General features: G+C 52.8%; 3 protein-coding genes and 1 long non-coding RNA gene across 6 annotated transcripts; all 4 read right to left on the bottom strand.

Annotated features, from left to right (window-relative positions):
• Nucleotides 1–1,979: 1,979 nt before the first annotated feature.
• Atp6v0e1 (ATPase H+ transporting V0 subunit e1) lies at nt 1,980–25,711 on the bottom strand. Its single transcript, XM_005334117.4, has 4 exons — nt 25,536–25,711; nt 21,603–21,650; nt 10,056–10,179; nt 1,980–2,396 (listed from the first exon to the last, which is right to left on the bottom strand). The coding sequence occupies exons 1-3, from the start codon at nt 25,637–25,639 to the stop codon at nt 10,086–10,088; spliced, it is 246 nt and encodes an 81-aa protein (XP_005334174.1). The 5' UTR covers nt 25,640–25,711; the 3' UTR covers nt 1,980–2,396; nt 10,056–10,085.
• Nucleotides 25,712–49,639: 23,928 nt separating this feature from the next.
• On the bottom strand, nt 49,640–55,436 carry Rpl26l1 (ribosomal protein L26 like 1). The gene is made up of 4 exons (XM_005334118.4): nt 55,289–55,436; nt 54,841–55,017; nt 51,564–51,704; nt 49,640–49,949 (listed from the first exon to the last, which is right to left on the bottom strand). The coding sequence occupies exons 2-4, from the start codon at nt 55,006–55,008 to the stop codon at nt 49,821–49,823; spliced, it is 438 nt and encodes a 145-aa protein (XP_005334175.1). The 5' UTR covers nt 55,009–55,017; nt 55,289–55,436; the 3' UTR covers nt 49,640–49,820.
• A 7,905-nt stretch (nt 55,437–63,341) lies between these two features.
• Nucleotides 63,342–136,511, bottom strand: Ergic1 (endoplasmic reticulum-golgi intermediate compartment 1). Of its 3 annotated transcripts, none has more exons than XM_078052455.1 (10): nt 136,390–136,511; nt 106,888–106,949; nt 105,693–105,765; nt 95,990–96,084; nt 91,368–91,492; nt 83,487–83,591; nt 81,872–81,932; nt 78,426–78,526; nt 75,611–75,733; nt 63,342–65,230 (listed from the first exon to the last, which is right to left on the bottom strand). In XM_078052455.1, the coding sequence occupies exons 1-10, from the start codon at nt 136,407–136,409 to the stop codon at nt 65,123–65,125; spliced, it is 873 nt and encodes a 290-aa protein (XP_077908581.1). In that variant the 5' UTR covers nt 136,410–136,511; the 3' UTR covers nt 63,342–65,122. The 3 variants fall into 3 exon arrangements, with proteins under 3 accessions (XP_077908581.1, XP_077908579.1, XP_040129692.1); XM_078052453.1 differs by lacking the exon at nt 136,390–136,511 and adding an exon at nt 115,626–115,774; XM_040273758.2 differs by lacking the exon at nt 136,390–136,511 and adding an exon at nt 113,864–113,892.
• On the bottom strand, nt 130,349–132,465 carry LOC120885468 (uncharacterized). The gene is made up of 2 exons (XR_013440099.1): nt 131,213–132,465; nt 130,349–130,763 (listed from the first exon to the last, which is right to left on the bottom strand). It is a non-coding gene; the product is annotated as an uncharacterized LOC120885468 (long non-coding RNA).
• Nucleotides 136,512–138,660: the final 2,149 nt, after the last annotated feature.

Here is a 138,660-nt window from a genome sequence, read left to right as displayed (position 1 = left end):
AGTTGAAGCCATTGTGCCCTCATTTCAACAGCAGCAATGAGGCTGGTTGATGGCTAGTCCTGGCCTCGAGGAGCTTGCAGTCAATCTTTCTGAGAGGTCTGTGATCCAGTCTGGCTGGGAAGGGAACCCTTTTCTTCTTCCAGGCAGTGGTGGGCTCCTGCTTTCTGTGGCACCCACGGGGCCTCCGCAGGGTCCGGAGAGCTTGCTGGGTCCACAGCAGAACCTCACTGATGGACCAGGCCTATTGCCCACTATTATCAGAGTAGGCAACATGCTCATCTTCCTCGGCTAGCTACCAAGAGAAAATGAACGAGCAACATCATCCAGTTCACTTCCCAACAGCCAATTAGAGCAGTGAGAAGAGTACAATAGATCAATAAAAAGTGACAGCAGACAGGGTTGTAAACTCTGCTCAGTTGTGCCACTGAACTGGAAATGTGCCAAACCATCGTCACCACTGAGAGGGGCCCCAGAGTTGCCCCCTCACTGCTGCAAGGCCTGTTACAGCTCAGGTCCTGGGCACTGGGCCCTGGTAGGCTCTACATCAGTGAGCGCCCCATGCTAAGCTCAAGACAGGCAAATGCCACACTCAAGGGAAGTGCCACTACACCGCAGCCATTGTGACACTATTTGGAAAAAACCTGCAAGAAAACCCTGCAAAGCTGACCACGATGGTACATGGTGAGGCAGGGCGATGGCTTGAGCCCCGCCAGGACAACATAACAAGACCCTGTTCCCAAAACAGACAACTACTCACTGTGGTGTTGTGAAAACCCTTCTGATGGGAGACAGCGTGTCTTTAGCACGGCAGGATTCTTCCCTCTCCACTAGAGACCCAGAGTTGGCCCCTGGGCAGGCAGGGTGGCAGTGAAAAGCACTGCAAAGGGGAAATCAAAACCCAGATCCTGCTCCCCAGGCCACCTGAACCAGCTGCACTAACCAGGCAAGTCAATCCTCTGCCTGGGCTTAGAGTCCTTATCTACAAAACACCAGGGCACGCCTGGCCCTCAGCTTCAGATGCTCAGTGTTTCATGAATTCCATGGAGTTAGCTAAAGGGCTGAAATGCTAAGTGTGAACTGCCTGACTTCAAAAAACCTCTGAGTGCTGGGGGGGACCCAGGGCTTCGCTCATGCCAGGCAAGTGTGCTACCCCTGAGCCCCAGACCAGCCCAGCTTTCAGGAGAACTTAGGGCTCAAAATGAAAGTAAAGGATGAAAAGAAAGAAATGAAAGCAGGGAGACACTTCAACTTGAAACCCTCTTGGTCTTAGAACAGCAAAGTAATGAGTTCAGATAGTTCGGGAGGAATAGAAAAGTACAAACTGCAAAACAGGAAACCCATTCTTGGCTGGCTGTCAAAAAGCCATGTACTGGTGAAAACTGAAATCTATTTTAATTTGTAGTTTCTTAAAACTAATAGAGCTGGGGCTGGGCTTGTGGCTCAGTGGTAGAATGCTCGCCTAGCACACAGTGAGGCACTGGGTTCAAACCTCAGCACCACATAAAAGTGAAATAAAGATATTGTGTCCATCTACAACTAAAAAATAAAAACTAATAGAGCTGCCAAATTAGTGAACTACTGAGATGCCTGCCACTGAACACAGCCTTGCTATTCTCTGACCAGGGTTGAGCCCCTCGATTTCTTCAGCCCTGTGTCTGAGGCTAAGGCAGGCACTGCCATGCCGGCTGATATTTGAGCCCCATGCATGCTGACTGTCTCTCTGCACAGAGCCATCAGCTTTTGAACTCACAGGGTCCCCAGTTTAAACATCTTCGGTTTCTCCAGTGCCTCGCCCACGGTGCTCCCAACGGTTACTGAATGATGAAGAAAAGTGCTTACCATCTCTTCAGGTGCCTCAAACTATGCGGCAGGGATTATACCTCCAACCTAAGTTTACACAACAAAAGCATTTTTTAAAAAGGCACTTTCTAGAGAAAAAAGAGCTTAGAAAAATGAGCTTTAGAAGCACTGAAGCCAGATTCTATAGAAAGCAGAAAAATAATTTATTCTAAAAGATGGCAGAAGTAAGAAACTCATCCTGAAGGTACAGCTTGGTGTCAATCTGCTGGGACAGCTCTCCCCTCTGAGTACGCTCTCCTCCTCACGGCCCTGCGGGAGCCGCACGCATCCTGCCGCAGTGCTGAGTGCAGGCAGGAGCTCTCCGCATCTGCAGATGCCAGGTGAGAGGAGCTTTCCCAGGAGAAGAGCACAGGCAACCAGCTCAGTTGGTAGGCACTTCGTTCATCAGAGTGTAAAAAGGTGAAGGAGAAAATACTGCACTGCAGGGCAGGGCTTCAGGGGTGTTGGGAAGGGGCACAGATGCCCAGAGTGGCGAGTCCAAGAAGGCGATCTGGGTGTGGAGGCGATCCGCAGCTAGGAGGCATTCTCCTCACCACCTGCAAAACACAATTGTTCCAGTAACTGGTCCCCAACCTTCCTCCGGAGAGCAAAACCAACGTCAAGAAAGTTAATCAGGCAAATGCTTTAAAACAGGCAGGTGCTCAAAAAGTCCTTCAGCAGAGCAGGTGCAATCACCATGCAAGTGTGGGCAGGTTTTGCAGGGCTGGGGTAAAGCTCCTATTACCAAGGACACTGCTGAACTGTCACAGCGCACAGTAAGTCTGACCATGTTACAGAAAGCAGGAAGCATGAAGCCAAGACCAACAGTACTGGGGTCCAATGGGTTCTCCAGGGTGGCGAGCGCCAGAGCGCCTGTGTTCTCCCCTCCCCTCTCATAGATCCAAAGCTCTCCTCCAGTGGCCACTCCCCAGGAACAGGTTCCATGTCCTGTCCTCAGGACTCCAGGTGGCCTTCCAGGTTGCTCCCTATTCTGACTACCACAAGCAAGCATAGGAGAAAAATGAGTCTCTTTTCCTAGTATGGTAACTGCAATACCACCCTTGCAGAGCTGGAAAATACATAAAGAAAGTATCTTCACAGAGTCAACTGCCTACAGTGCTTGCACAACGCCTCCATAGAAAGTCTCTGTTGGGCGGGGCTGTAGCTCAAGTGCTGGAGCGCTTGCCCAGCATGCGGGAGGCCCTTGGTTTGTCCCCAGCACTGCAAAGAAAAGTCTGTTCTGATGTGTATATAAATAAAGCCCCTTGCTGGGTGCAGTGGCACATATCTATAATCCCAGCAGCCGGGAGGCTGAGACAGGAAGATTGCGAGTTCAAAGCCAGTCTCAGAAAAAGCAAGGCACTAAGCAACTCAGTGAGACCCTGTCTCTAAATAAAATACAAAATAGGGCTGGGGATGCAGCTAGTGGGCAAGTGCCTATGAGTTCAATCCCCTGTACCCCCCCCCAATAAATAAATAAAAAATAAAGCCACTTATGCTACTTTTGAAATTAAAAAGGCAATAAAGAAACAAAAATTTAATCATTGCTGCTGCCTTTTTTTTGGGTACTGAGGACTGAACCTAGTAACTTGGGAAGCCAAGGAAGGAGGATCACAAGTTTGAGACCACTTGGGCAACTTAGTGATGTGTCTCAAAAAAAAAAAAAGAGGTGGGAATGGAGATATGGCTCAGTAATAGAATAGAGCCTCACTGGGTTCAATCCCTAGTACTGCCAGAGACAGAAAGAGAACAGAAAGAAGAAATCAAGCTGGCTATGGCACACAATGTGCCTAAGTGTGAAAACTGTGGGGGCGGAGTGTTCATGGGTGTGAGTGGCAGGGATGCTTGTTGAATTCGTTCAACACACAGTCATCAGGCAGGTCTGACAAGGCTGATGGTCACAGACAAGCAGCAACACCTGATGGGCTTAGATCTTCCAACTAGTGAAACCACAGAGAACCCACAGTGCAGCGTGGTGAACCTAGAACCCAAGTTGCCCAGGACTATAGGACTATAAACTGCCCTTCTGGAGCAAGCTAGCTGGAGTCCCACTAAGGTAGGACACGTGGACAAAGCACATTCAACCCACGGTTAAGAGAGGAGCTGGGGTGTGGCTCAGTGGTGGGGCGAAGAAAAAATAATGACTAGAAGCTTTTTTACAATGCACTAGGAAAAGGACACCAGGCCAAGGAGTGGCAATGACCAGGCAATGACCAGGGTGATGTGGCTTTTGTGGTCTGAAGGCCTCAGAATACTTGTTGCTCTAATTATCATTCTGTGTTCCCCTCCCTGGGCCAGCAGAATAGGCCCTGGGTGAGCCCTGGGGCAGGCAGAATGCAAGCTCCCCCAGGGAACCTCAAGTAGGGAACCCCAAATAGGGAACGCGCCGCTGTGTGCAACTTCCCATGAAGAGCACACTGACCAGACTTTCTCAGTGCTGAGGCCATTTGTGACAAAAGACAATCACAAGGGAAAACACAGGCCCTCACTTCTGGGAAACCTCACACAATGGTTTAAGTGCCACTCGATCTCATGATACCAGTTTGAAATCAATGCGAGCATTGTGCTCAAAAGCACTATCTTACGGTTTGATTTTTGGAGTTAGTGAAGGACACACAGAATCTCCTGTCCTATGACATAGCTGTTTGGGGTGTGGCTGGAGAACTCAAACAAAGGGTTCACATTCTCATCTCAAAAGCGAGGGACTAGCTAGGTGAACATCAGATAAAACTGAAAGACAAGAGGACCATCATGACCAGATCCAAGAAACCTGTTCAGCCCGTCAAATGGTCGTCAAATGGTCGACTGAGGCCAGAGGATTCCACCACTGAGCCACTCCCCAGCCCTTTCACTTTATTTATTAACTTGGTATTGGGGACTGAACCCAAGGGTGCTTTACCACTGAGCTATATCCCAGCCCTTCTTATTTTTTGAGACAGGGTCTCACTAATTGTCCAGGCTAGCCTTGAACTTGTGATCCTCCTGCCCTAGTCTCCAAAGTTGCTGAGATTACAGGCATGTGCCACCACACTCGGTGTGAATGTATTTCTTAAAAGATACGTATGTTAGGTTTAATTTTAATTTTTTCCTTTTAGGTAAATTTGCAAAAGAAGTCCTTGTGTACGATGGTGTGTAAAGTGTGTACCCAAACCACAGGTACACAGATTTACCAGTCCAAGGCCATGGGCTCAAAACTGAAGAGCTGAATACATTTAGGGATCAAAGCAAGCACTCTGAAACCAGGTGGCCCCAAAAGAAGTGTGAGGATTTGGGGTGCGCACACTAAGAAAACACCAGAAGCACCGAGGCGGCGAGCGGAGGTGAGAGCTCGAGGGGTGCCCACAGGAGTGGTTCCTAATCTGCTTCTGAGGTTGGTGTAGGACTTGGAGGCAGGAAGGCTAGGTAAAGCTAACTAGGTCAAAAACACGAAAATAGTCACATCGACCCTCAGTCACAGCCGGAAGCAATGAGAAGAAAGGACATGAAGGTGGTTTCAGGGCAGATAGGAAGGCCTTGCCGGCCAAGCCAGAGCGCTGGATAAACTAGCAGATTAGACATTCCTATCACTTGTGGCTCACAGGACCTTTGGTGACCCTGACAAAAACTGTTTACTGAGATTTTACACTGCATTTCTAGGGGCATGTGGCACTAAAATCAGGGACCCCAGGATAAAAAAGCAATAACAACCCCTAGCTGTTCAGGGAGAAGCGCAGCAAGTTTCTGGGGAAAGCAGTGACATGTCTCAGGCAGCACTCCACTGGCAGGACTGGTGGGCTACTCTGAGACAGTATTTCAGAGACAGGGAGACCAGGTGAGGGCCACTGTCATGGTTCCCAGATGCACTGATCTGGGTCAGAAATTAGGGTGGCTGGGGGAGTGCGCAGCAGATCAGAAGCATGACAAGAGCGGCTGTCCCTGTGCAAGAGGAGAAAGGAGTGATGGGACAGGTCCATCCCCGAGTGACAGAGGGAAGTGAAGAATGGCAGATTATCTGCTAGAGAGGATGGAGTACCAGAAGACTGGAGCCATGAGACATCCTGCACCCTTCAGCACGCCCCAGGTGTGGCTCAAGTTCCACCTCCCAACACATGGCTTGCCCTTCGGCGCCCACGGCCTTCTCTGAAACCCTTGCTCAGTATCACACCTCAGTGCACCCAAACATTTTTGGAATGCACAGAAAAACAGCTCCCACAGGGTAGAGGTCTTGCTACCATCACCCTCTATTCCTCTCTCATCCTAAGCTTTAGGGTACAGCCTCTGCCCTGTAGGATCATGGTACAGCATAAGACAGTGTGTGGTAGCCCAGCTAACTTCCAGGACACTGGATCTGAACCCCAAGGCTGAAGGAGGTGTACATCGTGAGGCTGCAACTTGACAACAGTCACAACCGTGGCTCTTTACTGGGACTGAACCCAGGGCACTCAACCACTGAGCCACATCCCCAGCCCTTTTTGATATTTTATTTAGAGACAGAGTCTTGCTAAGTTGCTGGGGGCCTCGCTGAGGGGTCCAGGAGGAGCAGACAAGGGTGGCGGTGGGCAGAGGTGCAGCGAACACTGCTCTCCTGAGGACTGAGCCACACTTCCAGCCCAGAAACAGAGTGCATAGTTTGGATGGCCTCACCAGTGACTGCGCTCAGCTTGGCACACAGGAAGGAAAACCATGACAAGCAACCCAAGTAGCAAAAAGTCAGTCAGGTGCTTCACAGGACATGGTTCAGATTGACTCAGGTTCACCTATGTGGAAGTCTTCTTGGGCTGGGGAGCAGCTCAGCAATAGAGACCCGTGTCTAGCATGTACAAGGCCCTGGGTCCAATCCCAGCACCAAACCAAAACCCAAACCAAAATATTCTAAAGCTTCCCTGATTGACCCTCATTTTTCTCTGCGAATACTATGTCTGGCTCGTACCTACTTTCTAAACCTGGTCCCTTAGAGAAATCGTGTACCAAATCAAATCCCTCCTCATACTTATAAGTATCAACATTTCAAATCTAGTTTCTGTACTGTATCATCTTCCTGTTATGAAAAAGTTCAAAGTTCAAAAGGTGAATAGAGTGCAATCTTTTGATTTTTTTTTTTTAGTTGTCAATGAACCTTTATTTTATTTATTGATATGCGGTGCCGAGAATTGAATCCAGTGCCTCACACATGCTAGGCAAGCACTCTACCACTGAGCCATAATCTTTTGATTTTTACCACCAAGATAAGTAAGGGCCCATCTTCAGAGTTCTGTCTGTTTTAATGCTAAGCAGAGATAGAGCTTTTTTTTTTTTCTTTTTTCTTTTATTGAGATGGGGTTTGTGTTGCCCAGGTTGGTCTCAAACTCCTGGGCTCAGAGGATTTGCCTGCCTCAGCCTCCGTGAGTAGCTGAGACTAAAGGTATGTGCCCCCATGAGATTAGACTTCTTGATGTGATGATAACTCTGAAGTCCTAGAACTATGGAACTGTTGTAAAAGTGTCCAGTGAAGAAGAGGTATGATTCCATGCCCATCATACGGGACCTGAGGACGTGCTCTGGTGCTTCCTGGGACTTTGCTCTTAAAGGAATGACCTTCAATACAAGGTTTCAAGCAGCCTGCACACATGTGTGGACCAGAGCACAAATGCTAGATGTGTGCCTGTCAATCAGCTTACCAGGTACAGAGACAGAAAACACACAGATGGAACCTCTTTAGATCTACCCACACAGGGTTATTCGGTATCAAAGGGTCCAATTCTCTTATTGGATAGGAAGCAAACGAAGCCTGCCATTCCCAGCTTTGAACCCCAACCAACAACCTTACCTAACATTTGCTATAGTTTAAAAGAATGGCTGACCAGGTACAGTGGCACACACCTGTAATCCCGGCAACCTGGGAGGTGGATGGCAAGTTCAAGGCCAGCCTGGACAATTTAGTGAGACCCTGTCTCAAAAAATGGCTGGGGATGTGGCTCAGTGGCAGAATGTCAGTGGGTTCAGTCACCAGTACTACACAGACACACACAAAGGATGCGCTGAAGATAGGGCAGGTGGGGGAAAAAACACAAGTTAAATAAAATCATAAAAAAGGGGCTGAGGATGCAGCATACTGACAGGGTGCCCTGCTTACAATCCCAAGCACTACAAAGAAAGAAAAAGAAACCAAAATTCCTTTTGGCAAAGGTAAAGCTAAGTGGGGAGAAAAGGCTGACTACTTGCCTCTCACTCTGAGAATCAGGCACTACCCTAACTGGCGGTGGGAACGCAAGGACCACTGTGGGAGGGAAGGGAGCAATCTCCAGAAAGACGGCAGGTAGGTGCCTGAATCCCAGAGACTCCATTTTCAAGCAATCTCCCTAAAGGTCACAGCAAAACTACAAAATAACATATGCAAAAGATGGTACTGTGGCTTTATCAACAACAGCAAGACTGGACACAGCCTCTGACACTATTTTACACACACGCACGTGCACACAGACACACTTGCACATTTTTCTCCATGGTTTCTGGCTCACAATCCCCGCCCCCAGGCAGGCTTAGAAACCAGAATCTCTCCGCCCTAAGGGGGCACAGGAAACTCTGATCGCCCCTGTCTTGGAGCTGGCCACAAAGAGATCCTTCAACCTGCCCCATCTGTTGGCAGGTCACAGACCCTGCACTCCAGAAAGTCCCACCCCACACCCTAGAGGGCAGGAGGCTGCAGAGAGGCCTGAAGAACCTGAGCCTCTCAGGGCTTTCCCGCCGGTCTGCTGGTGTTAGATGTGCAAGGAGGTCTCCATAAACACCCAGAACAGGGCTTGGTGAGTGTGGAGGCTGCTGAAGCAGCAGACCCTGCACCACGTCCCTTGCCCTATGCAAAGAACGCGTCTGGATCCTCTATAAAAGCAGCAGGTGTGCTTCCTGGAGTTCTGTGAGCCACTCATCCAACCTGAGAGGTTATGGGAACCCCAACTATGGCCAGTGGGTTAAAAGCACAGATGAAACAAAGTGGGGTTGGCAACTGGTATCAAAAGCCCGGAGCAGCCTTGGAGACCGAGCCCTCAACCTATGGGATCTGACACCATCTCCAGGCGGACAGTGTCAGAGCTGAACTGGATTAAAGGACACCGAGCTGGAGTGCCTACTTGCTTGGTGTGTGGAGAACTCCTCACCCCCAACATCTGGTGTCAGAGTGATCTGTGTTGAGAGGAGAACAGGAGAAAGCAAGTCTGAGTCACAGATGGCTTTCCCATCTATATCCTCAGACAATGACAAGGACATCAATGGCTGCAGTAGATGAGGAAGGTGTCTGCATGTCAGTAAGCAACTACCTCTAGCACATGTTATTGGTGAATAAAACAAGGTACGGAATAGTGCAATCTTTTCTGTAAGAGCTGTGTGTGTGTGTGTGTGTGTGTGTGTGTGTGTGGTGTGTGTATAAAATCTTGGTAAAATGAAACACTGGAAGACAGACTTTTATGAATATATCTTGTTCATGATTTCAACTGGAATTATGTTTTATTTTGTTTTGGGCACTGGTAATTCAACCTACGGCACTCTGCCACTGAGCTATGTCACCAGTCTTTTTATTTTTTATTTTGACACAGGGCCTCACTAAGTTGCTGAGGCTAATCTCAAAATTGCAATCCTCCTGCCTCAATCTCCTGAATCGATGGAATTAAAGGTGTGTGTCACCATGCCCAGCAATGGCTGAAGGATCTTGATGTTACCAGAAAGTGTGGGAACAAAAACTGATATCAAAATGGCAATAGCCGGGGCTGGGGTTGTGATTCAGCAGAAGAGTGCTCGCTAGCACGTGTGAGGCCCTGGGTTTGATCCTCAGCATCACATAAAAATAAATAAAACAAAGGTATTGTGTCTAACTACAACTAAAAAATAATTTAAAAAAAAATGGCATAGCTGCTGGGCAGGGACGCACACACCTGTAATTCCAGCAGCTCTGGAGGCTGAGGCAGGAGGATCACAAGTTCAAAGAAGCCTCAGCAAAAGCAAGGCGCTAAGCAACTTGGTGAATGTCCAAGTTCAATCCCTGGTATTCCCCTACCCGCCCCCCGAAATCTGTTGGCTCAATCTAAGACCAGGGGATTCTCCTGAGAATGGCCCAAGTTCTAAATGTACTTCTGCTCAGGTCACTCTGCTTTCAGCAGCCAGCTCCTGCACAGTGTTAAACTGGCCAAAAGAGTCTGAGAAGCTGTCGAGGCCACCTCCAGCCACTCCACAGCAATACTACTGTGAAAGGTCCAGAGCAAAGTCACCTGGAAGACTGGGCGCTGCCGTGTCCCTCCTCAAGGCCAGTGGTACCTCAGATACCAGATGGTTTCATTCTTCAACTGTGGTCCAAAGAGAGGGTTGAGCTGAGCCAGAATTGCAATTAGCCAACTGAAAAAAAATGACGGAGAAGAACAGAATGTGGTGAACTCATGTTGGAGCAGGAGCATTTTCAGTTAGGATGTCAGAAGCACGTTAGTAGAACTTAAATCTGTTTTGCTTGGACCGAATCTTCAATACACACTGTGTTCATGGGAGCAAGGCTGACAACAAAACATTTCCCAAATAGCCAAGCTTTGACTTCAGCCTGCCGGCTTCCATTAGACCAGAACACACCCCGCTTCTCTAGCCATACCACTAGGACACGTAAGAGCACCAGTGGAGCTGGACCAAGTGGGCAGTTAGCTTCGGCTGCTTGGTTCAGAATCTAAACAGCAAGGCATGCCCCTGTACTCCAGACCAACACGGAAGAAGAACAATAGTAAAGGTGAAAGATGGCAGTTATCTTTTAAATGTGCTTATGTTGTTCAGAAAGTTCTGAATAAATGGTTTTGTACCTACTAGAGTAATTCATATGCCCAATGATATTTGAGTATTGCTGAGCTAAGACCAAAAGAGCAAGAAGAAAGATAGTAAGCAAATGTCTGGCCACTCAAGTCATTCCATGGTCAACATCCTACGCAAATATTTAATGAACACATACTAGGTTCCAGGCCCCAGAAGTACAATGGAGAAGAAAAAAATGTCACTAACTTCACAGAACTTACATAAGGCCAGGCAATAAATACCATAAAGAAAATAAAGCAAGGAGTAGTAGAAAATGGCTGAGGGTACCGTACTTTGACAGGACGGTCAGGAAGGGCAGTAACCAGAAAGAAACAGAGCACATGCTGCCGTTAGCTCCTATTCACAACACAAGCATCAACCAGAACTTCTCCACGGCAAGTGGGGGGACTGCAGGCCCAGCTTCCGCCTACTGCCATACAGTGATACCCCATGCTCCCCTCCCCACAGGGGCCCAGAGCGTGCTTTCTGAGGAGCAGGAGAGATGCTGCAGTGGACTCCTGAACTTTCAGGACCCTAAGCTCCCCTGTGCGAAGAGAACTAGCCAAACTCAACCAGGCAGTCATCAGGCGGGCCCTCTCCTCCTGGGTGCTGTCATCCTGGGATTCTTCCAAGGGATCAGAAGGTGGACTTGAGCACCAGGAAGGGAGGGCAGGGCACTGGCCAGAGTACAGGAGTAGGTGCCCCAGGCCAGGCACTGCCCTCCCTGTCCCACAAAGGTAGTTCTGACACAGGAAACATAATACTTGAGGAAATTAGGCCAAAACAGATACAGCAAGCCGACTCACTTTATAAACAAAAGTTAATTCAGATGCAACTCTGATCCGTCCTTAGAACGAGGGTATTAACACAAACACAAGACAGGATGGTAGTAGGTTCACCCTCCACCTGCCATCAGAGAGGAGGCCCGGCAGACATGCTGGAGCGCTGGGCTACAGTCACTACTGACGGTGCAGAGCTCAGAGTGATGGAAAATTCCACCCAACCCAGGATTTCCCCAAGTCCAGCAGCCAATATGAGCTGCTGCAGAAGCAGCTGACCATGTTTCATAAGAGGCTGAGACAATGGCCAGTGCTCGGAAATACTAAATAAAAAAGGATGTCGGGACCTAAACCAGCCTGTCTCCTTTCATCACCTAGAACATACAGTATGGAAAAAAGTGAGCGCCTCCTGTGTGTGGGGGGCCATTCTTGGGAGTAGTGGCTCCCAACCCTGGCTGGCTACACAGCACAGCATCCTGGAGCTTCCCAGATGTGCTGTGGCCACCCCACCCCCGACCTTCCATTTTATCCTAACACTACCGGGGAAAGAAAGGCCAAGTGATCTGCTTTGGTCACAATGCTAATTAGGTAGTAGCAGGTCTTAGAGCAGAAACCAGGCCAGCTGGGTGTTCCCACTATAGAAACCGACCTTTTGACATCTTAACTGAGAGCATCTCAGAAGGCAAGAGCTTAGCCAGAACCCTGCTGGAGAGCCCATCTGCTGGATGTCAAGTCCACCACTCCCTTTGGCACGCGGTAGGAATAGAGCGCGGAGGACAGAAGGAAGGCTACTCGCTGCAGTATTCAGGTGCTGGGGGTCAAACACAGGGGCATTCACCACCAAGTCACATCCCCAGCCCTTTTTTACTTTTTATTTTCAGAAAGAGCCTTGAGCTGCCCAACCTGGCCTGGAACATGCCATCCTCCTGTCTCAGCCTCCAGAGTCACTGGGGTCAAGGCGTGTGCCACCATACCCAGACAGAAACTTTCTGAATTTGGTTTTACACTTTTTTTTTTCTTTTTCTTTTTGAGATGGAGTCTCATCACTGTGTTGCCCAGGCTGGCCTTGAACTCCTAGACTCAAGTGCCCTAGCCTCCAAGTACTCACTATTTTTAATGTTTCAAGTCAAGCAAAAAACAAAGGACAACAATAACAACCCACTTTAAGAGCAAAACCAACAAAGCACAGTTCAAGAAAATTCCTCGGGAAGCAGGCCGGCTAGCTCATTTGAAACTGCACAGAGGAATTTCCGCTGGAGCCAGCTGAGCTCCGTGCCCGCTTGCCACTACCTCCTGATGCCAGAAATGCCTGAAAAGAGCGGGCACACGACGTGCTACAGGAGAAGAGCCCACTGCACGCCGATGGCGGGGCACGTCCAGAGAGGGACTGGACATGCCCTTCCCTGCGCCCCAGCTGTCCACGTCTTCTTCACCCGAGGGCCAGTCCTAAGCCCAACCAGAGTCTTCAGGCTCCCCAGACAGCCATGGGCAGTGGACACTTCAGAGGACGGCAGGGCTGCGATGGATCAGGGATGAAGGATGAGGAAGCAAGTCCAGAGGGCCTAACACCCCATAGGGATCAGTGCGAGAGCTGGAAGGGTGCCCAGGCCTCCGACTCCACTACACCAGCTGCCTCCATGAGGCACTTGGAGGAGTCCAACCCCCAGCCAAGGGTGCCTCACTTCCCAGCCACTCCACACCACATCCCGCACTGGACTGGGTGGACAAGTCAGCCTGAGAAACCAGGAGCTACATATAAGAGACAATGGTGGCAGTAAGGGCCTAGACAGAGAGAAGCCTGGGCACTTTTAACTGACAAACTGCCCTGCAGCCCAGGCTGGGCCGAGCTCCTGGTTCTCAGAATTCTCCAGTGTCATCTGCGCCCTCACCACAGCGGGGCTCTATTCGGCCCTTGCCATCCTGCTGTGCTCTCTGGTCCACAGTCAGATGCTGGAACAGGGAACAAAGGCACAGGTTACTTTCTGGTGATGGTGACACACAGATGGAGCGACCCGACTTTGTCCAGCTTCCCTGTTGGCAGGGGGAAGTCTGCAAGCACCACTCTACTGATGGACCCTCTGTCCCTACAGCCATATAGCCAGGGCGGGAGAGGAGTGACCTCTGCCGGTGAGCTCCCAGAGACAGCAGAAACACGGGTAAGAGACCTGCCCTGGCTCCATTAAGGTGGCCTCTGTCAAGTTATCTGATTTATGACACCAGTACTTTCAAGGGCAGCAAGGTTCGGACTCGATATTGGGGTGCATTTTAAGTCTAGCTGTGTCAACAGCCAGAGTGGCTCAGGCAGATGATCTCACAACCCCACGCCTGGTTCCCTGTTTGTAAAATACAAGTGACAATCCTGCCGAGGTGCTGAGAATTTCAGAGCTAACACCAGTGCTGTGTGCAGTGGCTAAGGAGCAGACCTTCACCTTCGCTGGCTGTGCCCTTCCTCTGTGGGCAGCTCAAAACATATTCAAGCCGCGCAGGGCACTGCCCGCTCCTCACCTCAGGAGTTTCCCACTCGGCTCCCACCTCCTCTGCCGCCGCTGGCAGGCGGCTCCCCCCAGGTTCCCACCCCTGCTACACCCCCCCCCCCCCCCGTAAAGCCCTGGACAGTGAACACAACCTATAACTTCCAATGATTAGAACGGGTTACGCCACACAGTGGGATTTAAGAAAAGGAGATGACCCTGCATGGACCTGACCAGACCTGGTGAGTCCCTCAGGACAGGGCCCCGCCTGCCTGCACCTGCACGGCGTGTCTCGGACCTCCTGCCTCAACTCCAAGCGCACCTTGCAATACCAGCTCAGGAGTCCCTCTTTCTCCTTGAAGCCAGTGTGACGTTCAGCTCAGTATTCTACAGTGGAGAGAGCCGGGAGACTGGGCAGGAGTAGGCTGGTGGGCCAGGGAGTGGGCTTGGGGACATTCAGTGAAGTCTGCCCAGGCTCAGGCCCCCGACACGGTCCCTCTTTGATCTGGTGGCCTTGCCCAGCAAGACATGGAAACCAGATGGCCTGTGCACTTGGCAGCCCTCCTGCTTGCACAAGCACAAGGACCTCCATAACGCAGCAGGGCCATGGGCCACCTGCCTCCTGTCTAGCAGCTCCATGCCAACTCGGGTCTGGCCAAACCCACAAAGCCCCCTGCTCTCTGCAGACTCTGTGGTCCAAATCCCTTCCAAGGTGTCGTTCTGTGGGCAGGCTCCCTATGTACCATGAGCAGTTTCCTTTTGCCTTACAGTTCCTCTTTTACCCCTGTTAATGCTTCTTTATGTTAAACCTGCCCTGCTGAACCCACTGTGCAGACTATCTCCTCACAGGACCCAGATTGCTACAGGAAGACAAGGATTTGACAGAGGAGATCCTGTTACTAGCTTTGAAGATGGAGGGGCCCCTGTAGCCAGGACCTCCAGGATCTGACAGTGGCCCCAACCATTAGCCATCAAGGAAGAAGAGACCTCAGCTCCAGGAACTGGCAAAGCCACAAGAGCTTGAGAGAGAACGGCAGGCTCCGGAGGAGAAAGCCTGCAGTGCCTTCCCTACTGCACACAGCACTACCTGGCCGCGGCCCCTTACGACCGGGAAATGCCCTGTTTTTGCCAGTTCTAAATTGGAAGCACCCTCTTTTTCTTCCCTCTATACTCAAGGCTCACTTCCTATCCCAGGCCTTCCAGTTCAAAATGTGTCGCAACCCTCTTTTTTCTTTTTGCCTGGAGACAGGACAGGGTCTTTCTATGCTGCCAGCTCAGGATGGTCTCAAACTCACAGGCTCAAGCACTCATCTTGCCTCAGCCTCTCTAGTAGCTGGGACTATAGGAGATGTGACTATAGGTATGTGACAGCAGGACCAAAGGGGTACATCACCATGTGCAGCTTGTGGCAATCCTCTTATCTGCCAGATTGTAAAGGAAAAGACCAGGGCTGAGGATGTGGCTCAAGCAGTAGCATGCTCGCCCAGCATGCGTGCGGCCTGGGTTCGATCCTCAGCACCACATATAAACAAAGATGTTGTGTTTGCCGAAAACTAAAAAATAAATATTAAAAAGTTCTCTCTCTCTCTCTCTCTCTCTCTTAAAAAAATAAATAAAAAGTAAAATAAATAAAGGAAAAGACCACAAAATCAGACTAAGAATAAACTTTTCCATGGCGGGTCCTTAGCAGGCTGGGCTAGGTACCTTGCGCTCCCTTCCCCTGGAGACAAGCATCTCTAATATATCCCTGAGAGAAAGATGATTAAAAGCAATCCTCAGACTGAAAAACTAAGTGAAGGCAAGCACCCGTGAGTGGGGGGACAGGTTCTGTCCCTGTTGCAAGAGCACATACCCACTGGGGGAGCTGTGTGTTGAGACCTCAGAGGACATGGCAAAGAGCGGAGAAAGCAGGACCCACCTGGAACGGCCCAATAAAGGCTTTACACACCACTCCCCACGAAGCAGGAACCCCAACGGGTTACTTCTTGAATTAAGGATAAATCAGACTTTAGAGAAATTAACTACCTCAAGTCTAAGGATCAAGAAATATGAAGGAGGCCTCTAAGAACTGGCCACCATGCGGTTTGCAACTCAAATTCACACTAATAGGATGGTCTAAACAAACCATAAACCAAGAATTTCATTAATCTTAATCTTTTGTGTTGGGGAGGTTCTAGGGATTGAACCCAGGAAGCACCACCACTAAACTACATCCCTAGCCTTTTTATCTTTTCTTCTGAGGAGGGATCTCACTAAGTTACTAAGGCTGGCCTTAAAACTGTGATCCTCCTACCCCAGCTCCAGACTCCCCAGAACTACAGGCATGCACCACCATATCTGGCAAGAATTTATTAATCTTGATTTAATCGTGGCTTCTCCTGGCAGGAGCAACATAAATCCTCTGTGGAGAAGCTTGCCTTCACACCAGACTCCAGGAAACCATCCACATGAAACTACACGTAAATATGACTAAACACACACCAAAACAAAACACCGAAGAGTTACCACAACAGCCAAGAGCAAAGAGACTCGCGAGGACTTTAGATGATAACGTTGTCAGACCTGAACCTTGCTGTTCCTGTTTTGGGTGTGGAACTTGGACAGGGCCTTGCGCATGCTGAGCGCGCTCCGTGGAGGCCATGTTAGGGTTGGCCTGTTTTTTCTTTGCCTGGTACTGGCGACTGAACTGAGTTACATCTCCAAACACCCCTCCCCCTTTTTTAAAATTTTGAGACAGGGTGTCACTACATTGCAGAGGCTGTCCTTGAACTTGTAATCTTCCTGTCTTAGGCTCTGAACTGCCAGATTACAGCTCTGCCCAGAATAGCCCTACTATGTTTTAAGAAATAAGACAAACCTAAAAATGTGCAGTGAGCAGGAATAAAGAAAGCCAAGCAAGACTTTTAAAGCAGCAAAATGAAATTACATAGAAATGACAAATATCTGAAAATTTAAAAATGAAAGGTAAAGGTGTGGTGGCACCTGCCTGGCGGCTCAGGAGCTTCAGATAGGAAGATCACAGTTCAAGGCCAGCCTCAGCAATTTAGCAAGGCCCTAGGCAACTCAGTGAGACCCTGTCTCAAAATAAAAAAATAAAAAGGGCTGGGAAGGGGTCACTGGTTAAGTACACCTGGCTGCCTGGCTTCAATCCACAGTTCAGAAAACAAAAGTCCAAGTGAAGTTCTGGTCTGGTGTGACGGAGGAGAACCATATCTTATTCTCCTATACGTAGCTATTATAGATTCCAGACAAAATGTCAAAAGCCACTGTGTGATGGTGTCCAAACGCAGGCGGAAGGCTGGAGGTAGCCCTGTGGCTGAGAGCTTGCCAAGGGTGCACCAGGCCCTGAGTGATCCCCAGCACCCACACCACATAAAAAAGGCAGGTAGAAACCACAGAGGATTTGGCCCCTGAAAGAAGGCAACCACTGACCCCTGATGCAGCATTTCCCCTGAGGACACCACGAAGTGGATGTGAGCGAAAAACTGCACTGTGATGGGCCTGAGGAGTCCGAAGATGAAGCTCAGAGCTGCCAGAAGGGACACCAAAGGGGATTAAAAAAAAAAAAAAAAAAAAAAGAGGGAGCCACAGAGAGGAGTCCTCATGTCTGTGTGAGTTTCCCTTAAATCCTGGCCGACCCCTGACCACACAAGAACCCTCCCCTGGTGGAAAACATACTGTCCAGGCCCGGATGAGAGGGGGCTCTCAGCTGCTGCCCACAGCAGGGAGAGGAAATGAGGGGCCTGGATACCTCAGCCAGAGCAATTAACAAGCGATTAGCAATTTAGCAAGGCCCTAGGCAACTGCAACCCCAGAAGGGCCAGCCTCAGCTGAGCCCTGACCCAAAGCCAAGGGTGAAACTGAACACAGCGGAGGGCAAAAGCAAGCGCCCACAAGCTCCAAGGGATAGCTAGCCAGGACTGCTTCTGAAACAAAACCCAAACCTATTTCAGAGGAAGAGAGTGGAATACAGGGTATTTATCATCTACAATATCTAGAACTCAGTGAAAACACAGACATGCAAAACAATAAACAAACAAACAAACAAACAAAAAACCCCTGGAACAAAAAATCTGACCAAGAGTAAAAAAAAGGAACCCTCAGAGACTGATTCCCAGATGTCCCAGATGCTAGAGATGAAAGGCCAGGACTTCAAAGCGTCCATTATAAATACATTTTAAGACAAAAAAAAAAAAGTCAAAGAGGGAACAGATAGGAAGTATCATTAAACATATAAAAGAGCAATGGAAATTCTAAACTCAAATGCATAGCTATCTGAGCTGAAAACCATCTCTGCAGGGGCTGACCAGCAGATTATCAGGGACAGTGGTCAGTGAGCCAGGGACAGAGGAGCAGAAGCCCCGCAAAATGAAGGAATGCGGGGAACACTGATGTGGAAGGAGGTGGGCTTGGGGCATAGCTCAGTGGCATGTGCTAGCCTAGCATGTGGCATGCGAAATGCCCAGGGTTCCATCCCCAGCAAGCAAGCGTGCCTCACACAGAAAAAATAAGAGAACAAAATCAAGCAGTCCAAAATACACACAATTGGAATCTTGGAAGAGAAAATATATACAGAAAAAAAGAACAGAGGAAATTTACTCTGAAAGATTCCCAAATTTGGTGGTAGACATTAATTCTAATCAAAATAAATCCAAAGAAGTACTCCTATATCTATGCATAGATCATCAAACTGTTGCAAATTGAAGATAAAAGAGAAAATCTTAGTGTGGTGGTGTGTGCCTATAACCCCAGTGACCCAGGAGGCTGAGGCAAGAGGATCACAAGTTTGAGGTTAGCCTCTGCAATTTAGCAAGACCCTGACTCAAAATGAAAAATAAATAAATAAAGGACTAAGGACACAACTCGGTGATAGAGCAGCCCTGGGTTCAATCCCCGGTACAGCATACAAAAAAACAAAACATAACCAACTATTCAAATCACAACTGAGTTTCTAAGAGAAACAATAGAAGCCAAAAGGCAACCGAACAGCATCTTTAAAGTTCCTATAAAAAGAACTGACACTCTGCCTGCCTCACAAGCATTGTGTCAAAAGTGCATGACACCCCGGGTTCCACCCAAGGATCAGGGGAAAAAATCTCCAGCATCACCAAAAATAAATAAATAAAGCTAAAATTCAAAAAAAGTAGCTGGGCACAGTGGCACTCATCTGTGTCCTGCCTGCCAGGGAAATGGGGGTAGGAGGACGGCTTCAGCCCAGGGTTCAAGGCCAACCTAGGCAATACAGTAAGATCCTACCACTACATAAGTGAAAAAAATAATTTTATAAGAAATATGTGTTGGGCGTGGTGGCCAACGCCTGTAATCCCAGGGACTCGGGAGGCTAAGGCAGGAAGATCACAAATTCAAGCCTCGCCTCAGCGACTTAGTAAGTCCCCCATCTCAAAAGCAAAAATTAAATAAAGACTAGGGATGTGAGCCTGGGTTCAATTCCCAATACTGCAAATTCTGAAAAAGGAAAGAAAAGAAAACCTGTGCTATATAAAGAGTATCCCAAACCCCCCAGCCCTGGCCCGCAGTTAGAAACAAACCCAAGCGGAGCCAGGTGCAGTGGTGCACTCTGAGATCCCAGCAGCTCGGGAGGCAAAACAAGTTCTGTGTTTTGGAATCAGACCTCAAACAAGAACAGACCAGCAAGGGAAAAAATGTCACGGACAGAAGGCGATTAAAAGCCCAAGAGTGCATTTCAAAACACTCTGGAGGAAAGCCGGTTTCTTTGGGTGTGTGTGAGTTCAAAAGACGCACTTTAGGGAACAGTTCCTACACTGCCACCCCTCATGCTGGAACCTAAGTCCTAATAAAGCCTCTTGCAGATAGTTTTATATATATATATATTTTTTTTTTCAAGAAAACACACTATTAGTGCCCAAAAGTGAAGCTTTCTTTTGAATTTCATTTATTTCATTATACAATCTCATTAATTTGTGGATATAGTATGTGAAATATTCAGGGTCTGAACTTCATATCTTTCAGGCAGGTGTCTTGCTTAATAGGGTACATCATCTGCTTTCAAAGAAACAAAGGAGAAAAGCAGTTTCATAAAGGTAATATCACTCAGGTCATCTCTCCATGAAACAGTGTCTAGAAGCATTTATGCAGTAACGCTTGCCAGCCATGGTGGTGCTGCTTGGGAGGCGGGGGGCCCAGTGGGAAAGCACCTCAGGTTCAATCCCCGGTATGTCAACAACAATAATAAAATATAAAAGGGAGTGAGCAGCTGGGGAGAGCTCAGCAGTACAGCACCTGGGTTCAATTCCCAGTACCACATACAATCAAAACCAACCCCACTATGAACTACCTCTACAACACAGCAATGGCAGTTCCGAGTCACTGTGAAGACAATGTGCACCAGCACGTGGGGACAAAGGAAGAAATGAACTAATCTAGACAGCAAGAAACAGGAGCACACTGACAGTCCTTAACTGAATCACCAGGACCCCAGGTTAAATCACTTCCTACCAAGTCCAGTTACTCATTTTACACTTGAAAATGAAAATAGGAGGCATGAGACTGCTGGAAAGGTTCTTTTGTCTTAAAGAGACCATCATGAAAGGCAGCCACCTTTCAAAGACCATGGAGAACCAGAAGCCACAACCTGCTGGGCCTGTTTTGATTCACTCCAGACTCACTCCCCAGAGAGTTGTCTTCTCTCCTCTGAGACACTGTCACCAGCCTCGCTACTCATGCTACAAAGCTCTTCAAGCTATAAAAACAAAGGCCTTGCCGGTGCAGTGGCACACGCCTGTAATCCCACCAGCTCAGGAGGCTAAGGCAGGAGGATCCCAAGTTCAAAGTCAGCCTCAGCAACAGCGAGGCACTAGGCAACTCAGTGAGACCCTGTCTCTAAATAAATAAAACACAAAATAGGGCTGGGATGTGGCTCAGTGGTCGAGTGCCCCTGAGTTCAATCCCAGGAACCAAAAAAGAAAAAAAGGGGGCAAGGAAGTGAATCACTAGTTCTAAACTCTGAAAAGAAATTCCTAAAAAGATGACTTTCATGGTACGTGATATCTACCTCAATTAAAAGAAAAAGAAATACTGTGTCCTTTGAGTACTCTGAAGCAGTCACTCTCTCCAGGAACTCATTGAATCCACGTTTTTATCCTGAGACTGGACTCACATTCTCAGGGAGGGAGAAATGTAGAGGAAAATTGGAAACAGCTCATGCAGCTCTGCCATTTCTGGTCCTCGTAAAAATAAAGAGTGGCACTACACATATACGTGGCAAGAAAAGAGATGACCTTACATATTCCCAAATGGTCTTCACTCAATCATTTATGTAAATTATATAACTATTCCATAGATATGAATTATTACACTCTGAATACAGTTTACAATGAAATTAGAAAATCACCCTCACTCTTCTCGAAGGTAAATCTAGTTCGACTTTTATTTATGAAACAAATCATAATAAGACAGTTCATCAGCCTCACAGTGAGTTATGGAAGTAAAATGAGTAGATCTAAACAAATCATAATGCTAAAGTATCAAGCAGTATGATGATAATTTCCAATTAATTAAAGGCTTCACACTGAACTGTTATTCCCAAGAGAACAGCATCTGCACAGCTCTCCCATGATATAGTGAGCACCCGAAAGAGTGGTGTTTTCAATTTGAGGACACACGAGGGCTAAGCTCCCATAAAACAAGATGTGTAATCACACACATTACAAACACAAGAATAATTGATCAGTATTTTGGGAAAAAACAATATACTTACAAGAGATAGCAGCAAACTGAACAGGTCACCAACATGGTGATGATGACTCTAAAAACAAAGCACAACAAAGGCAAATGTTATCAGATCACCAGTGAACCAGGGACACAGTGATGCTGTAAGTCCCCTCCGAATGTGGTCAAGCTGCCACTGATTGTGCACCAAGAAAGTGGATCCGTATCTGCTTGAATATCCTGTAGACTAAAGTGTGCCCACATCCATCTGCAACTGAACAGAAAAATCTGTAGTGACAGTTAGTTTTGACAGCCCAGTCACTACCAGATTTGGTACTATTCTCTGCAATAAATGAATACAGTACTTTTAAAACTATGCTCTCTAATACTGACTCTTCCCATCTTTACTCATGTCTAAAAAGTTAAACTTGGGCTGGGCATAGTGGTGTACACCTATAATCCTTTGAGACTCAGGAGGCTGAGGCAGGAAGATCACAGTGAGGCCAGCCTCAGCAAATCAGTGAAGTCCTAAGAAACTCAGTGAAACTCTGTCACAAAATAAAAAATAAAAAGTGCTGGAGATGTAGCTCAGTGGTAAAGTACCCCTGGACCAAAAGCCCCAGGACCAAAAATAAAAATAAAAAGCTGAATTTCAATTTTTCTAAAACAGAACTCATAATATCCTCTTTCATCTCTTTTTCAAAAGTTCCTCTTATAGATCTCCTACTCCCCTGAGGGCCAGAGGTGTAGCTCAGTGGTAAACTGCATGCTTAGCATGAGTGAGGCCCTGGGTTCAATCCCTAGCACCAAAAATCCAAAATAAACAAACAAAAACATTTCCTCCTCCCTGGAAGCAGTTGTGCCATTTCCATCTATCTGATCCACCTGCCCCTCAATCCACCATCCTTTGCACCCTTGCTCACCTATTGCAGGGACTGGTAACCTTGAAGCATCTCTCCCCTGACAGGCTTGCTCTTTTCCAACTGCACTGTCAGCAGCTGGCCAGGACACTAGGGCAGCATATGGCTCAGATTCGAAACTCCCTTCCCTCTTTTCCATGCCACCCACACCATCGCTTAGACTCACCTGTCTGAACTATTCCTTTCATCATATCCCTCTCTATTCCCACATCACCCACAGGAGTGGCTTCCAAAGAGGGATCTCCACATCCCAGGAAGCAAGCAAGACTGTCCCCTGGAACTTGGAAAGCAAGTATCAGAACTCTTGTTTATAATTATTCCTAAACTATCCTTCAGAAGTTGTGCAGAGGCACACACCTGTAATCCCAGCTACTTGGGAGGCTGAGGCAGGAGGATTATAAATCCGAGGCCAGCCTGGGCAACTTGGTAAGACCCTATCTCAAAGTAAAAAGGGTTGGGGATATAATTCAGGGGTAGCATACCCCTGAGTTCAAAACACACAGTACCACAAAATTAAATAAATAATACACTGTTTCATATAAAGCTCCCTCATTAAAACATCAGCTTCATATGTGCTTTCTAAGATCTGCATATGAAGTCTTTAGAGATTAAGAGTCACACTGGCTGCAATTTTGTTTCAAATGGCTGGGCAAATTTTATACACACAAGTATTCATAAACAAAGCGAAAATGGGTATGTTAGTTATTTAATCTAGGTGGTATTTTTTATGTGGCCCTTATTGTCATTGTCACTCCTTCCACTTTTTGATGTCTGAAATGTTGATGGAAAAACCGGAACTGGCTGAACTCCTGCAGGCTAACTCCTCTGCGCCTCCCTGCCTTCTGCCATGCCTGGCAGAGCCAATGTGGAAAGAATTTAAAAAAAGCTTTTAGAGAATTTGTGGATTTTCAAAAACAAAAAAGGGGGGGCGGTCATGAAGACCAGGAAAGCTGGCAGAGACTTATTTTATCTCACTATTCCACTGTAGGAAAGAGTGGAAAGGGCTTGCCTTGGGCTAGCCTCCCTGCCTCCCAGCCTCCCTCCCTCACCAGGCCTCTAAACTCACAACCACCCAACAGTCCTCACTGCAGTGCTCCGGGGTCTCTCAGGAAAGAGGATGTAATATCAGAGTCCTTTGTCTTTCTCCCTTCTTACACAGTTCTTTTACTTATCTTCTTAATGAAGACTTCAATCTCTTAAATCAGAAATGCTTTTTCTGTATTAAAAACACAATCCATGAAGCAGCTCAGCTCCTTCGCATATTAAAAAACCAAAATCTGATTTGCAATCTTTTCCAGAGGTAAAGGGGAACTAGTACTAATTCAGTACTAATGTTTCCATTTTACCATGAGGAAATAGGAACTTGGAAAAGTTAACTCAACTGTCCAAGGTCAGAGGTCATCCACCCAGGAGCAGTTCTCAAGTGTAATCCTGCAACTCCTGGAGACCTTGTCTCAAGACCTGCTCAATCCTACCAAGAGCAGGAAATACAAGAACTGTGGTGAAGGCATGAATGTACCCATATATCACTAGCAGATCAAATACCAGAACCTTCATGCTAGGCTAGAAACTGAATAGAAACAGGAGGGGTCTCAATACCCTGGATATGATAAGCTTTTATTTATTTTTTTTTCTTTTCTTTTTTTTTTTTTAATTTTTAATTTTTTTTTATTGGTTGTTCACAACATTACAAAGCTCTTGACATATATGATAAGCTTTTAATAAATGCTTTCTGAAGCTGAAGGCCAGAAAGGCAGAAGAGTAATGAAACATGAAGATATAAACAGATATAAACACAATAAAGAATTCTGATTTTGATGTCTAATTCCAACTAAACCTGGCTTATATGAATTGTTTTAATAACCTCACAATTCTGACACTATAAATCGACTACTAAGCTGGGCAGACTGGCACACAACTGTAGTCCAGCTACTGGGGAGGCTAAGGCAGGAGAACTGCTTGAACTTAGGAGTTCATGGCCCACCTATTAGACACACTAGAAACCACCTTTCTTTTTTAAAAAATTTTTTAGTTGTTGATAGGCCTTTATTTTATTTATTTTTATGCAGTGCTTAGAATCGAACCCAGTGCCTCACACATGCCAGGCAAGTGTACTACCACTGAGCCCCAGCCCCAGCCCAAGAGACCACTCTTGCTAATAAAAATAAAAAATAAAAAAATCTATGCCAACCACTCTGCTGTGGAGGTATGACCCTATATAATTGCTTTATGGGGAAGGGGGTCATGATGCTTGCAAATGATGGAAATTCATCTACCATGTTTCCTTAAAAAAAAAAATAATGGTTTATTTTTAGGGTAACAGAAGGAACAGATATAAAATCAAGCCTATCCCAGACAGCAAAGGAGGTCCAGGAAGTAATAAGTTTCTTTTCCTTGAATCAAGGCCACCTAACTACCGACTCCACATTTACTGCGTGCCTGCTGGGCATGCAAGAGGCTGTGAAACCAGGCCACAAGAAACCAGTTTCAAGAACTGAAGCAAGAGATAGTATTTCTGACAAACTGTGACTTTAATCCAAGTTTCCCTCCTGAATTGTCTTGAGCTAAGAAAAAAATAATTTAAGAAAAAAAGAAAAAGAGGAAGCAGAAAGGAGCGTCCTAGAATTTCTTGGCTGTTGAGGCTCTGTATAGCACCACCCTCGAAAAGCTCGACACACGGGTCTGCAATTGAAAAACGCAGCACGGCGACGCTCAAGGCACCGGGGCGCCTCGGGGACCGTGTGACGCAGGGCCGCCCACGACACCCGGGACGACACCCCCGGCTCCCAGGAGCGCACCTCCGCGGACCAGGCCCGGCGCCCTGGTGCAGGGCCCGGGCCGTCGCCGAGCGCGCCCACAGGAGGCGGGGAGGGCAGATGCTGATTCATTTATTTGACCCCCTCTTCAGGGTTTCAGAGCCAGGCCTCCGGTGGGGGCCGGCGGGCGAGCGTCGGCGGGGAGGTCACTCGTCTCCAGACTCGGGGCGCGGCGCGGAAGAAGCCCCCAATACCCGGCTTGGGGCCGCCCTCGGCGCCGCGGCGCCGCGGCGCCGCCGCACTTACCCGCGGTTGGGGCCCTTGGGGATGAACCAGGGCACCAGGAGGCCCACGAAGCCCCAGAACACGCTCATGACGATCAACGGCACCGTGAGGCCGTGGTACGCCATGGTGGCCGCGAGCCGCCCGCCCTGCCCAGCCGGCCCGCCGCTCGCCCTACCCGGAAGTGTCAACAGCCGGCCGCGTGACCGCACGCAAGCCCCGCCCTCCCCACGTGACCCGCGTCCCGACTCCGCCCCCCGGCCCAGAGCCCCGCCCTAACCCGCCTGTCAGAGCTGCAGATCCTTAGAGCCAGGGAAAGCGCCAGCCTCCTGGGTCGCAGCAAAGTTTTCTAGTTAAGAACTTTAAGAACTTAACTTTTAGGCAGAGGGTTGTTATTTACAGATTGACCTTCTTTTTTTTCCGATTTTTTTTTAGTTGTCAACGGACCTTTATTTTTATTTATATGGGGTGCTGAGAATCGAACCCAGGGCCTCACACGTACGAGGCAAGTGCTCTACCACTGAGCCCCAGCCCCAGCCCCAGCCCCAGCCCCAGCCCCATCGACGTACTTACTAAGCAACAACGAGAGAGCTTAACGATCACACATGGCTGTTTAGAGTCCAGGGTACTGGACTGGCTATGAGCTGTAACTGCATGAATTCTTTTGAATTCCTTGCTACTTATGTGAGTTAGTTGCAACTATTGTCCCCACTTTGCAGTTGAAGAAATGGGCTCAGGGAGGCCGTTAAGGGCTTGCCCAAAGTTAGTTACTCCACAGTAAAGGCCAGAATTCAACGTCTGATAGCTGGTTCTTAAGGCCAGCACTTCTTCTCTACTGTAAGTCTTGCGCACTGTGCCACGTTCTGGGATTATAGACCTCCATCAGACACCCATCAGGGAGTTCACATTCTGGGGAGGAGATGGACCTGCAAACAGGCCACTCAACGTGGTGTGAAATTAGAGTGGCCGATGGCATCTACTCCTGCCAGCTTCCAGCTGGGCTTTGAAGGAGGCTGAGGAATTAACCAGAATGGTAAGGAGAAGATAAATGTGGAGTTTCCAGTGCTTGCCAAGGAAAGCAACATGCATGTTGATTATAGTGTTCTACAACCCTGGCAGTAAGGAAACCATCTCCTGGAGACATTGAGCTTGATAAAGCTCACACACAGAAGCAAAGTGGAAAGCAGATCTATCAACTAAGCCCATTGTGCTTCACTGTGGACCAGTTTGCCTGCAATAGCCACATTTCTTTGCCCACACATTACCATCTGCTTTCCTTCTGCAACAAGTACAGTGAGTTCTTGAATTATATGGGAATTTGGACCAATAATCTCCAACATCTGCATCAACTTATCAAGCATGACTTTAAGCCTTTAACTGACCAGAAATGTAGGAAACTAGTGAGTATTATTTGTGCTCATATAACTCCCGGAAAAAAACAGCCCAGAAGAAATTCTGTTGTCTTTAAGTTCCAGTCCAAGAACCTCCTTATCCAAGACTTATTTCCTCCTGTTAGCATATCTTTTTAAGTTTGTGTATGCATTTTATCCAACCCTCTCCTCCTTCAGAACAGACGTTGTTAAACTGACCTTCGTTTCTGGGAGCACATAAGACATAGAAGGTGCTCAATACATGTCTTAACTTTCGGTAGCTATGTCAAAGTTCCTGGAAAAAATGAACTTACAGGAGGAAAGGTTTATTGTGGCTCATGGTTTTAAAGGTTTCAGTCTGTGATTGGCTGGATCCATTGTTTCTAAGTCTGTGATGAGGCAGAACATCATGGCAGAAAGATGTGGTGGAGCAAAGCTACCCACCTCATATTGTAGCAACTGGAAGTGCAGAGAGAGACAGAGTTGTGGGCAACATAGTCCCTAAGAGCATACCCCCAAGGACCCACGCTATGTCCCACCTCCCACAGGTTCCACCACCTCCCATTAGCCCATTAAAATTCTGAATCTATCAGGTTAGAGTCCCTATGATCCAATAATTTCCTAAAAGCTTATTTTGGGGGGACAAAGCTTTCAACATATGAACCTCTGCTGAACATTCCAGATCCAAACCATAACAATAAACAATTGTGCAACTAAATTGAATAGGCAAGAAAAGGTGAGATCACTAGGTGTGGTGGCACACACCTGTAATCCCACCTACTTGGGAGACTGGCAGGAGGATCAAAGTTCAAGGCCAACCTCAACATTTAGCAAAACCCTGTATTAAAAAATACAAAGGGCACTGGGCACTGTGGCAGACACCTATAATTCCAGCAACTCAGAAGATTGAGGCTGGAGGATCACAAGTTCAAGGACAGCCTCAGCAATTTAGCAAGGCCCTAAGCAACTTAGCAAGACCCCGTCTCAAAATGAAAATGAAAAGCTAAGCCAGGGTACAGTTCAGTGGGAGAACACACCTGGGTTCAATTCACAGACTTGCCAAAAAAAAAAAAAAGTGAGATCAGCCAGAACTGACTTAAAGAAAGAAGTCCACTCTAACTTTCTTTCACATTTCTTTCTCCTCCACACCCACCCTGGATTTTGGTACCAGGGATTGAACCTCACACATGCTGGGCAAACTTCTTACCACTAAGCTATAGCTCTTTTTTATTTTTTTAACTTTGAGACAGCGTCTTGCTAAATTGCCCCCGATTGGCCTTGCACTTGTTATCCTCCTGGGATGACTGCTTCGTGTACACTTAAATTCTAGTAAAATAAACATAATATAAAATTGACCATCTTAACCATTTTGAGCATTCAACTAATTATACTCACATCGTTGTGCAAGTGATCTCTAGAAATTTTTCATACCAATTAAATAATCCCCCTCCCTTTTCCCTCCCCATTTTACTTTCCTTCTCTGTGAGTTTGACTCCTCTAGGTACTGTCTGAGTGGACTTTCATGCCATCTGTCCTTTTGTGATTGACTATTTCACATAGCACGGTGTTTCCAAGACTCATCCATGTTGTGCAAAAATTTTTTTGTGACTCCATCTCTGTAATGTCCTCAAAATGTCCTTTATTGAAGCTAAATAATATTCCATTGTATGCCTAGACCAAATTTTGCCTATCCCTTCATCTCTTGATGGACCTTTGGTTCACTTCTGAGATGGATAGGCTGCTGGAGAGAGAGAATGAGCCCTTTACTAGATGAAGACCAAGATCTCTGAGCATGATCAGCCATGTTTGTCTTTTTAGTTAGATGAACAAAACCTCCAGCGAATGCTTGTACCAGATCAACTAGAACTAAAACATAATTTAAATGTCAGCAGATTCAAAGATCTACACAATGCACCCCAAAATGATTTATGGCTAGACTGCTTAACTAGGAGAAACATTCTAAACCTCAAATACCAAATGATTGACATGAGATTTGATTTTCACAAAAAAATTGCCTAGGAACCGGCAATTTTCTTCTTAGGAAAATCCTATATTCATTTAAAAAGATGAACGCTAGGAGTATCCCCATCTTCTCTGAGAGGTGGGGAGCATCTGCACCTAGCCTTGAGGTATGTGTACCTTTGCTTTGCTGTCCTTTAATAAATCTTTGCTTGTGTCTTGCTTTCAACATGTTCTGAAACTTGTTTCAATGGTGTAAGTCAAGAACCCCCTTGGGCCAACTTGAGATCCCACTGCCCCCTTGGAGGGACCTCATTGGAGGTTTGGTGACACTTCCATTATGTGGCTATTGTGAATTCTTTCACACTTCTTAAATAAATGCCATTTTTTTTTTGCTTTAAAATATTTTATTGAAATTTTTTAAATAAAATCATGTGCTTGTATAAGACAAAACATAAGCAAATACTCTCTACTTAACGTTAGGGTCCCCCAAATTCTAGCCAGTTTTTTGTGCTTCGTAGCTGCTCAGTTTAATACAGGCAAGATGTTATGTTCATAGGAACCGTCCAACATCAGAGCATCCTTTGTGTCAGCAAAATCCATAGCAACCAGGGAGAATGGGTTGCTCTTCACTTGTCATGACAGCCTGAGGATGCAACAGCAGGAATCTAAGCATCCCAACAGTGTCCAATGGGGTAGATCCCAAAACTTTTAAGTTTTCAGTCTTAAGGTTAGCACAGAAATTCTGTGTAGGGTCACTGCCCCTAGCTGGGCTTGCAGAACTCTCATGCTTTATTTAAGGATTACACACCAATGGACATCTTAAAACCCCATCTCTGCGTACACTGAGAACCCGCCAGCGAGGGCCTGTAGGTGGATTGCTACACCAAAGGTGTGCCCGGCGCCTTCCCAACACTGAACGAACGGATCGGCAGGTTCCATCGAATACCTAAATGCCATTTTTTTTTTTCATGACTCCGTCTCTGTAAGAAGAGTGTCTAACCTTAGCCTTGCTATCTAGGCAGTATGGTTAAGAAACAGGAGCCAGCTGGGTGGAGTGTTGCATGTCTATAATCCCAGCAATTTAGGCAGAAAGATAACAAGTTCTAGACCAGCCTCAGCAATTTAATGAGACCCTTGCAATTTAGCAAGATCCTATCTCAAAATTTAAAACAAGAAAAATGTGGGGGGAGCTAGAGATGTATCTCAGTTCAACTCTCAGTACTGGAAAAAAAAAAAAAAAGGAGATGTTAGTGAGCTAAGGGACACATCTCTGTAGACACCAGTTTTGCCTAAATCTATTCCTTTTATCCTCTGTGAAATGAGAAGTCCTTAATCTCATCATTATATTTGTGGGCTAGCATTGGCCAAGAGCTCCCTCTATCAGTCAATCTACCAAAAATATTTGATCACATTCTCCAGATGAAAATTAGGTAATGTCAGGAACTGCGATTCAGTGACCTACAGAATGGACCAATACCTTCTGTCTTCCAGAGGCATGAAGTCTTCAGGGAATAAATCCAACTGGGAGCAGTGTGATCCTAGGACCCTGGGGACTCAATGACCTCTCCTTTCCAACAGTGAATCTGTGTGATACTTCATCCAAAACAAAATTTTGCAACAGATTGCATGCAGAAGCTTTGTGAGAATATATTATCTTCTATTAAGCTAGACATTGGGGAATTTTGCAAAACTAACATTATGTCACTCTTTGCATGGCTTTTTTTTTTTTTAATACCAGGGATTGAACTCAGGGGCACTCGACCACTGAGCCACATTCCCAGCCCTATTTAGTATTTTATTTGGAGAGAGGGTCTCACTGAGTTGCTTAACACCTCGCTTTTGCTGAGGCTGGCTTTGAACTCATGATCTTCCTGCCTCAACCTCTGGAGTCGTTGGGATTACAAGCCTGTGCCACCATGCTCGGCTTTTTTGCATGGCATTTTTTTTTTTATTATTTTGGGAAAGATTACTTTCCTTAAAAAAAAATGTTTATGTTAACATGTTCAGGGTTCATTATTATTGTTATTATTTCTGTAGTACTGGGGATTGAACCCAGGTCCTTGTATATGCTAGGCAAGTGCTTTACCACTGAGCAAGACCTTTTTTTTTTTTTGCATGGCATTTTAAAATTATTATTATTATGGGAAAGATTACTTTTCATAAAAAAAGTTGTTCATGTTAACATGTTCAGGGTTCATTATTATTGTTATTATTTTTGTAATACTGGGATTGAACCTAGGTCCTTGTATATGCTAGGCAAGTGCTTTACCACTGAGCAAGACCCCCGGCTCTGATTTTATATTGCTATTTTAAATTAATTATTTGTTTTGTTTTTGAGCTGGGGAATAGAGCCTTAATTAAATTTTGTAATTTAAATATTGCACATCCTCAATACACGCTCTACCACTGATCTATGCTCCTGCCCTAATGCTATTTTCTTTTTTTTTCTTTCTTTCTTTTTTTTTTTTTTAACTCGAAATTCTCCTGTCTCAGCCTCCCAAGCAGCTGGGATTACAGGCATGTACCACTATACCCGGCTTTTTTTTTTTTAAACACTTTTTTTAGATGTTGATGGACCTTTCATTTTATTCATTTCTTTATATGTGGTGCTGTGGATGGAACCCAGTGCCTCACACATGCTAGACAAGTGCTCTACCACTGAGGTGCAGCCCTAGCCCCCCTAATGCTATTTTCTGTATGTGTGTGTGAGCCAGGGATTGAACCCAGGGATGCTTATATCCCCAGACCTTTTTATTTTTTATTTTGAGATGGAGTCTTGTTAAGTTGCTTAGGGCCTAAATAGCTGGCTGAGGCTAGCCTTGAACTTGTGATCCTCCTTCATCAATCTCCTGAGCTACTAGAGTTACAGGTGGCTGTAGTGCTATTTTTAAATGAATTTAAAGCCAGGCATGGTGGCACTCACCTGTAATCTCAGTTGACTAGGGAGTTGAGGCAGAAGGATCACAAATTCGAGCCCAGCCTTGGCGACTTGGTTAGATCCTGTTTCCAAATAAAAAATAAAAAGGGCCAGAGGGGATATAGCTATGGGGTAAAATGCCCTTGAGTTCAATCCCCAGTACAATAAATAAGTAAATAATCCCCAAATTAAATTTTTGAAATTTAATCTTGCAAAGTCAATCTTGATAAATGCAACCCACATAAACGTAAGCTCATGGGTCCCCATTAATTTTAAATGTGCAAGCAGGTCTTGGAACCAAAAACTTTGAGAAGCGCTACAACAGGAAAAGCCTCGGAAAGAATCCCAGCAGCGTGGGTGCAGGAGGGCTGACTGCTCCCTGCGACCAGCTGAGAAGCCCCCTCTTTCCTGCCCCAAGTAAAAACAGGCGTGTGTCAGTCAGTCCATGTTGAAAACCAAGCAGGCCCGCAGTCGCCCAGTGATGGGAAAGAGAAGCTCCTTTCCAAGCTAAATCTGGAAGCTGGGCGGTCTGCAGAAGCTGAAGGCCAGGGAAAGGCTCGATACAAAAGCGTCCCCTCCCTCTGCAGGACACGCCCTGCGGACGGCGCCATGGAGAGAGCAGTTACCCTCTGCGGAGTGACGGCCCAGTGCTAGGGGGTGCTGGTACCCGCGGGGGTGGGGTGGGGTGGGGGTGGGGAAGAGGCCAGGCCACCCTGCGCGGCCGCTCCAGAAATATTCAGCCAAATTAGTAGAATAATAGATTTTATCCAAACCAGCTTTGAAGGAAAACAAAAGAAACTTATTAAAGGAGGGAGAGGGAATCACAAACTGATCCGATTTCCACGCTGGTAGGAGTTGGCCTCAATGAACTCAACTACTAGGTAGAACCATGGAGCCCTGATAGTGATAAATAAAATACACGAATGTGACCATGCTTCAATAAAACTATATTTAAGGACATCTATCTTAAAAAATGTATTGTCTGGGCTGGGGATATAGTTCAGTTGGTGGAGTGCTTCCCTTGCAGCACATAGGCCATGGGTTCAATCTCCAGCACCAAAGGAGGAAAAAAAAAAATGTGTGTCACCTATGCGGCTCAGGGGGTAGCTCTCTGCAGCAGGGTACTCGCCCTGCACGCCTAGTCCTGGTTCAATCCCCAGGACTGCAACAACAAGGAGCTGCTTCTGTTATCAGAATCACAGGTTCTTCCAGAAAACAGGTTTGTTCAACCCCGGCCCCAGCCATAGCCCCAGTGGAAGTTGAGGCTGAGGCAGGAGGAGCTCCCGTTCAAGGTCAGACTCAGCAAATTAGGGAGCCCCTGTCTCTAAATTAAAAAAAGAAAGAAAAAAGTTTAAAAAAATGGTCTGAGATGTAGCTCTGTGACAAAGCGTCTGCCTTGCATTTGCAAAACCCTGGGTTTGTTCCCCAGTTCCAAAAGAATTAAAAGTAAAGAAATAAAGTCTGCCCCTAGGAAGTTAGAGGGAACCTTTTCTGTCTCAAATCTCCATCCCACAGGTAGCTCAGGGGCACAAACAGCTTCTATAAGAAGAAAGGGGGAGCGGGGCATGGTGGCACATGCCTATAATACCAGTGGCTGCGGAGGCTGAGACAGGAGGATTGAAAGTTCAAAGCCAGCCTCAGAAATGGTGAGGTGCTAAGCAACTCAGTGAGTCCCTGTCTCAAATTAAAATATAAAATAGGGCTGGGATGTGGCTCAGTGGTCCAGGGCCCCTGAGATAAATCCCCAGTAACGCCCCCCCTCCAAAAAAAAAAAAAAGAAGAAAAGAGGGGACAGTGGGACAAAAGGCAGGAAACACACACAGGCCAACTTAGCTAGGCAGGGCAAGCCAGAGAACACGTGACACTTCGGGGTCTTCCCCATTGGCTGGCACCTGCCCATCCTCAGCAGGAGGAAGCTCCGTTGCAGAAAAACTTTATCAGGAAATTGGATAGGTTGAGGCTTTTAAATTTTTTACTTTTTTGTACCAGGGATTGAATCCAGGGGGACTTAACCACTGACACACACACCCATCCCTTTTTGTTTTGAGACAGGGCCTCCCTAAGTTGCTTAGGGCCTTATTAAGTTACTGAGGCCGGCTTTGAACTTGTGATCCTCCTGCCTCAGTCTCTGGAGTCGCTGGGATGACAGGTGCACACAACCATGCCCAGGTGGGACTTTCAATTTTACAGGGGCTCTGTTCCATCTCTGCTAGGAATAAGCTGGGAAGTGGCTCATTTAGCTGTTTCTGATGGACAAAGAATATTTCATTTCTGACCCGTGCAGGTTTATATTGTAATATGGTGTTCAGGCAATAGATCAACCTTATATAGCCGTTTAGTTTAATTAGATTGGATGAGCGGCTTTTCTCATGGTGATTTCAATAAACATCCAATTGTATAGGCATAGAACATTTCTGAAGGAATATTAAAGAAACGGGTTAGTGATTTCTTCTTCTTCTTTTTTTTTTTTTTTTTTTTGTAGGTGGACACAATACCTTTATTTTATTTATTTATTTATGTGTTGCTGAGGATCAAACCCAGCACCTTGTACACACGCTGGGCGAGTGCTCTACCACTGAACCACAACCCCCCCACCCCCTTTAGGGATTTCAACTGAAGGGAATGCAGTGACTGAGGGTCAAGGTGAGAAGGACACTTACTTTTTTTTTTAATATTTTATTTTTTAGTTATTGGCGGACACAACATCTTTGTTTGTATGTGGTGCTGAGGATCGAACCCGGGCCGCACGCATGCCAGGCGAGCGCGCTACCGCTGAGCCACATCCCCAGCCCAGGACACTTACTTTTGCTGTCTACCTTTGATACCTTTTTATTTTCTAAGTATTACTTATTTGATTTATTTATTTTACAGTGCTGGGATTTAACCCAGGGTCCCACACATACCAGACAAGTACTCTACTATCACTGGACAGGAGTCCTGTGAGGTCCCTCTAAAGAGGAGAATGAGACTTCAACTTAATCAGGGCAAATTCTTGACTTTCACCACTGAAAAGAATTCCAGGGCTCAGCGGGGGGGGGGGGGTGCTGGGGTTGTGGCTCAGTGGTAGAGCTTAGCATGTGTGAGGCATTGGGTTTGATTCTCAGCACCACATAAAAATAAATACATAAAATAAACGCATTGTGTCTGTAGTGGCGCCCCCTTTCTCCACAGAAAAGTCTTAACTGGGCTTCTCCAGAAATCTTCACCATGGCTGATTTTAGGACCGTCAGCAAAAGAATCTCTAGAAAAGAGTTCAGTGTAGATAAATTTTCCATTTTCATGTGCTCTGTTTTACCTGGCCACTGGCCAGGAAGATACCAGCACTCCAGGTGCTGAACACCCCCTTATTAGTTTTTCACAAACGTATCCAGTATAGTAGTTTGTAGAAATGTGCAGAGGCCTTGAGCTGAGCTTCACAGAGATGTCTATATTTCTAAGATAAGTTACCAATTGGGCTCCATGGTAACAGCTGGCAGGGGGAGGAAAGAAAGGGGAGAAGAAGCTCTCCCCTCTCAGGTGTTGTCCTTGTGAGAAACTAATGTGACTCCATTTTTAAAAATAAAATAAATAACAGCAGCTTCTACCTCAAGGCCTGTCCTAAGGAAGGGGGCGTGACCCTTGTTCTTGGAAAAACCCAATCACATACCTACCCTGCTGAGTTGTTTGTAAACAACAGGAGAGGTCTGAGGCACTAGGTGTCTCTGACTCAGTCAGGCTAGGTGAGGACCCATAGCAACCCCCAGCAACCTCCAATCAGCATGAGACAGGGAAATACCTGGGATGCCAGATGACCCCCTCAGTAGTTTATGGTGGTTGATAACATGTTGGGAAACCACATAGTTTAGCACGTACACCCCTCGTGGCCTAAACCAATCGGTTCAAGGAATCCCTCTCTTGTATTAACCAATCACCCCTACCCAACTTGTTCCCGCCATTGAATGTGCCAATCAATGTTAAGAATTGTTGTTTGACTTTCCCGCGGTATGGAATGATTTGCTGTGGGGTGTTGTGATGCATAGAGTATCCCCCCCAAACCTATAAAATCTCACTGAACAAAGGACTAGGACTCACTCCCTGGGACCGCTGCATTGGGAACGGAACGGTTGAGTCCAGGCTCAAACTTGCAATAAAGATTCTTGTGTGCTTGCATCAGATTCGGCTCCTGGAGGTCTATTGGGGTCCCACAAATCTGGCATAACACTTGAAGGGTTAACTTGCCCAGAACAGTGAAAGAAAAAAACTGCTTTTATGTGAACTTCTACAGACTGTGAACTTCTGAGCCCCTCCCCTTACATGCTGGGTATAAAACTCTGAAACTACCTGAATTCAGGGTTCAGGGGGATTGATTGATTATAGCAAAAGCTGTGCCCTCTGAACCTGACTGCAGCCAAATAAAACTGTAGCCTGTTATCTTTGGTACCTTGCCTTATCTGTCCCTAGAACAGTGTTGATTCATAAATAAAAAAAAATAAAATAAAATAAAATAAAAAAGAAGAACTCTAGGACTCATCAGAAGCAAGGCACAAGCAAAGATGTATTTCAGAACAGCAAGGGTGTACAGACCTCAAAGGCAGAGGGTAGGCTACCCTTGCCTCTCAGAGAAGATAAGCAATGCTCTCAACATTGAGCCCTTGGGCTGAATATTTCTGATCACATGCATGATTTTCATGGAAAGAAATGTACACGTTTTTAGGCAAACTCTTTAAAAGTCAGGTGACAGGACAATCATATGATTACTGAGGTTTAGAATGTCTTTCTTTGGTTACAGTCTAATCATAAGTCATTTGTGGGCACATTGTATAAGTCTTTGGTGATGTTTAAATTCATTATGTTTCGGTACACACATGTGATCTGGTGTCTTGGGAGGCTGAGGCAGGAAGATTGTAAGTTCAGTAAGCCTGGGAAACTTAGCAAAACCCTGTATCAAAATAGAAAGGGGGCTGAGGATGTAGCTCAGTGTTAGAGTGCCCCTGGGTTCAATTCCCAGGACCACTAAATTAACTAATTGTGGTCTTTGTTCTAGTTGATCTGTGGAAGCCCATGGTGGAGGATTTGATCATCTAACTACAGGGACAAACATGGCTGTTTCTGCTCGTAGATCTGGGTCCATCCACTGACGGCTCTTTTTGTTTCTCCTGGAGAGCCCAAGCATCACGCTGCCACTGGGCTGTGCTCCTAGACCTTGAACTGTTTTAAAAACTCTTATAAAAATAATAATGAAGGGCTGGGGATATAGTTCAGTTGGTAGAGTGCTTACCTTGGGGTTAAATCCTCAACACCACAAAATAATAATATAATAATAATAATGAACGAGCTGGGTGTGGTGGCACCTGTTCAGGTATGCTGTGGAGACGGGCTGTGCTCTGCAGGGCTACTCTGATGCGGGGAGCAGCAGCGTCAGGCTGCACCGAGTCACTCCATTGGGGAAAGCAGTAGTGCCATCTGCTATGACATTTCCAGCACAGGCACCAAGGTAGAATTGGAAGAAACAAGCTCACTATCCAAACCAGGAATAGATTGAGAGCCAAAGGTTACAGAGAAGCAAGGCTTTAACTGACGGTCTTGCAAGATCTGGCGTCTGGGTGAGCAGGCGCCCCAGAGCAGCTACAATCAGCATTCTGCCCCTCCCCAGTTCCTTGCTGGCTGAGTGCTGGGGGGTCCCCAGCCTTCTAGAATGTCACCTAGGTTTTACTGTCTCCTATTGGGTTATTTAAAGACATGTACCTTTAGTTGTCCTACCTCCTGTGTTCTCCGGTGACTTCTGGGACTGAACTGGTAGCAGGCAGTGGGTCTCTGTTGGTCAGGCTGGCCCCTTCCTGTCTGCCAAGGGGCTGTGACTCTGTCACACTCCAGTGTGACTTTCCATTCTGTTTTCCCCTCTTGCTGCCCTTCTTACATCCCAGTTTATATTTAAGGCTCAATACTGTGCTCTGCACATGCACCACTAGACTCTACTTCTCACAGAAGGACTCCACTTCTTGTGGGTAGAGTGCACAATCGCCATCCGCCCAGCAGGACCGGGAAGCATGAACTGATAAATAACTTCCCTGTGTCAACTTGCCAATCTAAGTCTAGGAGTACACGGACATCCCATGTCATATCAGGAGCACCAGACATGGGAGCTTATCAACCGCCCCAGGTGCAGCCCCCTCATCTAACCCCCCTGCTCTTCTGTGTTAGGGGGGGAGCTCAGGGACACCATGATGGCAGAGGCAGGGTCTTAGAAAGAAACTGCAGGAGGACAAGACAAGGAGACAAGTCCTGTCTCTGTTTTCAGTGGTCCCGTTACCATGACAACTCCAGCCATGACAACTCCCACCAGGTTCAAATTTTAAAATGACTCATGGGGGTCAAGTGGGCAGTGTTCTAATTAGGTTTTCTGAAGAAATCCATGGGGGTGGGGGTTGGAAGCATTCTCATCAGGTACCATAGGGTAACCAGGGGGGATAATGGGGTAAGGTCTTTAAACAGGTCCCTATAGGGAAGAGAATGCCCATAGCTCAGGATATAAGACCCTAATTTCAAGTTCTTGGGACCTTAAGCCACCCGCACGCTCTGCCCATGTGGTTCTACTTGACGGGTGCCATCTTCACCTGCGATACATCTGAACTCTGTTACTTCTGTGTGTCTCGCTTAGTTCTTTGTTTGGGATGCCAAGGACCTGGACTTCAGCTCGACATCCCAATGGTACCAGCTGGACATGGCAGTGCCCTGACACTGTCACCTAGTCACTCATCATGAGCCTTGCCCAGGAGAATCGCCACAGCGACAAACCCACGATCTTCTGTCCGATCAAGATCGGCATGGCTTGGCTTTTCCACCCGTGACGGCCACATGTGGCCCACTCCAAGCTGACACGCTGAAAACCTCAAGCTGCTGTGAGCTGTCTGGCCCTCGGCTTTGATGATGCTGTAGAACTGGTTCATTAAAACCCTTGTCTGACCTCCTGCCAAGGCTCCGACTCTGCATTCCTCCCTCTGCCTGTGCTCTAGGCTCAGCACCCTGTCACACTGTGGTTGTCTCAACCTCTTAGTTTCTTTCTTTAAAAAAAAAATTATTTATCTGTTCTAATTTGTTACATATGACAGCAGAATGCATTTCAATTCACAGTACACATATGGAGCACAATTTTTCAAGTCACTGGTTGTACACAAAGTACAGTCACACCACTTGTGTCTTCATCCATGTACTTAGGACAATGACGTCCATCTCATTGCACTAACTTTCCTACCCCCTGCCCCCTCCCTTCCCCTCCGTCCCCTTTGCCCTACCCAAAGTTCCTCCATTCCTCCCATGTCCCCCCTCCTCCTTATGGATCAGCATTCTCATATCAGAGAAAACAGTCGGCCTTTGTTTTTTGGGGATTGGCTAACTTCACTTAGCATTGTGTTATCCAACTCCAACCATTTACCTGCAAAAGCCACGATTTTATTCTCTGTTTTTGCTGAGTAATAATCCATTGTGTATATGTACCACAGAGTCTTTATCTATTCATCTATTGAAGGGCCTCTAGGTTGGTTCCACAATTTAGTTATTGTGAATTATGCTGCTATAAACTTTGATGTGGCTGTGTCCCTGTAGTATACTGTTTTTAAGTCCTTTGGTGCCGGGTTTCTGTTCTCTTGACTAAAAGGCTCAGGGGTCACTCCAGTTAAACTGGGCTAACTGGGCTGCACAAAATAATCACACAAGAGACACAATACCTTTTTTTGGGGGGTCGCTGTGACGGCTCCTCTGACCTTAAGGGTCTGCAGAAAGAGAGAGCGAGAGCACACGCTGACCCCTTTTATTGAGGAGAAGTTATTTAAATGAGGCAAGGGGTCAGGTTTCAGGGGGCTGAGTATCTTCATCTTCATGATGTCCACTGTCAGCAGGTTGACTGACATCTGGGTAGGCCACACCCAAGGGCACAGTAAGAGAAAGGGACACACAGAAGGCACTTCCATGGAAGATTCTATCCTAAACAGAGTAAGGGGTTACATTACAAAGGAACAGATGAGCATAGCTTCACCCATGGGGCTGTACCAAGACACACCCATGCACGAGACACTGACCCTCAGACCCAAAAAGAGTGGGGAAAGCTCTGCCACATTTCTGCGACTGAGCGCCTCAGCACCCAGCCAGGGAATGTAACCCAGTCATGTGTAAGGTTGGTCTCCCACACTTTGGGTATAGACTGAGGAATGGGATGGCTGGGTCAAATGGTGGTTCCATTCCAAGTTTTATAAGGACTCTCCATACTGCTTTCCAGATTGGTTGTACCAATTTGCAATCCTACCAGTAATGTATGAGTGTGCCTTTTTCCCCACATCCTCGCCAACACTTATTGTTGTTTGTGTTCTTAATAGCTGCTATTCTGACTGGTGTGAGATGAAATCTTAGAGTAGTTTTGATTTACATTTCTCTAATTACTAAAATATGTTGAACTTTTTTTTCCATGTATTTGTTGATCAATTGTATATCATCTTCTGAGAAGGGTCTGTTCAGTTCCTTGTCCCATTTCTTGACTGAGTTGTTTTTTTGGTGTTTAGTTTTTCGTATTCTTTATACACCCTAGAGATTAGCACTCTGATGTGTGAGGGGTAAAGATTTGTTCCCAAGACATAGACTGTCTATTCCCCTCACTGATGTTTCTTTTTCTGAGAAAAAGATTTTCAGTTTGAATCCATCCCATTTGTTGATTCTTGACTTTATTTCTTGCACTATAGGGGTCTTGTTAAGGAAGTCAGGCCCTAATTTGACATGATGGAGATTTGAAGCTACTTTCTCATATCTTTAATGCAGGGTCTCTGGTCTAATTCCTAGGTCCTTGATCTACTTTGAGTTGAGTTTTGTGCATGGTGAGAGATAGGGGCTTAATTTCATTTTGCTGCATATAGATTTCCAGTTTTTCCAGCACCATTTGTTGAAGAGGCTATCTTTTCTTCAATATATGTTTTTAGCACCTTTGTCTAGTATGAGATAACTGTAGTTATGTGGGTTAGTCTCTGTGTCCTCTATTCTGTATCATTGCTCTACAGGTCTATTTTGGTGCCAATACCATGCTCTTTTTGACACTGTTGCTCTGTAGTATTGTTTAAGCTCTGTATAATGATGCCTCCTGCTTCACTCTTCTTGCTAAGGATTACTTTGCCTATTCTGGGTCTCTTATTTTTCCAGATGAATTTCATGACTGCTTTTTCTATTTCTATGAGGAATGTCGTTGGGATTTTTATTGGAACTGCATTAAATCTGTATACTGCTTTTGGTAGTATGGTCCTTTTGACAATATAAATTCTGTCTATCCAAGAACAAGGTAGATCTTTTCATCTTCTAAGGTCTTCTTTAATTTATTTCTTTAGCAATCTGAAGTTTTTAAGAAATATTTTTAGATGTATGGACCTTTTATTTTATTCATTTATTTCTATGTGGTGCTGAGAATCAAACCCAGTGCCTCACACATGCTAGGCGAGCAACTCTACCACGGAGCCACAGCCTCAGCCAGTGTTCTGTAATTTTCATTGTAGAGATCTTTCACCTCTTTTGTTGATTCCCAAGTATTTTTTTTTTGAGGCTATTGTAAATGGGGTGGTTTTCCTAGTTTCTCTGATGATTTGTCACTGATGCACAGAAATGCCTTTGATTTATGAGTGTTGATTTTATACCCTGCTACTTTGATGAATTCATTTATTAGTTCAAGAAGTTTTTTGGAATTTTTGGATACTCTAAGTATAGAATCATGTCATTGGCAAATAGCGATAGCTTGAGCTCTTTTTTTTCCTATCCATATCCCTTTAATTTCTTTTATCTAATTCAAGAACTATGTTGAATAGAAGTGGTGAAGGAGGGCATCGCTGTCTTGTCCAGTTTTTAGAGGGAATGCTTTCAATTTTTTTCCATTTAGAATGATGTTGGCCTTGGGTTTAGCATATATAGCTTTTACAATGTTGAGGTATGTTTCTACTATCCCTACTTTTTCTAGTGTTTTGAACATGAAGGGTGCTGGATTTTGTCAAATGCTTTTTTTGCATCTATTGAGATGATCATATGATTCTTATCTTTAAATATTTTAAATATTTTTTAAGTTGGTGATAGACTTTTATTTTATTCATTTATTTATATGTGGTGCTAAGAATCGAACTCAGTGCCTCACACATGTGAGGCAAGCACTCTACCAATGAGCCACAGTCCCAACCCTCTTTAAGTCTATTGATGTGATACATTACACTTATTGATTTCTGTATGTTGAACTAACCTTTCATCCCAACCCCATTTGTTCCTGGTGCACTATCTTTTTAATAGTTTTTGCATTCAATTTGCCAGAATTTTATTGAGAATTTTTGCATCTATGTTCATTAGAGATATTGGTCTGAAGTTTTCTTTCTTTGATATGTCTTTGTCTGGATTTGAAATCAGGGTGATATTGGCCTCATAGAATGAGTTTGGAAGTACTCCCTCTTTTTCTATTTCATGAAATAACTTGAGAAGTATTGCTATTAGTTCTTCTTTGAACTTCTTATAGAACTCAGCTGTGTGTCCATCTGATCCTGGGCTTTTCTTGGTTGGTAGACTTCTGACTGTGTCTTCCTTTTCATTGCTTGAAATTAATCTGTTTAACTTGTGTATATCATCCTGATTCAATTTGGGTAAGTCATATGATTCTAGAAATTTATCAATGTCTTGGATATATTCTATTTTATTGGAGTACAAATTTTCAAAATAATTTCTAATTATCCTCTGTATTTCTGTAGTATTGGTCATGATATTTTCTTTTTTTATCACAGATTCTAGTAATTTGAGTTTTCTCTGTCTCCTTCTCTTCATTTGCTTGGCTAAGCGTTTATCAATTTTATTTATTTTTTCAAAGAACCAACTTTTTGTTTTGTCATTTTTTTCAATTGTTTCTCTTGTTTCAATTTCATTGACTTCATCTCTGATTTTAATTATTTCCTGTCTTCTACTGCTTTTGGTGTTGATTTGTTCTTCTTTTTCTAGGGCTTTGAGATGTAATGTTAGGTCATTTATTTGTTGACTTTTTCTTTTTTTAAGGAACAAACTCCATGCAATGAACTTTCCTCTTCCTACTGCCTTCATAGCATCCCAGTGACTTGGATACGTTGTATCTGTGTTCTCATTCACCTCTGAGAATCTTTTAATCCCCTCTTTGATGTCTTCTGCCATCCATTATTCATTCAATAGCATATTATTTAGTCTCCAGGTGTTGGAGTAGCTTCTATTTTTTTAATTTTATCACTGATTTCTAATTCCCTTCCATTATGATCTGATAGAGTGCTGGGTAGTATCTCTACGTTTTTATTTGCTTAAGAGTTGCTTTGTGGTACAATTATATGGTCTATTCTAGAAAAAGATTGATATGCTGCTGAGAAGAAAGTGTATTGACTTGTTGATGGATGAAATGTTCTATATATGTCAGTTAAGCCTAAGTTATTGATGTCCTCAGTTGAGGTCTCTCTCTTTGGGAACTTCTCAGGTCTGGGGTGATATGTTACCAGAGACACTGATGTGAGCTGAAACTTATGTGCTGGACCGGATCCCTTAATGGGGAAATACGATCTTGCTGGAGAGTTCCCAGTCCCAGGGAGTCCAGTCCCTTTGGATCATACATATTCTACCTAAGTATGTACCCTAATAAAAACCTGGCCCTAAGCCCTGCTGCACATCAGGCTCGTGATAGCCTCACTCTGCCCGGGTGCCCACCCTCACTTCCCCGTTTCTAATTAAACTTTTGCTCTCTACGCTAAAACATTGTTATTTAACCTCCTGAACGATGATGGTCAAACCTCCCAAGCTCTGCTTTATTTTCAGTGTCCTGGGTAAGCCTGGCAAACCACGCAATAGGTTCCAGGTTTGTATCTATTTCACAAAGTGACAAAACTGAGGTTTTGAGCGGTTAAGCAATTTGCTTTAGGTCATGTACCTAGGAACTGACAGATACCTAGCAGCTGGGAAGGGTAAGATTAGAACTGTTTGAGGTTGAGTTCCAGCCCTTTTTTTGTAGTCCTGGGATCTACCACAGGTGCTCATGCATGCTAGACAGGCACTCCACAGGGCTGCCAGCCTGAGCTCCTGCTCTCCTCGATAATGCTCTACTCGGCACTTGGCTCTGTATCAGCAGCCTGGGGTGATCTGGATGCCTCTGGGAGGATTACAGCCCCAAACCTGTTATCCACCATTTGTACTGGAATAAGTTGCTGGAGATAAGCCAAATCTGATTCCTAAATGTCATGATTCAAATTTCTGTAATAAATTTATGTAATGGCTGGAGCCTAGGGCTCAGATCAGGTGTTAGACTACACAGTAAAGAGCTGTTAAGTTTAATCCAGTATGAAATCTTTTAGACAACTTTTCTTTCTTTCTTTCTTTTCCTTTTTCTTTTTTTTTGAAGCACTAGGTATTGAAACGAAGGCCTCATGTACGCTAGGCCGGTGTCAAACTGCTGAGCTCAGTCTCCAGCAGTCATATGCAACTCCTGGAGTCCTAGAACATGTGGGTTGACCATAAAGACAAAACTCAAATTAGAAAATACAAACTACAGAATTTGGGGGCTGACCTATTCATGACACCCCTTGATGTAGACTTCAGCCTGTGTTGAGTTGGCTTTTTCCCTGCTGTGACCAAAGGACATGACCAGAACAGTTTTAGAAGAGGGAGTGTTTATTTGGGGGCTCGGGGTTTCAGAAGTCTTAGTCCATAGAAGGCTGGCTCCATTCCCCAGGGCTCAAGGTGAGGCAGGACATACTGGCAGAAGAGTGTGGCAAAGGGAAGCAGCTCAAGGTGACCAGAAAGCAGAGAAAGAGTCGGCACAGCACTGTCCCCAATGAACCATGCCCTCCAGCTATCCCACCTGCCTACAATTACCAGTTAACCCCTTCAGGGACTAATTAGCTGATTAGGTAAAGGATATGACCCAATAGTTTCTTCTCTAAGCCTTCTTGCTTTGTCTCATATGTGAGCTTTGGGGGGATACCTCACATTCAAACCATAACATTCCCTTCCTGGCCCCCAGAAGCTCACAATCATCTGACAATGCAAAACATATTTAGTCCATTCCCAAGAGTCCCAAGAATCCCAAGAGTCTCATCTGTTCCGAGATTGCTCAAAGTTCAAGTCCAAAGTCTTTTCTGAGTTCAAGGCAATCACACAATGTAAACTCCTGTAAAATTAAAAGCAATTTACAAATATCCAATATATAAAGGTACTGAGTTAACATTTCCTTTTGCAAAAACAGGGGCATAGAAGGGCTGGGACCAAAGCAAGACTGAAATCCGGCTGGGCAAACAAGTCCTGTAGTTCTGTGTCCAGCGACTGGGAACAGGGCATCATGATGTTCTCTCCAAAGGACTTTTGTAGCTCTGCCCCTGTGGCCCGAGTGGCCTTTCTGTTGGCTTGTCTCTGCTCAGTTCCTGCATGAGCAGTTCCCTAGGATGATGTCCCGTGTTACTGGCATTTCTTCATCTCAGGGGTCTCCGCTGCAGCTTTGGCTTCCTCCTCACATCTCCACACTACTGCCCGCAGGGACTCCGACCCTGCTGCACTCTGCCTGGCCTCCCAGGCCTTCCTTTGAAATCTTGGTGGAAGCCTCCATGACCCTCTAACTCCAGCAACCTGCATTCCTGCAGAACCAACCCCACATGGTTGACACCAAGGTCTGCTGCCATCTTGAGCAATAGCCAAGCCTCCAGGGACCTTGGCTGCAGAAGCCTCTGAGTTTCTGGGTGGTTATGCATTGTTAAACCAGGACGCAAAGAAAAGACCACCGACTCCAATTTAAATCAAGTGAAAGCAAGCTTGTAACTCCGACCGGCCGGGGTTGTCTCTCCCGAAACCTGTGGGAATAGAAGACAGCCCCGAAGCTCTCTAGAAGCTCAGCTTTATATAAAGCACAGAAAGTTTGCAAAAAGCAGGGGGGTGTCTTGAGAACTTACAGATAACAGGATTTTGACAAGCATAACACAAAGGCAGGTAGTAGGTTAATGGTCTAAATGGTCCAGCACTTAGGGAGTAAATTTAGATCCCAGCATCAGAATGTATGAGGCACCACTAGAGATTCAGAGAGAGTCGTTATCTGGCCAGAGAAAGCCAGAATTTATGAGGCGCCACTAAAGTTTCAGAGAGGGTTGTTATCTGGTCAGGGAAAGCCAGGCATGGGTGAGTTCAAGGCATGGGCAGGCATTCCAAGCAAGTTTAGAAATCTCAGTAATTTATAGTTGTTATAGTTAAAACTTCGTCCTGGGGTTTCATAAATTGACTTCCAGACCACTCACATATAATCAAATTTGGCGTGAGGGTAGGGAAGAAATGGATCCCGGACGAGCCCCCAGAAGCTATAGTTAAAGCTTCGTCCCAGGGTTTCATATACTGACTTCCAGACCAGTCACATATAATCGAATCAAGCCTTTATTGAAGCACACCAGTGGCGACTGACCACAACATAAAGCTGTTCCCCTGATCAGCCCCAAACAATTGCAAGGGCACTCCTTATAAGCCTGAAAACCGCAAAAGGGATGTTCGGGGCGGGGAGGGGGGGTGTCTAGCCAATGTAAGCAAGCCAGGTTATAGAAGCGGGACAGTGCAGTCAAGTGAAGGGAAGCCTAACTAATCACAGTTATCCTAGTCACCTCAGTTACAGAAACAGAGCCCCGTTACCCTAGTTACAAAAACAATGCCCCTTAGGTATTTCCGTGTTCTTAAAGGTTTCTATAGCAAAAGGAAAAGAACATCTTGCCCCAGTCATGACCCTTCTACTTAGCATGGTTGTTTTACAGGTTGAAGTCATAAAACAAAATGGAGTCACATTTGCTTTTACTATCACACAGTAAAGCCAAAATTAACTTTTCATGCCTTTGTGACGAGATGGCTCCCAATCTTAAGAGGGAATTAGGCTGGGTCTATCAAGCATGTCGAAAACTTCCTAAGCCCTCTTGTGCATGAAGGGTGCCCCATAGATCTCTTCTCAAGAGAATTTTTATTTTTACTCCAAAGAGCTTGAGATGGGTGTGGTCTTGCCGCTTCTTAGATGCCCTCAAACTATCTTTCTTAGTCTCTGGGCAAAGTCTTTAGCATTTCTGCAGTGGCAGTAATGTCTTTAACAATTGCAATTTAGCCCTAGTTTTACTTTGGCCTTTCAAGTACGTTTTCCAAATCTTTCTGTTCCAGTTTATCACAATAAATTTGGCTAAAAGCTGCCAGCAATATCTTTGCTACCTAGAAAGTTCTTCTGCAGATTAAGAAGTCCATCGTGGGCTGGGGATGGGGTTCAAATGGTAATGCGCTCGCCTGGCATGCGCGGGTCGCTGGGTTCAATCCTCAGCACCACATAAAATAAAAATGTTGTGTCCACCGAAAAAAACTGAAAAAATAAATATTAAAAAAAATTCTCAAAAAAAAAAAAAAGTCCATTGCTTTTAAAATCAGCCTTTGGGTGGGGTAGTGGCTCAGGTAGGTAGAGCTCTTGCCTAGCATGTGTGAGGCACAGGTTCGATTCTTAGCACCGCATATAAATAAATAAAATAAAGTTCCATTGACAACTAAAAAATATTTAAAAATAAAATCAGCCTCACACAAAGTCTTAGGACACAGGCAAAATGTAGACAACTTTCAGCCACAATGTACATGAATGGCCTCTAGTCCAATTACCAACAGTCCTCTTTTTCCTCTAAACCCTCTTGAGCCCTGTCTTCACTCTGTCCATGGTCATATTGGCATTCTGATATTCTGAGCTCCCTTCAGAACTGGCCATTAAGCTCCGCTTACGACAACACAAAACATTTCCAGCTTGCTATACGGTAAACTTCTCAAAATTCCTCTTAACAATTCCAAAAAGCTCAAAAAGCTCCTGAACCACATGGTTAGTGATAAACTCAGCCTAATTCCCTCTTAAGATCAGGAGCTATCTTGTCAAAAGTTATACATGATTCACTTCTGTTTTTTGTAAAATATTAGGATTTCTATTTGGCTTGGCTGTTATTTTGATGTTTTAAACTTACTTGGAATGCCTGCCCATGCCTTGAACTCACCCATGCCTGGTTTTCCCCGACCAGATAACAACCCTCTCTGAAACCCTAATGGCGCCTCATACATTCTGATGCTGGGATCTAAATTTACTCCCCAAGTGCTGAACCATTTAGACCATTAATCTACCACCTGCCTTTGTATTATATTTGTCAAAAGTCTGTTATCTCTAAGTTCTCAAGACACCCCCTCTGCTATAAAGCTGCACTCCTAGAGAGCTGGAGTACTGTCTTCTATCCCACAGATTTCGGGAGAGGGACAGCCCCGGCTAGTTGGAATTACAAGCTTGCTCTAATTTGATTTAGAATTGGAGTTGGTGGTCTTTTCTTTGCATCGTGGTTTAACAGTCAGGTTAGGCACAGCAACACCTTGCTTTCTGCTTTAGTTTTTTCGCTGCTGTAACTAAAGGAAATGACCAGAACAATTTTAGAGGAGGAAATGTTTATTTGGGAGCTCATGGTTTCAGAGGTCTTAGTCCATAGAAGCCCAGCTCCATTCCTCAGGAATCCATGCGAGGCTAAGCATCATGGTGGGACAGTGTGGCAGAAGGAAGCAGCTCACATGATGATCAGAAAGCAGAGAGTCTGCACTCTCCAAATACAAAAGCCATGCCCCCAATGAATACAAAATATATACCCCAAAGCCATGACCCCAATGAACTACTTCCTCCAGCCACACCCCACCTGCCTCCAGGTACCAGTTAATCCCATCATAGATTAATTCACAGATTAGGCCAAGGATATGACCCAATCATCTCCAAACCTTCTTGCTTTGTCTCACATGTGAGCTTTCACATTCAAACCATAACAGCATGTAAATGATTACACAGCTATTGTGTAAACATTAGTACCACTGTATATGATGGGCAGCTACTTGTTATGATTTCCATGCATTCCAATTTTATTTTCCAAATGTGGTCATGACACAAAGTTCATATGAAACACATATGCACAAATCTCTCAAGACCTACTGCAATATGGAATCTCTAGGCAAGAGGGTAAGACTGATGTTAACAAGCACCCACATGACTCAAAATCAGGCCAGTCTGAATATACATATTTAATTTCGACAACTTTAAGGATAAGCATTTCTGAGATAAATAGGGAACAGAGGACCACAAAAATGGCTAGAGGTGGAGCTCAGGGGCAGTGTTTGCAGAGCAGGCACAAGGCCCTGGGTTTGATCCCAGCAACACATACACATACACACAATTTGATGCACTTTAAACAATTATTCTTCAGAGGTGTAGTGGGGACTTTTAGATGGATTTGGGGCTAAATCTCCGATAAAGGTGGGGGACAGGAAAGTTAAGACCACAATTGAGGGAGGGGTCAGCTCCTCAGCCCCACTGCCTCAACCAATGCAGAACAGGGCTCTATGCAGCTGGGTCAGTCATGTGGTTCTGTGGAGTCTCTTGGATTTTAAAAGTTGGAAAATATAAAAACTATAAAAATATAAGGACAAATGAAATGAGCCAAGTCTTGCTCACAGGTGGCTAGTTTTCTGAGTAAGGAGCCTTTCAGTTCCATGGAAAGGTATTTGGGAAGGGACCAAAGCTGTGAGAGGTCTGGTTTGGCAGGTGCATGATGGAGGGAGCAGGGAAATAGGGATCAGCAGGCCTGAGACATGGCTACAAAGCAGTACCCAGAGCTTGGTCAAGCCGTAAGAGAGCCTGTTGGTGTCCCAGCTGCTAATGAGGGGCAAACCCCTGCCTCTGGGACTAGAGCCCTACCTGGCCCTTCCCAGCATGAGAAAACAGGCAGGGAGGGCTGTCTTAACCCACCACTGCAGATCAAACATATGAAAGGCTGGCGAAAGGGAACTGATAAGATGGATTTCATTTATAACATTAAGAAAATATCCTTGAGTTTAGGAACAGTTCCAATTTTTATTCAAAAAATTATTAATCAAAATTGCAAAGCAGATTTACAGAGCCACAGATTCATAACAAAACAGGAGGGCAATGGAACATTCCAGAGACCCCAAAAAGTTCCAGAGAAGCACATCCAGACATTTTCAGTTCAACTGTGGTTGTATGATAGGCCACATTCACTCCTGCATCTTCTCAATGAGCTCTTCCTTGTATTTGCCTTTCTCTTTTCCAACTTGCCGAGACTTGGCTTTGCGTTCAAGAATTTTTTTTCTATCTTTGTCCAATTTTAGCCTGGTGATAACTACCTGTCAGGAAAGACAACAAACATCTTTTTTTAGTTTTATTTATTTTATAGTACTAGGACCAACCCCAGAGCCTTGCTGAAGTATATAGAGTAATAACCCCCCCACCCCCAAAAAAGGATGGGCTCTGGACTTTCATCTCAATAACAATGGGTTTCCAGCTTTCACAGCTACTTTTCTGATTTAGACTTTGAACCTGCACAACTAGTTTCCTGACTGCCCAAGTCTCTAATGATTAAGTCACACTACACATTCTGCTATGATTAATTCTCATTAAAACCTATAAAAAAGACCCCTCTTGTACCAGTTGCCATGTTCTCCCCTGAAAATGCGCCATTCCACCACTACTTAATAAAGACTAGGTGCTGATTTGTTGAGATCTGCTCCCGTCTTGGTTATTTTTGCTTACACTTGCACAAGGTGGTTCTGCGGTCCACCACTGACTACATCCCCCACTCTTTTTAAATATGATTTTGAGATATCGACTTGCTAAACTGTGATCCTACTGCCTCAACCTCCTGAGTAGCTGGGATCATAAGCATGCACCACCTCACACAACACCAGAGTTAACCACCACCACCCTGAACAGTAGAGGTTCCCTGGACAATAAACAGCAGCTCAGGTTCCTTGTGCTCGCCAGCCTTCCACCTCCTAATTTCTTTGGATCTCAGGAGGTCACTTACATAGTTGAGTAACATGTCCTTTGGTTGGGAAATTTTGTTCACTAATTCCATTAGCTGGCAAGATGCATTGCTTTTAAAAAATCTGCATCCCACACCGCTACTGGGCAATACAGAGGTCATAAGGATAAGCAAGCCCCTAACCATCCTGTCCTCAAGGAGCTGAAACTCAGGAAGGAAAGACAGATCCTGTAACACAATACAGGACAAGAGTGAAAAGCAGAGCACAGGTGTTCTGCTGAGTGGGCATGAAGGCCAGGGAGATGTTCCACTCCGAGCACCAGTGCCTTCTTGTCACCAGCTAGGATGGCAAAACAGACAAGAGTCCAGACTCTTTTTGGGGGGCATACTCAGGGGTGCTGAACCCAGGGTGCTCTGTCACTGAGCTAGTTCCCAGACTTATCTTTTTTGTGCATGTGTATGTGGTGCTGGGGATTGAACCCAGGGCCTTGTGCATGCAAGACAAGCACTCTACAAACTGAGCTATGGCCCCAGCCCTAGCTACCTTATTTTATTTTTTTAATATTTATTTTTTATGTGTAGATGGACACAACACAATGCCTTTATTTTTATGTGGTCCTGCGGATCGAACCTGGATCCTACCCTGCTAAGCGAGCGCTCTACCACTGAACCACAATTCTAGCTGCTACTTTATTTTATTTTGAGACAAAGTCTCATTAAGTTGCCCAGGCTGACCTTCAACTCTGGATCTTCCTGCCTCAGCCTTCCGAGTCATTGGGATCACAGGTGTGTGCTACCATGCCTGGCTAGAGTGTGGATTTGGACAGTATTAAGCCAATGAACCAATCAAGCTGCCTAGCAGCCTGCCTCTAAGCCCTTACCTCACCCACCTATACAGAGAGGAGCACCAACATGTCAATAACTAATGGCAACACTACACTAAATGGCTGTCGCCCCCACTCAGTCAGGGACATACCTTGCTTGGGTGGATGCCCACATGGACGGTTGTGCCATTAGCCTTCTCACGCTGCACCCGTTCAATGTAGATGACATACTTCTTTCTGTACACCTGGACTACCTTGCCGATTTGCTGACCTTTGTAATGTCCTCGAACCACCTAAGAAAAAGTACAAACGAGAGCCCCCTGTGATGGATGGCATCATAATGAGAAAGCTAATTTTCAGGAACATGTAGGCTGAACACAATCTTTTGTGAAAAAGTCTTGGCAGTGAAACATCAGCTAGTTTATGGCATAAATTTGCTTTGTGTTATGCTAGCTTAGCTAGAAATTCTTCGCTTAATTTTTTTTCTCCACTTGTCTGAAGAAACATCAAGACTCCTTGGACTAGGACAGTCAGCAGAGAATGAGCCTCAGCACTCCTAAGCTGTCCATCTGGAGTGTTCAGCATACATTTCAGAGTGATTTTCAGGTTGGAAAGAGGACAGCCATGCCTCACTGAAAAATTGACATGAGTCTATGTGACCAGAGGCTCTCAGGACAACTTGGGGGCTATGCCTTTCCCAGAGACAAGGAGCACAGATGCAGAAACAGATTTTAGGAGAAAATTGTTCAGTGTGGAATATGATGATTTTGAAGCACTGAGGGACATTCAACAGACAACAGAATCTGAAACACCATTGAAGGCCACATGAGCCACCAACAGGGACTTGGGAGTCACCCACAGAGACGCAATTTGAAGTGCACTTTCATGAAGGGAAAGTAAAGGATGCAATGCTATAAAATGATTCGAGGATCTGGGAAGGATTCTCTGAGGAACTGACATTTAAGAACAGAAATGAGGAGTCAGGCAGGTAAAGTGGAGGAGAGCACTCCAGGGAGCGGAAGAAAAAAAAATAAGGGGTATTTAAGGATCTGATAAGACAAGCATGGCTGAAATGCAGGGCCTGGTGGGGTTAGGAGATGAGCCGCAGGGGAGGACAGCCATGGAGCACCTCGGGCCTTGTAGGCAACGATTTTTGACTTTTTATGGGCAGAGGTACTGGGGATTGAACCCAGGAGTGTCCTCAGCCCTTTCCTGAAGTAAACTGGAAATAGTCAGAATCGACTTCTGTAGATAGAATCAACAGGACTTAGTAGCAGTGCAGAAGACTGGGTTTAAATAAAGTTGTTGAGCATAACTTAAAGGTTTATGGCAGCTGGGTATGGTGGCCATACCTGTGACCTCAGTGACTCAGGGGACTGAGACAGGAGTACTCCCAAGTTCTAGGCCAGCCTGGGCAACTGAGTGAGACTCTACCTCAGAAAAGAAGAAAGGCTACGGGCTAAGGATATAGCTCAGTGTAAAGCAGCACTACCTTAAAAAACAGGTCTTTTCTTGGTTAAGAAACTTGTAAAGTCTATAAGATATCTAAACAGGTATTCAGCAAATAGGTCTGTAGTGATTCAGGCTGGCATGTAAGAGGGAGGTGTTTACAGAGCAGACATTTACAATTCTGAGAATAAAATATTACCGATTACTGTACATACCTAGGCAGAGAATGCAGAGCAAGAGGAGATGAAGAGAAAAACAGCCAGCAGGAAGTCTGAGAAGCTGGAAGCAAACTGTGAACCTGAAGTGTCAAAGAGGCCAAGACTTCTTGAACTAACATGGTGCTACCTACACCAAATAGTGCTGAGAAGTCAGAAGTGTGATGAGAGCAAGATGTGTCCCCTGGATTTAATCACAAAGAGGTACTGCAGACAAAGCAGATTTTATGAAGTAGTAGGAACAGGAATGAGACTGGAGAGTATCCAAAAATGAATGGGAGATGAAATATAGACAGTTCTTCTGAGGAGCTTATTTAAGAAATGGGCAACAGACAGTAGAAGCTGGAAGGAAATGGGCTGGCAAAGAAAATCCAATTTTACAGTTCTCTTGTAAAGCCAAAGTCTGACAATACCGAGTCTGAGTTTCCTCTAGGCTGCAGTGGGTAAGACATACATCCTTCAAACAAGGAATCAACTTTTCAGGTTGACATGTCCTAATCAGTCCACTTTTCTTATTTAATTTGCCATATAGGCATTTGCAATTCCCAGTTTTAGAACATGACTGATAGGCAGAATCCAGGAGAGAAGAGGTTGAAACTATTGATCCTGCCTCCAAGTTTTGCAGCACTGGGGGGTTGAACCCAGGGCCTCACACATGCTGAGCCACAATCCAGCCCTAGATTCTCCCTCCGAACTACCTTCAGAGAGCCCCAGTGTCTCAGATGACACATCAAACCCCTTTATTCATCACTTCATCCCATTTCATTTCTAAACAATGGTTCTCAGCTGGGGGAGACAACTGGGGTCAGCCAGGGGATAACCGGCAATATCTGGAAATATTTTTGCTTGTCACAGTGACAAAGATGGGGAATGCTGCTATCACCTTGTGGGAAGGGAGGGATGCTGTTAAGCACTCTATAATGTCCAGAGCAGTTTCCCCACAATTACTGGGTCCCAGATGTCCGCAGTGCTGAGGCTGAGAAGCCCTGCTCCAAAATGTGAGCTCTGTGAGAATGAAGGCTTACTCAGTCTTGTTCACCGCTAGTGTCTAGAACAGTATCTGGGAAGTGCTCAATAAATATTCCTTCCAGGGTGAACCCAGTCCAACCTATTCACCCTCACATACTGAGCTCCATTCACAGAGAACAGCACGCTTCCACTTTCAACATGGACTACAGCCTTTCATAATTTTTCACTTCTGACTTGCTTTGGCTTCTCCATTTTCCCTGGCAAGACTAGTACATTACAGGCCTGGATCCCAAAAACATCAATTCTACCAAACTCAAAAGGAGCATTTTCCCCTTCAAAGAAGGGCTCAAAGAACCACCCTGAACAATAGCTCACAAACTAAAAGCCACTGGGCTAGACTGAAAAGCAGACTTTTCTTTGGCTGGAATATTTTAAACAGGGTGGGCACTCTAGCGGCTCTGCACCCCATCTCACTTGCTAGGCTACTTTTTTTTTTTTTTTTTTTTTAGCTCTGGAGCACTCTGATGGCCCTCTGAGCCACATCTTAGTCTGTTTTTTTTTTTTTTTTAGAGACAGGATCTCTCAATGAGTTGCTTAGCGCCTCGCTTTTGCCCAGGCTGGCTTTGAACTCGCGATCCTCCTGCCTCAGCCTCCCGAGCTGGGATTATAGGGCTGCGCCACTGCGTCCGGCTCTTACTAGGCTCCTGGAGGCTTGAGTGCCTGCGACTCCCTCCCTCAGGCACAGGCAGTGGCCCGGCGCCCTGCACTTGGTAGGCTCCGGGAGGCGAGCGCGTACCTGGACCTCGTCGTCCTTGCGAATGGGCATGGAGCGGACGTTGTACTTCTGCCGCAGCTCCTTGGAGAGCGGGGAGGACATGATCTTTCTGCGCACGTGCGAGGGGGCATTGAAGTGGCGTTTGCGGTTTTTGCTGCGGTCCGAGGTCACGAAGGGGTTGAACTTCATGGTGACCGTCTGCAAAGAGCGGGAAGGAGGGCTGAGTGGGTGGAGGGAGCAGGGAGCGGAGTGGGGACGGAGCAGTCGATGTCGCTCGGTACCCCGGTGCTACAGGCCTCAGCGCAGAGGCCGGGAGCGGGGAGCCGCACTGGCCTCGAGGTCGCCCCGGGAGGGAGCCTTGGCTCGGGGAGCGCGAGGTGGAGGGCCGCGCATCTCTACGACACTGCGGGGAAGGGTCGCACGGGGCGGTGGGCTTCAGAGTCCAAGAAAAACACCATCTTTTACTCACCTAGCCGTACGGCGAGCTGGGGCTGTGACCGCGCAGAGCCGGAAGTGAGGTTTTTTTCTTGGCGCAGGCGCAGAAAGATAGCAGTGCCCCATTCCGCCGGAGAGAGGCAGAACGGCGCCCCCTGCGTCCTGGGGTGGGATCGCAGCGCCTCGCGCCACTCACCTGAGGAGACCCCAAGAATTTGAATCTCTGGGCAGAAAGACCTGCCTTTTGTAGGGCCGGCATTAGGGGTTTATTGATGCTTTTTTTTTTTTTTGAGTACTGGCGATTGAGCCCAAGGTCTCTTGTATGTAAAGACCTTCGCCACCCCTGCCCTACAGCCAGCCTTTTATTGATGCTCTCCTAGTGGGCACCTGTCAGTGATCTCTCACCCTTCCCGAACTCTGTCTTTACCCCTGTTGCCCGTCACGGAGGAGCTCGTCTGAGTGCATATTGTATAACTGTCCTCGGTATCCTGGGGGATTGGTTCCAGAACCCTCTACAGATACCAAAATCCATGAATGTTCAAGTCCTTTATTTTTAAAAATGGCTTAATAGTTGCCAGGTGCAGCATCACACACCTGTAATCCCAGCGGCTGGGGAGGCTGAGGCAGGATGGCGAGTTCAAAGCCAGGCTTAACAACGGTCAGGCATTAAGTAACTCTTTGAGACCCTGTCTCTAAATAAAATACAAAATAGGGCTGGGGATGTGGCTCAGTAGTTGAGTGCCCTCGAGTTCAATTCCCGGTATCAAAAAAAGAAAAAGAAGAAGAAGGGCTGGGGATGTAGCCCAATGGTAAAGGGATTTAAGTCCCCAGTAACCCCACCCCACACACAGACAAAACATATAGCCTACACACATCTTGCTATATACTAAAAATCATCTCCAGATATCTTATAACACCTAATACAATATAAATGTCATGTAAATAGTTATTATGCTGAATAATTTAGGGAATAGTGACAATAAAAATAAATCTGCACATGTTCAGTACAGATCCAATTTTTTTCTAAATATTTTCCATCTGTGATTGGTTGAGTCAGTGGATGTCGAAACTTCTTGTATAGAGGACTGACCATATATTATTCAGGTGCTTTAAACACCATGATGCTCCCTCCAAATGCCATCTGCAGACAGGTTTCTTCAAAATCCCCAAGAAGCCTGTTCAAAATGCAAAATTTCAGCCCTTACCACAATCCTACAAACCTAGACAGTGTTAAGTTGGGGTCAAATCTGAATCTATTTATTAGTGCTGCTGGGAACTGAATTCAGGGAGACAGGCATATTAAGCATTCATATTCTTTACCCAGCCCCTGAAATATGAGTTTAAAGTAAGCACTCTTTCCCCTCCTGAAAGTTTTTGTTTTTTGGTGTTTTTTTTTTTTTTAAGCAGGGATTGCTACCATGAGTGCTTAACCACTGAGGCACATCCTCAGCCCTTTTATTTTTTATTTTTAGACAGGGTCTCAACTAAATTGCTCAGGGCCTCGCTAAATTGCTGAGGCTGGCTTTGAAGTTGAGATCTTTCTGCCTCAGCTTCCTGAGCCGCTGGGATTACAGGCGTGCGCAGCTGCGGCCCACGATACTCCCCTCCCAAAGATTTTCAAAGCGCACCAATGTCTGAGGATCACTGTGAACCAGGCACCTGGCTTTGCAAAACTTATCCTCTGGTTTATCCTTGTCCACACGAGCTGGGGTTGCAGTCAGACAGGGGTCCACGCGCCTCTTCCTGTTGTGGACCCCCGGGGACTGCCGGTGCACATCCCAGAATCTCAGTTTTCCACCTAGAGTGATCTCAGTAGGCACCTCGTAGGGTTGTTAGGAGGCTTCAACGAGCTAACCCTCTTAGAGTGTTTAGAACCGAGCCTGGTACAGAGCTCGCTGCAGTCAGACGGGATTCCCAGCAAAAGCAGAGGCCTGTGTGTGGGCCTCCGGTGGAGGAGGCCTCGCATTTCCATCGTTCATCCCGGGACGCCCACTGTTGGCGTCTGTGTTTGTCGTAAACCCCGGTAACGTGAGGAGCGCCACCTCGGCTTGTTCTCACTGTGACAGCCTTGGGGAAGGACCTGCTTCTGCAGGTGGGACTCCGCGGCCTCTGCCCCGCCCCGCCTGGCCCCGACCCGCGCCGCCCCCGCCCCTCCGGGTCCTTCCTAGGCTCAGCTCCAGGTGGCCTGCTGGCTGCTGGCCAGGCGCCACCTCAGGCCTGGCAGGGCTAATGCCTGGGCTCGGCGTTAGCGGGGAGGGAGCAAAAGGCTTCGAGCCTCTTCTGTCCTCCAAGCTAGGGACCAAGGGGCTCTTTCTGTTCCTTATCTCCAGGCAATCCATTTATCTATTTGCCCGATGACCACTGAATCCTGCTTTGTATCAAAGGCCGGATATGATGAGTTAGTGGTGCTCAGTTGACAGATGGGGATGATGGGGATCCTAAAATTCAGAGCAGAAGAAGTTGAAAGGCCACGCTGAGGCTGGTCCTGGGCACTTAGCAGTGTTCCTCAGACAGGTAATGTCAATGTTAGACACCAGTGTTCATCAGGACTCCCCGAGGGCTAGGGCATCTGGGGTGATCCTTGGGCTTTCCTGGCCCTACCTGGGTCTCACCTCAGACCCTTGCAGTCAGTCTTGGAGATCTTTGGAGGAAGACCTCACCTGGAGTGCCTGCAGAAGCAGACCCAGAAGAGCAACAAGCTAAAATTGTAACAACAGTAACTGAAATGCCTTTGGTTGTGTGTCGCCACCAGGTTGCAAGAATGCAGGAGTTGGGGCCAGGCAGTCAGAAGAGAGGGAGACTATGCACAGTGACTTGGCTGCAAGGGCTGGGTCTCTTCTCAGAGCAGCCCTTAGGATCCACGCCAGCCCCCACCAGTCCATTCACTGGCCCAGAAAGGCCCATTCATTTATTGTCATCCACCTACTCACTTGCTCCTGACCATTCATTTGCTGATTCGTTTATTTGATATCTACAGGGAACCAGGTATAGAGCTTGATCACAGAGATCTGGGAGGACGGAGATCTGGTTCCTGCTCCCAAGAAGCACAGAGACTTACTGGCAAAGGGAGGCACGAGGAAGACAGATTCTGACAACCCAGGAGAGCCAGGGAGTATCCATGACCAACTGAGCAGGAGAGGCATTTCTTAGCAGCTGGGTAGCAGTAAAATTAAAACAGGTGCAATGACATCACTAGATGGTAAGAGCTGGGGCTGGGTTGTCATAATGGTGCAGAGGGACCAGCTACAGCCTTGCTTCCCGCCCACAGTTGGGAACATACACCGGGCCTGGTATAAGAGCCCAGCACCAGCACAGAGGAGATGCCCTGTGAATAGCTTCCTCTCTCAGAGGCAGAGGTGGGGAGAACATGCACCTTGGCATCTGAATTTCTGGGGGTTGGATATCCACTATTTGCTGACTCTGTAGCTTTAGATGAGACATTAGCCCCTTGGTCACTCACTTTCCTAGTGTGAAAAACAGGAATAATGATATTACTTATCTCATTGGTTTGGGATCAGGATTAAATAAACCCTTAGCATAATCCCTTGGCACACTGAATGTAACAAATGGTAGAAATTATTTGTTGAATAGATGAATGAAGACAGCTGATCTTAACAGCCTTCGGAGTCACTGTTGGGCACAGTGCCAACGGTTTACAAACATGCCTTATTTCATCTGTTAAAAAGTCCTCTGAAGTAGCTGGCCACAGTGACACACGCCTGTCATCCCAGCAGTTGGGGAGGCTGAGGCAGGAGGATTGTGGGTTCAAAGCCAGCCTCAGCAAGAGCGAGGGGTTAAGCAACTCAGTGAGACCCTGTCTCTAAATAAAATACAAAATGGGTCTGGGGATGTGGTTGAGTTCAATCCCCGAAATTAATTTTAAAAATTCCTCTGAATTATCCCTCTACCTGTGAGAAAACAGACTCTGAATGAGATGGGAGAAAAGGATGAACATGATCTATCATTAAATGCTAATTATAGTTATTGATCTTTTCATTATGGTTATTGATTATTGTTGAAAAAATATATACGCATATAGTACTAGGGATTGAACCTAAGGGCACTTGATCACTGAGCCTCATCCCCAGCCTTTTTTTTTTTTTTATCTTTCATTGGCTTTATATATATATTCCAGCCCTTTTTATTTTTTAGTTTGAGAGAGGTTCTCTCTAAACTGCTTAGGGCCTCACTAAGTTGCTGACCGTAACTTTGAACTTGCAATTCTTCTGCCTCAGCCTCCAGAGCCACTGGGATTATAGGCATGTGCCACTGCGCCCGGTTGGTTATTGATATCTTATAGACAATAAAAAAAATAACAAGATATAGGGCTAGGGTGTTGCTCAGTAGTAGAGCAGTACCTAAAAAGTACTAGGCCCTGCATTCAATTCCCAGAAACACACACACAAACACACACACACACACACACACACACACACACACACACACACGGCCAGGCGTGGGAGAGCGCCTTATTTATTGACCTGGGTAAATGTCTATATTTTTAAGATTTATTTGTTCTTTATAGTATACATGACAGTAGAATGGATTTTGGCAGATTATACATACATAGATATTTATTTCATTTAGGATCCCACTCTTGTGGTTGTACAGGATATGGAGTTACCCTGGTGGTGTATACAAATGTAAGGCTGGAACAGTTATGATGGATGAATTCTATTGCCTTTCCTATTCCCCTCCCCTCTGTCCCTTTCATTTACCTTCGTCTAATCCAATGGATTTCTATTATTCCCCTCCCCAACCTCCCTTTTTTGGGTCAGCATCCACATTTGGCCTTTGGTTTTTGGGGACTGGCTTATTTCACTTAGCATGATATTCTCTAGTTTCATTGATTTGCTGGCAAATACCATGATTTCATTCTTCTTTATGGATGAGTCATATTCCATTGTGTATATATACATTTTCTTTATCCATTCAAGTGTTGGAGGGCACCTGGGTTGTTTCCATAGCTTGGCCTTTGCCAATTGAGCTGCTGTAAACATGAATGTGGCTGCGTCACTGTAGTGTGCTGTTTTTAAGTCCTTTGGGTATATTAGTAAATGAAGAAAAAAGGAAACTGCAAAATGATATGAACAGGATGATCTCATTTTGGTTTACAGAAAGGCATCTATAAAATGTTAACAATCACCTTTGATTAGTGGGCTTATGGATGATTTAAATTTTTCCTTTTTAAATTTCATACTATTTTTTTGTCTTTCTTGCAGTGGGTTTAAGAACATGTAGTATCTGTATAATCAACATCACATTTTAAGGGCTGGGGATGTAGCTCAGAGACAGAGGACTCACCTAGCATGCCTGAGGTCCTGGTTCCCATCCCCAGAATACTTACACACACAAAATCATAACTTAAGGGTCTCAAAAGTTTTAGAAAGCCATACCTGCCCACGGGCAATGCAGATTTTCCTCACAGCTTGTTTTAAAGGAAGAAACAAAAGCTCCTCCTGCTCCGAACCTACCCCTTTTCCAGTTTTCTTTTTTGACATAAGGCAGATCTTGGGTCTGAGGCAGAACCACGCAATTCTTGGACAACCTGGAGTCAGGCGGACCCGGGCTAGGAGTCCATCTTTACCACGTGCTGTGCTGTTGCGGTGTGACCAGGACTCGCTGGTGAGTCTGTTTCTTCCTTCCTAAAAAGACACTAACTCTGGGGCTGGGGCTGGGGCTGGGGCTGAGTGGTAGAGCCCTTGCCTAGCATGTGTGAGGCCCTGGGTTCGAGTCTCAGCACCACACATAAATAAATAAAATACAGGTATATTTACAACTAAAATAAATATATATTTAAAAAGAAAAAAAGGCACTAACTGCCATCTGTAAGAAACAGGACCAAAGAGCAGTCACCACCCACAGAGAATATCACAGCACACTGGGTCCGAAGGAGACAGAGGCCAGCACCTCGCCCGGGGCGGGACAGTGGTATCTCTTCCCCAGTGATGCCTTTCACATTATTGGATACTGTGTCTGCTGTGGAATTTGGAACCAGTTCCTTTCCATTATTATTTTTTTTTGTTTTGCTTTTGGTACAAGGCTGGAACCCAGCACGAAGCACCCGTGGCACCACTGAACTGCACCCCAGCCCCAAAACCCGTTTCTTAAGAAGAGAGCAGGACCTCCAGTGGCCTGCCACATTGTTGCAGGCAAAGAAAAAAAAAATAATTTGTGACATAGTAATAAAACCCAAGCCAGTTCCTCAGGTGCCTTGCTGTGGCACCTGACTCTTTCCCAAGCTCCGCCCCGGGAGGCCCCAGCCCAGGCCCTGGGGCTGTCTGCCTAGGACCCCCCTCTCCACCACCACTGCCTGCAGAGCTTTTTTATTTAGACTCCCCAGCTCCCAGCCTGTGACCCACCCTTCTGTGGGTTTGCTCTGTGACCCCACATTCAGAAATCTTCTTATGTGGGGCCACTGGGATCCACATTTGGTTAGATAATTGGAAAATTTTATTGGAAGGAGAAATCATACATGTGCCATTTATCCCTTCCCCGGGTGTCAACTTAAAGCACTTTCACCAGTCTTTCCGCCCTTTGAGAAATCCCAGTAGGTTCTTCCTTCTGACAGAACTGTCTGGTGGCATAATCAGCCTGAGCTCTAGGGTTGGTTTCTCTGGGTGGAGTGAGACCTTAGGCACCTGGACGGTCCTTGCGGCCAAGTCCTCACATGCGGACCTGTTTGCATGTGACTTATGGGCCTTTGGACCTGGGGTGACAAGCTGGCCTTCATCAACCCTCGCCAGAGCATGCAATTTCTAGGCTAGGCTCCTTTCCAGCCGTCCGTCATTGACTTAACTAGGACTTCATTAAATCACAGCGGGACAGATGAAGCACGTGGCAGCGCCCACATTAAGTGGCGGCTGGGTGAGTGTGCTCGGCTGGCCCACCGGCTTTGGGTGTCAGAGGGATGTAAGAGAGCAGGGAGGGCTCGTGAGGCACCTCCTGTCACCCAGGTGAGCTTCTTGAAGCCCCGGTTGTCCCCAGGGTGTTGGTGCTGTTCTGAGGAGGCTTCAGAGGCCCAGAGAGTAGGACCTGCTGGAAGACAGCAGATCCAGGAACATTCAGCAGGAATGAAGGACTGGCTCCACCCCAGGGCCTTTACCTTCTGATCATCCTCTCAGATCCACCCCCCCCACCCCCCCCCCACCCCCCCCCCCCCCCCCGCGCCCATCCTGGTTGGTTTTTTTTTTTTTTTTGGTACCAGGGATTGAACCCAGGGGTGCTGAGCCACATTCTCAGCCCTTTTTTATATTTTATTTAGAGACAGGGTCTCGTTGAGTTGCTTAGGGCCTCCGCTAAGTTGCTGAGGCTGGCTTTGAACTTGTGGCCCTCCTGCCTCAGCCTCCTGAGCGGCTGGGATCATAAGCGCAGGCCACCATGCCCCACCTGTTTTATTGTCTTGCAGCAGAATGTCCAGCACAGAACACAACTGCAGTGTTTAGCTGTACACAAGTGGAGCTGGGGGCTGGTGTAACTTGGAGTACAGTGCTTGCCTGGTGTGCCAGAGGCCCGGAGCTCCACCCCCAAACTGACCCCCTCCAAAAAAAAAGAGGCGCTAGTGCTTAAGACTGAGCAGGAGACATTCTTTTTTGGATAAATACTTTAACACAACTGGCCAGCGTCAGGTCTGTAGGTGTCTGACCCAGCTGATGATGCTTGGCCTGTGAACCCTCTGTGATGTCATGATCGTCCCATTAATAGAAATGGGGTGCCAGTGGTCAGACTTGATCACCATGAGCCCCTTTTCTACAGCTCTTCCAAGCAGAGACGACCGGGAGGCGAGTGGTTCCTGTCTTCTAGGTGCTTCTCTTGGTCCCCCAAGATCTTCTTTTCAGCCTTTCCGACTCTGCTCTCTGAAATGAAATTCCATTCTGCCTGCTTTTAGCCTCCGGCCTCCCCAGCCACAGCCAGGGCAGAAAGAATCCCTCAGCAGGTCTGGCTGGGTCTGGGGCAGAATGTGAGGCCCTAGGTTCCATCCTCAGCACCACATGAAAATAAATAAGTGAAGGAAAGGTATCATGTCCATCTACCACTAAATGTATGTTTAAAAAAAAAAAAAAAAAAAGAGAAGAATCCCACAGCAATACTTCTGAAAATCAGCCTTTTAATAATCTATTTGAACGCTATGAGTGGGGAAAGAAAACATTTTTTTTTCCCTTGAGATTTTGTTTATAAGAATAACAAGTCAGAGGAAACCGACCTTCCATAGGAAACTGATGTCCCCCATGTGCTCAGAGTTTTTTAAAAAAACGCATAAACGTGGGCTCACATCTCCCACCCGCCCCACCCTACCAGCCTCCATGGGGCTCCGGGATTCATACACCAAAGGGATTCCTTTCCATAACTGGGAATGGAATGATTAAAAAAAAAAATCCATCCAAGTGGCCACAAAAAACAGAAATAACCAAAGGCAGCTTACACATACATCAACTCATATGCAAAAGGGGAAACTTTGCTCATTGGAATTCGGAGCCAAAAATTACAAATGGCAGAGACTTGAGCTATCCATATAGATAATTTAAAAAATCTTTCTACTGGAAACTCCCCATTCATTACAAAAGTATGCAAACAATTTCCATACAAACTGGGAAACAGGCGGGGCTCTGTGGGTTGGAGGGCATAGCTAGAATTCGCTGGGTGGAATTCATGTGTGGACCACTGGCCTTCCCTCTCAGGACCCAAAGGGAAGGATGAGGGGGATCATGGATTGGGGACCCACCTCAGAAGGAGTTGGGGGACACTGGGCAACCCCAGGGGCTAGGAACATATTAGGGTGTGGGCAGCTGATGGCAAGTGGGCCAGAACCACGCTGAAGAGGTCCAAGTCCTGGGACTCTCGGGCACCCCAGGTGGAGGCCTGCAGGGCGGAGACAGGCTGGTTTGCTTTGCTCCCCCAGCTAAGGCCTTGGGGCCAGAGGTGGCTGTCTGGGAGAGGCCAAGATGTCCTCCTCTGAGGGTTGCAGGAAGGATGCTTCTGTCTGGACAGTATGTAAACCATGACTATCTGCGCTTCAAGGGCAACTTCCCACATGAGACCCCACCCCACCACTGCAGATTCCAACAGGACAGTGGGGGCGCCTGGCAGGGGGAACCAGCCCCTCCACCAAGAAATGCCCTTGCCACACAGCACAGAGGCCGAGGCACAATGGTGGGAGGTTCAGAGGGACAAGGACAGGAGAGGAAGGGAAATCTGTGACCCTCCTGTGACCAGTGGGCAGATCTGAGACCCCACCGCTGGCTGCTGCCAAACAAACGGGCATCTGCTTCTTGGAAGAACAGGACAGGGGTGGGGACAAGGACCTGAGCCTGGGCTCCAGTTGGGGCAGGAGGGACAGGGCAGAAGGGAGAGTTCCAGCTACAGCGCCAAATCTCAGGGGCTGGCCTGGAAAGTGCCGTTCTGGGTGGACGGCGCCAGGTGGGAGGGCCTGTGGGCAGGCTGGTCCCAAGGCTGAGAGCCCACCATAGCTGCCCAGAGAGACACCAGGCGATCAGTGTGTCCACATGGCGGGGCTGCAAGATTGTCAAAGCCTGGATGGCAGCTGGCCAGGGGATGCTGGACTGTTCCGTCAGAAGCAAGGGGCCACAGCCCTCCCAGGAGGGGATCCCAACATCTTAAAGCATCCCCTTGCCTGACTCTGGTCTTGGGGCTCCCCAGGAAAGGAACACCACGACTCTAGGCAGTGTTATTTATCTAAAATGAAACACGGGGAAAGAGGTAGCTGAGGGACCTCGAGCCACTCTCGCCTCCCCGCCTCCCACGCCTCCCACGCGCAGGCTGGGAGGAAGCCAGACAGGGCCGGGAGAGGGCCGCAGGAGCCAGGGCGACGGAGCAGGGCAGGGCAGCCTCCCTGGGTCCTTGGAGGGTGTCAATGCATCTTGCCCAGCTGGATCTTCTTCCAGGCCTCGGAGGCTGTGAAGATGCAGGAGTCCAGGATGCCCGCCACAGTGAAGGTCCCGCCAATGATGGCGCAGATCTGAAAGAGGGGGTGTGCATGCGTCAGAGGCCAGGGCTGGAAGGAGCGCCAGCCAGACCCTCCCGCATCACAAGCTCTGCAACACTCAGTGCTTGCTGTGTGGACACCAACAGAGTCCAGAGTACTCAGGGCTCAGAGAGAAAACCACTTGTTAGATGGCGAATTTCATGTTAATCACGAAAGCAATGCTCGCCAACATCAGCTCCCTTAATTCCCACAGGGATTAAGGCCCTAATAATTCCATTGTGAGGAATTATTAGGCCCATTTCACAGGCGAGGAAACTGAGGGTCAGCGAGGTCACCCCCAGTTCACTAGGGAGCAGAGCTGTGACCTGAACACAGGTGTGCCTGCACCCGGGAGCCTGTCCTCCCAACAGCCACTCCACATTGACTGGTTATTTATAATCCCAGTTTCAGATGAAGGATGGCGAGTCTGAAAGGCAGTGCCACTGGTCCAAGGTCTGACACAACCAGGAGGTGGCAATCCTGGGACCTGAGCCTGGGTCTGCGACGTGGGGTGGGCTGTCGGTAGCCTGGCCTGGGGGGGGCTGGGGCTGGAAACAAACCTCACACTCTTGGAAGCCTGGGTCATCTCAGTTGGGGGGTACTGGACAAACAACCACCCAATAAGCCCACCCAGGGCAGGCATGGCAAGGCAGGGAGAGGCTGATGGGGTTCCGGAAGAGCTGACATCAGGACCCGTCATTCACAGCCCCTGGCATTTGCCAGCAGTTGGCTCATCACGGTGGGGGGCTGTCCAGTGCCCTGGAGGGTGTTCAGCAGCGTCCCTGACCTCTCCACATGTGACGCCCAGACTACATTCTCCCCCTTGTTGTGACAATCAAAATGTCTCCAAATATTGCCTGATGTCCCCTGGAGGTCAAACGTCCCCAGGTAGAGAGCAGCGGTAGAAGGGGTGACGAGGGACGAAGCCTGTAGGTGTGCACTCCCTAACTTGCTGGCACATCGTGAAGACGATGGCAGAGCAGGTGACGCTGACGGTGCCTTCTCTGTACCAGGCAGGCCCAGACCTCAGGGAAGCCCCAGGTCACCCCTAGGATGCTGGACCCACTGTACAGAGGCACAGAGACCCTGGAGCAGCTGTGCAATGCCACTGCAGGTGGCTGGGGTTCAAAGTGTGGGAGCCTGTGCTCCGAGAGTGACATCCGCCTGCATCGCAGACATGCAAAGCCCCACCTGCTGAATACTCAATGTAGGGTGGACGGACCTCCTCACGCTGTGAAAGTGTGTCCGTGCAAGCATGCTGCTGGCCTTTCAGTGGGGTCTGCAGCAATTTCACGACAGTCCAGCACTAGAGCATAAAATAGCCTGTGGGATGCATAGCCCACGGCAGGCTAACGGGGTGTTCTGAGTAGGCTGGGCTAAGTTATGGTGTTGGGTGGGTTACAGGCATTAAATGTAAGTTTTCTTTCTTTTTTGGCACTATGGATTGAGCCCAGAGGTTCTCTATCACTGAACTACACTTCCAACCTTTTTTATTTTTTTTATTTTAAGATAGGGTCTCGCTAAGTTGCCCAGGCTGACCTTGAACCTGCAATCCTCCTGCCTCAGCCTCCCAAGTCACTGGGACCACACGTGTGCACCACCACGCCCAGCTATTAAGTGTATCTTTGATTTGGTATTTTCAACCTACAGTGGGTTTACTGGGACATGCCCCCATCATGGGTTGAGGAGCATCTGTGTGTGCTAAACACACGTTCATTCTACCATCAACACTCCCAGCTGAAGGTTTCCCGGTCTAAAAAATTGCTTTCTCATGACTTGGAGGAACTGAAACACAGATGACAGACGGCAAGAGAAGGTCACAGAAGGTCTGCAGGCTGAAGCACGGGGTGGACCCGGGGCTCTCCACACTGAGCCCCACTCCAATCCTCCTACGTCGGATACCGCTCCCTAACATTCTCAGGCTGGCCTTGACCTTGTGATCCTCCTGCCTCATTCTCCCCAGTACTTAGGTGTGTCCTGCCACCTCTGCCTTGCAAGAAAACGTCTTTTCCCTTCAGTACCCACTTCATGCCATTCAGAAGTACCAATGCCACCCATCCACAGGGCAGCAGGAGCACTAGAGCCCCCTGAGGGAGGGGCTCTTTACTGCTGTACCCATGGGGCTCAGAGCGGGGAAAACAGCTTGTCCAAGGTCACACAGCATGTCTGTCTGCCTCCCAAGCCCCCACTCTTCTCCCCATGCCATATAAAATGGCATTTAAATGACCATAGATCTCAGAAGAAGGCTATGTTGGAGTCTGGGGGCGGGGGGCGCTGAGGGGGTGGCCAGTGACTGACATGCAATCCTGCGGGGCTCCGAGAGACGGCAGCACTTAATAGATGCATTGGTGCCAAGTGGGGGAGGCTGGAGCCAGCCACAGTGAGAGGGAAGGGTAAATTGAGCTGCGTTTATTTTTTAAGTGATATTTCCGTGAGATGAGCTAAGCAGAGGCTTACAGGGCCTGGGACAGACAGAGGAGGTCTGTGCGGATGGCTGGTAAGTGGGGCAGCTGGCATTCCAGGAATAACAGCCCCAGGAAACTGGAGCAGCCCCCCAGGGAGTGAAGAGGCTGGGGACGCTGGGGGATTATGCTGAGTGTCTTTAAGCGGCAAGGCCACTCCCTGCCAGCCTCCAAGCATGACGCAGGAGCTCTCTGAAGGGAAGGTGACGGCAGGGAGCTGGTTTTATTTTGGTGGAGTGGATCAGATGATGGGAGATTTTATACCACAAAATGCTTTTAGAGCTTGGATCAGAGGATAGGAAAATGTGACTTAAGTGCAATGGAGAGCAAAGCAAAAAATAGCCACGCCCCCCCATCCGCACTCAGCCTCAGTGAGGCACCCAAGTGCCTGTGACTCACACACACCTGGCACCCGGTCTGATGCCGTCATTGTGCACACTGGGAAACAGCCTGGGGAAACCGAGGCCCCAGGACCACGGGGGCTGCTAAGCACTGGCCCCACCAGCCTTAAGGCTAAGGGGGACCCTGTGGTGAGCTCCCTGCATAGCCATCAGTGTCACTCAATTGAGCAATGTCCCTGGCACCCTGCTTCTGTGGCAGGGGCTGGTCTCTGCACAACCAAGGAGGTGTGTAGGGAGTCCCAGCACATTCCAGGGGTTCCTCAAAGCTAAGAGAATCTGGAGTCTGCCCTACCCCTGCTTCATTACCGTATCTTCCCTCATCCTAGGGGACATGTTCTAAGACCCCCTATGGGTGTCTGAAACCACGAATGATATGGAACCCCAATTATACTGTTTTTTTTCTATATATTCATATCTATGAGTTCAATTTATAAACTAGGCACGGCAAGAGATCAACAATAAATAACAATAAAATAGAGCAATGCTAACAATACACTGTAATGAATGCTACGTAAAACTCGTAAACTTGTTTACGTCTGAGTATTTCCTTTTAGTATCTTTGGACTGTGGCTGTCTGTGGGCCGTGAAACCACGGCAAAGGAAGCCGTGGAGGGTCTTGAGCCTCACCTGCTCCGCCACCACGTTCAAGTCCGGACGCAGTGAGTGGCCTGCAGGGAGCTGTGCCACACGGGCAGAAGGCCCAGCCCACACTGCTCGGCTGATGTGGGAGGGATTGGACCTGCAGGGGTGATGCTGAGGCCTGAGAGAGGCTGGGGCAACCCTGGCGAAAGACGGTGGTGACCTGGCATCTACCTGGCCTGCAGGATGGGCAGGATCCCCCATGAGCATAAATGCAAATGGAGCAGATGACCCTTAGTTCCCACAATCTGCTGACCTTCCACATACAGAAGGGTCAGGAGAACAGACCTATCTCAGGGTGCAGAGGGCGAGACAGGGGTGGGGGGGGTGCAGGGGGCACCCTTTGCCCGCCTAATCTGGGTGCTGCCAGAGCCGGGCAAGTCCAGCCTGGGCCCTGTGGGTGCCACACCATCATGGAGATGGCCGGGCTTGCTCCTGTCACCTTGAGCCTGCATGCTCCCCCGGCTCCAGTGCCTCTCAGGGCTGGCGGGGCTGGAGTGAGTGTCCACGGCCTGATACACACGCGAATGCCTGTTCCCTTGGCCCCTCACACTACTGGCTGCTGTCTCTCTCCACCTGGCCCCAAGGCGGGGGACAGGCAGGCATAGGGGGGGCTGCTGAACCAGAAAGGCCACCTCTGTCAGAAATTAAAGGACACCAGGTTGGCATCCCGAGCCTCCATTTCCCTCGTCTGTGAAACAGGGTCTGCCATCAGCACTGGGACAGCCGTCCAGCCGGGGTGTGACCTGAGTGCCAGGAACTGTTCACCCCCTGTCCTCCCCAGTCAGTGTGGCTTTCCCAGCCTGCGGCAGAGTCAGAGTCTGAGGAAGTGAATAACGAACCTGAGTCCCATTAGAGGCTGCCGGCGGCAGACAGGCTGGAGCCTCCATGAGGACACCCAAGTGAGGGCAGGGGTGGGGACTGTCACGGAAGGAACGCTGACTCCGCCCAGTCACGTCACCCTGCCAGACCCCTTGCCTTCACCCCTGCCACTTTTAGAACGGCTTCAGTCCCCACCCTCCTCCCAACTCCTTGGTTGAGAACCTTCTGTATGCTGGGCCTTGCATGCCCTTTCTCCTGGCCTCCTTACTCAGTCCTGGCAACTGTGGCCCCTTCTCACAGATGAGGAGACAAGAGGACCAGAGAGGGACCAGCCCGTCCAAGTCACAGAACTACCAAAGCAAATCCAGGTGACCAGACCTGGGTCTGGGAGTGTGTGTGTAGGGGGCTGCTGTTCCCGTGACACTCCCTGGCTCACTCCCACGCAGACACCCTCAGTGCCTCTCCCCCTGGACGGAGGGGCTTCTACAGGAGACTCTTCTCTGTAAGAAGGAGGTGTGCACACCAAATATCCAGAAATAAGGGACCCCACCTGCAGCTTAGGAAATAAGAAGCTTCGTAACTTTAAAAATGAGTCTCCTCTTTACGAAGGAGCTTGCTCTGTCTTATGCCCCCTTTCCACCTCAGAACTGGGCACAGGAAAGCCAGGGGCTCCAATTCTGTTTCTGGGCCCAGGTGGGTCAACCTGTCCCCAGTTTACACCTGCAGTGAGATCTGGCTAAGCTCAGATGCCCCAGCAGGATCTGAACCAAAGCTTCTGCTCAGCGTAGGCCTCCATCAGTGAGTCCTGCTGCGGGTTTTTTTCTACTACTCAGACAACAGAGGACACCTGGGAGAAGAAGAGCCAGGCCCGCCCGCCATCTGTCTGATCTCTGTTAATTACCTATGTACAACCTGCCTGCGCTGTGCCAGGCCTGGAGAGCAGAGAGACTCAGGCAGAGGACAGAGTGGACAGTGTGCTCCTACTCCAGTGTCAGCTCACACAACCTTGGTGACTAAAACCTTGTTTTGTGTGTGTGTGCGCGCGCGCGTGCGTGTGCATGGGCTGGGAATGAACCCAGGGCCTGGCGATGGCTAGAGCACCTGTCCTCCCCTGCCTGCTCCCTAGGCCTCCTTCTCAGTTCTAAGTCAGTCTCTGGTTAGTTCTTAAGGCCGCGCCTCCTTGCTGGCTCTCCTTAGCTGCAATCTCTTGTTTCAGGCAAATGCACACAAAAACCCAAAGAAGCCAAGACAGGGAATGGGACCTGAAAGACTGAAGCCACCCAGCCTCGGGTGGACAGCGACTTCTTTCCAGGGCGATCCTGGATGCGCCTCTGCATCCTCCGAGCTTCAGCTGAAATTATGCAACACATGGCCAGCATCATCTGGGGGTGGGGGGGGGTCAAAGGGGATCCTTGTGAAACCACCTACATACAGTAGGTATTTAATAAGGATACTCGATGGTTACTTCTGTAAGCAGTTGTCTCTTGTGTATTTGTGAGCACCTGTGTCCAGGCCAGCCCCATGCTGGACACTGGGGACAGAGGGAAATCAGGCCTGCAGGCCATTATCGGACCTGGTGACTAAGGAGCGCAATCTAAATCTTGGCGGGCTCTTTTCCCAGTGAGGAAAGTGTCAGGGAGCACGCTAGTGGGCAGAGCGTACTCCAGCAAAACCCCCTGGTCCCCTGGCTCTGCAGGATACCAGGTGCCATGGACCATTCAACAGGAGCACGTGAGTGGCATCTGGCACTTTTTGGTGGGCCACAACTGTCACAGCTATGACTTCTGGGTGTTCCCCCTAAAATAAAACAAACCACACAAGCAAAGAGATCTGACACGTCCAAAGCCATCCAATCTGTCAGCATGGGCCACTTATAGCCATCTCAGAAAAGGGGCTAAAGCAGGTGGCAGGGGACAAGTGTGTGTGTGTGGGAGGGAGCCCCTTGAGTGTTGTCAAGTATTATCTCTTTATTCCTTTGGTGGCAGGATTTTCTGGTAGAACACAGTGTAGGCCTGAGCAAGGCGGGGAGCTGGGGACAGCCTGGCTGAGGGCTCAGCAGGGGGTTCAGGTGGTGGGGGTCTGCAAGTCCTCTGCAGGCAGGAATCCTGGGGGCAGCCTGGCTCAGCAGGCCCTTGGTGGCAGGGAGCACACACAGGGCCCTGCCCCTCATTCCAGCCACCCACAGCTGCTCCCGCAGGCCTGCAGCCGCCACATGACGACACCCAGGCCTAAGCCTCCTCCATCAGCAGCCCCTCCAAGGGGCTATTTGCAGAGGCCCCCCCACCTGGACTCGAAGGCTTCGCACGCAAGTGTTTGCTTTGAAAAGGGAGAAAGGGGAGGAGAGCAGGTGTCCCCTTCCTCTCTGCCCCACCCACCCTTGAGGGTTCCCGGGAGCACGTGTGCCCTCCTGTCATCCCAGCATCTGCTGCCCCGTGACAAGGGCCTTTGAAGCTCCACAATGACGCCATCTGCCAGGGACACTGGCCGGCTGGCTCATCGGGGCTGACCCCACGGTTGTTCTAGCAACCAAGATGGCAGCCTGGGGCCTCCAGAAACCCCCAGGCCCACGAACACTGACGGGGGTGCCTGGGGCAGCATGGCCCTAGGCCCAGGCTTCATTGGCCCAGTGGACGGTGCAGGTGTGGGGTGGCCCAGGGAGGAGGAGGGACAAGGAGTCCTGGAGAGGTCTGGACTCTGGGTGGGGGAGGAGATCTTCCCAGGTGGCTGTGGGGAAACGCCAGCTCTGGGAAGGACACTGGCTCGCCTGACCCGGGAGGGGGTTTGTCCACATGGAGGAGACTGAATGGTCCCTGCAAGGGCCCTTCCCAGGGCCCTCTCACCTGCCCTTGAGGCTCAGTGCCGGGGGCTTCCAGTGGGATCGGCACCTCCCCTGGGCCCTGTCACTGGGCAGAGCTGCCTCCTGCACCTGGGGCTCAGCAGGGCTCATGGCCACTCAGCTGTCCCTGCCCAGCACAGGCCCTGCGTGTGGCAGATCCAGCCATGTTGAATGTACAAGTGAAGTGGCTTCGCTTCTCAGCCACTTGCAGAGTGATCTGAGGGCCCAGCACCTCAGCTGCTCTCGGTGTGTGAGGAACGCGCTGGGGACACGGAAACGCCTCCTCAGCTCTGTGGTGAGAGGTGGGCATGGGAGGCTTCTCAGCCAGTCAGTGCTACAGACCCCACAAGTCACTCCCGCATGGACTTGCGGGGACACCCATGTGTACCCTGGCATCTGGCCTAATCTGGGCAAACAGTTGGAGCAGAATAAGAATACCTATTAGCACCCAGACCCACTTGGGGTAGGCTAGCCTGTGGGACCTTGGGCGAAATCATTTGCTATCAGATCCCCTGATGGGGGTCAGAGGGCTTGTGTATGTTCCTCCAGGGTGGCTGTGACAAGTTACCTGGGTACGAGTGGCATAAGGAGCCCCCACTTCATACTCCCATCTCTCATGAGAGGCAGGTTTCTCATGACCCCTGTGTGCAGGGGCCACCTGGGTCTGTTGGTTTGAATCTCATTTCTCCAAGTTCTAGAGAACTCCACAGCCTAGTTACGCCCCCGTTTTCCTCTCTGGTTGTGTAACTTTTTCTACTAATTCGTAGTTCTCTGTATAGAGATTCTAAAGACGACTCCTTCCTTGCACGTGTGGCAACGGTCTTTCCCCCATCTGCAATGTGGAGTCCCAGCTTTATGGCTGGTGCCATTTGTTGAAGGGAAGTCTGTCATTTCTGTGTAGTCCTTTCTGTGTAGAAAGCTAAGCACCAAAAAAACCAAATAACCCAATCAACAAATGGGCCAAGGACCTGAACAGACACTTCTCAGGAGAGGATAATCAATCAATCAACAAATATATGAAAAAATGCTCATCATGTATAGCAATTAGAGAAATGCAAATCAAAACTACTCTAAGATTTCATCTCACTCCAGTCAGAATGGCAGCTATTATGAAGACAAACAACAATAAGTGTTGGTGAGGATGTGGGGGAAAAGGTACACTCATACATTGCTGGTGGGACTGCAAATTGGTGCAGCCAATATGGAAAGCAGTATGGAGATTCCTTGGAACCACCTTTGACCCAGCTATCCCTCTCCTCTGTCTATACCCAAAGGACTTAAAAACAGCATACTACAGGGACACAGCCACATCAATGTTTATAGCAGCACAATTCACAATAGTTAAACTGTGGAGCCAACCTAGATGTCCTTCAGTGGATGAATGGATAAAAAAATGTGGCATTTATACACAATGGAATATTACTCAGCAATAAAAGAGAACAAAATCATGGCATTTGCAGGTAAATGGATGGCGTTGGAGAAGATAATGCTAAGTGAAGTTAGCCAATCCCAAAAAAACAAATGCTGAATGTTTTCTGTGATATAAGGCAGCTGAGTCATAGTGGGGTAGGGAGGGGGAGCATGGGAGGATTGGATGAATTCTAGATAGGGCATATGGGTGGGAGGGAAAGGGAGGGGGCAGGAGATTAGCAAGGATGGTGGAATGTGATGGTCATCATTATCCAAAGTACATGTATGAAGACACGAATTGGGTGTCAACATACTTTATATACAACCAGTGATGTAAAAAACTGTGGTATATATGTGTAATAAGAATTGTAATGCAAAAAAAAAAAAGTACATGTATAAAGAAAAAGGAACAACCTTTGTCCTTGTGGTTTGAATGGCATTGGCTCTAGGGTGGGACAAGGCCTAGGACTGGCCAACCAGGGGACTCCATTTTCCAAGCTCTAAGGACACTGGGGTCCCGAGCTGAGTCAACCAAAGCACTCTTCTTCTGAGAGTTGGGTGGAATTACCAGGGAAGAGGCATTTTATTTTTTTGCCGGCCTATTCTATTTGAGATTGAAGCCAATATGGAGAAAAGCAGATCACAAGATGGAGAGAGACCTATTCCTGACATTGTTTGTAGCTGGATCCAGACTAGTACCCCTGAAGCCAGCTCCACAGGTTCTGTCAAAGTCCTGACTAATATAGACCTAGTCACAACAGGAACCAAAGCACAGGGACTAGACTCTGATCTTGAACCATTATTAAAAGTCTGAAGCCAGATACAGTCCTATGTACCTACAGTCCCAGCTACTCAGGAGGCTGAGACAGGAGATCATTGGAGCCCAAGAGTTTAGGAGCAGCCTAGGGCCCCCCCAAAATCTCTGAGTCTGACTCTTGAAAAAAAAAATATTTTTCACACACACACAAATACGCATGACGAGGTACTGATAGGGCCTTCCAATGCTGTATTTACCTATAGGCCTCAGTTTCCAAATCTGTGAGGTAGGGAAAATCAGTCCACCTCTTCCACCTCTGTGACTCCAGCTTCCCCAACACCTGAGCCTCTGGCTGAAGTGGGACACTGTGACCTCACGTTCTATCCTCAAGGACCTTTTGAATGGGAGACCAGAAACTGTGTACCTACTAGAAGTACTGAGCACATAAGAAAACAGATGTCAGCTCCAAGCTGCCCCAGGCAGAGACGATGGCAGGGGGAGGAGGGAGGAGGGAGGGAAACCTGGACCGGCGAGCAGCTATACCCAGAAATAAGGCACGGAAAAAATGAGTCCAGGTTTTCACTGTGAAATCTACACAGAAGCCAGGTGCGGTGGCCACGCCTGTGATCCTAATAGCCGGGGAGGCAGAGGCAGGAGGATCGCCAGTTCACAGCCAGCCTCAGCAACCTAGCACCTCAGGGACACCCTGACTCTAAATAAAATACAGAATAGGTCGAGTGCCCCTGGGTTCAGTCCCTGGTACCAAACAAACAAACAAAAAGCCTACAGAAAAGGATGAACCCTGCTAAGAATGATTTCCACAAAAATAAATGTAGAAATAAAAAATAAACCAACAAACCCCTTGGGACCAGCAGCCCCCCTTGGAGCTGGATGGAGGTCTTTGGGAAGCGTCCTCCTGGAGAGTGCGCTCGGGTGGAGGGCCATTGCTGTCAACGTCCTCCCTGTCCTGGGGGCCGAGCCCAGCTCCTAAGTAGGCACCCACGGCTAGGCACCCACGGCAGGGCAGCCCGGCGCCAGGCTACTCACCGTGGTGATGAACCTGTACAGCGGCTGCCGCCTCTCGGTGTACTTGACCGTGATGGGGCTGAGGTCATAGCGGAACCAGATGGCGGGGATGATGCGGCCCGTGTGGCTGTAGGCGACATACTCCTGCAGTGGGGAGGGGACCACTGTGAGAATCAGAAGCACAAACCCACCCGGTGGGCTGCCTGCCAGTGGGTGGGCGTGCACTGCAGAGGGTCCCCGAGCCCTGGGGAAGGGCCTCTCCTGTTTCCCGTGGAGCAGACTCCCCGGCCTCCTCTCCAGGCCCTGGACTCTGCCACTGGCATTGCACTCAGATGGCAGCCTTGGGGGACATTTTTGACTCTTAAGCTGTGGGAAATGGACCACATGACCGGGAAGCAGCATAGGAACTAAAATATGAATTTGAAAGCAGAGATGGATAAGGAAGAGATTTTTGGGGGGCTCAGGCTGAGTAGAGGCTATTTCCCCCTAGAACTTCTGAGCCAGGCAGAACCTTGCATTAATTCAACAATGGTGGGCTAGGCAGCCCAGACACGTAGGTGCTGGGTCCCTGAGGGGAGGAAGCCCCTTTCCCAGAGAGGGTCTCAGTCTGCAGCCTGCGGGAGGAGGCAGACCCCGGCCGTCCCCGATACTGCAGACCTTGACAGCCAGAGGCCCTGTCTGCCTCAGGGTTCCTGAGATGTGCACGTTGGGACCAGAGAGGTGCTAAGGGGCTGAACCTACAGAGTGGCTTTGGGCCAGCTCCTCCCTCCCTTGGGACCTTGGTTTCCCCATCTCAACTCTCAAGGGCCTGTAGAATCTCCAGTTTGGGCACTTGGGGTGCTGGGCGCCTCTGGGCTATTCCCACTATCTACAGCAAACGGAGACCTAAACTGGGGGACCTCCAACCCTCATCTCACACTGCTCACAGGGATAATAGGGAGAGGGCCGGACTTCCTGCTGAGGGCACGCTGAGCAAGCTGTTCTGGCCCTGGGCACTGGCCAGGCCTGGGGACAGGAGCCTGGAGCAAGACACAGCAGCTTCCTCGGGGGAGAGCTGATGGGGTTGTGTCTGCCTGGGTCACAGCCAGAGCTGCGGACAGAGGAAAGGAGCAAAAAATAGCCACGGTAAGCGTCACTGACCCAAGGCCTTCTCTGTGGCTGAGCACTTTTGCACACCGCCTCATTGAACAGCAGTCCTGTGACGTCACCATCTGACAAATGAGTAAACCGAGGCATGGAAAGCTGACAGGGCAGGTCCCAGGCCACACAGCTGGTGATGACTGAGCTGGGACTTGAACTGGGTGTGGTCCAGCATCCCTGTTCTTCCTGCTCAGACCACAACCATGTCCTGCGTCGCTAAGTTGCTGTCAGAACTTGAGGGTGATGCTACTATTGAATGTGTCCCTCAAGGTCATATGTTGTTGGTGTTTGGAGGTGGGATCACTGGGAGGTTTAGAGGAGGTCAAGAGGGTGGGGCCCCAAATGGCATCAGTGGCTTTATGAGGAGACCAAGGGAGTCTGCTTGCTCGGTCTCTCCAGGTGATGCCCTCCGCCAGGCTATGACGCAGCAAGAAGGCCCTCACCAGACGCCAAGCAGATGTCAGCGCTGTGCTCCTCAACTTCCCAGCCCGCAGAACCGTGAGCCAACTGAACGTCTCCTCCTCACCAGCCAGTTTCAAGTCCTTTGTTATAGCAACAGCAGATGGACTAAGATGCCCCCCTTGACACAGTGAACCAAAGAAACAGCACTGTCCTGCCGTGTTCCACCAGAATGCCCGTCTACAGTGGGTCAGGGTAGAGGGGCCCTCAGTCACCAATAGACAGCAGCTCTCCGGTGGGCTGACTCCACCGCTCCTTTTCAGACCCAAGTGGGTGACATAATCAAGAGGCCAAGCCTAGAGCCCAGGGGAACCAGGTTCTAATCCTTCCTCGGCCACTACCTAGTTCTATGACCACCGCTCCATTCCTTGGTGGCCAGATATGTAAAACAGGGGGTGTCCCCACTCCCAGTATCAGAGCTGCGAATGCTTGAGGAAGGACACAGGCTGAGAGCTTTGCAGGCCTGGCCCGTGGTGAGCACCCAGCAAACGACAGCACCCCTGCTCTGGTTGTTTTCAGCTGAGCTAAATGATCATGGCTCCTGAAGGGTTTGGTGGCCCTGGATCAGAAAAAGGCAAGTTCTGGTGGTAAATGGGAAGCCCCCACCTGTCCGGCTGGTATCTCAACCAACCAGCTTCCAGCACGTACAGCCCGTTGGCAGGTCATCTCTGGAGGGGCCCGAGGCGTCTGGGATCAAAGCCACTAACTGTTGGGCTGTCACATTCCACTCACTCATTCCATAACCACACTCTGCTTCCTGCCAAGATCTGCTCTTTCTCCATGACTCTGAGATCTGGGGTCCTGGGCCATCCCCGTTATTCCACAGCCAATCAATCAACAGCCAACCTGGCCCGATTAACCAGCCTCCCAAGTTTGGATAAAGCGCTTATCAGCTCAAGGGCTGGAGTGCGGATCACGGGCTCATCAATCAGGTTCTGAGCCCAACGGACCAGGACCAGGACCAGAGGCAGGACCCTGAGGCATCAGCAATCCTGGGACCTCAAACACTTCACACCCTTTCTCCTGGTTATATTTTCTCCCCTGGACTCTGAGACCCCCCACGATGGCAAGGATTGGGTCTTTTCATCTTTACCCAGAGTCAAGCCTGGAGGGAAGGTCCCCTCGCCCCAGGAGCCTGGAAGAAAATCAGCAGAAATCACAGGGCACAGCCGCCCGCCACCTCCGCCTTCTGCCGGCAGAGGGCGCACTCGACCACGGCTGGCAGCCGCCCACGCACCTTGTTGGCCACCGTGTACTGGTAGGAGTACCGCTGCTTGCCGTTCTTGTCCTCGTAAACCGTGGGCACGATCTTCAGGATGTAGTCGTGGGAGGCCAGGGCTGCGGGAAGCACGGGCAGGATGAAGCAGGGGATGGGCACTGCCTGGCTGACAGCTCTTTCTATCCCTTTAGTCCTGACACCCTGGCACTGCAGGGGGCTCTTTCCCCAGTGTCACCACCAAGCACCGCCCTGGATGCCAGGGACCCGAGAGTCCACCATCAGGATGTTCTCCTGAACTGTACATAATATTAAAATTCTGGGAACTGCCTAATGTCTAACAACAGGGCAGCCTCTAGAGTGGGTGCCGGGAGGGTAGACTCCCAGAGGTGTCATGCAGTGAGAAGAACCAAGGGACAGAAGAGGGTACACAGCACGTTCTGTGAGCTGGGACAGGAGGAGACATTCTCTCTAACGGGTGTGGGCACCTGTAAGAATTATCTAGAAAGATCCCAGGAAGCCCTGAGCAGCCTGGCCCTGGGGAGGAAGGCAGGGTTTGAGAGAGACCCCATCCACCGTGGGCGCTGCTCACATAGCTTTACTTGCAAACAAACAAGAGTTTTAGTTTTCAAAAGAAAAAGCTTGCCAACCAGAAAAGCCCAGTGACGTGAGCTGCCGATTCCTTTCCCCTTTGTCAGTGACTGGCCCTGGATCCTGCCACCTCAGCCCTGCCCTGCCCTGCCCTGCTGACACAACTCCGGCCCCTCCCCCACAGGCCGGACGGGGAGGTGCCTGGACCTGGCCTCACTCATCTTCTGGTCCCCAGAGCCCTGCGCAGGGCCTGGTACGGTCAGATGGCAGCAGATGCTTGCTGTATGAATGAACGGATGGAAGCTGCTGGCCCAGCGTGAATGGAGGAGCGGGTGAATCAGCTACTGAGAAGCATGAGGTCACCAGGGTCCAGCACCCAGCCGCAGCCCTGAGGCACCAGTCTTACCAGGGCAGAAAGAATCCTCCCGGGCCTTCTAGGATGCTAGGAGAGGCATCCAGGTCTGGGACCATGGGGCTAAGACAACACGGAGACCTAGACCTAAGACAACACGGAGACTCACCAGGCCAGTACAGGTCTAGTCCTGGACTCACTGGTGGTCCAGCCTGGCACACTTCCTCCTGGCCGCTGTGGAGTCTCCAGAAGGAACAGAATCAGGCTAACCCCTCAGAAAAACCTGGGGAAAGCCCTGCAGCCTTGGAGCTGGACCCAGGAAGCCCCACCTGTGTCCAATGGCTCTCAGCCCAGAGTATGAGGATGCCCTGGGATCGAAAGACCTCACCTGTGAAGAGCCAGGTCAGTGGGCCATGGGTGGGTCTCAGCATTTAATCCAGGAGCCCAAGACCACCCTGGACATACGGTGTCCCAAATGCGCACAGCATTAAACTCGGAAGGAATGAATGCCTTACCCAGATCAGACCTGTACTATCTTTGTTAGAACTTATGCAAAACTCAGCCGTCACAGGGAAACCTCACGGTCACCGTCACATCCACCTTCCACACAGGACTGGCTCACGTGCCCGTGTAGTGACTGCAGACAGGGGTTTGTATGGGGCCGCCCGTCTTCTTCTAACTCTCCAAGGAGTGAGTTTCAGGGACATCTTTTCAAGGCCAAGGCAAGGAACCCAAGCCCCAGGGAGCCTGTGTCCTCACCCGCATGTCCCCAGCACCTCGCCACAATAGGTGCTCAACATGCCTGACTGCCCAGGCCTTGATGGGGCCTCCCAGGACATGGGCACACAGGACGTCCTCGCCCCGCCCCACGGCCAGGGCTGATTGGCTCCTGTCTTCACTCTTCCAACAGCGACCCCGCAGCAGCGTCTCCCTAGGTCTCTCCCAGCTGTCCTGGTTCTTTCCAGTGCTCTTCTCTAGCAGAACCCGAGGCTCACAAGCTTTGATGCAGTTCCCCAGATGCCCACTAGAGGCAGGCACACGCGGGGGTTGGCGGAGGGCTCCTGGAGACCACAGGCTCATCTCGGGTCCCCTTGCGCCCCTCCAACACCATCAACACAGCGCCCCCTGGTTTCCTCTGCACCTCACCAGTGGGATGGGCTTCAAAGCTGCGCTTTCTTTGTCTTTTTTTTGGGCTGGAGCCCAGGCCTTGCACACACGAGGCAGGGGCTCTCCTCTTGCTGCACCTCCAACCCGCAGTTAAACCAGCAGCCTGCGTGTGTGAGTTGCACACCATTCAGTGCCACGACACAGGACACAATTCTGCCTAAGAACAGCCTAGGTGTGGCCATGGGAACTGTTCCCAAAGTGGACCACTGGCACCACAAAGGGGAAAGAAGAGAAAGGCTGGCACTTGGGCACCTGCAGTGCGACTCACGGACTGAGCCCTTGACAACCCCTTGCTGATCCTCATGGCAAGGCCCTGTGAGAGGTGGAAGGGATGCTCCCATCTTACAGATGAAGAAACTGAGGCTCGGGGGTTAGCAACTTCCAAGTTCCTAGTGCTGCGGAGTGGTGGAGCCTGACTCTGGAGTCCAAGGTCCCCCGTCACCACACTGCCACCTGATAACTGCTCCTACAAGTGATGTCCAGGTGTGACGGCTCATCACTCCTTAGCATGGCTCACACACCTGGTGGTTACTGGCACAGGCTGAGTCCTGGGGACAGACAGTGGGCAAGGCAGGGTCCCCAGTTCATGGGCTTATGTTTTTGCTGGAGCCGCAACAAAGAGCAACAAATGTCTGAAGGGACAGGTCATTTCCCAGGCTGGCACGTGCAGGGGGGAAATGGGCGTAATAACGCCGAAGAGTCAGCAGCTCATGCTCTGTGCGCCCCAAAAAACTAAAAACGACTTCTGCTCAAGGAGGTAGACTTCACAGGGTCACAGGGAGACAGGGGTTTGACTGACTGGTGGGCAGAGAGCGGAGGGTGTCTCCTTTCACCGCATCCTTGGCTGGGGGGGAATCAGAGAGCTCGGGTGAGGGGATGAGGCAGGTGACCTGTCCAGCATGGGGGGTGGCTAGAGCAGACAGGCCTGCTGGGCCCCTGTGTGTGAGCGTGCGTGAGTGTGGGGTGTGCAGCACCTGTGTGTGGTCTGGTGTGTGCAGATGGCTGTCCTCTTTCAAGGGAGAAGAGGGGAGGAGCCACTTCGGGTGGGAGGGGCAGGCAGTCAGGGGTGCTACCTGGGCCACCTCCAGAGATGTTCTCGCAGTGGCCTCCTGGAGCGAGAGTGGGATTGGGCCTGGCCATCACCCTCAGGCCAGTGTCTCCACTCAGAACTGCATGCAGCACTGGTGACAATCCTCCCTGCCTCCCCCTGTCCCTCCACCCTCCCTCCATCCCTTCTGCCCTCCTTCTGTCCCCTCTGCCCTCCCCCAGCCCCTCTGTCCTGTCCCCTCTGTCCACCCCATGTCCCCTTCCACCTGCAGTGGGGGGCTCCCGGGGCCAAGGGCCGTAGGACACTCACGGTTGGAGTTGAGTCTGTCGGCTCCCCCAAGGGCATTGAAAGCTCCGTGGACATTCTGGACCTGTGGAGAAGCACAGTGAGCCATGGGGACAGGCCCTGGCCGTGGGGCACTGGCCATGAGAGCCTGGTCTGGGGTGCTCATTCGTGGTTGAGGGGTCCAGCAGGGTTGTGGGGAGCAGGAGACAGCAAGGGCTGGGTGTGGGGAGGCAGTGGCCTTCCCCTGCGAGCGCCTAGTAGGTGCGCTGTTGCCGCCCCCCCCCGCCCCATGTCGCTCATTTACGGCCCTCACAATGTATCACTGGCCTGTTTCACAGAAGACCACCCCAAGGCCTGAGAGGCACCCAGGCTTGTCCAGCATCAGGCCACTGCTGAGCAGCTGAGCAGGCTGGACCAGGGCTGCCGGCGTCCAGCTGAGCTCTTCCAACAGGGACACACCAGCTCGGGTGACTCTGGACCCTGCACTCCTCCTGAGGCCCTGCCACCCTCTAGAAGGCCAGAGAGGAGGCTAGATGGGGTGCCCAGAGCTGGGGCCTCCCACTGTCCACTGCAGGGACAGACGGACTTGTGGAGAGACTCTTCCTGGGCACCTGGGCAGGCACCCACCAGGCAGGGGCAGTTGCAGAGTGGGCTACGGCCACGGCCACCTCTCGTTAGGGCTCGGTGGGAAATAGCTGAGCCGAGGAGGATGAGCACCCCGCAAGTGGAGCATGCCACCAGGGGACCCTAAGAGGGGACACGCAGCCAGACACCCTGGAAGGCTTCGTGGAGGAAGGGACACCAAGACTGGGGATGAGTCAGGCCAACGGTCTGAGCTGGAACCTGAGGAGCCTACAGAACCCTGGTGGCCCCAGGGGAAGGAGGGCAGGGGGCGGCCTCAGGAGCAAGGCCCCCACAGGGCAGGCTGCAGCCGGGTGGGCAGTGGGTGGTGACCCAAGATCGTCCTGATCCTCCCAGGCCCTCTGGCCGTGGTCACTGAGTAGCCCTTCAGAGCCACAGGCTTTCATCAGGCAGGAAGGGGAGTCTGCAAGGGAGGAGGAAGCCTGTCCCTGCGCTGCTCTGGGGCAGGGGTCCAAGCCTGGTTTCTGACCCAGGTGGAGGTGGGTGTGGGTGGAGGTCGGTGCCGGACGTTCCCTCCACACGGCGTCTGTGGCTCATCTCACGCTCACATGCACAGTGACCTGGTGAATGTGTGTCATCCCACAGGCTCCACCTGGGCAGGGGCCAGGCTTGGCCTCCTGGTGTGAGCCACGCCAGCAGCTAGTAGGTGCTCAGTGGGCGGTTCTTGGACAGACAGACAGATGGCAACGATGGGTGGATGGCCCTAAGCTGGGGGCGTGTTAAAGAATTTCTCACTAAGTCAGAATTCCCCACTAAGGACACAGTGTGGGCCGCTGTCCCTCAGTCCTGGCACGAGCACGTGTCGGGGTGCTGCTCTCGACACTGCAGGCAGGCCCCCCAGAAACGAGGAGGAGGAGCAGGGCGGAGAGGCAGAGTCTCAGATGGGCGGTCCCCCCAGAAGGCATTTACCTGTGCCCAAGGAGGACAGAGGGGACCAGGTGACACAGCTACTGTACCCTCACTCCTGGCCATGCCACCCCGAGTGTGCCCTGCTCACCTGTAGTGTATCCCCAAAGGACAGCTTGTGGATGATGTGCGTCATGTCTGGGTTCTGTGGCTGGGCCGTGGCACTGTGTGTGGACACGTGGAAGTTGCCAGGTACCTGGGAAAGAAAGGCAAGTTTCAGGAGTGTGGCTGTTCAGGATGGGATTCAGGGGCTGTGGTATCCAGGTGCAGCACAGGCAGTCAGACCTGGAGTCAGACTTGGGTTTGGATCCTGGCTCATATCATTTCCAGCTGTTTGACTTTGAAGGAGCCACTTCACCTCTCTGAGCCTCGGACTCCCCTCTTGTAGAAGGTGGGGCTTACAGTACCTACCTGAGGAGGGAGCTGGGGTAACCTTGAGGGAGAATGTGGGTGCCCCCCCACCCCGGGGCAACTGGCACGAAGCAGGACTTGAGACAGTGGCTGGTCCCCAGCACCCGCCACGGTCTCTGGGCTACAGGACAAGGGTCTTCCTTGAACTCCAACCAAGACTTCCTACCCAAGGATGCCCACCGCCCTGGACAGGGGAGCCCTGAGGACAGACTGTGGCAGCCTCATTCCTTCCCTGGGTCTCGAGGCGTGGCAGAGCCTTGCTCCAGGGAGGCTTGAGACAAGAACCTGTGGGCCCAGAGCTGACAGCCACAGGTAAAGCTTCGGGCGGTGACGGCTCCCCAAGACCTCCTTGCTCCTGCACAAGGCTCACCTTCCCCTCCTAGCAATGCAGACCAAGGCCCTGGGGTCACACCCAACATCCCGGCCGTCAGGAGCCCTGTCCACCACCTTCCCGCACACCAGTGCCTGCCCCTCTCCAGCCATCGCAGAGGCCCTGGGCCAGGCTCTGGACAGACAGCAACGGCAGCCTTGCCTTGGGCACTCAGCGCCTGCCTTGTCCCCACCTGGTCTAGGCCCTTCACTGACCAAGCTGGTCTCTCAGCTCCTCCCCAAACCCTCCCCGGCTGGCTCTCTGTCTGTGGTGTGGATGTGGCTCATCTCCCAGGGCTCGCGTTGGAGGCTTGGTCCTCCCTAGACGACGTGGGAGGTGGGGCCTTTGAGAGCAGGGCCTGAGTGGAGGGCCACAGGTCAGAGGGGACACTAAGGGACTGCTGTAGTTCTCCTGGGACCCTGGTTAGTTTTTGAAAGTGGGCTATAAAAATAGCAGAGCCAGACCCTCGGCTCACTTTGGCTTCCTGTGTCACCACGTGGTCCCTCTTGCACGCACTATGATGCCACTGGCCAAATGGATGGGGCTGCCCAACCCTGGGCTTTCAGCTTCCAGAACTGAACCAAATAAACCTCTTTACTTTATATCCATCCTAGCCTCAGGTATTTCATTATAGCATTGAAAAACTAGTACGTAGTTGAGTTCACATCCTCACGTGCTGGGTTATGGCTACTGGCAAGCATTCTGCCCTGTCCTCTCTGCCACTGTCACCTGTGCTCACACATGTCTGCCACATTGGCCTCCCTGCTCTGCCTGGGACATTGCCCAGCATGTCCCACCTCAGGGCCTTTGTGGCCACCACTTCTCCCTGGAATCCTCTTCACCATGGCCGACCCACCTCCTTTGGGTCTATGCTCAGGTGTCACCTCTTAGGCCTTCCTTGTTCCCCTGTCCACAAGAGCACCACAACCCTTAACTGCTAGAGCACTTGTCTTCTGTCTTATCTTGTCCATACCAGCAGGGACCTGTCTGCTTCGTCCCCTGCTCTCTCAGACCCGACCTGGACAGGTGCTTCCCTTACTGAATGAAGGAATGACCTCTGATCCTTGGCCTGGCACCTGGTCACTCTCTTCATATAGAAAAGGAAACTGAGGCTCACAGCAGTGAAGACACCCGCTAAGTCCCCACGTCGAAAGCTGCGGTCTGACTCATGTCCCTGGACGTGCCCCTTCCTCTGGCTCACATGGGGTGCACCTCTCTCAGTGGCCCTTGGTGACAGCACAGCGTACGGAACTAGGGGAGCTGGAGTAGCGGAGCCCCGAAAAGCAGGGGTGACGGCAGCAGGCCTGAGAGGGAGGCGGTCACGTGTCAAGGACCTCGGGTGTCACAGTGAGAAGGCCGGGGTCATCTCAGTGCTGACCTAGAGCACGTCTGCTCCAGGTGCACCCTGCGGAGCCTGAGCTTCAGGGCCGGGCCAGGCGGGCCGTGGACTGCAGTGGACGGGGCAGCCCATGGGGCCCGCCTGGGGCATGAGGAACAGCTTGGCCCTGCTCGGGGCCCAGAAAGCCAAGGGCAGCAGCAGCTGAGCTCTACACCTGGGCTCGAGACCAGCCCCGCTTCCTGGGGCCTCAGGCAAGGTGGTGGCCGCCCCGTCCCCACCAGAAAACAGGGAGTGAGGGAGGTGGCACAGAGCAGGTGGCAGTCAGTGGCTTGGCTTTGGGGATGAAGACACCTGTCATGGGGATCCGGGAGAAGTGCCCTGGAAGAGGGGGGGTGAAGGCGCCAGGCTCGAGGGGGGCACATTAGTCTTGAGGCTCTGCTGACTTGGCTTCGCTGACATAGGGAACATTCTCAGAACCTTCGCGGGGCTGGGGAGAGCCCGAGGGGGACAGAGCACCTGCCCAGCATGCACGAGGGCCACAAAACCCAGCTGACCAGGACGAGAACCTCCACCCACAGGCCCAGAGCTCCCAGCCCTGTGGCCGGCCCTCCCTGGAGGTAAGGAAGCCCCCAGCCACTCCTGGAGCTGGCCCCCCACCAGCACGGGCCTCCTGTGGACGGGGCCTCCTGTGGACGGGCCACGGGCACAGCTCAGACTCAAGGCTCCTAAGGCTAAGCAGGTGGGGGAGGCTGGCTCCAGGCATCTGCCGCCCGCGGTGGCCTCAGAGGCTGACTCAGGGATGGGCCCCTGCTGCACACAGCCATCACAGGTGCTGACTCATGCCAGCACCCGCCGGGCTGCAGAGGAGAGGACGTTGGTGACTGTGGCACCTGCGTCAGCATCTCTGATGCTTCCAGAGCTCAGGCTGAGCCTGCGCCTCCCCCTCCCCTCCCCTCCCCTCCTGGGGCTGCTGGGGGGGCCACCTGCGTCAGCCTCGGCGGGGCAGCGGGTAGCTGGGAATGTGAACCCCACAGGAGGCTGTGGTCCCCATGCATAGCTGCGCATCCTGATGGACGGAAAAGGGGGCTGTGACACAGTCTGGCCAGAGGCTGGGGGATGAGGGCGCAGGAGGTGGCTGTGGGGTCTCTGCTCTCCAAGGGTCTGGGCAGAGGGTGGCCCAGAGCACGGAGATGCACTGGCCACAGGACACAGCTGTGAGGCGGCAGCTGTGGGCAGTGGGCTTGGGGTCCTGGTGCCAGGCTGCCTGCGTCCAGGTCCTGGCCGTTGTCCTTGAGCTGGCTACTAAACCCGCCCCCCCCCAGGCTCATCTGCTCCAGACTCCTGTGGAAAGGGCTGGAAAGAGCCCAGTGAGGGTGGCCATAGCATGAGGGCTGGTGGGACCTTTCAGACCGGGCCCAGCCTGCTGGACATCTTCTGTGTCCATCTATGCTCACAGTAACTTGCTTGTGCCAGGTGGTGACCAGTGTGGGGTGGCTCACTGTCCAGGCCCTGCAGGGTGTGGTCCTTTCTCACAGCTGGGAAGCGGGTGCTGACCCCCAGTGGAGGAAGCAGAGGCTCAGAGAAACCAGAACGCCGAGTCTCCAACCAGTGGGCACCCCAGCCCGGGTTTCTGAACAAGGGTCTGCCTAACCCCAAAAGGGCAAGTTCTGATTCAGCCAGAGCAGCTGGGGCCCCAACGGAGCTTGTCCAAGGGAGCAGATGGCAGCTGGGGCACGGGAGCCAGGAGATGGAAAGATTTGGCACTTGGTGGTCTCCCGGGCACTGGGCGCGTAGACTCGAATCAACCCAGGCCCTTCCTGTCCCCTCTGGGGAGTGCACAGGTTCCAGCCCTGGTGGTCACAGCTCCCCAGGGCGGCCCCGTGACTGGGGGGCTGTGAGCATCTTCAACTTCCAGCCACTCGGAGCCTCATCCTGTGCCCTCCGCTCAGCATGTCCTTCATTATCTCCACGTCTGTCACCTAAAGTATGCGTCTGCTTGTCTGAGTGCTCACCTGAGCACTGGCCATCTGTGCAATAGACTGTGGCCGCTCCTCTCTGCCGGCAGCCAGGGCCGAGCGGGGGTAAAGGGCTCAGCAGCCTGGATGCACGGGAGAGCTAGTGCCCAGGGCAGCGACAAGAGCCCCTGGCGCGGGCAGGGAGGGGAGTGACGGCGTCCACAGGGGCCCACCTCATGGGATGTGGCTGCAGCAGATCCCCAGATGGTACAGCGGTGGAGCAGGGAGCCCGGGCCCACCTCCTGTCCTGCCAGCCTGCCATGGCCTCCCCTGGCCGTCCCCTCTCCAGGCCACCCCAGCTTTGGCCTGGACCCCACTACCCCTCGCCTCCCAAGAATGAGGCTCCTGCAGTGGCCCTTCTCTGCCCTTGTGGCCTTCCCTGGGCCATCCACAGTGCACAGGTGAGTGGCCCCTGACCTGTCCCCCTGCACCCTGCGGCACACCCTCTCTCTGACACACGTGGGCCACGTGACCTGCTGGGTGTCTGGGAGGTTGACGCGTTCCTGGTGTGGTCCCCCGTGTGGTGGTGCTGAGGCTGGCGGGGCTTGAGAGGTGGGCACAGCGGGAAGTGGCCAGGTCACGGGCACTGCCCTCAGAGGGGATTAATGTGCTTCTGCCCCTCCCCATTGCTCCTGGCTTCCTGTCCCTTGACTCCACCATGGTGACGCCATCCGTTGCAAGGCCTCCCCAGAGTTCAGTAGATGCCCACCAGGCTCAGATCTGAGAACTGAAGAGAAACCTTTCTTCTTTCCTTGTTCTGAGCAGGGGATCTCACTGTGTCACCACGCTGGCCTTGAACTCCGGGGCTCCAGTGACACTCCTGCCTCAGCCCCCGAGAGCTCATCTCTTTTTTTTCTGTTTTTGGAAGAAAACTTGCTCTCCTCTGGTGCACGTTGCTCACGCACAGTGGTGGCTCCTAGTGACATGCTCATAGTACAGGGGCCACTTGCTCAGCTTCACTCCCCGCATCTCCCCTTTCCTTCCCCCTCCCCCACCTCTTCCTTTAACCTCAGGGCCTCCTTCACTTTCCTGAGTCCCTTTTTTGTCCCCTCTAGATTCCACATGAGAGAAAACACGGGACACTGTCAGAGTCTGGCTTATTTTTTTTTAACATGATATTCTCCAGTTTCATTTATTTTCTTGCAGATAACATAATTTCATTCTTGTTTATGGCTGAATAAAACTCCATGATGCCTACATGCCACATTAAAAAAATCTTCTGCTCCTCTATTGATGATCTCTTATCTTTCTGAAGTGCCCGGCCTCAGGTATTTCATTATGGTAAAACCAACTTAGCCCATGTGTTTTCTAGATTCCAGAAACTGTCCAGCCCTTGCTGCCTCCTGACTGAGCACCCATCTCATATCTTTTGTTACACTGCCCGTCTCCCCAATTCTCAATGATGGGGTACACCAGAAATCGGTCCTCAAGTACATTTCTTTCAAGACCTGTGTTCTCAACAGTTTTGGTGACCCTTCTGCCAGTCTGACTACCCTGTTTTAAAAGTTAAAATGTTTTTAATGCACAAAGTTCCAGGATTACAAAGAAAAAACAATATATTTAAACAAGAATTAAAATATTAAAAACATCTAAACATTATTTCTTTAGTGATGCATCAAATAACAAGAGGGGGGAGGGGCATGTGACAGCTGTCATTTCAAAGTAGGGACGCCCCGATGTGGCACCACTGCCAGTTCACATCAGTGACAGCCACGGGCCTGCTGACAGCTAGTGTCCTGCCTGCACTCACTGCAGACAGAAGGGCTGCATCTGAGTCAGAGCTTGGCAAAAACAACATGTACTCCACCCCTGTCCAAGATCATGGGCCCTTGAGGTCACTCTGCTGTCCCTGGGGTACCTGCAAGTGAGTCCCCCGTCCTGTGTCAGAGGACGCCAGGTGTGGATTGAGGCTCCACGCTATCCCCAGATCAATGTAACATCTCCAGGGGACACTGGATGGACACCCCAGAGGACACCATAACTGAACTGTGGACCCCCAGCATCACGGGCCCCACATCAGGGAATCGAACCGCCCGGCGGCGGCGGGAAGAAAATGCCTAAGAGGCTTCTTCGTTCTCACCAGACCTGCCGCCCGATGCACGGTCACGTCCTGTCCACTCCACACCCCTAACCGGCCACGCTACGCCAATCCACTGACACAGCCACTGTCCCCGAGCCCCGCTCCAGGTCCCTAGGCCAGCCCCCACAGGTCCACCAGGTTGACCCTTCCTGTAAGGGTGGAAACGTCCTGCACCTGCGCTGACACAGTGGCCACCAGCCCCCTGTGGCTAGTGAGACTGAGGGACTGAATTTTATACTTTGTTGAATTTCAGCTAATTATGGTTTCAGTAGCCTTCGGGCCCACTGTGGAGAGATTACATGCCTCCTCTGCCTGAACACGAGGACCACCAGACAGCCCAGATCATGTGCACAGGCGGACCCCGGGAAGCAGCTGATCTGCACAGAAGCCCCAGTGCACCAGGCCTCCTAGGATCCCACCCCTGTTGTCCTCTCCCACCCTGCTCCTGGGCTGCAGCACTGTAAAACCCATAAGTGACAATGTCCCCACAGCAAGCTTCAAGAAGGCCCAGAGGAGGCAGAAGGTGGAAGGGCACTCTACCCGGGAGCTACACCTCCAGAGCTTTCTAGTTTTTATTTTGAGACAGAGTCTTGCTAAGTTGCTGAGACTGGCCTCAAACTTGTGATCCTCCTTCCTCAGCCTCCTGAGTCACTGGGATTACAGGTGGCCACTGTCCTGGCTAGAGGGTCTAACTTTTTTTTTGGTACTGGGGTTTGAACGCAGGGGCACTTAACCACTGAGCCACATCCCAGCCCTAGAGTGTCTAACTTTTAAGAGTCAGAAATATGGACACTTTGGATCTGTTGGTATTAGCTCTGATGCATTTAAATGTGGAACAGGAAAAACACAGCTTGTTTTTCCGGCTAGATGTGGCCAGTGAGTTAGCAACCTGCATTCAGGTGATCAGGGGTCACAGGAAGGGCATTCTAAGCAGAGACCGCAAGAGGCAAGCAGAAGCCAGGAGCCACCAGTGGCTGGCTGGGTGGCACTAGGAAGGTGGCTGTCGGACATGGGGCAGCTGTGGGACCTGGGTCTAGGCATCCTGTAAACAGCTGCAAGGCTCAGGGTGAAATGCCAAGCTGAGCAGAGAAGGCCCGGGCCTACCGCCCCCTGCTGGCTCTGAGCCCCCCATCCTCCCAGGTGGGACTGGGTCCCTTGTTTCTAAGGACAAAACAACAGGGACTTTCAAAGTCACCCCATCCACTCCTCCCTGGGCCCAGCTGACACTCCCAGCCCAGGGACGCAGGCGCCACTCACTGCCTGGCCCGTGACCAGCCGGGGCACAGAAGGTGCCGGATACATGTGTGGAATGAGGAGCCTGTGTGGGCTCAGCTAACTGCCACAGAACTTTGGAAGCGGGGAGACACACACACACACACACACACACACACACACACACACACACACACACCACGACACAACCCTGTGTCATTATTACCCTATGTCCTCAACCTGAAGGAGCTGGGCCAAGTGGCCTCTGGGGCATTGCGGGGCATGAGGAGAACCAGAGCTGGGACCAGAACCCAGGGCTCCAGGCTGCCGGTTCTGGGGAAGGAGCAGTCCCTCCTGAGAGGGCTGCCGGGCTCAGGGCCACGGGAGCCTGGAACTGCCCCCAGGTTCTCAGGAACCAGCCGGCGCTGGGCCCCGACTCCCAGCTCACCTGGGGCTCTGTCGGGGTCCAGCTTTGGGGGCACACAGCTCCCAGATGGTTTCCAGGGGGAGGGGACAGGGAGCAGGCAGGGGCCGGCGTCTCCTACCTTGTTGATGCTGAACTGCCCCTCGAAGCGGCAGCCCACCCCGTTGTTGAGCGGGATCTTCATGGAGTTGTCGATGTGGCCCACCTCGTGCCGGCCCATCTCGTCCTGGATGTCCAGCCCGACCACTGTGGAGCCGAGGAGACAGTCACCCCACCAGGCGGCAGGTGGGGAGCAGCCCCTCACAGGAGCCCAGGCCTCCGTTCCAGGCCCAGGCCTCCCCTCGCTGGGTCGGCAGAGGACAGAGGGAGGTCATCAGCCAGCGGGGAGAGAGTGGCCCCAGGCCGGGAGGAAGCAGGGGTGGGCGGGTGGCTGCTGAAGCGAGGCCCATGCGGGCAGTGAGTGGTGGGGAGGGATGGACCGTGGGGCCTGGCGTGCTGGAGCGCTGAACCCCAGCCCTGCACTTTCCCAGCTGGGTGGGCTTGGCTCAGGCACTCAGGACCCCTCCTTGCCTCTGTCACCTCCCTGGGAAACGGGGGCGGTGAGGATGGGACATCCCTGAAGATCAGGAGGACCAATGGTGCTTGGAGCTGGGGCTGCTGGGCAGTCAGCAGGACGTCCGTCCAGAAGCTCCAACTCGGGTCACTGTGTGAACAGGCCAGAGCTCGCTCGCAGCCCCCGAAGTCTGGCCTCCTCCCCAGGCCTGCTCCTGCCTGGCCCGGTACCGGCCTCCGCACAGGGGAGGCCCACCAGGACGGGGCTTCCTCCCGGGGCTCGGCTGCTTTCTCTAGCCTCCTCCGAGCCCCACAGAGGACACCTGTGACTTGGAGTCTTTGCCTGACTTCAATGGGACTCTGTCACCTCAGTGTGACACGACTTCCCCATGTGTAAAATGGACAGGCCAGTGTCTCCTGCATTCCCCGAGATGGTCCAAAGGGCAGGCAGACCCCCTGCAGGCAGGCCGGCGGGAGATCTTAAGACTCCATAAGAGAACCAGGGCCAGCCCTGCTCCCTAGTGGGCGTGGAGGGGCACGTGACTGCCTGTCAAAGAGGACCTCAGGTCTGTAGGATGTGGGGACATGGATGTTGTGAAGGTGAGGCTGACAGCACCAAGCAGGTCCCTGTCGGACTCAGCAGATCACCCCCAGCTCAGGTCCCCACACAGGTGTGAGGCCTCTCGGGGCAGCCTTCCTTGAAATCAGTGGCCAGTGTGAGCGCTCCCTTGGCCATCCGTCCAGCAGCCCTGCGACCTCAAGCAAGTCACCTAACACCTCGGTGCCTGTTTCTTCCTCCGTCACAGACTGGCTGTGAGGAGTCAAGAAAATTGAAACAGCACCTACTGTGTGCTAGACGCTCTTGTCAGAACATGCCACTGGAAAACGCCTGTGGGGACCGGCTGTTGTCAGCCCCAGCCCACCCGGGGAAACTGAGGCACGGGGTCTCCCTCCCAGCTGAGAAACAACAAGGCTTGGACCGGAGCCAGGAAGTCTTGCTCCAGAGCCAACCCTCAGCAGCCCTGCGGGGGCAATGATACCCAAATATGTCAACACGGTCAAGGGTTCAGGATGGGCCTGGCCCTGAGGAAGGGCGGTCATTTTTTATTAGTATTCTGAGTAATGTCAGAGCAGTTGAAAAAAAAAAATCCCTCGTGGGGCGCTGGCTCTGAGAGCCCTAGGGACACCAAAAGCTGAGGCTGCACAAGGGCCACCTATAAAATGGGGCAGCATTTGCATATGACCCACGGCATTCAAATCTCCTCCCCAGGACTTACAACAGGCTCTGCAAACAGCTGCTACAGCTTGGACCTCAGGTGCCCCTGAGACCCATGTGAGAGAGCCTTGGTCCCTGGCTTGGCACTGTTGGGAGGTGGTGGAACCCTCAAAGGGTGGGGCTTAGTGGGAGGCCACTGTCACTAGGGTGTGCCCTTGAAGGGAAGGAGGACTACAGCCCCTTCCTCTCTCTTTCACTTCCTGCCAGGAGCAGCTTTGCTCCAACACACACACCACCATGATGTGCTGCATAGCCCCAAAGCAACAGAACCAACCAGGAAAGGACTGAATCCTCCCAAACTGAGCCCCAATAAACCTTTCCTCTGTAAGTCGATTTTCTCAGGGATTTGTTACAGTAACAGACAACTGGCGAATACAGTTTTTATGTTGTGTCCTTTAGGGAATAATGATGAGGAAAAAGTCTGTTCAGGACAGACTTTTTCCCCAAAGTTTTTGATCTGCAGTTAGTCAATTCCCTGAATGTGGAACCGGCAGATGTGGAGGGCTGACTGTGTGTGTTTGCACTGAGTGGTGGTAGGGAAGGGGCCCTACTGCCAGCTTCCTTAGGGATGATGGCACAATAGGGAATAATGAAAGGGAATAAGAGAGGGGCATTCCAATGTTTTAACTTTCTTCTTTACATATTTTTGTAATTTGAATGTGTGTCTTTAAAACTGTGCCAAAAAAATATTATTTGGGGGCTGCTGGGGGTGTGGCTCAGTGGTAGAGCACTCACCTAGTATGTGTGAGGCCCTGGGTTCGATCCTCAGCACCATAAAAAATAAATACATAAAATAAAGGTCTAAAAAAAGAATATTATTTTTAAAATCAGGGTGTGAGGTCAGACATGCAGCATGATCTCAGCAGCATTTAGAAAGGCAGAGGACGGGTGGCCAAGTGGACAGAATGATGTCAGTGTGTCCACAGACACCGTCTCTGCTCCTCTGGGTTTGCCAATGAACAATGACAAACATGCATTTTTTTAAAATATTTTTTTAGTTGTAGACGGACATGATACTTTTATTTAATTAATTTAATTTTAATTTTTTAATGTGGTGTTGAGGATCAAATCCAGGTCTTCACACGTGGGAGACGAGTGCTCTACCACTGAGCCCAGCCCCAGACCACAAGCATGCAGTCTTGGCTATGATATGTGGCTGGGGTCGTGGGCCAGTGGAGGGGCGTCTGCCTGGCACGTCTGAGGCACAGGGCTCGAGTCTCAGCACCACAGATAAATAAAGATCCACTGACAACTAAAATACACATAAAATGTGAAGTCCCTTCCTCCCTCCCTCTTCCCTCCCTCCTCCCTCCCCCACTTCTTCCCTCCTTACCTCCCTCCCTCCCTTCCTTCCTCTCTCTCTCCCTCCTTACCTCCCTCTGTCCCTCCCTCCCTTCTTACCTCCCTCCCTCTCCCCTATCTCCCTCCCTCCCTCCTTACCTCCCTTGACCCTATCTCCCTCCCTCTTTACCACCCTCCCTCCTTACCTCCTTCATCTCTCCCTCCTCCCTCTCTCCCTCCCTCCTTACCTCCCTCCCCCTCCCCCTTCTTACCTCCCTTCCTTCCTTACTCCCTCCCTCCCTCCTTACCTCCCTCCCTCCCCTCCCTTTTTACTCTGCAGTGCTGGAGACAGCCTGGGCCTTCGTGCTGCACAGGTTAACCCTAGCTGCACCCCAGCCCTTAAGTTCTTCTAACAAGAAGCCGGGTGCCGGGCCTCCAGGCTTGCTGCTCCCATTCAGGATCAGGGGCCAATGTGGCCAGCAGCCTGAAGGTGCATTCTAGGCCACTGCTTGGAGCTGGGACAGAGCCCAGAACCATGTCCCCTCCCTGTTCCACTGGCCCCCGTCCTCTGGCCTGACTAAGATTTTCCTTCATGATCAGCTTCTGAAGGAGAAGCTGCCAAATGAATTGTTTTCCAAGAGGAAGGAAAAAAAATTTTTTAAATGAAAATAAATAGAACTGACCTATTTCAATAAGTTCTCTGGCTCGGGGCCACTGTGGATTCAAAAGTCTAACGTCAGTCTCACCAGAAGCAGGGACAGGGCTGACACCTCCCTGCTTCTGGCTGGGCCCTGGGCGTCCTGCCTTGTGCTGTGCCCTTTAATGGGGGCAGGCGGGGGGAGGAGGGGGCATCAGGTGATGCGCCAGGCAGTAGAGGGCCAGTGGCTGAGGAAGCCCAGAAATTTTAACAATGGTCACGGTTTTTGTGAATGAAGGAGCCAGGATCTGACCCTGAATCTGACCTTGACTGCATTTTGTTTTACAGGAGTAATTCACTGTTTTGATTAAAATACCCAAAGTAGGTTTGAAGTAAAAAAGGAAGCTTCCTGACCTCCCCCATAGGGACATCTTTGGGGACCTCTTGCTGACGGTGCCCACCCTCTTCTGCAGGTATTGCTGGCTCTGGCCACCCTTCTCTGGGCCACTGCTCTGGGCTACCTTCCCGAGATGCTTGGAGGCCGGTGACCCCGATGCTTCCACCCACAGCAGCCTGCAGCCACCAGCCAGAGAGAGATGGCACCTGATCCCATCGCTACTGTGGGAATAACTGGACGGTGTCACCACATGGCACAGCTGCCATGATGCCGGGCTGCGGCTGGACTGACACTAAAGACTCATCTTGGCTACCTCCTGTCAGGAGCCCCAGCCTCTTCCTCCTCAACAGACCACGTGCATGGACCCTCAGGCCCTGTCTCTGAAGACCAAGAGACCCGAGGGACTCCACCCGGCCCACCAGGCTGCTCTGCAGCGGTGACCCCGTGAGGAGTTTCTTATCCCCACAAACCTCCGAAATACCTTCTCCTAAAACAGAGAGCGGGGCCTCAGAGGCCCTGTCCCCCTGGCTCACCCTGGCCACCTGTGCACACAGATCTGCCCACAGGAGTGAGCGCTGCAGCGGCCTCAGGAACACTCACGTTCGCAGTGCAGGTTGGGCAAACTGATGTTCAGGCTGACGTCAATCTTGCCCCCGCTGTCCTTGTCCGGGTCATCGACGTAGAGCTCGTTCACACTGAGGGCGAGACAAGCAGAGCCTTAACTGAGAGGGAGGCAGCGATCAATGGGGGACGGCCAGTGCCTCGTTGGTGACCAGTGCTCAGATGACCGGGGCCCACCTGAGTCCAGCCTTTGTGTGCTCCGGCGCCGGGCAGCAGGGCTTTGGGCTCCAGCCCCTCCCAAGGCTCCCCACCACGTGGAGGGAGGAGGGGTGCGGGGAGACAAGGGCACATCTTTCACATCAGACGGGTCCAAGTTCAAATCCTGGTGGTGGCACTTTCCACGCGCACGTGAGCCCATCTGTTAAATGCAGATACGCTGCTCATTTCTAACGGGGTGGTTTGAACTCTGAAATGAGAACCACGGGTCTTCCTAGGGCTCAGGGCCGGGCACCAACGACCGTCCAGTGCCATCTGCCTCCTCTCGTGGGATCCCTTCCTATCCAGCTGGGAACCTGGAATCCCAGGGAGCTCATGCTTATAAAGCCCTGGGGGTGGACCCCGGGTTGTGGACCACAGGAGATGTGGCTGCTGGAACCAGCAGCAGAGAGCACGGCTTCGAACAGACAGAATGTGTCACCCTGCGCATACAGAGAGCTCTTTCCTGGCTCCGACTCCTGCTCCCCATGATTCCTGCCACCTCATCCCGTCCACTAGATAAACCAGGGTCACGGCACCACCCCAAGATCCTCATGTAATGGCACCTGTAAAACTCCTTGTGCCACATAAGGACACAGCATGGATTGTAGGGACAGGGATATGGATATCGCTGGGGGCAGGGGATCATTATTCTGCTGCTTTTATTTTATTTTATTGGTACTGGGGATTGAACCCAGGGGTGCTTCACCATTGAGCCACACCCCCCAGCCCTTTTTATATTTTAGAAACAGAGTCTTGCCAAGTTGCTCAGGACTTCGCTAGGTTGAGGCTGGCTTTGAACTTGCAATCCTCCTGCCTCAGCCTCCAGAGTCTCTGGAATTACAGGTGTGCACTACCATGCCCAGCTGCTCTGCTGCTTTTAATGGCCACAGCTAGGGGACATGTGGCTCCAAACAGCCACATCACCTTGCTGACAGGGACAGTGGCACCAGGTCGGGTTTATTCACAAACATTTTTGGGCACCTGCTACCTGTCAGGCACCAGAAGCAGTGACGAAGCAGACAGGCATGGTCTCCACTTTTGTGGCACTTTCAGACCTCATGCCTCCTACACAAACACTGCCACCAGCTGATATCAGTGCTGGGACGGAGGGCTGCAGGGCACTACGGAGGGACACAGGGCGACAGGCCTCCAGGGAGCTGGTAGAGGGCTCCTCTGAGATGCGGGTAAGGTCTGCAGGGAGATGAGGCAGGTCCTGGCAGAGACGGGAGGAGGACCCCGCAGCTTGCGCCAAGGCCTGGCAGTGGGGAGGACACAGCCTGTGTGGGACCCGAGTGAAGGTCACCGAGGCTGCATCATGGAGCAAAGGGGAGGCAGGGCTGTGACGCAGTTGGAGAGTGCCGGGCCGGCCAGGCCACCGTCTTCAGAGTTGGTGCAGAGCGCAGCCAGATGGTCAGGCTCGCACTTGAATGGGCTCCCTCCAGAGGGACCATCCTGTGACAGGGACACCAGATGGGAGGCAGCCAGGACATGGGGGGATGGACAGGAGGCCAGGCACCATGCAGAGCAGGCCGGACTTGCAGAAGGGTGGTGGTGGGGTGGGCAGAGGCAGGCATGGGGGTAGAAGGCCACATTTCTCTCTGGGCCGGGAGCCCCTGGGGAACTCGGGGCAGGAGAGGAACAGGTACTGAGTTTCAGGGGCTGTTCTGATCGGGAGGAGGCTAAGGAGCTGCTAAGAGGGATCAGAGGCTCAGTCTGAGCTCAGTTAACTCCCCACAGGGAGAGGGAACAGACTCCATGGGTGTGGCCAGCAGGCAGCCCAAGGGGGAGGGCCACGGGGCTGGGCAGTGGTTACTTCAAACATCAGCAGGATGGGGACAGGGAGACGTCGTCAGTGGGCACAGAGCCGCCCATTTAGATGGACATTCCCGGTCTCAACTGCACAGAACTGGAGTTAATAATAAGGAACTCTTGGGCTCAACCATCAGACACGAGATTGCAGACGTCCTGTCTGGGGAAGACGAGTCAGGCAGAGGCGTGGATCTCCTTTCCACCAGAACTCCATCAGTTGCTCTTGGTACCTGCTGTGGCATAGCTGGTGCTCAATTAACACGGAACTGTGGGTGCAGAAAGGCAGCCCGTCTGCTTCTCTGTGGGGGCCACAGGGGTATTCCTGGGGACAGGCCAGCCAGAGGTAGCTCAGATTTCAGCCTGCGGGACCCCCAGCTTAATGGGTTAAAGGGAAGGTGGGAAGCTAATTAGGGAGGTCTACTATGTGCATTCACATGACCCTATCTGCTTCTGTGATTTTAACACCAGGAAACCAAGGTTCAGAGAGGGTGTGTCCCATGCCCAGTGTCACACACCAGGAAATGGCCAGGCTAGACTTTTTTTGGGGGGGGTACTGGGAATTAAACCCAGGAGCACTCAATCATTGAGCCACACCCCCAGCCCTTTTCTGTATTTTATTTAGAGGAAGGGTCTCATTGAGTTGCTTAGGGCCTCGCTAAGTTGCTTTAGGCTGGTTTTGAACTCGCCATCCTCCTGCCTCAGCCTCCTGAGCCACTGGTTGGCTCCAGGTGTATGCCCCATCCCTAGCCCCAGCTAGACTCTTAACCGGCTCGGCCTTCCGCCAGAGCCCAGGATTTCCACAGCTCACACTGCCCACCCGCCCTCCCACTCCTCAGGATCCAGGGTCAAGGGTAAGAATGAGGGAAGCCTTGGCCTCTGGAGGCCATGGGGAGGCAAGGGCGTCCGCTGGGCAGGGGTGCTCACATTGTTGGGCCACATCACACAAGTAGGAGGGACAAAGGCACATGGTGGGGGGGGCGTTGTGCACAGGGTAGGAGGACAGAGCCCTCTGGCCAGACGGACACCTCCTTGGCCCTGGGCACCCACTTTCTGCTCCTTGATTCACTACTCCAGAGGGCTGCTGAGTCACGAGCTGAGGGTGAGCGCAGAGACAGAGCCCAGCTTCCTCCCTGCCCCAGACTCTTCCCTGAAACAGCTCACCTTTCCCACCTGGTGAGGCTGGGCCTCCTCGAGCCACTGATCCACTGAGGGATTATGGGATGATGTCATTTCTGGCAATCGTGGGGAGGTGACCTCAGCAAAGAGCAGGGTGAATCCCAGGTGTGGCCCAGGTGAGTTCACCTGCCAGGCCCCAGAGCGCCTCTCCCGGGCCTGGCCTCCGGCCTCCCAACCAGAACAACCAGAGCAGCCAGCTGCCCAGGGCTCAGGGCCACCCAGAAGAAAGGGGCAAGGGCGCTGGGCGGGGAGGACAAACCCAGGCCTGTGGCATTTGGGCCAGAACAGGCTGCTCTGGGGCTCCTGCCTGGAGGGTCCCGGGCTGCAGGACAGCTGCGGTCCAGTCTCCTGCCCCTCCAATGCGTATGATCGGCACAGCTGCCTCTGCATCCAAGGCAAGTCCCAGGCCTGCTGGCTTCCTGCCACCCCACCAGGCCACAGCAGCCCCCCAGCAGGGCCCGCAGGACAAACTGGCTTTGGGGGTTGGTAAAAGGCCCATGGGCTGCCAGAAACCAGCCCACCTGGTGGACTGGCGAATGCTCTGTGGACCCACTGCAGTTTGGGGACTTCCGTGGGACTGGCACCTTGTGGTTTTTAGCACAGGCAATGAGAAGACCGTGGGGGCGGGGCAGACAGGGGTGGGCTCATCTCTAGGCTCTGCCACTTAGCAGCCGGGGCACCAGGGCATGCTGCTCCGCCTCTCAGAGCCTCAGTTTCCTCCTCTGAACAACTGGGGAAGCTTCTGAGAAAGTCTGATAACAGGCAAAATCAATCTCTGGCCATAGGGGTCAGAACAGTGGTGGTAGGGGACACTGACCGTGGGGGGTGTGAGGGAAACGCACTGTCCTGGTCAGATGGTGAGCACATAGTGCAATTGTAGGTGACAGTGCACCAAGCCTCACCCGCGAATCTGCACACTTTGCTGCACACAAGTCCCACAGACCTCGGCTACAAAGAAGGAAAGAAAGTCAGGAGGGAAGGGAAAGGGAGGGAGGAAGGGACAAAGAGAAAGGGGGAGGAGAGCTCCGGCTACCAAGCCGAGGCTGCCCCACAGCAGACGCATAAGTCTGTGTCTGTCTGTCTGTTGCGCACAGCTCTCTTGGGAAAGACAGTTCAGCATCACAGGGAAGCCCCCAGCCAGGGATCAGTCCCGGCTGCACCCCCTCCTGGCTGACCCTGGACAAGGGGCCTTGCCTCCATCAGCCCCAGTTTCTCCAGATACAAAACGGGGCCATCCCAGTACAGTGGGTCCTCCGAATCCCAGGTTTTACAAACTGGGTTCAACCAACAAATATTCAAAAACAGAAGCTGACTCTGTTCTTATCAGACATATGTATTTTTTTTTCTTGTCACTGTTCCCTAACAACACAGGGTAACACTTACACCAGGATCAGACTGTGCGAGGGGTCACGTCACATACAAGACATCTAGAGATGTTGAAGTTCCCAGGAGGGTGGGCAGGTTCCCTGCAGATACTGCGCCATTCCACAGGAGGGACTTGAGCAGCCTCAGGTTTTGGTATCCTGGGTTGGGGTCTCAGTCTGGACCCCCCAGGACACCAAAGGACGACCAGTATCTATAACAGAGCTGTGGGCTGGGGGGCGCTCAGTGGTAGCGCTCTCCTGGCACATACAAGGCATTGGGTTCGATCCTCAGCACCACGTAAATGTAAAATAAAGATACTGTGTCCACCTAAAACTTAAGAACTAATATTTAAAAAAAAAAAAAAGAATAAGAGCAACTCTAAACATGGTCTTAATAAACAGTAGGTGCTCAATCTAGCTCCAGGACTTTTACCATCATTGTGAATAATGGGGATGGCACCAGGACCCCCTCACCGCACCGGGAGGAGTGAATGTACTGCTGCAGGTGGGGCTGGGCTCGGCCCCGTGGGGCAGCAGAGCTAGTCCCTCTGAGCTGGCCTCCTATTTGGGCCAGGATGACACCAGGGCCTTCACAGGGGCATTTCGTATCTTGCTCATGGCCAGTCCATGTGGGTCGAGGCCTCTGGGAGCCTCAGCACGGTGTGGTGTGCTCGCAGACTCCTGTGGAATGACCGTGAGGCAGGAGGGAGACCTCCGCTTGGGAAGTGGGGAGGGTGTGCCCACATTCCAGGTGGGGGACGGTGGGCGGCCAGCCAGCGTAGCCTGAGTGTGCAGGGAGGAGGCTGTGGAACTGACCTTGTAGGGGAGAGCAAGAGCAGGCCGAGGTGCGCGCGGGGGGGGGGGGGGGGGGGGATGGGGATATAGGCGGAGGAGCTAAGGGCCTTGAGATTCTGGGCTGAGGCTGAGCCCAGTGACATCTATGGAAAACAATTTTATTTGCTTTTAGAAGAACACTTGAATAGTTGGAATTCCTGGCCAAAGTCGCAGACCTCCTTCCTTTGATCCAATGGAAACTTACAGGCAGCAGTGGTGGGGGCTGGGGCAGTGGCGGGGGCTGGGGGCAGTGGCTGCAGCTTATGTCAACAGGCGCCCCAGACCTTGACTTTTAAGTCCGGACTCTTCCAGCAAGCAAGGCATCTATCACCTAGATGGATGGCCACTAAAACATGTCCCTTGACAGCCAGCCTCCTGCTGGTCCTGGGCCACCAACTGGCTCCTCACCAGGGCCCAGGCTTCAGGGTCACCTGTCCTGGACTCACCTTTACAAGAGGTGACCTTTCTAATACATGAACCTGTCACCCGGCCCTCAGAGGCCTTGGGCCTCCCATTGCTAACAGCAAGGTCCTCAGTGCTCCTGCATGTGACCTGCTGGTTGCCTGCCAGCCCTGACCACACTCCAGGTTCACATTCTCCCCTCCCTCGGCTAGCGACTGTCTCCCCAAGTCTGAGTCTACCTGGGGAGGGTGGGGGAACACCTGAAGGTGGCCCCCAAGCTCCCCTCCCTGGGGCTGCAGCTGCCTGTGCGTCACCCTGCCCCCCACCCCCAGCACCTACATCCTCCAGTCAACCGGGGCTCCAGAGGGCTCCGGGCGGAGACGGGGGCATGGCAGGGTGGGGTGCGCAGGCTGGGCCTCGGTGTCCCACAGACCTGGGCTTGACTCTGGCTCTGCCACCCACCAGCCTGGTGGGGTCTCAGTGCCTGGTGCCTCAGAGTCCCTGGCTTTAAAGTGGAGCTAAAAACACGCAGCCACGGGGTTTTGTGAAGGTTAAACGAGACGATTATCATACAACCTGGACGTGTGTACTGGGCGTCTGCACGTCCTTGTCCCGAGCCAGCCCAGCCTAACCTGGGCATGCTGACCGAGTGGTGGTCGCTCAGACAAATCCTACTGGACAGAGAGCTTGGGCGCCATAAGCGACTGGCGGAGGCTCCGGTTGCTGCGTTTTATCACTAAGTCCTCATCGGGTCGATTGTCACTGAGCCGTCAGAGCCTGGTCACCCAGAGCCTGAACAATCTGGGCCGCCTTCTCCAGGGAGGGCGCTGCCCCCTGGAAACAGAATCTCAGGACATCCTGTGGGGCCACTTTCCCAAGGACAGTCACTGGCCTGTCCAAAGCCCAGGTTGAAACCCAACCACCCAGACAAACATGCCTCCTCCCCGCGGGGCTGGGCCACAACAAGTGCCTTATGTCACTGGGAACCACAGGCCGGGCTGGAGCGGTGCTGCTCCAAGTGGAGGTGACCTCATTTCCTTCAGCTACAGGCTCATGGTGAGAGGGGGGATGCTGACCCGCTGTGGTCACCAAACCACCCGAGAGGGCCAGCCACCCAGAAAGGGGGTAAAGGGTCACCCCCAGCTCTTCCCAAACCTGCAGGCCTCCCTGGGGCTCAGAGAAGCCTCATGAACCTGAGGCCCCAAAGGGCTGGTGGCTATCCCCCGGCTGTGCCCAAGCCCTCGGTCAATGGAGGCAAGTCCTGCAGCGTGGCAGAGGCAGCAGGAAGGCAACTGGCATGTTCACGGTGGCACCTCCGCACAGCCCTGTCCCCTCCCCCAGCTCTTTCCTCGCCCGGCTGCGATGCTGAAGACGGACGTGTGTCTATCTCAGGGCTGGTCGCGAGGCCAACCCCCTCTAGGTGGACCCTAGTGTTCTCCTGCCCCCTCGACCCTTTCTTCCTCTCCAGGGCCACCAAGAGGAAGTCGTGGAGCAGGGAGGACGGCGGGGACACACTGTGCTCTGCAGAAGCAGGCTGCCCCGCCCTTAGTAAACGGCACGGGCTGCCTGGGCTTGCCTGCGGGCCTGACGGGGCAGCGAGTGGCAGGGGCAGGCGCACACAGGTGGCCCGCCCGCGCCAGCTCAGGCTCTGACGTCAAGCTCCTGGTCTGCGGCCCACTGCCCAGTGCCTGCCTCACCACTGCTGGGCTGAGTAACGCCACCATCAAGTCGTCCGTCAGAGGCCAGAGAGGGAGGAGGGTGAGGAAAGGGACCCGCCCAGGGCCCGGGTTACACACCCTGGGCACAGCAGCCCTGAAGCCCACCAGTGCTAGATGGGCGCAAGCGGTGCTGGGGCCACGAGAGGAGGTGCGGGTCAGCCCAGCCGCCAGGCCAGGTGGAGAGCCCAGGTCTAGCCTCAGAGCACCACCTCCCTGCAGCCCTTGTCCACCACGCAGACCCTGCTCGGGGCTTCTCTTCCGCTCAGTGGTCACTGATATGCAGCCGACCCCCAATCGCGGGTCCCATGTCCACAGATTCAGCCCACCCTGGACTGGGAAATGGGGGGCTGGGGACGCCACCTGCCCAGCACCAGAGGCCCTGGGTTCACTCCAGCTCCAGGTCGTCAGGGGGGAAGACTTGGTTCCTGGGTCTCCCTGTACCATACGGTGTGACAACCACTCACAGCGGGGACACTGTATGGGCAGCAGGAGGCACTGGGTTCCAAGCATAGGTGACGCCCTGTGACGGCAGGAACGCCAGCATCTCAGATGCTGTTATGTTTGGGGATCCTGGTCGACCCCCAGGGACAGTGTTGTCTGTCTGCTGACGGCCTGGGTCCAAGGCCCACTTGGGCTCTTCTGAGAATGGACACAGGGGCCGAGAGGCTGGCCCAGCGAGGCGGGGGCCTATGGTCAGCCATGAGCCCGGCAGCATGGAAGCCACCCTGCCTGAGGGCCTGGGCCTGGGCCTGGCCACCGCCCTGCAGGACAGCTCCTGCCTCCCTCAGATATCGCAGGTCTGCAGAGAAGCCCCACCCCAGGGAGCAGGTGAGCCCAGAGCCTGGCACTGCCAGCTGGTATACAGCAGGTGCTTCACAGTGCAGCTAGTCTCCACCTCTTGCTTCCACCTCTTAATTCCTAAAAGCAGCCCCTGAGATCCCAGCAGCCCAAATGCTAAAGAGGGGAGCCTGCTGGCCTCGGAGAAGGCTGTTGACGCCCCCAATGGGGGACAGGCTGCAGTGGGGGAAACGTCCTTTCCTGACCCCTGTTCTCCCTGGAGGGTCACGGCTTAGAAAGCAAGGCCTCTCCCAGAATCAGGGGGGAGTTTGCCCTCACTCAGTCAGCAATACCAAGACTCAGAGAGGTTCAGCAGCTTGCTCAGGGTCACACAGTAATGCAGCGACTGCACAGACCCAGTACTGGGTCCCCCCACCAGTCTATGAGATCCCTGGGCTTTGGTGCCAAAAAGTTTAAGAACAGAATCAGAGTGACAGCAAGGCAAGCTGCCTCACCCCAGGAGAAGGTGGGAGGCTAGGGGGAGGCCCTACAGGTGCCTCGGTGGCCTGGAGACACCGCCCAACCGCGTGGCTGTGGTAAGTCCCTCCACTTCTCTGACCCTCCGCTTCCTCTGTAGTGAGAGCATGTCTGCCTCCTGGGGCTGAGGGTCACCAGGTAGTGATGCTATCTGCCATCCAGGGCCACCTAGGCTAGGCAGCTGGGTTTCTACCCTCCATTGTTCTTGAGAGGAAGGCCAAGGAGACAAGAAATTCCATCAAGGGAACAAGAACATTCCAGGCTGACTGGGGGGGGAGGGGGCAGCTCTCTGGTGTAAACACAGGAACAGTGCTTTGAAGTCTGAAGTCAGTGCCAACAGCCGGAAAGTGCTGGTCTCCTCCCCAGGGACACTGTGAGGGGGTGGCCGGCTCCACACACCCTGCAGGCTGGGGGCAAGGGGACAGCGGGTCATTCTAGGAATCAGATGGACGGCTGGGTCATGGCTGCCAGGAAGCCCACGCGGACCCCGCCCTGTGTGGGCCTGGGGAGCAGTGGGGGAGCCTGAAGTCAGCGATCCCCCCAGGAAGCTGCCCCATCCTCCCAACAATTCCAGCTACAGCAGCAAATGACCCCGAGGTGACTCAGAGGGACAGAGGCCCCGGCCAACCAGGAGTGCAGAGCTGAGCAGGTCCATTCATTCATCCGTGGACCCAGGAGCCCCGCAGGACGCACGGAAAGCCATCCTTTCATGTGGACCAAGCTCTGCTCACTTGTGCTCTCAGTTCAAAGGCACTGTATGAAACAGAGCGGTGGGCGGACGGACAGACGGACGGACGGCAGGGGCCTGGAAACTGACGCTGAGAGAGCAGGGAGGTTTCTGTCCCCCGGGGGCTCAGAATGACTTACACTTCTGTCGTGATGAAGCCGGTGAGTTCCGAGAGGAAGAGGAAGAGGATGAAGAGGCAGCAGCAGATGGAAACTGCAAGAACAGAGCGGGATGGTCAGGGTGGAGGCTCCAGAGAGGAGGCCGCCCCTCAGCCCTCCTCGGAGGCTGTGGACACCATGGGGGAGGTTCCCTCACTCCTTCCAAAGGCCCTTCTCCCCACGGCCTCAATGAAGCAGCCCCACCCCAAGAACAGAAGTCTGTGGTGGAGACTGAGCCGACTCTGGGGTCAGGGTGGTCTCTAATATCAAGGCCAGCCTCCAACACAGGTTGCACACGGGCGGCCCACACAGGTGTTCTTCTGTTGGGCTTGAGTGACATGCGCTGGACAAGGTGGAGTCCGCATGGGGGAGATTTCATGTTGAAATTGAAACTTCTGCCTTCTGCAGAACACCCAGCCCTGTCCCACGGGGGTCTGACAGGGGTTGACCCTGGACCCCCACATTCCCTCTGCCTCCTCGACCCCAAGGCTGAGGCAGAGGGAGGTGACACCCAGCCCGTCTCCATGAGAGGCACCTTCCGCTCCACCTTGGGATGGCGAGGTGGGTCCCTCCCTCTGGAATCGCTCTGTCAGGAAGCCCTGTCTTCTCTAGTCCACACATCAGAGTCACTTGCAGGCCACTTCTAAACTCTCTGGGTCCTAGACTGATGCTGTTGTCACTTCCGCTCCAGCTTTGGCCTCGGGTGGTCCTGGTTCGGAGCACAAACCCCAGGCCAGGGCGTACTGCCCACTCTCACTGGAATCGGGCTTCTCTCGGGAGTCCTGTCCCTTTTATTAGCGTGGCCTTCAGAGACCCCACTCCAGGTGCGTTTGAGGCTTTTATTAAATGGATAAAAATCCACCGTGTGTCTTGGGCACCTCCACTCGGGGCCTGGGCACAAGGCCTTCACTGCACCGTTTGGCTGGCACATCCGGGGGCTGCTCACACCACAGAAGACATCTTGGAGCATTTGGGGTTTCAGATTAGGGCTCCTCAATGACGTGGGAGAGTCCCCGGGCACCCTCTAGAACAGACCCCGCCTGGCCCCGCAGGGCAGGGCGGAGAGGCCCGTGGGAGTCGGGGAGGGCACCCCCTCCTCTCAGTTCTGCACAGAGGGGGCGGGCGCAGGGGGTGGGGGGCATGCAGAGTGGGGACAGGGGTCGGAGGGGCTACTCACTGATGGCCCCGGTGTAGGTGGGCTGTGTGAGGTCCTTGGGCACCTTCCTGTAGATGTCAAACCTATGGGAGGAACAGCAGCATGAGGGCAGAGCGGGGGCAAGGGCGGGCAGGTGCCAGGCACGGTGGGCAGTGAGCCGCGGTCTTCCACACCAGGGCCACCTCTTCCAAGCAGCCTCACTCTGCGTCATCCATGAGGGTGCCCCTCACGGTACCTGGCACCTCCATCCTGACACTTGTTGCCCAAGGCCCCCCCTCGAGTGACCTTGTGGGCTCGCTGGGTTGGTCGGCCCTTCCAGGTGGGTCTCCCTGCATCAGAGTGTAACCTCCCTAGGGACAGGGACCTTGTTGGTGTGTCCCTGCCATATCCCCAAGCCTTGGCACATAGCAGCCCTGCAGAGGTAACTGCGGAGTGACTCAGGTGACCCTAGAGGAAACAGGGCCGTCATCTTCCCTTTCCTGCCCTCCCCTCCTGTCTCCACTCTCCCCTGGAGCCCTGGCCAGCGCCTGCTCCACGTGCACGAGGTGAATGTGCGTCCGCCTGCAGCCCAGGGCCTGGCACCAGCTGGTGGTGGCTGTCTCCTCTGGTTCCTCCCAGAAGCACCGCTGCCCTTCAACACCAGGGTCCCACCAGAGCTCAGGGAAGTCATGGGGTGGTAGGAAAACCCAGGGTTTGGAATCAGGTGACATGGATTTAATGCCGGCTGTTTCACCCCACGTCCCACCCCGGCTATGAGAGCTGAAGCCTGGGAATCATATGGCTCCAATCTCCCCAGTCCTCTTCCTTACTGTGTGACTGTAGGCAAAAGGCTGTCCCTCTCTGATCTCAGCATTCCTCCTCTTTGAGATGGGCCTCCTACTCCTGCGAGGACTGAGCGTGGGGAGGCTCCACGCCAGGCCTCCTTCCCTTCCCTGAGGCACAGAGGTAGTTTTCTGCCCCACACAGGTCATGGCCTGCCCTCCTGCGCCAGGCTCTGGGGGTAGGGCCTGACTGGTGGAGAGGCTGAGGACCAGGGGGCTTGGCTGCTCTCTGGTGACCGGGAAACAAAGGCATCTTGCTAAAGCCAAGGCTTGGGCTGGTTGGACGTCTTGCCTAAGGGCCGGTCCCTGGCTCTGCCTGCTACACTAAGACCTCAGGGGAGAAGGACTGCTGTGTGCAGCCAGGTTCAAAGGGCAGCGCTTTCTCTGCTGCCTGATTGGCAATGGAGACGAGGGCTGGGGGAGAGGGTCCCTGTGACTTTCCCTCTTTGAAAAGGTGGGCCCTGAGCTTGGAAGCCACGTCAGAGGTCCAGAGTCTGACTGTGGAGTCAGACTGCTCAACTGTGACTGCATCCCTGCGTGACCTTGGGACCGTTGCTTGACCTCTCTGTGCCCTGGTTGCTTTGGTAGTGGGGGCAACGACAGCAACTACCCCACAGAGCAGGAGTAAGGGTCAAATGCCTGAGTACATAAAAAGCACCCAGAAGCGGGAGGGCTGGGGGGTGGGGTATCTCTCTATCCTGGGGTCAGCCCCTGAGGCCCTTGTGAAACTTCCCGCAGGGGCTGGTGTCTGAAGGGGTTGCAGCTGGTTCAGCTGGGATGCCAAGCCCTGGAGGAAGTGCCCTTGAACCTGACCTTCCCCAGGCTGGCCATGTGTGTGCAGAACCCGCTCAGCCTGGGATCTCATGCTAAAGGACATCAACTCAGTAAACTCCACAAGACCCTCAAGGCCCTGTCACAGCGCGGGCTCCGTGTGTCTGTTGGGCCCAGAGTGGGCCGGCCTGAGGCTCCGAGCATGCGCAAGGTCGGCCGGTGGCGCTGGGACAGGGACATCCCAGGTGCAGACACTGACCTGTCTTCAACTGGGGATGGGTTTACTGGACGACACTCACCCTCAGTCAGCGGCACCCTGAGAGCAGTCGGCGTGGGTGGCCAGGATCAGGGTGGCCAGGACTTCAGATTTTTAAAGAGAAGCCAAACATTTGGAATTTTACGTGGAGTTTCCCAGTTCTCGTGGGGCAGTCACGAAGGGGCCATGGTCAGAGGAGGCCCAGGGCCCACCCGTGGCTCTCTGGGTGATAAGCCCTGCAAAGCTGGGGGGGACACCGATGGCCACAGGCCTGGAGAGGCCACTCGGGGCCAGGTGAGAGGCACGTGCCTTCTCCAAAGGAGACCAGAGAGCCAGCAGCAGAGTGACATGGGGGACAGCAGTGGGAAGGTCCTTTCTCGCTGTCCCCCTTGGTCTTGAACGAACGGCTTCACTCTGATCATGAGGAAAGTCCAAACTGAGCCGAGCAGACGGGTCAGCTCACCCTGAAGGGGACCCTGGCTCGGCAAACGGACAACCTCTGCGCGAGCTCAGGAGGGGACTCTGAGCTCGTTCTGTAATTTGGGAGTGGTCTGAAATCGTTTCAAGAGGAAAACTTAGACAGCTTTCAAAATCCAGGGGAATTATTTTGGGAGTTGAAGGGGGTGTCCAGATCCCCCCCCCCCAGCAGGTGTCTGCCCCCAGGGCTGGGCGTCAGGGCCTTGTGTCTGCTGGGGGCAGCAAAGGGCAGGAGAATGGGTGAACAGAGCCACAGGGAGGAAGACGAGGACACAGACAGCAGGTGACCTGGGGCGGGAAGTGCTCCAGAGAGGAGGAGGCCCTGAGTCACGATCCCCTCTGCCCGGCTGGGCACCTGGACAGACATATTTGCATCTAATTCCCACAATGACCCTGGCAGATCCTGGCATCCCACTTTTTCCAGAGGGAAAAAACTGAGGCTCAGGTGGAGGCAACATGCTCGGGTCACTGATCCAGGGAATAGCGAGCTGGGATTCACACCCCAATCTCCGTCCCAGCCCCTCCTTCCACCGCTCAGGGGAAGGAGTTTAGAGCTCGCCTGCTGGTCAACAGCACCCAAGTCTCCAGGTGGCAGGGTTTGCTTCTCCAAGCCTGAGCCCTGGAGCAGCGGGAACCTCTGGAGGACAGGCCCGGGGTGACACACAGGCTTTCATGGACTCAACAGGTGTTTACAGACCTCTACCCCATCACGGGAAGGCCCCTCCCTCATGTAGCTGCCATCTGACAAAGCTTTTGGCTCCTGGGAGGGACCACCTGGACACAACGAGCGTGGACAATGACTCCTTTCCCACGCTAGAGCCAAGCTGGAGGCTGGTGGGGCAGAGAAGGAAGAGCTGAAAAGGATCCTGATTTCAGAGCTGACCACAAGCCAAGTGAGTCAGCGGTGAAGGTCACTGAAATTGGGCCACCAGGAGGCTGGTGAGAACCCAGGCATGTGATGGATCAGGAAGTGAGCCGTCCATCCTCCTCGCTCACATTAGTCAGCCCCTCACTGCGGTGATGTGATCAGCTGTGGCCACCACACCGTCAAGAGAATGGGGCGGAGAGGGGAAAGAGAATGAGGAGGGAAGAGGGATGCTTGGTGTGGACCTACTGTGTGCTAGGGTCATGCTATGCCCTTGAGTGGCATGTTCTCATACAGTTCTCTTGAGGGACTTGCAAGTTAGAGACCGTTGTCCCACTGTGCAGATGAGGCTGAGAGGCCCTGGCCTTGGTGCCTGCCACCATCAGCTGAGGTCACGGTTCCACCAGTTCACTGTGTAGACCAACAATAAAAGCCTCAGGAAGACCGACTCGACAGTCGGGGGGTCTCGAGCAGAGCTGGGCACAGGGCACACTGCAGCCCCAGCTCAGGAGGCCGGAAGGTCCCTGCGCCCAGGAGCTGGGCAACACAGCGAGACCCACCTCATTTTTTTTTTTTTTTAAAAAGGATTTAAAACAAAACAAGCCAATGAAAAGCTATGAACCCCTGGGCCTCTCGTGTCCTTGAAAAGTCCTGTGCCAGAGTCTCAATCAGGAGTCACTGTGCCTCCTGGGATGTGGTGACGTCCAGAGACACGCACCATCACGGCTGGGGCTGGGGTGCCATCGGCACGAGTGGGTGGAGGCCAGGGGTCTGCCATACAGACAGGACGCCACAAGGAGGGCCACCAGCTCCAGGGTCCACAGTGCTGGCATGGAGGTAGCCTGCCATGTGCAGGGACACCTGCCCACGGGTCCCCCTGTCCCCAGCTGTCCCCATTCAACCTCAGGGGCCCTGCTGCTCTGCTCCTGCTGGGGGAGTCAAGGCCCCGGCCAGCGTGGCCCCCAGACAGGACCTTGGTGTCAGACGGTCTTCCCTGTCCCTTCTGCTCTGAGCCCAGAGAGAACACTGGGCAAAGGAACACGAGAACCTGAGGAGTCCACCTGGACCTGCCCGTGGCTCAGAATTGGGGTGGCGTGGTGAGCACAAGGTCAGGACCATGCAGAGCGACCGGTGTCCATCTCTGGCTTCACGCCTCAGCCATGGGCACTCACAGCAGCCTGGATGGCGCAGTCAGAGAGAAGATGGAGGCCAGGCGCCCCCGGCCAGCCGGGTGAGGTCAGCTCCCAAATAGCCCAAAGCAAACACGTCTTTCCCAGTGAGAAGCTGGGAACATCCGGCTCCCCCATCCCCTTCCCTCGCTCCCTAGCTCTACGGCTTTAACTCTGACACCAACCCTGAGGGACCTGCAGACGAGTCTTGGCCGGCTCTGTGGCACACTGTGGGTGGCCAGAGGCTGTGAGGTCACCAAGGCTTTAATGGAACGGATATCTCTTAGCAGCAAGTCACTGGAAATGGGGGTCACTCATCCTAAAATAGCCATCGAGGCTCCCAGCGGGCACTCGCCCTAGTCAGCCCTGCCCACCAGCCCAGGGCGTGGGCAGGAGGCACGCGTGCTCTGTCCCGGCACCCTGCTGACCACCACCAGCACAGGACAGTGTTAAGCGTGTGCACTCGCCTGCGAGCTGGGCACGGGGTGTGGGGGCAAGGCCTCTGCCAGGAGGGGCAGGCCCAGAGAGAGCCCTGGGATTCTTCTGACCTTGACCTTCAAGCTGCTGATATGCGCTCATACCACCCAGCGCTCTGTCAGCTGGGCTCTGTCGCTGGAACCCTCTGTCTGTCCCCCAGGTGCAGGAGCCTTGACAGAGAAGGAAGGATGGTAGGGGACCCCACGTGAGGCTGCCCTGCACCTGGCCTGAACTCAGCCTTCAGGTCCATTACCCCACAGCCTTGTGAAGCCCTGTGTGGCAGACAGCATCGCTGGCCCCATTTACCTGCCCAGGGGCAGGGCTGAGCCTGACCCCTGATGTCGTGCCACCCCAGGGGAGTGGGGCTGGGAGGTGGGGGAGTAGGGGCTGGGCTCACGGGAGGTCTGGGAGAAGCCCGAGGTCTGGGAGAAGCCCGGGCACACAGCTGCCCGACGCCCATGCACCAGTGCACACCTAGCGCCCCCACGGTGGTCCCCCGCCCCGCAGCCATGCTTCTGCCCTGTCACCCCACAAGTGACCACAGACCACGAGTCCTGGCTGATCCCTCCTGCTGCCCCGACAAGAGTCGGCTGGAGAGGAGGAGCGGAGCTGCTGCTGCTCTCTCCCAGGGCCGGCCACCGCTCGGCAGCCCGAGAGGCCTCCCTGACCCCGTGCTCTGCACACAGGCTCCTGGCCCAGGCCTCAGAGAGCTGCAGGTCTTCCGTTCTGACTGGGCAGGGCCCAGGTAGATCTGTCCTGCGTCACCTGCAGGGCTGACACCCGGCAAATGCCAGGTGAAAGTGTAAGGTGACGTCCACACAAGGCCCTGTCCACAGCACCAGCCCTAACAGTATAGGCTAGAGAGTGGCCACCCGCGGAGGTGCAGGGGCAAGGGCACAAAGCCATACGTGAAAGGCACGGCCAGCGAGCCAGGAAGCCTGCACACTCTGACCCGGGCTCTGCGGGGACAGCACCACGGAGGGGGCGGGCCTGACCACTGACCTACGTATGTGTTTGGGGGTGGGGGAGGGGGAAAAAAGAAGGCGAAACTGAAGGTTTCATACAGAAGGTCACACAAGGGTCACAAAAGTGTCAACTACTCAGGGGTGAATGTGACAGAAGTGCAGAAAACACTATCGAGGAGGCAGAGGGAGAAGGGAGGGAGACGCGGACCCGCCGAGGGGCCAGGAGTGCAGTACTGGCCACGTGGCATCCCCCACTGGCCACATGTGCGACTCAATCCCAGCCTCCATTCACCTCCTCAGCCTTCAGCCTGCGCCCACAGGTCAGCAGAGAGAGGAGAAAAGGCACCGGCATTTCCCAGGCTCCTGCTCCATGGCCAAGCCCCACTTAAGCAGCTGACCACTGGATCCCACAGAGGCCTCCCCTACCCAGGACGCCTCAAACGCGAAAGCTCAGAGAGGGAGAGCAACATGCCCAGGTGCACACAGCGAGGAAGAGGCCATCGGGGTTGGAGGCCTGGTCAGGGACCAAGGGGCTACACAGAGATGCTCCCTGGCCTCCTGACACACGCCCCCCCAGGCCTTGGCTGTCCAGGGTCAGAGCTGCTTCCTGGTACCAACAGCAAGCCGAGAGCCCTCGCTGAGGGAGCGGAGGGGAAAGGGGGTGCACAAGGCAAGCACAGCTGGAGGGGCCCACCCCACCCGCATCGGGCATCGGTCTCCCTCTACATTCCAGAGCTGTGCGCAGGAGGAAGCCGGCCTTGGCTGAGTCAGGCTTCCCACCTGCCAAGGACACAGGCAGCCCTGCGGGGTGACTGGTCCCCAAAGCGTTTCCAACTCACTGGAAACTGGAAACAGCTGGCAACACACCTCCAGAGCAGGACAACATCCCCTGTGCAGATGCTATAAATGGAAATGCATCTCAGAGGGGCGGGGCAGGGGCGGTGCTTGTCACAGTGACCCATCATTGTCATCGTCATGGGATAAAAATACAGCAGGCCCCAAACGCGCCAGCAGCCCGGGCTGGGAGCTATTCAGGGCCTGGACTCCCTGCCAGGCTGGCCCTGCACGGAGGTAGGAAAGGAATGTGCTGGTGGCCTTGGGAGTATTTAAGTTTAGGAGCAAATCAGGGGAAGCAGCCAGTCCCTATGGAGGGCATCCCGAGGGACGCCCCCTTCCCTGCCCTTCGCCCCACCTACCCTTGGGGTTCCATCTGCTCGCAGCTCTGAGGGCACCTTTGACAATGTTCCCAGTGGCCTTGGGGGCAGTCACAGCCAAGTCCTGCCCACAAGCAGAGGGTGAGAGGAAGGTATTAGGAGGGGAAGGAGCTTCACCACTCCACTGGTCTCAGATGATCAGCACCATCCAGGTGCAAGAACTAGTCCAGCCCTATTTTTCACAGAAAAAGAAAACAGATTCAGAAAGACCTGGAAAGGCAAGTGGGAAATGCAGAGGAAGGAGGAGCAGCTTCCAGAGGCTCCCACAGAGGTTCACGTCCAGAGCCGGAGAGCAGCGGACACGCCCCCTCCCTAAAGGGGCCAGAGATGGGAAGGAGTTAGGAAGCAACAGAGAGCAGGCCCAGGGCCAGCGAGGCTTTCCTTACAATCCCTAGCAGAGGGCAGGAGAAGGGGACTTGAGTGTCCTCTGGCTGGCCTGGCCGAAGGGGCAATTGGTAATCATTTTCATGATCACGAGTTGCCAGTTTTAGGGGGGCTGTTTGAGGTGGGCTGTGGGGGTGCTAGCGAAGGCTAATCTGGCAAGGAGGCATATAAATGAAGATCTGAATTAGGGAGATAGCATCCATAATGGCCCTGGGGCAGGGAGCACCAGGCAGGAGGGTCAGCAGGGGCAGGGAGCAGAGGCCCTGAGGTCTTACATGAAGTCACCCATTTAAAAATAGTACTGACCAGTTTAAAAAAAAAAAAAAAAACTATGCAAAGCAAACATCCCGCATTTGGCCTGGAGGTGATCAGATCGGCACTTGGCCTTGAATCTTGAACTTACAGAGTGGAACTGAAAGGAGCCAAAGGGCAAAGACACTGGAGAGCTGCAGAGCTGGAGGGGTGCTGGGACCAGACCCTCCCCACACACCGTGGCCAACAGGGTTTGTACCAGGGATCCCTGGAGGGGCACCTGCTGCTGCCACGGAGCCTGACTGGGTGTGTGCCAGCTGAGATGTCTGCCCAGGTCACAGGTGTGGGGACAAGAGTCACACGCTTTCTGGGGTCACGGGGCTGCTGTCATCTAGACCCATTTTGAAGACGAGAACCTGGTGCCCAGGGAGCTGCACTGAATCACCCATGTCACAAACAAGGACCAGAGTCATCCTGGGGCTCTCCCCAGGACGTCCAGATGCTCCCGAATCTGCAGGCTTTGGGAGCCCATCTCTACCAGACTCCTCCTGCACTGACCCATCTCTAACCAATAACGCAGAATACGAAAATCGGATTTTGCAGTGACTCACTTTATCCATGGCTGAGAGGCGAACGTGGGGATTTGGCCTGACGAAGCCCTCTGACGATGTGCCTGTGGCACATGCTGTTCAGTGAGAGCCCTGAGCTGCCCTGAGCTGGCCGAGGGCCCTGCTGCCAGCTGAGCCCAGTGCCTGCCTCCCAGCCACCCTCCCTCCCGCTAGGTGTGAGTCACGCCTGGAGACCTCAGTGTGCCGGCTGCAGAGCCTCCACTTTCCTTGGCTCCTGAGCAAGATGTACTTTTCCATAGGACACTGATTCAGCTGAGCCCGGAGTTTGCAATGCCCTGCAGTGGTGAGGCCGGCCTCCCCTGAGTCCAGCCTCCTCTGAGCCCACACTGTCCTGGAGTGGGGACCACAGAGGGAAGCTACTACCTCCCTCGCCTTCTTCCTCCTCCTGCCCAAATGGCAAGAGTGCCCACCTTCTGAGGACCCACCCAAGCCAGCCAGATCCCCAGTGGCCTCCCTGGAGCCCCCAAGGCCATGCACACCTGCAGACAGGAACGGAAAGGAAGGGCCCACGGTGGATGGCCAGGGACCCTCCAGTGTGGAGCCAGGACAGCCTTCCCGTCAACCTGGGGTCCTGGCAGCTCAGCACCAAGCGCCCCGTGGACCACATTTCCATTGGTACAAAGCACTGTGCTTGGGAGCAGCTTCGGGTTCACAGGAACACAGAGCAGACACAAAGTCCGTCCTCCCTGACCCACATGTGCACAGCTCCCGCTGTCCACACACCCTCAGAAGGCACATCTGTCATCCACAGGCGCCAGCCAGGCCACCCATCACACCCAGTGCTTGGTTCTACAGGGCTGAGCGTCCTTGGGCTTGGATGAATGTGCGATGGCATCTGTCCACCAGGGCAGTGCCCAAGAGAGGCCTCTCTCTTAAAACCCACACCCCTGAAGCCCCAACCCCCTTGTACGGCTGGTCTTTTCCTGTCCCCAAGTGGCCTTTCCTACAGCGAGGACACACAGCTCCATGGCTGCTGGGGGTATCTTGGTCTGTATTGTGCACACCAGGTGCCCCTTGCTTCACGGGTTCGGGGCTCCTCCTAGTTGGCACCGGTGACCTCCATGTCTGCAGGTAGCTGCGCAGACTTGTGACTTCTGTAAAGTGGGGGTGAAAATCCTGCCCACCATGGGAGTGCGGCTGAAAGCTGGGCCCTACCTCAGGAGTGGCCAATTCGCTGCACAAAGCAAGCAGTGGTCGGCCATGACTGACCACACCGGTACCGTGGCCATCACCACTGGTGGGCTCACCACGCAGTTCTCCACCAGAGTAGCACAGGGAGGGGACAACCTCTGCTGACCCAGCGGCCAGCCCTCTCCAGGCTCAACCTGTTCACATGCAAAATGGGGGCAGGGAGGCTGCGTCTCTCCTCTGGGGGGGTCAGAGACAGAGCAGATGACTGACTGGCATGCAGGAGCCATGGACATCCGATGGGCACTCTCAGAAGGCCAGGTCCTGGCTGAAAAGTCTGGAGGGGTCCCTGGCCTTTTCTGGGGCCCAGTGGACAGCCACGTGGGTGACATCACAGACGTGCTATGGAAGGAAGAAGTCCCACGCACAGGCCGAGGGACACGCAGAACTAATGCCCGCAGGAGTCAGGAGCCGGCTCACCTCGGTGGCCTCCCGGGGTGCTGAAAACGGGCTGTACCCCCATCCACGCGCGGCCACCGCGCTGCGCGTTTCACGAGCGCTCTGTCATGAGCCACAGTTCAATTTAGAAATTAAAATTAAAAAACTAAAGAGAATCAAGTCATCATCCACGTGTGGGACTCCTCGGCACCACCTGAGGATCATGTGACAGAGACGGTTTCAGGGCTTCTTTCCTTGGATTCCTACTGCCACCTTCCCTGGGTGCAACCCCAAGCAAGTGGCAGGACCCAGGCAGGCATTCAAGAACTCCTGAAACCTGCCCTCCCTGCTGTGTGAGCTGGGCTAAGTGATGTCCCTCTCTGAGCCTGGTGGCCTGGTGTACAAAGTGTGCTCAAGATGAATCGGGAGTGTCCAGCACTGTGCTTAGCAGCTAGTGGCTGCTTTAAAAAGGCGACCTGTTCATAGGATTCTCACTGAAACGCCCCCAGAGTGTCTTGCCAATTGCAGGTTTGGGTGGGTTGAGAAATCTGTCTAGTGGGCTGCAACCAGTATTAAAAAAAAAAAAAAGACTAGAGCAAGAAGGAGAACTCAGTCTGCGCTGCTGCCTACAAGAGGCACACAGCCCCATTCTGCTGCGCCACCATGCCACAGCCTAGGGGCACCTAGGAACAATAACACACCCCGTGAGAAGAGCTCCAGGAAGGTCACGGGTGGCACTTCCCCGAGGACGGACAGGCTGTGGAGTTGAGGGCAGAGCAGAGGGGCTGCCTGCAGGGGGCGCCAGACCCGGCCCTGCGGCTCCGGAGGGGCTCCTGGAGGAAAGAGGCTGGATAGGCACCCAGGATGACGGTGGGCTGGTGTCTGTCCCTCAGGGAGGAGGCAGGGGCCACCTTTCCCTTCCCTCGACCAAGTCCAGGACACTCGGTGACGCAGCCTTTTAACACCTACATCCCACTGTGCTGGCTGGACCCCAGCCTCGTGGGCCAGGTAAGTGCTCCAGGAGCCACGCCCAGGCGGGGTGATCACGCTAGTAGTGAAAGGAGGAGAAGACTTCCGCACAGCCTCCAACCAGCGCAGGGCCTTCTAGAACCTTCTTCTCCCCTCGCCAAGTCTCGTGAATCCCGTGGGCTCACGGCGGGTGAGGCTGGCTTTCCACTCCCAGGGAGGAGGACAGTGACCACCTTTTGAAACGCATCCGTCCGAATTTTTAAAAGTGAAGCCATTTAATCAGCCACATGGGCCTGGTGGGTGGTAGAAGTCCATGTGGCCTCGATGGTGGTGACTGCCATTTGGGTAGCACCCTGAGGCCGGGGAAGTTCCTGTCACTGATACCAAGTTGCCAGGGAGATGACTGTTGAAGTGGGGTCTTAGAGCTGAAAGGTGTCCCTGTCACTATACACACACCCAGTTGTGATGCGAACTAATGAGCAGACGAAGACGAGGACTAAAGGCCGTAGCCGTGTGCCCAGGGCACTTCCTCCCTGAAGACTTCCAATCTGGGTTGGCCCAGGGTGTGCAGGTGGCGCCCACAGGTGCAGGTGCGGGTCTGGGGGCTGAGGCCACTCATCCGTGTGGCCCTGACACGATGGCGAAGACCCCGCTACCGTTTTCTCTGCTGTAGTCCTTCCCCTGGGCCAGTGCGAGCTCAGAGAAGCTGGTCTGTACCAACAGCACAGAAGGCTCCCTGCACCCTCCACCTGGCTTTCCGTCACATAACGTGACCAGAGAAACCTCCTCGGAACTCAGAGGTACGCCTTGGCGTGACTCTATCAGCTGAACACACATTTGCATGGGTTTTCCCCTCAGGTTTTCTGGTCTAGAACCTCACACTGCATTTAGTTGTGTCTGCTCCAATCTGTGATGGAGGTGAGAGCAGCTGTGCTTCCTGGTGGGTGGGCAGACTGCTTCCTCCCAGAGGTTTTCTGAGGGGCTGGGGATAGAGCGCAGGGACCTGTCCCATCACTGAGCCACACCCCAGACCTTTTCAGTTTTTTTTTGAGAAAGGATCCTGCTAAAACGCCCAGGCTATCCTTGAACCTGGGATCCTCCTGCCTCGGCTTCCTGAGTTGCCAGGGTACAACCACCCCCTCTTTATGCCCAGTGCTAGAACCACACCGGGCACGTAGTAGGTGCTCAGTGCATTTGTCAAACAAACCAAGGGGCCAAGGCGCTGAGCAGGCACCAGCTGCCCTCTTCCCCACAGGGAGCACATTGTGTCCTGCCTGGGCACGGGCTGACCTGAGCCACAACCTCACAGTTTAGCTGGAAGGAAACAGAAGGGGGGAGGCCGACTCCAGCCTGGAATGCGCCCTTGTCAGCCAGCTGGGACAGCGACAGACAGAGGTGGTGACGGTGGGAGGTGCTGGCCTCCTGGAGTGTGTCCAGCCTGGAGCGGATCCCCTGAATGACCAGCTGGCTGCCTGCAATCAGGGCCTCCGACCCCTCCCGGGGACCTGCATGGCCCAGAGCAGTGTCTCATCTGGACAGGGAAGTCACGCAGGAAGAATGTGCACGTCAGTGGACTGGTATTTACAGGGAACAGCCCTGCCCACGGCCCAGGATGGGGTGCATGGGGTGTGGGAAGCCTCCCACAAAGGCCACTCACTGCCCACCCAAAATCAAGTACCCCAGCCGCTACAAAGGGCGTCTCAGTGGTGGCCTAGCAGAGCTAACAGGAGCCTCCCGTGCCTTGAGTGGCTGCCTGGGTCCAGGCCTTGTGGCTGCAAAGGCTGCAGCCCTGTGTCCAGCAGCCCCCATGTTCCCGTGCCCTCCTGCATGCCCTGTGACTCAGGAACACCTGGCCACAGGCACCTCAGGACCCTGGGCAAGCTCCTTGGCCTGTGGGGCACTGTCCACGTCACAGGGGGCCTAGAAGCTGGCCAAGATGATGAGCTTGGGCTGGCACTCAGCAGGGTCACTGAACAGACTTCACCTGTGTCCTCCGAAGCAAGATGGGTTAGAATGGTCACAGTCACATGACAGCAAGACACTCGGCAAAGCACCCCCATTTCCGCCCCAAGCCCCAGGACACACAGTCCTGGCACCCGCTGTCTTCTGCACCATCACTAGGTGCCAGGCAAGAGCCGGGCTCCAAGGACCTGGTGGGTGGTGCAGACCACCTGCCTCGCCCCCAGGCTGCAGGCGCTGCTCTATCCACACCTCCTTCTGTCCAGGGTGAGCTTTCCACAAGGATCTACTCAGAAGGCCTCGGGGGCCCAAGGAGGCCCAGGATAGAGGGCAAATTCCTCCCTGGGCCTCTGAGGTCCTCGTGGCTCAAAAGACCTCTCCCGCCCGGCGCTCCCCGGCTGTCCTCCAGTCACTTCTGCCCCGACCAGCTCCCACTGTGCCAGGGGACCTGTGTCCCTGCTCTCCCTCCACCTGGGCCTCCCTCCCCCCAGGGACTCAGTGAGCCTTACATATCTTTCAAGTGTCAAGGCACCGGCTCCCTTGGAGGCCCTGCAGACGCAGGCTCCGGGTCCCCTGTGACTCTTTTTTTTTTTTTTTAGTACCGGGAATCGAACTCGGGGTACTCGACACTGAGCCACATCCCAGCCCCTTTTCTATTTTATTTAGAAAGAGGGTCTCACTGAGTTGCTTAGCGCCTCACAGTTTCTGAGGCTGGCTTTGAAGTTCAATCCTGCTGCAAAGAGGGAGACCCCCCACCTGCTGCGGCACCCCTCGCTCTTCCCCACCTCCCTCGCTCTCCTGAGCTGCTGGTCCCTGTGACTTTCTGAGAGTCCTCTCAACAACTGAGGACGGTAAGTGGTTGAGGACGGTAAGTGTAGCTGGGTGTTGATTTCCTGGCTGAAACTCGGGGCGCTGGGGCGGGGGCTGTGTCCCCGTTTCACCACCGGACAGTGCGCAGTGCAGTGGCCAGCGGGAACATTTGTAAGTGACTGAGGATTGGACGACCAGCCAGACGGCCCCGGGGGCCAAAAGTGAAAGGGACGCAAAGCAGAAGCAGAGGGAGACCCAGACTCCATGTCCCCACTCTGGGGGCTACAAGGGAAGCTGGAAGACAAGAGCACAGGGGGACAGAGTCACGTGCCTCGGGTCCCAGGAGCAGTGGGGCCCTGAAGGACAGGTGTGTGGCTTGACAGCTGCAGTGGAGCCTTAATGGCAACCCACGCACGCGATCTTGTTGCCCCCAAACGATGCTGGGGTTCGAGGGCACCATCAACGCGACCTTTGACATTTGTTCCTAAGGCCTGTGAGAGGCCCTGGGACCCCAACACCTCTTCCCACAAGCTTTGCAAGGTCCTAGCTGTGACTTTCCTATTGTGGGGTTGTCAGAGACCCGGCCTCTCACTCCCCCCACCCCCACCCCACCCCCCCACCCCACCCCCACCCCACCCCCACCACCCCCCCCACCCCCCCGCCAGTGTGCCTGGAACTTGCTTCAGGCACATCCTGTGCAGGATTTAACTGTACACCACAGGGCCCTGGGAGGTCACTCTGCCCCAGTGTATAAAGGGGACATGGAGGCAGGGGCGACCGAGGCAAGGTGGAGTCCGCGAGATGGGCCCCTAGTCCAGTCCTGCTCCACAAGGGTCTGCATAATGAGCAGGCATCCCGAGTGGGGAGCTCCGCCCGCCATGTATGAGGAGCCGACCCATCCCCACTGTGGGCTCCTGCTTCCCCTTCACAGCGCCCTAGGGGTTCCCTCACTTGATCCCCCTGGTTTTCTGAAGCACCACATCTGCTCAAGAACCTGCCTGACTCTCCGCGGCCAAGTGCCGCACAGGGAGACCCCCTCACCTGCTCACAGCACCCCTCGTCTTCCCCCCTCCCACCTCACTGACCCCCACAACTCACCCCTAGAGTGCCCCTCCCCCAGGAGGCCTGCTACTTCGCCCACACCCCCACTCTCCTCCCGCCTGGGAGCCCTCTGCCTCGGGGCTCAGGTCCAGGTCCCGCTGCCTGGGCCTGGCGTCCAGCCCACCTCGGCTTCTCTAGCCCAGCCCTCATGGGAATGGCCCGGCCACCTGGGGACGCAGGACTGAGGCACACGCCTCCCCTCTGGCCTTGAGTGCCTCCAACTGAGTCACCGGTCATTGTTTTTTAGTTGATGGGATATAACTTCCAATCTAATAAGGGCCACTTGATGAATCAAAGGTCAACATTTTCAGGACGTCATTTGATGTGGAAAATGTGAATCGGAGACGCCAGCCAGAAGACTGGGCAGCGGGAGCGGGCAGCACAGGCCCCGTGCAGGCTGGCGGCCCCAGCCACGCCCCCCAGGTGTCCTTCCGCCTCACCCACACCGGCTCAGTCCTGTTTTGGCCTCTGGACTGCCCTGACCCCTCGCCCTGGCTCTGAACCAATCACTCAAGGTGAAAGCATGGGACAGGGTCGCGGGGAATCTTCTTCACCCCTGTCCAGATGCCCCTGCCATCCCCAGAGCTCTCAGGGCCCCTCTGCTCAGAAAACTCTCCCTCAGACGCCTGTCCTTGTTCCCCTTGCCCTGTAAGCCCCACAGAGGGGACGCCAGATCCATCACGGCCACTCCATCCCCGGTGCAGGGCCCAGCAGTAAATGTTACGTGTCTCAGTGAGCAAACATGCTCATGGGTGCCCACCAGCAAGGAGGCCACTCAGCCGCAGAGCTGGGTGCAGGGTCGGTGGCCCTGCTGAGCTGCCAGGAGAGACACAGGCTACAGAGACACAAAGGGCACAGGGCTCTCCAGACGCAGAGCGGCTGGAGGCGGGTGGACACGCTCCCCTCCCCCACCAGGGCCCTCGTGGAAACTGGTGTCGCCATCCCCACCCCATGGTGTGTCCTAGAGTTCTGGGAAATGCCACCAGGCCGCGGTGCAACGACCCACAGGGTGCCAACACACCTGCCCCACCAGGAAGCCTGCAACACCTGTCCTGCCCGACAGCCCAGGCAGCTCACTGAAGGGGCCCATCGTGGGAGCCCAGAGCCCTGGTGGCCGAGTGCCCACCGAGTCCCCAGGCGTCAGTACTTTGTCCCCACATTGAGGCAGAGTGACCCCCGCTGCCTGCGAAGCCCCTGCTTCAGAGATGAGAAGACGGGCCGCACCCGCGGGGGTCAGTGCCTCTTAAACTGCGTGGACCAGCAGCTATGAGTCAATGTCCACTGAATGCTGCCCCAAAGTCCCATCTCCCGCGTGGCCTCTCCAGCTGCCCTTGGAGAGGGCTGCTGCTCCTCCCATCTCCAGTGGAGGACCAGGGTCCAGGTGCACGACCCTGTCGAGTCTCAACATGGAAATACCCAGCCACTTCAGCCCTGTGCCGAGAACTGACCGGGGCTGGGTGCCTGTGTCACCTCGTGACCCCCTACTGACCCCAGGGAAGGTTCCCATTCCTGCTAAGGTGCCACCGCATTGGGAGCCTGCAGGAGCAGAGCTCATCCTACCCAGGGAGGGAGCTCCAATCACTTGCTGTGTGGTGCCTTCAGTGTGCCTGGCGCTGTCCTAGGCCCTGGGGACCCACCCCACGACGAACACAGCAGAGCCAGTCTCTGCTCTGGTGGGGGCCTCTGGAGACCCAGCTCTTGGTGGCTGGTCCCTACTATTTCCCAAAGACCAGCTCCTTCCAAAGGGAGACCTCCCTGCCCAGGTCCCCAGTTCCACTGCCAGCAAGAAGCCCAGAAGAGAACCTGAGGAGCAGTGGCCTGGTTTAGAGGCCAAGAGGCCTCCTGGACACCAGCCAGCAAAACCAAGTCCTGGGCACTGGTCAGTGGCCGGAGGCCCCCAGGCGGACTGCGCCTGCTCCGGAAGACTGGATGCCACCTCCAGACCCTTCCCATGGGCTGGTGGCCTGGCTGGGCTTTAACTACTGGGCTCAAAGTGGAGGCACCAAGACATGACCTACCCTCCTGTGGAGCGGTGGCAACATGCCCAGCACCTGGAGCCATCCTGTCCGGCTCCGATCCCACCAGGCCCAGTGGGGTCTGCAGACACAGGAGCAGCTCCTGCTCCTCCTTGGCTGGGTGGCCCGGCACCCACAGGTCCATGGCTTGCTCTCAGCGCTAAAGGGGAAAAAGACCTTGGGCAAGTCTGCCTGGGGAGGGGGCAGGCCAGGTGGTCACTTGCCCAAGGTCACAGAGCGGATAAGTGGGGCACTCTCAGGTAGGAGTCGGCCTCGGGAGCCTGGGCTCCTACTGACCTCTTCTCTGTTAGGTTCGATCCTTGCAGTATCACTGCCAGACAGTCTTCCCATTCCAGAGAGAGAGAGACTACAAAGGCCTCCATCCTCTTTCCCAGGGACTCCTGCCCAGTTGCCCCAGATCAGCACCAAGCAGCAGCCACGGAACGAGGCGAGTCCCAGCGGCCAATTTGATGTGCTCCAGTGGGTGAGGCGAGTGAGGGCCACCTGGGGTGACGTGCCTGCATGGCCCAGGGACCTGGCCGGACAGAGCAGGGGACCTTCTCATGGCCCTTGACTCAGCTCACTTAGCTTGACACACACCCCAACTCTGCGGCAGAAGCCGAGCTGCAAGTCCCCCTGACACCCGGGCAGGTGCTCCAGCCTTCTGAGCCTGGTTCCCCTGACCCCACCCAGGGCGGCCTCACCCACCGCAGGCCCCTCCGTAAATCCTGATGTTAACCTGCCAACGCCAGGACAGCCCACTCCACCTTGGCGCTCGCCCCTGTGGAGTGGGCAGAAGCCCCCAGGTGGCCCACCTGTGAGAACGGAATGCACTGACGTGGGGACAGCAGCTAGTGCTCCTCTGGAGACCCAGAGATGACAGCGCTTTCTTGTCTACTGTCCCTGCCTGCCAAGTGCCCAATGCCTTCCGCTCACCCCCATTCCCCCTTCCAGAAGCACAGGTGAAGATGTCCACCGGTCAGGTCTCGTGCCACACACCAGGAGCAGGAGGAAAGAAAATCCCACAGCCAACATGACCAGGGCGAAGCCAAAGCTTCTCTGCTAAGGTCTGGCACTGGGTGAGGAGGGTGCGTCTGGTCCCTCTACCTCCACCACGGAGCACCAGAGGCACGGGCCAGAGCAACTAGACAAAGAAAAGAAATAGGAGGTGCCCACTCCAGGAAGGAGCAGCAAGATTCCCGATGCAGCAAGCCCCGGATGTCACACGGTCTAGAAGCCACACACGACCCGCGTGTCCACCACAGACGACGGCCTCCCTGAGACCAGGAAGCAGCCCCGCGCGTGAGAGCCACATCAGGACAGCTCAGGGATAAACTGAACAGTTTGTCCAGGGAGGCGGACGCCTGAGAGCTACGGGACGTGACAGAGACTGAAAAGGACCCAAAGAGACTGCAGGCCTGCCACCGACGGAAGCAGTCGACGGTCAGCAAGCAGACTCGGTGCGACCCCGCCCAGGAGTCCCATGCCACCGCCCCTAAGGCCTGTACGAGAGAGCCAAAGCAGTAGAGAAGAGGGAGGTCGAAGCAGTAGAGAAGAGGGAGGTCGAAGACACCAGCTTCCTGACTTAGGGTCACATTACAGAGCCACAGTCAGGAAAGAGCACGGCCCTGGCAGGGAAAATCAGCAGGAAGACGGTGCAGCAGGACCAAGCCTCCAGATACAGGGCCGCTAACTCGACCAGGCACCGAGAGGACACAGGGGAGCAGGCTCCTCAACCAATCAGGCTGGGAAAGCTGAGCATCCTGAGTGGAACTGGCCCCTTATCTTATACCATATGCAAAAATAAACTTGAATAAATAAGAACACGTAAAACCCCAAAGCACAAAACTGCTAGAGGAAATCAGGGAAGGCCTGGACACGGGCTTTGGCAATGATTTCTTGGATGTCACCAAGCAGATGGCATCAAAGGAACGGAAAGGCCATGGCTGGGAGACCCCAGGGCTCACTGGGGAGGGTCAGATTTACCACTCGGGAGCAAGAAAACGTCATCCCGTCAAAACTGGGCAGGGCTTGAACAGGCACTTTAATGGCCAGCAGGTCTGTGGAAAGGTGCCATCAGACACCAGGGAAATGCAGGCAGCCACCACCTCACGCCTGCTGTCCAGATGACAGAGAGCAAGCGCTGGTGAGGAAGTGGAGAGGGGACTCTGCACACCGTGGGGCTCAGACGAGCCCACCGTGGGGAAAGCAGCAGGGGGTGCCCAGCACCCTGCTAGCATCTCTCTGGGCACACACTCAGAGGACACAAAGCCACACCTGGCAAAGGTGCCAAGTTATGCAAACTCCATGAGTGTCCACCAAGGGCCAAGTGAACACGGAAGCAGGTGCAGACACAAAGAGACAGTGCCACAAGCCATGGGCCCAGAGGACACGTGCTGGGGGGAAGGCTAGACGCCCAGAGGACAACTTCGCACTGTGACCTCTCCCTGGCGCTCTGTTTTCTACTCAAAAGGTCAAAGACACAGGGAGTAAAAATGGTCCCCAGGATCAGGTGCAGGAGGAAACAGGAAAGAGGCAGAAGGAGGTCAAAGGACACAGATTTCCAAGTGGATCCACTGGAGACGAGGGACCACGGGTGGTGACGTGTGCGTGTCCCTCACAGGGGCTCTTGCCCCTGAGGAGTGAGCCATGAGCTGATTGGGACCTGCAGGGGGCTGGTCCCCAAGGTTTATGTGAGGGAAGCTGGGTCCCAGCTTTGGCAACGCGAAGTAATGGAACCCTTAACAGGTGTGGCCAGGAAGGAGGTCACTACCAGTGTCACTCTTGAGAGAGGTTAAGGTAGTTCTCCTGGGATTAGTTAGTTCCCGGGGGAGGGTTGTTATAAAAGCCCCTCCCATCCACCGATCTCTCCATGTTGTTTGTTTTCCCTGTTTGATCTCTACCTCTTGCACAAGATGCCATTGGCCACAAAGTGAGATAGCCAGGGGCACTCACACAGAGCCAGCGCAATGCCATCTGAACTCTCAGCCTGGAAATTGTGAGCTAAATAAACCTCTTTTATTTATAAGTTACCCAGCTCAGATGCTTTGTAACAGCACTGGAAAATAGACTAATCTAGCAACTGTGTGAGATGATGTTTCACTACAATAACCATTTTACTATGTGTGTGTCTTAAAAACATCATGCTGTGGGCTGGGGATGTGGCTCAAGCGGTAGCACGCTCGCTAGCGTGCCTGCGGCCCGGGTTCGATCCTCAGCACCACATACAAACGAAGATGTTGTGTCCACCGAGAACTAAGAAAAAATAAATGTTAAAATTCTCTCTCTCTGTCCCCCTCTCTCTCTCACTCTCTCTTAAAAAAAAAAAAATCATGCTGTACATCTTAAATATACACGATACAATTTAAAAAAAAAAAAAAAAAGACTTGGAATCTGGAGTCTCCACTCCTAAAACACTACAGTGCTGGGTGAAGTAGTGAAGTATTCCTTTCCAAGTTTCCCTTGTGATGTGGGTGCTGGGCCCTTGTCATTGGCTCTGCTTACAAAAGGTGCAGGGTGCAATAGAAGAACCGCAGGGTGGGTGCCGACTGCCACGCCCACTCCAGGCATGGATGCCACCTCCTATCCCGCAGGTCTGTGTCTTGGTCACAGACTGCCTTGCGCCCCGCAAGCCCAACCCTACATTGCCATAAGCTTGCGAGGCCCAGAGGCAGCCGAGCTGCCCCTGCCCTGGGTCCTGCTCATGTTAAGTCATGTGACGTCACACGGGGACTGGGTGGTCTCCTTCCCTCCAGGAGGGTCAGTTTACAGGGAGAGGAGGGAGAAGAGGAGCCACAGGTCAGCTTCTCAGCCGGATGAACACGTCACGGCAACGTAACGCATGGACCGTGGGGACACGGGACATGGGGTACGTGGCAACACAACTTTTCATACACTTAAAATCATTTCTGAATTAAAAGTTCCCTTAGTTTGTAAAAATGAGATGCACCAGGCCTGCGAGGCAGGGGCAGGCCCTAGCCTGGCAGCAGAGCTTCAGTGAACATGGTCAGGGGGCAGCCGACCCTCACCCAGCCCACGCTGGGCCTGCAGCTGGGGCTCTGGGGACCGGCCAGGGCTTCCTCCGCAAGAGGCGGTGGCACTAACCACAGACGCTCCTTGGGCTCCCGGGAACTTCCTGCCTGGCAGCTGCGCAATGGGAAATGGCCACCGGCGGCCTCCTCCCATTACCCAGAGGCCTCAGGCTCCCATGGCAACAGTGACAAACACAACCAGGCGGACGGGATGACGTCGGTGTCCGTGGGGTGTCCCCGAGAAAATGCCAGTGTTAACCTACCCCCAGGGGCTGAAGCCGTGGTCAGGAAGGCCAGCTCTGATGTCACAGCGTGCCAGTCAAGGCTGTGTCACCTGTTTGCGTGACTCTGCCGAGTCCTGTCCCCTCTGTACCCCGGCATCCTGCCTCGAGGGTGCGCGGAAGAGTCCAAGCCTGGCCCTTGGTAACAGCTGGCTCCGTGGGGACCCCCGGTGTTACCAGTGCCTCAGCGGGAGGTTCCTGATGGGGACACCCTGGGAGCAGGAGGTATGACAGGTCCTGCAGAAGGGCGTGTCCCTCAGGAGGGACTTCCACCAGCTCTAGGCCTGCCCAGGGAGGCAGGAGCAATGGTAAAGGCAGCAGTGCCATCCCAGCAGACGGGCCTGGAGGAGTCAGCCCCTTGGGCCAAGCCTGGGCCAGGCCAGGCCCAGGGTAGGACGGGACTCCGAGGCTGCCTCTGTCCTGCTGCAGGTCTGTGCCCACCAGAGTCCAGGGCTCGGCCCAGAGGTCTGTCCATCCGCCCAGCGAGCACAGCTGTTCACACACCACACACACGGGGCCTGCACACTGCAGCCATCAACGACCCTTGGAAAGGCTGGTGACTGTGGTGCTAGACAGAAATAAAACCAGAGTTGGCGCCAAGCACCTCCACACACGTCATGAGGTCTTCATTAGGGCCACACGGGGCCCCGCTTCCTGCTGGGGCATCGCCGCCGCTGGCCGGGGCCTGCGCCTGCTCCGACCGCTCACTGAGGTCTGGCATCTGTGTCCCTGTGGGTGCCACCAAGGATGCAGAGTCCAGCTTCAGGCCTAACCACGAGGTGTGCTCACGTGAGCCTCTCTGCAAACAAGGGGCCAGGCTTTCCAAGAGCCGTCTCCAGATGACTGGCGGCTGGGGTCAGGGGCGCTGCGAGGACCATGGGCTTGTGCTGCAGGAAGGGGGGGGGGGATGCGCTCCTCCTTCCAGGCAGCGCATCTCACAGGCCACAGGCGCTGGTCCCATCCTCCCCAAAGCCCTGCGGGGACAGTACGAACACCCCAATTTGCAGGTAAGGCAAACCAAGGCTTGGGGACAGTCTCTCGTCCAGGGCCCCCGGGCGGAGAAGAGCGAGGCAGGAATGCAGATTCAGAGACCCGTCAGGCCAGCACCCGAGGGCTGTTCCCAGGGCGGCCTGGCCGTATGCCCAGTTGCGGGATTTACAGTGGGGAACCTTCTGGAAGGTGGACAGGGTGGACCACCATGCAGCACGTCCCCCTGAAGATCTGGAGGCTCTCTCTGCACACTCTTTGAGTGTCACCTGGACCCAGGAAACGTCAAACCAGGCTGGGCAGTACCGGGCTCCCAAGTTCTTCAGGGAGACTGTGGCTAAATTCTGTGCCTTCTGGCCTGAGAGCCGGTGGCAGCCAGCAACTGGCCGGTCAGGGCAGCAGCCAGGCAGGAGGCACTGAGGGGAGCCACCAGCCCCTGGGGCTCCAGCCGCTCTGCCAGCCGGTGGTGGCCTGGCCGTTCCCAGCCCTGGACCGGCTTCCTACTTAAAACTAAAGCCGCAGGAGCGAGTGGGCAGCCCGTGGGGAGGGCAGGCACCTGCAAGCCGCACGTCCAACAGGGGCTCATGTCCAAAATACACGACACAGGAGCCCATGAGAAACCCAGAGGACAGGGACAGACACATCTTCAGAGACGAGCGGCCACCGGTCTATCAGATGCTCAACATTGCTCATCGCCAGGGAAATAAATGCCAGTCCCTGGGACTCAGACCACACGGGCTAGGTCAGCTGTACCAGGAAGCATGACCAGTGTTGCGGGGGGATGTGGGAAAAGGGCTCCCTTACGCTCTGCTGGTGGGAGGGGAACACAGAGCAGCCACCGCAGAGGCCACTTTGGAGGCCACTGGAAAACCCACAAGTGGACTACAGGATTCAGCAAGCCCATGACAGGGCCCTCTCCAAAGGACTGAAATCAGGATCTCAAAGAGACGTCGCACCCCAGGCAGCCCACTGATGGAGAAAAACGAGGAATCAACCTCAACAAGTGAATGCAGGCATACACACGTGCTGGAATACTACTCAGCCTGGAAAAAGAAAGGGAATCCTGTCGTTTGCAGTGAGACAGATGAACCAGGAGCATACTAAGTGAAATGTGTCAGGCACAGAAGGCCAAATACTATCTGATTCTGAGACATGAGGCTTCCAAAACAGGCAGACTAAAGAAATGAGGTCACAGGGGCCGGGGAGAGGGACGCTGGGAGATTTCCACAGATAAAGGTTTCAGGCCTGTGGAGCAAGCATGTCCCTAGAGATCTGAGGGGTGGCACTACCTGTGATCGACCCCATGCATCGTGCACTGGAGTCTGTTAAGACTGCAGACCTCAAGTGTTCTGGCTGCACTTCCAAAAACTGAATTAACACAGTGTGACTGGAGAGGAGGCCTGAGGGGTCTGGGGGCCCAGGGCTGGTTTGTACCAGCTGCGGCTGGTGATTACATGATAAACATGTCTAACATTTCAAAGTGTGCACCAAAAAAAGAGCCAAGTTTATTATATGCTAGCTTAAAAAATTAAGCAAAAATAAAATAAAGTCCTAACAGTCTCATGTCACGCATAAGGCCAGCGTGACTTCAGTCCAGCGAGGCGCCCGGCAGGACGCTCAGCACAGGGCTCATAGCTCAAGAACCACAGGCAGGAGCAACAAGGTAGCGCTGCCCCCTCCTTCAGGGACCCTGCCACCCAGACCAGAGCAAGAGGAAGGGAGCTCGTGTTGCAGGGGCCGCTGGGAAGCCAGCAGCCATGTGTCCAGGCACATGGATGAGCTGCGACCCTAACTGCATCCGTCCTTCGTCCAGGGGGCCCACCACTGGAACACAGCAGACTCGGTCCAGTTCAAATGCATCTCGCTTCCTGAGCAGGGCAGGTTCCAGGAGGGGGCTGCTGACAAGGACCAGAGATGGCACTGTCAGGTGTGCCAGGTCCCCAGGGGGCCCCTTGCTGCACCAGCCAGGAGACCCAGCATTTCTTTTTCCTTTTCCCTTCTGAGCTGGGGTCTCACTATGTCACCCGGGCTCGTCTCGACCTCCTGGCTTGGGTGATCCTCCTACCACAGCCTCCCGGGTGCCGGGGTCAGGCGAGCATACAGCTGACACCCAGAGTTTCTGAGGGCTGATTTCCCTGGGTATGAACAGGACTCAGCGTGCCTGCTCAGAGGGCACAGAGGAGCATCCTAAGGAGCTCCTACGGAGTGCAGGAGGGACTCCTCCCGCCTCTCCCTTGGGCCAGGATTTTTTATGTGGAGCGTGGGAGGTTTCTGCCCTCACACAGCCAAGGTAATTAGGTTAATAGGCCTAAATGTTAAAGCTGCAACAGACAATTAGGCTAATTACCACTCCTAAAGGACAATTAGGGCTGTGTTTCCCAAACCGGGTTCTAGGCATTCTAGCAACAGCAGGGCGCCTCCGAGGACTCATCAGGCAAAACTGGGCTGAACCAAGAGACCGTGGGTCCTCCGTGCAGGATGCCTGGGAGCCCTGAGTGAGGCAGCCTGACAGTGGTGTGCACGGGCAGGACTCCGCGTGTCACCGTCTCCCAGAGCCAGGACTTGTGCTAACACGCGCTTCTGATGCAGGTGGGCGCTGAGATGATGCAGGTTCAAGAGCTCCCGGGCGATGCTGGAGCTGTTGGCCTGGGACTTCTTGGAAGATAGAGGATGTTAACAGAAAAGACCCCCAGCCCATCACTTTACTGGTGGCCTCTGCCCTGCTGGCTATGGGTTCTCTCAACACAGAGCACTGGAATCACAAAGGGGCTTTCAAAAGTACCCAGGCCCCACCCTGGGGTCCGGACCACTGGGCCTGGGGTACAGCTTGAGTTTGGGGATTTTGACATCTTCTCAAACGATCCCGATGGAAGTGGGGTTCAAGCGCACCATTTAGAGGTACCAGCTCAGCCTCACCCCAGGGCCCTCCTATGCCCTGCCTGGCTCTCCTGGGTCTATAGAAACCGCCCAGCAACTGGGGGGGGGGGAGCGGGGAATGCAAGGCCACTGCCTACTAAAGCAAGGTCACAGCCACCAGGAGATCAGAGCCGGGGATCCAAAGGCCTGGGGGAGCGAGTCCCCTACACGCCCAGCCCAGAGGAGCAGGTGGACACAGCCCCGTGGACAGCACGCAGACCTGGCCTTCAAGAGTGATGCCATCAGCTGGTGTAAGGGCTTTTGAAAACGCTGATTCCAGAATCAAGGGTCAGACTGCATGAAACCAGTTTTAAAAATAGAAAGAAAAACAAGAAAAAGACTGAAAGCTCTGAGCTTTGTGAGGAGCCCTGCTGGACAGGGTCAGCCAAGAGGAAGCCAATCAGAAGGGGCTCCAGATCGCTCTCAATTTAGTGAATGGAAAAGAAGCCTATAAGGCGGCAATGGGCCACCGCTGGCTGATGGGCCCTGCTCCTGCCCTCTGCCACCTCAACAGGCCCTGTGTGTCCAGGAACAGTGCAGTGCTGCCTTGGAGAGCTGCCGGGGTCAAAGTGAGTGGACCCCTGCCAGCTTCTTCCAGCCGTCCTGAGCTAGTAAGTGCTCAATCAACACAACACACGGGCTCCCGCGTTCCCTCGGCTCTGGGTTTTAGGCAGGCCTCCATTTACGCACATGGCTGTGAAGCTTGTGCTGTGGTCGCTCCCGGGAGCTCCGCTGGGACGAGGCTCACTGGGCATGCAGGCCTCCCTGCTGTCACTCTGCTCGGGGTTAACTGTGCTCACAGTCCCCGTGGGGGCTGAGGCTCAGCCGGGCGCAGGCGCAGGGGCAGCCACGGTCTGCAGGGCCTAGCACACAGGCTGCGGGGTGCACGGGGTCCAGACCCGAGGGCCAGCACCAGGATGGGGAAGTATTGCTCCACCTTGGAGAGCTCCCACTGGGTCCTGAAGAGGTCTGGGGTCTCCCAGAGGGCAGAGACCACTTGGAAGGCCAGAGTGAGAAGTGACCCAAGGGACCGCACAGGGCCAGCACCATAGGCTGTGGCCCCTGTTGTCACACAGGGTCCCAAGCTTGCTGCACACTTGGCTCAATGCTCCGCGGCCTCCATCTTGAAATTCCTAATACTTTTCCAGAGGGGCAGCACTGGGCCCCACAAATTATGTGGCTGTCCCTACAGTGCAGGGGTGTCCCACTTGTCCCTACAACTCTCATCTCCTTGAAGGAGAGAAATGAAGCTCCAAGAGGCAAGTCCATTGTCCCAGGGCAGGGCACGGGTCAGGTAGGGAAGCAGCAGCCCCCAGGTCTTGGGGTTTGAACTTGGGCTTTGTGGGGGCATCAGCCACCTGCGCCTCCTTCCTGAGAGAGAGTTCAGGCTCCACTGGCTTGGGGCATGGGGACGCCACGTGCTGTTCTCTCCCCCCCCCCCCCAGGCTCAGCAGCAGAGCTGGCAGGTGCCTCTGGTCCCGGGCCAGCCGGAACTAGGGACAACACCCACGGATCTAGGTCACAAGGCCAGTTCCACAAGTACGTGCCCAGCTATCAGTGGACCTGTGGGCAGAGGCAAAGCAAACACAAGACACCACCTCAGGTCCAGGGTCCCTCCTCTGCGCCCACCCCCTCCCTCACCCAAAAACAATGCTGAAAGGGAAGGGGCAGGGGTCTGGGGGGAAGGGGCAGGCACTGGGTTCCATCCCTAGGGGAGGAAGGAAGAAGGATGCAGACCTGCTTTTCATCGCTAGCTGCCAACGGCCCCAGTGCCCAGCAAAAAGCTGCAGCAATCACAGTGGCTTGGCCCAAGCACCGCCCTGGGTGCTGGACATGGCCTGAATAAAGCAGATACAAATCCTTGCCCTAGGGTGCCCACAGAGTAACGGGAAGGAGAAGAATAAGCCTCAGAATTAAGCAAATGACGGGGTGCTGGGTGAAAGGTGTTAAAATGAAACGACAAGAAGAACAATTGCAGCAGCTGGAACTTCCGGCAGCACCCTGCGGCATGTGCTGGACTTCCCCGGGGTCTGGCCTGGACCCTGTCCTTTTCCTGGAGCTCCTAAGGTGCACAAGGTCCTAAGGGCAGGAGAGAGGAGCGTGGCAAGCTCAAGGTTTCTGTTTCTTCTCCTGCTACAGGAAGAGCACCAGGAAGTGCACTAGGAAGCCAGTTTGCCCCTGGCCTTGAACTGGGGCTGGGGAGTCATGGCAGAGCACGCCCCTCTGCCCCTCCTCCAACTGGGCAATGAGAGCCTCTGGGTCTCCTCTTCTCCCCAGCTAAGGCTCTGAAGCCCATGTCAAGGCCTAGTCACTGCCTCTCCCGCTGCCCAGGACAAAGACCTCCCACCCAAGGAGTCTCCCCCTCCTTTATCTAAAGTGAAGATTAGCTCCCTCTCCCAGGTGGAACGGGGATGGGCCTCAAGTCTGCCTGTGCAATGCTGGATGGTCCTTGCTCGCTCGCTGGCACTTCCAGTCCTCAGGCTCCATTAGCCCTCCTCCCTCCTCCTCTGGGGCCACTGAGCAGGCTGGGCCACCTGCCACCGGCCTCCCCACAGTGGAGCACGTGGCAGAGGGCTGAGCACGGTGCAGGCACTCAGTGAATACTTGATAAGCAAACACTGAATAGGGGGAAGGTGCGTGGGGACAGGGGAACTTCCTCAGCACCCGAATCCTAGACCCTTTGGTTAAGAGGTCTTAAAAAGCACAGGTCGCCTGGGTGCACAGGGCTCGTCCTCCAACGTGCAGCCACCAAGTGTGGAATCCACCCTCAACCATGCTGCAGTGGGCCCCAGGGCGCTCAGGGCCAGAGGCATGCCCACAGAGCTCTGGGCAGCTGCCAGAAGGCTGCACCAGTCCCCCTTAAACACCAATGCCGGTGACAGCAAGCGCCTCCAAGGCCAAAGGCTAGCACTGGCTCACTTGGTTTCCTTATTTCACCTTTCCTGCCCCCCAAACTTCCAACCAGGATCCAGGCCTATCCTTCCCTGCAGCACCCAGGAAGCCTAGGGTAAGCCCCTCAGCCTCTACTTCCTCCTCTGTACGATGGGGGTGCAGAGTGAAAGGATTAAGTGACCAGAGGAAGCAATTTCTCCAACAAGCTCAAAATCATTTGACAAACGAGGGGGCAGGAATCTCCTCAGTCCAAGCAAGGGAGGTGACTGAAACTAGGAGTGGGTGTGCAAACGGCTCTAGTGGCCCCATCTGTCGGCATGAGGACTGCCCTGAATTCCATCGGTGGGGCGTTCTTTGTTCAAAGTGCCCTGAGTCTGCATGCATTTGTATCAGGGACCTCAGTGCCAGCCTCAGGGCTGCCCCGAAGGAGCAGGAAGCTAGGAAATGTTTGCCAGGTGGCCTCGGTGCCCACGTTGAGCAGGAAAACCACGTCAGCTGGTCAAGAGGTTCAAGGATGATGTCTTCTCCAAACCTACACCCCAGCATGCTCCCATGCCATGGTTGACAGCAGGCTAGGACCTTCCCTTCCGGGGGACTGTCACTGTACTACTTCACCTGTGCTTGACTCTTCCTGATGCTGGCAGCACAGGCTGGCACAGAGAAGCCCCTCCTGCACTAATGCCCTACTTCAAAGCGGTGAAGCTGCACAGCTGTTCAGCCCTCTCCTGAACCGGGGCCTCACAGGTGGGGACCTTATTTTTAGACCCAATTTGAAAGTGGTGAAACCAGAAGCTGAGAGGGTTCAGACACTTGCTGGGGTCAGGTGGCTGAGCAGTGAGGGGAGGTCCCAACCTAGAGCCCTTGCCCCTGATTTTTGGAATATACCCCCGCTGCTCAGTGTGGGCATCGAGCCAGGATGCTAATCCAGCTCCTCCTAAAAAGCCCTGCTATTTTCCCGGCCTTCAAGGGCATCCCCTGGAGCTCCGCACCTCAAGGGAACGTGTGGTGGAGACCCGGTTGCGGGCCGACTTCCAGAATGCCTGGTCCAGCATGACAGGGGCCAGCGAGGCAGCTGGACCCCACAAAGGGCCCATTGTTGTGACTGCAGAAAGCCAAGGCCAGACCCTGCTGGCCCCTCTGCAGAGCCCTTTCCAAGCCTGCCAGGCCTCCTTCCCTTCCCGTAGTGCCCCCAGCCCCGGAGCACAGAGACTGGGCTGGGGTCGGGGTGGGGGTGGGGACAGGCCTTCATCTGGACAGGCCTCCTGATCTGCCCTGCCTGGGGGTGCCTCGGGCTCTGGAAATCCAGCCCTCTCCCGCTGCTGCGGGGCTGGCTGAGGGTGCAAGCCGCTGCGGATCCCAGGGGCCCAGGCGAGGTGCCCTGGCCCCACCTGTCACCTAGGGTGGGGTCCACTAAAGGAGGCCGGGAGAGGGAGGAGGGGATGCTCGTGGGTTCCCATCTGGGGGTTGGGGGAGGGAATGCAAGGGGTGCGGGCGCTGGGGAAGGGGCTCTGCGGTCGGCGGGAGGGTGGGCCGGCGGGCTGCCCGCGGGGCCTCCGCGCCTCCGGCCGGCTCGCTGCAGGGCGGGGGTCCCAGGGCCTGCCAAGGCGTGCACCGCGCGGGGGCTGCTTTGGCGCGCAGGGCAGGAACGTGCGCGGCTGCCGAGCGCCGCGGAGGGTCCCGGGGGGGGGGTCCCAGGGGCCGGGCCGCCCCACTCACCTCCTGAAGTCAAAGGGCATCGTGCCGCCGCCGCCGGGGAGGGAGCGCTGCAGGCCGGGCGGGCCGCGCGCCGCGTGGGTCCAGCCCGTGCCGCCGCCTCCTGGCCGCCCCGCCCCCGCCGGCGCCCCGCCCCCGCCGCCGCTGCCGCCGCGGGAAGTGACGCTCCGAGCAGCCCATTGGCCGCCGCCGCCGCCCCTTCCGCTCGGTGAGCCTGGCCGTGGCTGTAGGCGGGGCGGGAATCGAGGCCCCCAGCGGAGGGGAGCCCCGGGAATCCTGCACCCGTCCCTTTGAGCCTTCGCTGGGTCTTCCTCCTCGTTCCTCCGGGTGGCCTGCGGCAAATGGCTTTGCCCGTCGGGGCCCTGATCTTTGCATTTGCAAAACAACTTCTTTGAGCTGTGAATTAAATGGGAAGGTCCCCGTTTGGTCCGTGCAAGTGCCCAGCTCCAAGTGAGGGCCTGGTATTAGGGGAAGGCAGGAGGTCTGAGATGGGTAAAGTGGACCCACTGCCTACCCTGCTGTGCCTCTCTGGGAAAATCACTGTCTCTGATCTCCCCTTCCACATCTGCACAAAGCAGCTGATGACACCTGTTCACTGGGAGATGGGGTTTCTTGGGGGATGGAGTGAGAACATTTGGGAGGCTGGCTCAGCAGGGTGCCTGCACCTGGTGCGGGCTCCTCCCCAAGCTAGCAGGTCCTCTTCAGCTTCTCATTGCCCCACCTGGTATTTGCAGAGTGCCAGGCCATCCAGGACTTGCAGGGCTGCCAGAGGCGGACGGACAGCTCTGTGGCTTGGCCTAAGGTGGCAATGCACATTGTCACAGAAGGGCAGAGTGATTGTGGGGCTGAGGGGATGGCAGTGGGACAGACACAGGCAGGCCATGAAAGCTCTTTCTGACCTCTGACCTCTCCTGGGGTTCTGGCGCTGTCCCTTCCTCCAGATGTTGGTACCACGAGAAAAATCCAGGGGGAGGTGGGGGCTGGTGCCCCAAGAGCTGGGCTGTTAGGTGGCAGTCAGGGACACCAAGGCCATGGAGGCAGGGTACAAGAAAAGTGCTGCAGGAGGGAGACAGGGAGGTGAGTTGCCATGTCCCTGTTTACCGGGAGCCCACCACCCAGGACTCCTGCCAGAGGTTAAGTCTCCAGAATAACTCAAGTGCACAGTGTTGTACTTAGGTTTCCTGAAGTAACCATGGAGGAAACTGGGCACCATTCTAATCAGTTATCCTAAGGTGACCAGTGGGAGCGGATGGGTCACTGTCTTCAATCCGTCCTCAGAGGGATGAGAGGGCCTTTGCAGCTCAGCCTATGGGACAAGTGCCTAAGCAGTGGCTCGGTGCAGAGGACAGCTGGCCCTGTGTAGAGGGACATTCTGTGCAGGTGACATTTGACCCTGTGCCCTCCCTTTTCCAAATGTGGATCACAGATAAAGTACTTGGGTGTCACAGGGCAACAGAAGCTGGGTGCCTTCCCTGTCCTCAGATACCTACCCAGGCTTTTACACAAGAGAGAAGTGAGAATCTCCCTGTTTAAGCCCCTGTTGCTTTGGGGGTTTGGACCCTCCTGCCTGAACCCAGTGCTCACAGCCTTCCAGCCCAGTTAATTACCTGACTGCTCAATTACTATGCGTGAAACAGGCCAGTCCCCTGTTACACAACCATGGTGTGCCAAGGATTTCCTTGGGAGAACTTGGCACAATGTGTGATTAGATTGTCACTAACTGGTTAGTACCTACCTCCCCACCTTGAGTGGACACTGCAGAAGGAGGCAGGGTCTGTTTGCTGGCCATCGTAGCCCAGCGTCCAACCGGAGCCTGTTGTGAAGGGGACACAGCAATGCATGTTGAAGGGACGGGTCTTCCCCCAGAACAGGGGCCACCAGAGGGCCCACCCACAAGGGTCTCTGCAGGGACTCTTGAGGTCCAGAAGCAGACCAAGCTGTATATCCCAGATGGTCCACGCTCCCCGGAGATGGCAGGAGGTGGAGCCAAGAGGGAACGGTGTGTGGTGTGTGCACGGAAGCAGGCAGGGACGAGGATCTTTTTTGGTGGGGGTGAACTTCATAAGAGCTGAGCTGCAGGACTATCAATCCCGTGGGGCCCTGTGGTGGCCAGAGGTCCTCAGAGCATCCAGTGTCCTCATCCTGGCACTCCCAAGCCCTTGTGTCATCGCTTCCTACAATGAAGAGGGCTGACCTGTGAACCAACCTGCAGGATGCTGCAGAGGTGACAGGGTATGACTTCTAGGTCTCAAAAGACACTGAGCCTCCTGTGGA

The sequence above is a fragment of the Ictidomys tridecemlineatus genome, chromosome 1 (assembly GCF_052094955.1).
Source record: "Ictidomys tridecemlineatus isolate mIctTri1 chromosome 1, mIctTri1.hap1, whole genome shotgun sequence".
In the NCBI taxonomy this organism is placed as follows: Eukaryota; Metazoa; Chordata; class Mammalia; order Rodentia; family Sciuridae; genus Ictidomys; species Ictidomys tridecemlineatus.
This window is presented reverse-complemented; position numbering and strand designations above follow the sequence as displayed.

What these genes read in the sequence shown, in the direction of transcription:
- Ergic1 (XM_078052453.1), bottom strand. Translation starts at nt 115,759, where the DNA reads ATGGAAATGTGGTCCACGGGGCGCTTGGTGCTGAGCTGCCAGGACCCC. An exon ending in CACCTACACCGGGGCCATCA is followed by an intron (nt 105,766 to 106,887) that starts GTGAGTAGCCCC and finishes CTGTTCTTGCAG; the next exon opens with TTTCCATCTGCTGCTGCCTC. An exon ending in AGTACACGGTGGCCAACAAG is followed by an intron (nt 75,734 to 78,425) that starts GTGCGTGGGCGG and finishes TCCCCACTGCAG; the next exon opens with GAGTATGTCGCCTACAGCCA.
- Rpl26l1 (XM_005334118.4), bottom strand. Translation starts at nt 55,008, where the DNA reads ATGAAGTTCAACCCCTTCGTGACCTCGGACCGCAGCAAAAACCGCAAA. An exon ending in GCAAGGACGACGAGGTCCAG is followed by an intron (nt 51,705 to 54,840) that starts GTACGCGCTCGC and finishes ACTTTTTCTTAG; the next exon opens with GTGGTTCGAGGACATTACAA. An exon ending in TGGGCATCCACCCAAGCAAG is followed by an intron (nt 49,950 to 51,563) that starts GTATGTCCCTGA and finishes CTTTCCTGACAG; the next exon opens with GTAGTTATCACCAGGCTAAA.
- Atp6v0e1 (XM_005334117.4), bottom strand. Translation starts at nt 25,639, where the DNA reads ATGGCGTACCACGGCCTCACGGTGCCGTTGATCGTCATGAGCGTGTTC. An exon ending in CCCAAGGGCCCCAACCGCGG is followed by an intron (nt 21,651 to 25,535) that starts GTAAGTGCGGCG and finishes CTTTGTTTTTAG; the next exon opens with AGTCATCATCACCATGTTGG. An exon ending in TCAGTTTGCTGCTATCTCTT is followed by an intron (nt 10,180 to 21,602) that starts GTAAGTATATTG and finishes ATTTTTTTTCAG; the next exon opens with TTGGCTAATTGCAATTCTGG.